General features: G+C 46.9%; 5 protein-coding genes across 15 annotated transcripts; 3 read left to right on the top strand and 2 right to left on the bottom strand.

Moving 5' to 3' along the window:
• The first annotated feature begins 11,741 nt into the window (after positions 1–11,741).
• On the top strand, positions 11,742–20,773 carry LOC146355964 (SCAN domain-containing protein 3-like). The gene is made up of 5 exons (XM_084829989.1): positions 11,742–12,443; positions 14,671–14,791; positions 17,110–17,192; positions 19,161–19,268; positions 20,213–20,773. The coding sequence occupies exons 1-4, from the start codon at positions 11,742–11,744 to the stop codon at positions 19,170–19,172; spliced, it is 918 nt and encodes a 305-aa protein (XP_084686115.1). The 3' UTR covers positions 19,173–19,268; positions 20,213–20,773.
• Positions 20,774–29,845: 9,072 nt separating this feature from the next.
• On the top strand, positions 29,846–38,843 carry LOC146355963 (uncharacterized). 2 transcript variants are annotated; one of them, XM_084830972.1, is made up of 4 exons: positions 29,846–29,921; positions 31,527–32,311; positions 33,121–33,247; positions 34,411–38,843. In XM_084830972.1, the coding sequence occupies exons 2-4, from the start codon at positions 31,568–31,570 to the stop codon at positions 34,992–34,994; spliced, it is 1,455 nt and encodes a 484-aa protein (XP_084687098.1). In that variant the 5' UTR covers positions 29,846–29,921; positions 31,527–31,567; the 3' UTR covers positions 34,995–38,843. The 2 variants fall into 2 exon arrangements, with proteins under 2 accessions (XP_084687098.1, XP_084687097.1); XM_084830971.1 differs by having other exon boundaries at positions 29,846–32,311.
• On the top strand, positions 29,846–59,736 carry LOC146355962 (uncharacterized). 2 transcript variants are annotated; one of them, XM_084830831.1, is made up of 8 exons: positions 29,846–29,921; positions 38,834–41,390; positions 46,116–47,006; positions 48,957–49,065; positions 50,758–50,834; positions 51,975–52,101; positions 54,283–54,363; positions 57,593–59,736. In XM_084830831.1, the coding sequence occupies exons 3-8, from the start codon at positions 46,311–46,313 to the stop codon at positions 58,444–58,446; spliced, it is 1,944 nt and encodes a 647-aa protein (XP_084686957.1). In that variant the 5' UTR covers positions 29,846–29,921; positions 38,834–41,390; positions 46,116–46,310; the 3' UTR covers positions 58,447–59,736. The 2 variants fall into 2 exon arrangements, with proteins under 2 accessions (XP_084686957.1, XP_084686958.1); XM_084830832.1 differs by lacking the exon at positions 38,834–41,390.
• Positions 59,737–61,927: 2,191 nt separating this feature from the next.
• LOC146355961 (uncharacterized) lies at positions 61,928–84,812 on the bottom strand. Of its 5 annotated transcripts, XM_084830886.1 has the most exons (7): positions 84,020–84,812; positions 76,162–77,178; positions 74,682–74,808; positions 72,883–73,017; positions 67,328–67,462; positions 65,382–66,064; positions 61,928–64,365 (listed from the first exon to the last, which is right to left on the bottom strand). In XM_084830886.1, exons 2-6 carry the CDS (start codon positions 76,891–76,893, stop codon positions 65,391–65,393), a joined length of 1,803 nt encoding a protein of 600 aa, XP_084687012.1. In that variant the 5' UTR covers positions 76,894–77,178; positions 84,020–84,812; the 3' UTR covers positions 61,928–64,365; positions 65,382–65,390. The 5 variants fall into 5 exon arrangements, with proteins under 5 accessions (XP_084687012.1, XP_084687011.1, XP_084687014.1 ...); XM_084830885.1 differs by having other exon boundaries at positions 61,928–66,064; XM_084830888.1 differs by lacking the exon at positions 65,382–66,064.
• A 1,218-nt stretch (positions 84,813–86,030) lies between these two features.
• Positions 86,031–121,120, bottom strand: LOC146355960 (uncharacterized). Of its 5 annotated transcripts, XM_084830646.1 has the most exons (12): positions 120,830–121,120; positions 120,458–120,514; positions 112,166–113,044; positions 109,134–109,227; positions 108,207–108,289; positions 107,521–107,608; positions 106,523–106,630; positions 102,765–103,436; positions 99,743–100,171; positions 97,934–98,392; positions 95,202–95,771; positions 86,031–93,462 (listed from the first exon to the last, which is right to left on the bottom strand). In XM_084830646.1, the coding sequence occupies exons 3-12, from the start codon at positions 112,862–112,864 to the stop codon at positions 92,702–92,704; spliced, it is 3,963 nt and encodes a 1,320-aa protein (XP_084686772.1). In that variant the 5' UTR covers positions 112,865–113,044; positions 120,458–120,514; positions 120,830–121,120; the 3' UTR covers positions 86,031–92,701. The 5 variants fall into 5 exon arrangements, with proteins under 5 accessions (XP_084686772.1, XP_084686771.1, XP_084686773.1 ...); XM_084830645.1 differs by having other exon boundaries at positions 118,695–121,120; XM_084830647.1 differs by lacking the exon at positions 120,458–120,514.
• Positions 121,121–133,904: the final 12,784 nt, after the last annotated feature.

The following is a 133,904-nucleotide window of genomic DNA, read 5'->3' as shown; positions in this document are numbered from 1 at the left end:
CCTACATTCCAGCAAGGGTCGCCGTGCCGGCTCCAGGTTTTGGAGGGTGCTTTAGAAAGAGGTCACCACACCTAAAAAAAAGGTATTGTAGAGCTGGAAAAAGTGCAGAAAAGGGAAACTGAAATGATAAAGGGGCTGGAGCATCTTCCCAATGAAAGAAGGTTACAACAACTGGAAATGTTTAGCTTGGAAAAAAGGAGGGTAAGGGGAGACATGATAGAGGTCTACAAAATGATGCATGGTGTAGAGACTGTGGATAGGGAGACATTTTTCTCCCTCTCTCAAAATACTAGAACCCAGTGGGGTCATCCTATGAAGCTGACTGGTGGGAGATTCAGGACAGATAAAAGGAAGGGCTTCTTCACACAGCGCATAGCTAAACTATGGAATTCACTACCACAGGATGTACTGATGGCCACCAATTTGGATAGCTCTAAAAGGGGGTTGGACAAATTCCTGGAGGAAAAGGCTAATTGATGGCTACTAGTCTTGATGGCTATGTGCTACCTCCAGTACCAGAGGCAGTGGGCCTATGTACACCAGTTGCTGGGGAACATGGGTGGGAGGGTGCTGTTGCACTCACACCCTGCTTGTGGGTTCCTGGTCAACAACTGGTTAGCCACTGTGTGAAAAGAATGCTGGACTAGATGGACCCTTGGTCTGATCCAGCATGGCTCTTATTATGTTCTTATGTTCTAAAGACACCCTCAATGGCCCTTCTTCCAAAGTCTACCAGTTTCTCAACGTCCAAGAGAGATATGGTATTCCAAACACCCAAAGAATCCCAAACAGGTTCACTTTACCCAAAATTCACTCCTGTACACATTGGTCTGGTCCGCACGTAACAACAGCCCAGGAGATAAACAACCCATGGGCTGTCAGGGACGAGGGGGAGAGAGCTTTTATTCAGCAATCCACAATCTGCTCTGTCATAGGTTGCTATGTATATGATCCAAACCCAGAAGGCTGGGTTGTTTAGGGGCTAAACAATCCAGCGGTTAACCCAACAACAAACCATGGGTTTAACCTGTGGGCTGTCGAGTCGTTTGAGCCAGGTCATTGGGTTGCTAAGTGCAAACACTGAGAGAGCTCCTGTTCCTTGAAGACTTGCATAAAAGGCAGCATTATGTTCTTAAAGAGTTTCACCTTGCAATGTTTTCCCCAACAACAATGCTATTGTGACCGAAGCCATATGGGACCCTTGTCTTCAGAGGCAGGATTAGGGTGGCCACTTACACATGGTCAAAAAAGAGGAAACACACACATGCACCCCCCCCAAAAGCATGCCGATTTACATAAAATTGGCATGTGCTAATGTAGGGGTGGGAAATCTCAGTCCTGTGGGCCAAATCCAGCCCTCCTGGGCTTCTAATTCGGCTTTCAGAGATCCTCAGATGGTTACGCCGTGTTCCCTGGCCTCTTCCCCTTTCCCACATCCACCAATCATTTTGTGGTTTCCTCACTTTTGTGCAGTTTTTTTTCTCATTCTAAAATGTTGAAATAGCTCTCCTAAGGCTTAGAGCATCTCTACACCAGCCTAAAATCCTGCATTGAAAAGGGGGCTTTCTGCTTTCATTTTAAATGCAGGATCATGATAGCCTCCCTTTACACGCGCTTCCTTCTCCCCTTCCCCGCTCCTTCTCCCCCTGATCTGAGTCTTCCATATGTTTTATTATACAGCCTCTAGATGGCGCAGTGGTCTAGCTCCTCTTATTGCGGCTTTTCCTTTTTCACGAGGGAACTCAAGCGCTGTATTTGATAGCTCATTATCTCCGATCTTTTAAAAAATGGAATAAAGGTCATTTAGTGGAGGAGATGCCCTGGAGGTTGATGACATCATCTAAATGACCCACAAACTTCCATGAGTAACCAATCTCCATAGCAGGATGAAAGTTCTGGGTGGAGAAGCCCTTAGTTACTGGCAGTAAAAGCTTTAAACTACAATAAGCTGGTATTTTTTTGTAATTTGGCCCCACCCCTTTTGCCTTCAGCCCCATCCACCACTGGAATGCAGCCCCTGAGAGCTTCTCTGCAATTGAATTTGGCCCTCAGGCTGAAAGAGGTTCTCCACCCCTGTGCTAATGGGTATGTATAGGTGCAAATTTAGAAATAATTACTATAATTTAATTACAAATGAAATGCACCTCACCATTGCTGGGAAGACTGTGACTAGTTGATTTCTGTGCCTGCTCAGTCTGCTGTTAAGGTGCTGTTGGTGGCCAACGTCAAGGCTCTCTCTTCATCTTTAAACCAGACTGGCACTGGACAGCCAGCCCTTCAAATAGAGGATACCTTCCAATAGAGGAATGTCCTTTGTAGGTCACATGGCCACTCTATGCCACTGGATACCAGGGGCTGGTGAACAACAGCAGGAGAGAGCTGTCAGTGCTGTCATCCCAAGACATTTAGCTGCCTGAAGTGGAGGCCAAATCATAGAATCATAGAATAGTAGGGTTGGAAGGGGCCTATAAGACTATCAAGTCCAACCCCCTGCTCAGTGCAGGAATCTAAGTCAAAGCATCCCAGACAGATGGCTGTCCAGCTTCATCTTGAATGCCTCCAGTGTGGGAGAGCCCACCACCTCCCTAGGTCATTGGTTCCATTGTCGTATTGCTCTAACAGTCAGGACGTTTTTCCTGATGTTCAGCTGGAATCTGGCTTCCTGTCACTTGAGCCCATTATTTTGTGTCCTGAACCCTGGGATGATCAAGAAGAGATCCTGGCCTTCCTTTCTGGGACAACCTTTCAAGTACTTGAAGAGCGCTATCATATCTCCCCTCAGACTTCTCAAGGCTAAATATGCCCAGTTCTTTCAATTTCTCCCCATGGGGCTTTGTTTCCAGTCCCCTGATTATCTTCGTTGCCCTCCTCTGAACCCTCTCCAGTTTGTCTGCATCCTTCTTAAAGTGTGGTGCCCAGAACTGGACACAGTACTCCAGATGAGGCCTAACCAGTGCTGAGTAGAGGGGAACTAGTACTTCACAGGATTTGGAAGCTATACTTCTATTAATGCAGCCCAAAATAGCATTTGCCTTTTTTGCAGCCACATCACATTGTTGCCTCATATTCAGCTTGTGATCTACAACAATTCCAAGATCCTTCTCGCTTGTAGTCTTGTTGAGCCAAGTATCACTCATCTTGCAACTGTGCATTTGGTTTCTTTGCCCTAGGTGCAGAACTTGGCATTTATCCCTATTAAATGTCATTCTGTTGCTTTCTGCCCAGTGCTCCAGCCTATCAAGAACACTTTGAATTCTGTTTCTGTCATCCAGGGTATTAGCTATCCCACCCAATTATGTGTCATCTGCAAATTTGATCAGCATTCCCTGCACCTCCTCCTCCAAGTCATTAATAAAAATGTTGAAGAGCACTGGGCCCAGGACTAAGCCCTGCAGTACCCCTCTCATTACGTCTCCCCAGTTTGAGAAGATCCCATTGATCAGCACTCTGAGTCTGATTCTGTAGCCAACTGTGGATCCACCGGATCGTTGTTTCATCTAGCCCACTTTGAGCTAGTTTGCTAATCAGGCTAACATGGGGCACTTTGTCGAAAGCTTTGCTGAAGTGGAGGTACTGTATATGATGACCACAGCATTCCCACAGTCCACAAGGGAGGTTACCTGATCAAAAAATGAGATCAGATTCATCTGGCAGGATTTGTTCTTGACAAATCTATGTTGGCTTCGAGTAATCACTGCCTTATTTTCAAGGTGCTTACTGATGGATTGCTTTATAATCTGCTCCAGAATTTTCCCAGGGATTGATGTCAGGCTGACTGGTCTGTAGTTCCCAGGTTCCTCCTTTTTGGCCTTTTTGAAGATAGGGACATTAGCCCTCCTCCAGTCTTCTGACACTTCATCCATCCTCCATGATTTCTCAAAGATAATAGACAGTGGTTCTGAGAGTTCTTCTGCCAGTTCCTTTATTGCTCTAGGGTGCAGTTCATCTGGCCCTGGAGATTTGAACTCATTCAGAGTAATCAGGTGTTCCTTGACCATATGCCTGTTGATCTCAAGCTGCAATCCTTCCCCTTCAGCCTGTACTTCGCCTTTGCCAGGAGCTCATTGGCCCTCTTTCAGGAGAAGACTGAGCCAAAGTAGGAATTGGGCACCTCTGCCTTTTCTTCATTATCTGTTATCATTTTGCCATCCTTATTTAATAGCTGAGCCACCATTTCTTTCCTCTGTCTTTTACTATGCACGTATCTGAAGAAAGCCTTTTCGTTGCTTTTTGCATCCCTCACTAACCTCAGTTCGTTCTCAACTTCAGCCTTCCTGACGCCATCCCTGCAATTCTGTGCTACCTGCCTGTACTCTTCCTTTGTTGCTTGGCCTTCCTTCCACTTCCTATATGTGTCCTTTTTTGTTTTCAAGTCATCTCTAAGCTTTTTGTGAAGCCACGTTGGCTTCTTCTGTTGTCTTCCACCTTTTCTTCTTGTTGGAATTGTTTGTAATTGTGCCTTTAGAATTTCCTTCCGGTATTAAGAGTTCAAGTTCGTTCTTCTTGTTTCCCATATGCTGGGCATTAGTATATAGACATTGAAGACCATGTGCTTTATAGTCTGGCTTTCTTCCTACATGTTTCTGAAGACTATTATTGGGTGCTATTAGAACTGTTTTCTCCGTTGTGGTGCGTGAGCCTTCGTCCATTGTTACCCCCAACTTTACGTCTCCCTCCCCCATAGGATTCAGTTTAAAGCCCTCCTGATGAAGTTCTTCATGCTGTGACACATTCTTCCCAGCCTTTGTGAGGTGCAACTCATCCCTTGCCAACAATCCATCTTCCAGGAAGTATAGCCCATGGTCTCAGAATCCAAATCTCTCACGCCGGCACCACCTTCTTAGCCAGTCACTTACCCGGAGTATTTTTCTTCGCCTTTCTATCCCTCTTCTAACTACTGGAAGGATGGATGAGAAAACTATCTGGGCCCCAAAGTTCTTGTGTTTCCTTCCCAAAGCTTCAAAGTCTGACGTGATTTCTTCGTAGCTCCACTTGGCAGTATCATTTGTTCCCACATGGATGAGAAGAAAGGGATACCTGTCAGTGGGCTTTATGAGTGTAATGGTGTTCCTGCTCCTGCTACAGCCAACATATAGAATCATACAAGTAATGATTTCGTAACATTACAATCAAACAAACATAACAAGTAGTCCAAGGAGTACAGGGAATTCATTAGTAATCACACATTTCATTAGTTCAATATTGTCCTTAGCCAGAGCCTGGGGTTTCTTCAAGGAAAGGATTCCATGGGTGGATGGAAGGTAACAGGTAGTGTCTGTTTTTTGGATATACAGGGCCAGCCCTACCATTAGGCAGATTGAGGTAGCCACCTCAGACAGCAGATACTGGGGTGCTGGGGGGGGTGGATGACCAGAGCCCCCCCAGCCAATCCATCTGAGCCCCATTCCACTCTGTGCTCCCTAAGCCCTCTATGTGGGGGGGGGGGGCATGAGGTGCCATCTTGTCCTTTGGTTTGGGCCACAAAATGTGGGCCAGCACTCACATTTGAAAATGACTTGCTCCCTGCACCATTCAGAGTGCAATCCCTGCCTTCATCTACTGCCCCTTTAGTCCCAGTATTGGGGAAAAGGCAGGATATAAATAATAATACTGCCTGCCCCCCCATCATGGTGCCACCTGCAGCAGGCTTCTTCATCCTGCTGCATAGCAGGGCTGGCTGGCCCTGACGCCGTTTGTGAGCTTCTTCTTACCACAGGCATCTTGTTTGGCCACTGTGGAAAACAGGACTCTTGGCTAGATGGGCTTTTCCTGCAGGATGGTGGGAGTTGTACTCCAACACATCTGAAGGGCACCAAGTTAAGGAAGGCTGAACTTGGGTGACCACATGTAAAGAACAGGACTCTTGCACCTTTCACAGTTGTGTAGAAGAGGAAAATTCAACAGGTGTCACCTGCATGAGAGACTACACCTGCTGAAATTCCCTCTTATAAAAGTATTAAATGTGCAGGAGCCCTATCCTCCTTTACATCTGCCCTCCTAGTTTTAATACTGTCCTCTGAAACTCACCACCTCAAATTACATTCGGAAGAAAAGATGGAACATCACATTTTTTAAAGAAGTGACATGCAGTCCCTGCCAACTTTCCCTTCTCCGCACAATGCTTCCAACTGCAGGAAGACTGCTTTCTTCTGCATCTGGCCACCCTGTTTTTGCAAATTAAAAAATAAAAATAAAAGAGAGGGATGTGTTACTCTCCCCCTTTCCAATGGAGCTAGTTAAGTAAAAATGGCACAAGGGGTTATGACAGACTAACAGAAAGTATAATTACCCAGTAGAAAGTATTCTAGCTGGTTGGTTTGGGCCTTCTCCCTCTGGGGTTGATAGATTTTGGGCCCTTGGCAACAAGCCTGCCCAGCAACCAACCATGTCCTTTGCTATGGAAGTACTTTCCCATCCTTGATGTATAGATGGGAGTTGGCTGTGGAGTTTATTCAGGAGTGTGGGCCTCGCACTCAGCCTATGCACAGAGGTACATTTTTCCTTCTATTATTTCTTCACATTTTGCATGGGCTGAGCCTGAGATCAAAAAAAGGCTGAGGTGAGAGCAGCCAAATCCAAGCCCCTGGCTCAGATTAAACCCGGCAAATCAAGGTGGGCTGACTTAAATCGAAGTGATTCAAATCATTTATTTAAATTACATCTCCTTATTTTGTGATGTATGTATTTTGTGAACAAATGGGCATACTATTTGGTTGGTGAAGCCATTAAAAATTATATTGTCTTGGGAAGAGGTCAGGTATGGTGGATGGGCGGGGAATCGTGGAATTAATGAATATCTGTTTGGCCTTCTCTGTATAGTTTGTGAGAACACTAGGCAAAATCATTGACTTGAACACTAGGGCTGAATTTCTTGTGATTAAAAATAAAAATAAATTTTAATTAAAATGAAATGTGATTAAAATAAAAATATGTCAGGAGTGAGGAACGTCTTTCATCCAGAGGGCTGGAGACAGTTTTGGAGAAGCTCTCAGGTGGGTGGGACCAAACAGGGAGTGGGACCAAAGGCAAATGGGTGGGGCCAAAAATACACAAAAAGAAGTTGGCTTAAAGCTTTACTGCCAGTAACTAAACCTTAGGAGAATGTTTCAACCTTCTAGAATGTGGGGAAAAACTGCACAGAAGCAAAAATTGGGAAACCACCAAACAATCCATGGGAAAGGGGTAAATTTCTTTACTCAAAGCATTTTTACCCTGCTTTTTCAGCTGTAAAAGGCTTTCAGAGTGACGTATAGAGATCAGAAATAAGACAGTCCCTGCCGCCTTCCAAGTGGAGGAAAAAGCAAACCCAGGCACCAATTCTTAGTTGCAAAGTCCACCAGGCAGTAATTCAACTGAGCACAATGGAAGGGCTGCCACTTCCTCTCCGTCTGGTGGCTTCAGTGATGACAGTTGGTAGCTGGAGGGCAGGAGGCGCGCAAGAGGAGATGTTTCTCATCTCCGGTAGAAACAGGGGGTTATGTTAAAGTTGTCATGAGAGCTTCGGCTATTGGGCGGTATAGAAATGAAATAATTATATTAATATCATATCATATCATATCATGGCTCTCCAGCATGACAGAGGGTGCTTGCCTGCTGATGCTTCTCCCTCTTGTTCAGTGAAAACGAACAACTAGACAGCATTTTCACATACAATAGAAGCCATCAGAAAAAGTGCAGCTCAGATAGAGAGAGAGAGAGAAAATAAATTGTATACGGACACTTTCATACATTCAAAACGACAAATGTGACAAAGAGGGATGGGCCACAAAGATGTATTTATTTACTTGAAGTATTTTTATCCATCTCCTTGGCCAAAAAGGGGCCCGGAGCATCTTACATATAATCAGTAAAACGAGATGGTCCCTGCCTTCAGGCTTACAATCTAAAAAAGACATGACCCACAAGGAAAAAGGAATAGGGAGGGAATGGGGGGGGGGATTAAGGGTGCAATCCTATGCAAGTTTAGACAGAAAAAAATCCTACAACTCCCAGCATGCCCCAGCCAGAATCTAGTCATATCCAAAAGGGTGATATACAGTATTCTAAAACGACAAGAGATATACAGAATCAGGCACAGCAAGAACAACATACATTTTCAGTAAAAGCCCAATGGAAAAGTCTTCACCATCCATTGGAAGGAGGGGAAAGAGATGGACGCACCACTCAGACGATGTAGTTCCAAAACGTAGAACGAGCCACCACAGAGAAGACCTGCTCCTGTGTGCCCACCAGCCTAACATCAGACCGTAGCGTGATGTGGAACATGGTCCTTTCCGAAGATCTCAGCTGGAGAGTCGTGACAGTTGGTCCCAGCCAGGCTGAAGGGGGGGATCCTGCTGGCTGGGGCATGCTGGGAGTTGTAGGCTTTTTTCCTGTCTAAACTTGCATAGGATTGCACTTTAAGTTTTTCAGCCGGGCTGATCAAATGACCCTGCTCTCCTTCTCTTCCTCCTCAGCTCAGCTTGCTGGAATGGCTGGTGATGGTGACAGTTGAGGGAGAAGGAGCCTTCATGGGGGTGGTCTTCAGCAGGGCTTCCCCCGCCTCATCTCCCCCTATGTAAAATAAACGTGTTTCCAAGAAGAGATTTTGCTTAACCCGTTCCCTTGCTCAATGTACATTGGTCACCAAAGGGAGAAGAGATGGCCAGCAGGATCCACTCCTTCAACCTGGCTGGGACCAACTGTCACAGCTCTCCAGCTGAGATCTTCAGAGAGGACCATGTTCCGCATCACACTACGGTCTGATGTTAGGCTGGTGGGCACGCAGGAGCAGGTCTTCTCTGTGGTGGCTCGTTCTACGTTTTGGAACTCCATTGTCTGAGTGGTACGTCCGTCTCTTTCCCCTCCTTCCAATGGATGGTGAAGACTTTTCCATTGGGCATTTACTGAAAATGTACGTTGTTCTTGCTGTGCCTGATTTTGTATATCTCTTGTTGTTTTAGAATACTGTATATCACCCTTTTGGATATGACTATTCTGAGCTGTATTTTATCATTTTAGCTTGAAATGTTTGGGTTGGATCCCGGATCTTCCTTCTTGAAGAGGAAAGGATCTGCTCATAAAGGTCCCTGAGCTTGATTTGTGGGGATCCCCTGCCCACACACACACACCACAGCTCACACATTTCAGCGGGATCTCCCGACTCTCTGTGCACCATTTTTGGGGAGCTGAAAAGCCTGCCCTGGGAAGTCTATCAGTGCAGTTGATCCAGCTTCAATCTGGATCTAACCCCATGGTATGTTAAACCTGTGAGCTGCTTTTTGGATTGGATTGGATTCTGATTATTTGTTTAATTTGGAAATTTTGTGTTTTAAACTCACAGATTGTATTGGAGTGGGGCACAAATCCTATGGGTTTTCGTGTGCAGCTGGTTGGCCACTGTGTGAACACAATACTGGCTTAGATGGACCCTTGGTCTGATCCAGCACGTCACTTCTTATGTTCTTAGCAGCCCACTCCACCAACCCAGGTGGGACCAACGGCCATTTGGGTTCATCCCCTCCCAGAATTCTTTCTCCATCAGCAGCCATTTTGCCTGGCTGCATCGGAGGGAGAGGTGAGACCGTGAGGACCCTCCATCAGCCCGGCAGGGGTGGGGGGAGGCAACTGCCATTTTGGTTCCTCCCCTCCCAGAAGAGCCTCCATGTGCTGTTATTCTATGCCTGGTCACTGTAATCATTATGTAACATTATATATGAAATAGTGCCTGGATTGCCCCCTTTCCCCTTCTGTAATGTCCTATTTGATTGTAGAATTGGAACCTACATAACAACAGCCCTGCTTATCTAGTGCAGCCTTCCCAAACTTCATAGAATCATAGAATAGTAGGGTTGGAAGGGGCCTATAAGACCATCGGGTCCAACTCCCTGCTCAGTGCAGGAATCCAAGTCAGAGCATCCCTGACAGGTGGCTGTCCAATGTCATCTTGAATGCCTCCAGTGTGGGAAAGTCCACCACCTCCCTAGGTCATTGGTTCCATTGTCGTATTGCTCAAAGTCAGGAAGCTTTCCCTAATGTTCAGCCGGAATCTGTCTTCCTCTAACTTGAGCCCATTACTCTGTGTCCTGCACTCTGGGATGACCAAGAAGAGATCCTGGCCTTCCTCTCTGGGGCAACTTTTCAAGTTCTTGAAGAGCGCTATCCTATCTCCCCTCAGTCTTCTGTGCTCAAGGCTAAACAGGCCCAGTTTTTTCAGTCTCTCCTCAAAGGGCTTTGTTTCCAGTACCCTGATCATCTTCGTTGCCCTCCTCCCAGCATGTCTCACCATTGGCCAGTGGTGGCTTCATTTTCAGTGAGGCTGTGAATCCATTCTGGGTTTCAGTCAGAACCAGCCAGAACTCTAAAGGAGCTATCCAAGGTGCTGAACCATATCCCCTTTAGAATTCTGGCTGGTTCTGACTGAAACGCAGAATGGATTCACAGTCCCACCGAAATCAGAGCCACTCTACTGGCATTGGCTATGCTGGCTGGGGCTGATGGGAGCTGAAGTGCAAAACACCTGGAAGGCACCAGGTTGGGGAAGGCTGATCTAATCCAATATCTTGTTTCCCTCAGTGGCAAACCACACGCCCCTGGGAAGGTCACAAGTAGGACAGAAGCGTCCACTCCCTCTCCTGCAGTTGCTCCACTGTGACTGGTATTCAGAGGCACATAGCCTGGTGGCCATGTGTCCTCTTTTACAGAGGACAGTACTCTATTTGAAGAATTGGCAGGGGACCGTTCTCTCTTTGAAGGCATCCTCTCTTTGAAAAGCTGTCCTGTTTGACTCAGGTTTAAAGATCATCAGCCCTAAGACCTTTTGCCCATCAACCGTTAGTGCCTGGACCGCAGCTGAACAAGCAGGTACCCAGGTCACCTGGTCACAGTCTTCTGCACTGTGGTGAGATGTACTGTTTTTCTATTTAAGTTATAATAATTATTTATGCATATATATATATATATATAGAGAGAGAGAGAGAGAGAGAGAGAGAGAGAAGTAGGTGTAAAACGGCACAACAGTGAAGCAATAAGGAGGCTCTGGGTCCACTATGAATCCAGTCAGCCCTAAGTGAAAATATATAAGAAAGATAGATAGACCAACAATGGAAAATCCAAAAAATATATTCAAAGCTAAAAGTTCTGGCTTCCGCCCTCATCAGTAGCTGTGATGCCAAATGGATACCTGGCGTGGCAGTTTGGAATGCCGGCAGATGAAAATTGATGAGGGCAGAAGCAGAAATGTTTAGCTCTACATATATTTTTAATTCTCTGTTGTTAGTCTATCTGTCTTTCCTACACACACACGCATGCATATGCAAATCTGTCTCCCTTTTTGTCCTATTTTTGGTAATGCATGTCCTCCTTTTTGGCAATTCATATATTGTCACCCTCATTGGATGAGAGGGAAATTGTATTTTATCAAAATACGTTCCCTAATTCTTTTGATAGAAATTTAAAAAATAGCTGGCTCTCACCCCCCTCTCCAAAGGATTTATTGTACAATTCTCAGATCTTCCCTTTATATCCTGTTTCCTGCAGAGAGTAGCCTTCCGGGCCACTCCCCCATCCAAGAATAACCCCACCCCCAAGTCATGTTCTTGAGGAAAGGCCTGTGAAGGCCTCTGGAACCTGCATAAAAATCTGATAGGATCAGCCTGTTCAACTGAAGCTACAAACCCAGGCCAAGAGAGGGTTCCCACTTACAGCAGCAGTATACCCAAGAGAGCTGAAAAAGGGTGGGGTGGGGGGGAACCTGAATGAAAATGGAGGTGCAACCTGAAGGCATGGAAGAAGTTCCACATGTCGCCCAGGTTATGTGCTTTGAAGAGTCTCCAAGATCGGCAACACCACAAAATGTTAATCAGCAACCGCGGGATTGGCCGCTGAAGCAATGGGTGGGCCAATGGGAGGAGTTCCTGAAGGCCTTCCCGTTCCCTCAGCTCATCCAGGAGAACCCGGAGGTGATAGAAGCCATGCCGTGGGAAGACCCCAGAGCGTTCCTGGCTTCTTTTGAGAGAGTCGCCGAAGCCTGCCATTGGTCAAGAGAAGAGTGGGCATCCCGGCTCATACCAGCCCTTCACGGAGAAGCAGAGAAAGCCTTTAGCAAGTTGGAAGCTGGAGACAGGGTGGACTATGGGAAGGTGAAGGCTGCCATTTTGCAAGGCGACGCTATCAAAACAGAGGTGCGGCGCCAGCGCTTCAGGCAGTTCCACTACCGGGAGATGGAAGACCCGCAAAGGGTATATGACCAACGCCAGGAACTTTGCCGTCAATGGCTCAAGCCAGAGAGACACACCAAGGAGCAGATCCTGGATATGGTGGTTCTAGAGCAGTTCCTGGCCATTCTGCCCCAGGAAATCCAGAACTGGATTGAGGAAGGTAGGCCAAAAGCCTGCATCCAGGCAGTGACCTTAGTGGAGGACTTCCTGAGCAACCATCAAGAGGCCAAGGCATGGACGTTGCAGGTGAGAGCTTAATAATTTAATATTTTATTCAGGGGTTCCCAACACGGTGCCCACAGTTACCATGGTGCCCGCAAGTGGGTCCCCAACATGGTGCCCATGGGCAACCTCCCCCAACATTTTTGGGGGCTTTCTTCCCCCATTTCTTAAATATATGTACATGGATTTGTATGAAATGCATACAGCCTTCTAGCAATTATACATGGGTTTGGACAAAAGTGGTCGAAATATCCAAATAAGTATCAATTTGAAGGTGGCATCTACATGCTACCCGTTCAAATATAGAAAGCATTGTAAGGTCCTCAATCAATTGCATTGGAAGAGGGGAGTGTTTATCCTTCCAATGTTGTAGTATCAGTCTTCTAGCTGTCAAATGCCCTATGAGGTGAGACTGAAAGAACTGCGCATGTTTAGCATTGAGAAGAAAAGACTGAGGGAAGATAGGATAGCGCTCTTCAAGTATTTGAAAGGTTGTCACAGAGAAGAGGGCCAGGATCTCTTCTCCATCATCCCAGAGTTCAGGACACGAAATAATGGGCTCAGGTTACAGGAAGCCAGATTCCGGCTGAACACCAGGAAAAACGTCCTGACTGTTAGAGCAATACGACAATGGAACCAATGACCTAGGGAGGTAGTGGGCTCTCCCACGCTGGAGGCATTCAAGATGAAGCTGGACAGCCAGGGATGCTTTGACTTGGATTTCTGCACTGAGCGGGGGGTTGGATTCGATGGTCTTGTAGGTCCCTTCCAACCCTGCTATTCTATGATTCTATGAAAATGGTGCAGAGAATCCATTTACGCTGACCATTTGTTAATTTCCATGAAGCAGGTGTAATTTAAAAGAGCGTGGCATGAATATTAAAGAATATTAAAGAATATTCCAGTACAAATTTTATCTGTGTAATAAGCTCCTCCCCAAAAGAAGCAAATACTGGATATTGCCAAAACATATGTTTTTTAAAAGTATTAGCTGTATCGCAGCACCAGCAATTAGCCAAGTTCGACAATCCCTTATTAAAGAGCCGTTGTGGTGTCCAACAGACACGAAACAAAGGTTTTTGCTGAATAAGATGCAGCCTAGGATCCATAGATGTGACAGGTAGATGCCAAAGTGGTGATCCACTGATTAGGCATTTTGTGGTGGTGCCCACAGCATGGTCTCAAATTCCCAAATGTGCTCATGGGTCCAAAAAGGTTGGAGGACACCTCTTTGTTTCCAAGTGATCACAAAAGAAGGCTACTTGGCTCTTGCCTTTCATTGCACCTTGATCTTCTGGTGTTCTAGTCTTGTTCCCCTCCCTGGGGCCTTTGAATGAGGGAGCAAGCACAGATTAGACCCTAACCAGAATGAATCAGAAGTAAGAGACCAACCGGATTAGGGCTTCATAAGTTGCATGAAGCTGGCTTCTACTGAGTCAGACCATTCTTCCACCAAAACCAATGTTCCACCTACTCTGATTGGCATTAGCTCCACAGTCTCAGGCAGGGCTCAGTTCCCATCATCTGCTGCCTGATCCTTTTCTTTTAACTGGAGATGTCAGGGACTGAATGAGGGATCGTCACCATTCAGAGCATTGGCCCAACTCTGAGCTATCGCTTTTGTTGTTCAGTCGTTAAGTCATGTCCGACTCTTCGTGACCCCATGGACCACAGCACGCCAGGCCTTCCTGTCCTCCGCTCTCTCCTGGAGTGTGCTCAAGTTCATATCCATTGCATCGGTGATGCTATCTAGCCATCTCATCAGTGCCAAATGACCATCTTCAGTTGCAGCACCAGCTTCAGGTTTTGAGGGTCTCTTGGGCAAGACATCCTGAATGGGCCCCCTCCCTCAGTAAGGCTACTTTCTTACCGCCCGTTGTCACCAGCTGCTATCGTTTCGCCTTCTCTTTCTCATCATTGCTACTGCTTGCTTGCTTGCTTGATAGGCGGAGAGCCAATGAGCAAGCAGGCCATGGCATCTGCTGCGCCTCCTTCTCGCCACCACTGTTGTCTGGGCCTGAGTGAGCAAGCGGGTTGCCATGGGGGGGGGGGAACAAACCCAGGGGCTTTTGCTAGTGGGCCCCTGCTGGGGTGTGCCCTCGGCAAGGGCCTGACCATGCCTACGCTTGATATCAGCCTCGTTCATTTACATCCATAAGGAGACAGAAGTTCAGAGATCAAAATGCCTCAATCCATACGGTTTATGCTCAGCCTAGTCCCCTCCTGGATTGGATCTTCATTGTTGTTTCAGGAGCCGTTGCAGGAGATGGTCCAGAGTTTCTTGGGAGCAGAGGAGGTTCTGCACCATTCTGCCCAGAGAGAGACCTTCAAGGAATCCACCCAGAAGGGTGTTGGTGGTATCACTTTACTGTGTAAAGATTCAGTGGCTTAATGTAGACCTGATGCCAAGGCATAGCTTGCAGTACCCCATAGCTGAGAACCCAAATCACGGCCAGAGCTTCTAGATGTACCAGCAGGCCATGGTTTGGAGTGACTTGTCTGGTTTATTTTCAGTCTGCTCAGTATTTCTATATCTATGGTGCCGTGGCCTCTGTGGGCAGAGCAACAGCTGTTAACTATGGTTTTGTCAATTCAAACAAACTCATAGAGCTAACTACTATTTGAAAGCTCTCTTCAAACTATGGTTTCTCATTCTGGTTTGCAGGCTGATCGCAAACCATGGGTTGCTAATTCGAGTGTCACACCAAACCATGATTAAGCATCCTTAAGCCATGCTTTGATTTGACATCTGAACAGAGCCAACGACATAATGGGCAGTATCCAATGTGACGCTAGCGCTAACATAAATTACATTGTACTAGCGTAAGAGATCTCTAGTGCAATGCTAGTAGTTTTAGCCGGCATGACCGGTTACCTCGGAAAACCCGTTGTGCCAGGTAACATTATTGCTGTTGCACTAGAGGTCTCTTACACTAGCACAACGTAACTTAAGTTAGCACTGGTTTTGGATTGGATACTGCCCACTGTGAGGATTTTGAACGGTGCTCTGTGGAAGGTTATTTCAGGTGTCAGGATGGAATTCAGGCGTGTTGGTTTCGTTTCGGATTCCGAGTCAGATCTGGAGGCAGAGCTAGAAGACAGAGAGCGGAGGAGGAAATTCCCATGACTCTCCAGGAGTCAGGGATGAATCTTCCTAGGAGCTTATCGAACAGGAGGCCTGGGGTCAGAGACCATCTTCCCCCTCCCCATTGGGAACTCGGCCATTGTCAGAGGGGGAGGGAGGACCAGAATTGACAGATCCCAGAGTCCACCGCAGAGTTAAGTGGGTGGAGTCCAAGGGGGGCGGGAGGTGGTCTGTCAGATTGGCTGCACCTCGGAAGTTGGGTCAAGAGGACCCTCCCTGAAGGTGGAGTCCAGTAAAAGTCTGTTCGACATAGCTGGAAACGGTCCATTTAGTTGATAGGCAACTGCCTTGCTTTGTTCAGCTCCTACAGACATTACAAGCGTGAAGAGGTGTTTTTGCTGAATAAAGACTTTGTGGGTTGCACAGCGAGTCTCTGTTGCCTCACTGTTCCGTGGGAGGGCTTGGGATCCTGACACCAGGAAGGAGACCAGCGGTTCTTCGATGGGAAGATGAGTAATGGTGGACAAGCTCTGGTGAAAAGCAGTCCACTGCCACCAATTGTTCCCCACAATGTATTTTTAATTTTTTTCATTTAAAATTATTTTTTAGGCCGCCTTTAAAGGTGGAACACTCTGAAGGTGGCGTGCAAGATTTAAAAAACCCAGTGCAAAACAGACACAAGAAAATTCAATAAATACATAGTCAATAAAAAACAGGAATTACCAATAAAACCAGCAGCCCTATGAGAAGCCACGGGACAGTGTTAGATGTCTTCCAGGCTGCATTGTCAGTTCACACAAGGGAACTGCAATGCTCAACAGGTCTGGTTAGTGGTCTTGCCCGTGAAGTGAGCGTGTGCCTGCCTGGAAAATGTCCCAGAATGCTCTGCAATTCACAGCGGTTCTGTTGGGGAAACGAGACAGCGTTGAAAGAGTTCCCTGGTGGTAGAAAGTTTAAAAACAAGTTGCTTATTGGATGCTCTTATTTCTCAGCAATATGGTGTAAGACAGCCTGCTCCAATCTGGGGCCTTCCAGATGTGTCTCACAACAACTTCCAACGTCCTCAGCCAGTTCTGCTGGCTGGGGGATGTTGGGAGTTGTAGTCTGACACATCTGGAGGACTCGAGGTTGAGGAAGGCTGGTGTAAGAAGTTGCTGTGTGGGAGGGGGGAAGCAGCTGGTTTGTAGCTCAGATGACTTGCCTTGCTTTCAAACCGGAATACTTTCTGTCATGGGCCATTGGATCAATCTGGACAGGAAGGAGTATAAAGTGCTTCCTGTTCCATCTGAGCCTTGCTCGAGCAACACAAGTCTTCCTGTGCTCTGGCATGTTCCTGTATCCTTGGTTATTTTTTGGTCCTGCCTCCTGATTTGCCCTTCAGTCTAATGTAAGACTGAAGGTTACCGTACAATTTTGTGTTTGGGGAACTGTGCGTGTGCGCGAACCTTTTAGCATTTGTAGGCTGTCATGATGATGTTTTTAGAAAGCCAGGACAGAAATAAATAAAGGATTGATTATTAATTATGGACCCCTTGATCGTATCTAAGAAGTAAGTAACGGTACGAATGTCGCTCTGAAAACATCTCCCCCTCCTGTCTTTCAAAGCCAGCAGAAGAACACCCTCAAGGTCCTCAGGGCCAAAGCATCGCACGGATGGATGGGAAATTGCTGAAGGCGTCTGGACTGAGGTAGGCTTGCTCATTAACTTCTTAATAGTTCTTAAAATATTGGGGATCCAAACTACACCCCCCGCCCCCCAGCTCTCCTCCAAGCAGTTTGACTCCCTGATATTTTAGCAGCCTTTCCCAACCTGGCGCCCTCCAGCTGCGTAGGACTACAAGCCCCATTTTCCCAAGCCACCCTGGCTATGGGCTGGGCTGGCTGGGGATGATGGGGTTTGTAGTCCAACACAACTGGAGGGGCACCAGGTTGCAGACAGCAGTTTTAAAGCTTGTTATGAACCTGTTAAGTTTATATAGTAAAATTAGTTGTTATTTGCAGTTGTGTGTTCCTTTGTATGCACTGTTGTTTACTGATAAACACGATCTATGTTTCAAGAATTGTTTGTTTTTTGTACGTGCAGTAGATTACTCAAGTTCCTTATAATTTTTGATGGATGTTTTAAGAGTGTTCCCTGATGAAGCACTATTGTCTGGCAATGCATTGGGATGAAAACACTTGAATTCTTAATCATTATTGTCAAGAGTACAATTAATGATCAACAGGAATACATTTGACTCCTGCACCTGTTGGATTTCTGTCTTTCCTCCCTCAAACGTACTGCCCTCTGTACCTAGGCTGCATAGCCTTGTACCTGATGAAGTGACATCTAGTCCACAAAAGCTTTTGTTAGCCACAAGGTTCTTTGTTGTTTTTATAGGCTTATCTGGGATTTGAACCCCAGCTCTCTTGGTATCCAAAGCAGAATCACACTGCTAGGCCAGCAAGCCTTTTACACTCACCACGTAAATCCGTATATGTGACTTAAAATCTATTTCTGGGCACCAGATGGTCAGCGATAGTCAGACCTCCCTTGGAGTGCTGTGTCCAGTTCTGGGTACCACACTTTAAAGGATGAGGGAGACAAATTGGACTGGGTTCAGAAGAGGGCAATCAAGACAGCCAGGAGCGTGGAAAACAGGTCCCATAAGAAAAGGTTGAAGGAACTGTATAGGCTTAGCCTGGAAAAGAGAAGACTGAGGGGGAACATGATAGCCCTCTTCAAAGAGTTCGAAGTCTTTGAAGAGGGCTGCCACACCAAAGAGGACAAAGGCTTTTCTACATGAGGCTTTTATCCCACACCTTTACTGAGGCTTCTGCTTCCGGATTCTTTACGGGATTAAGCTCAGCTCCTTTACACATGCTTTTTTCTGGGGGGTTTCTTTCTCTGCTTTTCTGTGTTTCATTATCCAACCACTAGATGGCACTGTGGTATAGCAGATTTGCGCAACTACATGGACCTTTATAATGCATTTTCTAAATAATAGCAGACTTTCCTCATTAGGAAAAAATGCCACCATAATGATTGCAAACAGTGAGTGAGCAATAAAAGCCTTGTGTAGAAAGGCTGTTGTTCTCTTCTGCCTCAGGGGCAAGGCTAGATCTAATGGGTTTAAGTTGCAGGAAGGATGATTTCAGTTGCATAGTAGGAGGAATGTCTTGATGGTAAGAGCTGTTGGATAGTAGTTCCATTTAGCAGGAGGGATGGTGCTTTCTCCCTCGCTAGACGTCTTCAGGCAGGTTGGACAACCATCTGTTGGGAATGTTCTAGCTCTAATTTTCCTCCACTGAGCAGTCGGTTAGACTAGATAGCCTGGGACCCCCCTGCCCTCTTCTCAGTGTCTCTATGATTCTGAGTAGGGGATGTTTTCCCTGTTTCAGGGGACCGAGGATTTGAAGGCTGGGACTGTATGTTTGGATGTTGCAGAAGAGTCTGTGCTAAATCACATTCGAAGTCCCATGTACTGGGAAGTAATGTAGGAGAATTATGGGACCATTGACTTTTCAGGTGAATATCTCAAGCATGCATGTCTAATTCTGCCCCCCCCCCCCCGAGATTAGTTTTATCTGGAAACTACATTTCTTCTTTGCCTTCTTCTGGTGTAACAAAAATGGCTCTTTTCACCCAATTCCTCCTTTCTCTCTCCAATTGAAAGGAGGACTTCTGATTCCCAAACCAGAGGCCTTCCCCAATCTGGAACAAGAGGAAATAGAATTCATCCGGGTCTCTGAGGATGGAGAGACATTCCCAGGTAGCCTGTCAGGTAAGGGTCTTTGCAGAAAGACTTCGTAATGAAGGGTTTTGGTGGTGATGGATACATGGGTGGCCCTGCCTTACAACAGATTAGGCTATTTTTCTGTTTAGCTCATGACTCCAGGGGCAGACAGAGAAAGAAAGAGAGATCCTCCTTGGAAATAATTTGTTGCGTGCTGTTTAGCAGTTGTCGGAAGGGCTAAAGCCAGCAGTGGGTGGGCCAGAGCCTTTCTGAAAACATCATCAGGGCAGTCTACAAATGTAAATCGAAAGGGCAGAGAGAGGGTGGCTTGCTTAGAATCATAGAGCCATAGAATCATAGAAGAGTAGGGGCCCATAAGACCATCGAGTCCAACCCCCTGCTCAATGCAGGAGTCCAAGTCAAAGCATCCCTGACAGGTGGCTGTCCAGCCTCATCTTGAATGCCTGCAGGGTGGGAGAGCCCACCACCTCCCTAGGTCTTTGGTGCCGTTCCACCTTAAAGCCACCTAGCAATTTCACGGCTGGTGTGAGATTGAACCGGAGACTTCCAAGTTGACACACTATACCAGACCACTTCTTGCATAGGAAGCTGCCTTACACAAGGACAGACAGTTTGTCTGTCTTGGCCAGTATTGTCTGCTCTGACTGGCAGCGGATCTCTGGGGTTTCAGGCAGGCAGAGGCTTTTCCCATTCCCTGTTATTCGAGATCCTTTATTAATTAGAGATGACGGGGACAGTGAACCAGGGAATTTTGCCATGTGTGTCCTTCCGACAATCTTGCTATGTAGAGTGGTCCCTGTTCTTCCCATTTTACAAATGAAGAACTGAGAGATAACAGTTTGCCCAGTGCCAAACTATGCATCCATGCCCAAGAGGTGCGATTTGAACTCGGGTCTCCCCACTCCAAAGCTCTGTTCTTTATCCACTGAAGAACTCTTTATCAATCATCCTGTGTTTTCTCATCTTCTCAGCAGGTAGCAGGACCCTGAATGGGAATCCAAATGAGCATATTCAGCAAGGAAGCCCCAAGCAAAGAGAACCGCTCAAAGTCCAATCAGGAGAATGCCAGGCCAATGTTTCTTTGAGGCCTGAGACTTCTGAAAATAGGACCAGATCAAGGTGGCAACGGAACCATCAAGGGAAGAAACCAGGGACAGACGAGGCCTTCAGAGAAGGAATTGCAGCTCCTCAACGAGAGAAAAAACACCAGTGCCCTGAATGTGGCCACCAAGCCTATTACTTCTCGGATCTTGCCAGGCACAGGCAAATTCACACGAGAGAAAAAAATCACCAGTGCTTTGAATGTGGGAAAAGCTTCTATGAGGCGTCTTCTCTTTATGGACACCTGAGAATCCACAGGCCCAAGACTGGTCCCAGAGGCAGGAAGAAGCCTGTTGCCGCTGCACCCCCCACTGAAGGTCAGAGGATGCTGGGAGGCTTCAAGCAGGGGCAGGCTTCAGGCTTGTGGGATCTGCACTGTTGGCTTTTTAGCAGTATATAAATGTGAATAATAAATAAATAGTAATGTATTCATTCGTTAGGTTACTAATTGATTTGATGACACGATACATTTCTAAAAATGGGAAAATTCTGCAGACGTTTCACAGACTCCACATCACTGGATCCATTCCCAGTGACTGGTACCAGTGAGTCGCCTACTGTGGATAACAGACAGGCTGTCTGTTAAGTGGAGGCAGAGGTGGGCAACTTGTGACCCTCCAGATGTTTTGGCCTATGACTCCCATGATCCCTCACCATTTGTTATGCTGGCTAGGGCTGATGTGAGTTGTTGGCCAAAACAACTGGAGTGGCCCACACCTGAGTTAAAGGCTAGATCCCTGTAACCATCCCTAGAATAGAGTCGCAGCCATGCTCCAACCAGCATGCAATCCTGACCTGGAAGCCATTACAGCAGGAGTGGGGAACACGTGGCCTGCTATTGTTTTGGACTCCAGTTCCCATCAGCCCCAGTCAACATGGCCAATGGTTGGGGGTGATGGGAGCTGGAGTGACACAACATTTGGAAGGCCTCAAATTCCCCACCCTGGTCTTAAAACTATTTATATAAACTTCTTTTTTTAAAAAAAAACTGCTGCCGTTCTCCGGCCTTGTAAATAAGCCCCCAAAATTTACTAGCCTGCACACATTTTTACTAGTCTGCTGTGGGTTGGCAGAGGAAGTACGGAAAGATGCATTTCTGTGCTGATCACATAGGAGGGAGCTTCCTTCCTCTAGCAGCCCACTCTGTTCCTGTGCTGGGCGTAAAGGAGAGATGGAGCACTCCATCAGGTCACTCGCTCTCCTACATGCAGTTCCTGGTCACCTATGGTGACCAGGCTCATGCTTAAATGTGGAAGGGCTGTAGCTCAGTGGTACAGCACCTGCTTTGCATGGAATAGGTCCCAAATTCAATCCCCAGCATCTCCAGGTAGGGCTAGGAAGGGATTATGCCTGAAACCCTGAAGAGCCGCTGCCAGTCAGTGTTGGCAATACTGGGCTAGATGGACCCATGGTCTGAGTCAGTGTAAGGCAGCTTCCTATGTTCCTATGTAAGGCTGTCCTACTCATTGGGTGCAGCTTTTTATCGATTTTAAAATGTATCAAACCAACTGATTACACATCATAGCCTGGTCCTGACTTACCTATATACCCATCTATCTGTCCCTGCAGGTAGTGCAGAGGTAAGTAAGTTCAGGGATGAGAATCTTCAGCAGGGGAGAAATGAGCCAGCGGAAGTATCTAGCAGAATACTAGCAGAAACATCCCGCAGTCAGGGGACTGCGCTTTGTGAGCTGGATTGGGAGTTTGAAGGGCAGCAGGGAGAGAAGACCCGAAACAAGCCCATCAAGCTTTCAGACAGTCACGCATCCACAAGGGAAACCACGACCCACACCTGCGTGAAAATGTTATTGTACTCTCAGTGTGGGAAAACAAGTCCCAGCAAATCAGGGCATGTTATTCGGGAGGCTCCTTATACAGGGAAGATATTCTTTCACTGACCTTGGTGTGGCAAAACCTTCTTGAACAAATCCAGCCTTGAAGATCATCAGAGCATCCATACCGGAGAAAAGTTTTACACGTGCCTAGCATCTGAGGATCCATACAGGGGAGAAACCATTCTCGTGCTCTGAGTGTGGGAAGAGCTTTCTCTGGAAAACTGGGTTGAGAGCACACCAGGAAACTCATCCCAGAAAGACACCACATGAATGCCCCACGCAGGAGAAGCTTCAGTGAGAGAGAGAGAGAGAGAGAGAGAGAGAGAGGCATTGATTAAATACCAGAGAATCCACACAGGATTGAGGCTGCCTGAACTCCTTCGAACCTCTAAAACAAATTGTGTGTTTTTTTTAATGACCCGATCAGACATTGGAGAATCCAGGCAATATCCAGAGTGTAGGTCAAAGCATCCATTGGAGACAGAGGTTGCATGACAACCAGAAACATTCACACAGGACTGAAATCATTTGAATGCCTTCTTGAGTGAAGAGAAAACTTTTATTGGGGAGTTGAAGGTGTTGCACTCCAGCTAATAGGGTCTTGATGGGTGAAGGAGAGTGATGGAGACGCCACTCCTTTCCCCAACCCCACTTCCCTAACATTTTCTCTCCCATCATCCTATATAGCTCCTTCCCCCGCCCTGTTGGTTCACTTTGCCCTGGTGTTGTTAGTCCTGCAGATGGGGCTTCCAAACCTGGCGCAGTGACACCATTGTCGGGATGCTCCACTGGCTGCAACAGCAACTGCAAGGATGGATGTGGGTGGAGTTTCCTAATCTCCCCACTATCCTGCCCATCTTTGGGGGTGGGGCTGTTGCCCTAGGCAGAGGGGGGGTGCATCTGTGGGTTGTATTCAGTGGCTTGAGCTCACGGAAGTTGGGGGCCCCAATTTTTGCAGATCTCTCCAACTTATGGCAGCTGTCCACATTGTATCTCTGTTCTGGAGGGTCCCCCAAACCTCAGGAGCAGCTTTTCAGGCAGGGCTGGGGGCATAAGTGGGTAGGAGGGAATCAACAAAAATTGGCTGTCCTGATTTTTAGAATTTCCTTCCACTAAGGCAAAGCCACCACCAGGTACAATACAACCCTGTATTTACATCGTAAGACGCGCTGGTCCCCTCCCAGTTTCCTTTCTCTCCAAATCGGTTCCTTGAATATGGTTTCTTAGGGCACAACCCTCTGCATGTTTAGACAGAAAATGTCCTACAACTCCCAGCATTCCCCAGCTGGGAATGCTGAGAGTTGTAGGATTTTTTTTTCTGTCTAAACTTGCATAGGATTGCACCCTTAGTAACCTAGGTGCAGGAATCCATAGCAAGAAAGTCAAGTTAATCATCAGAGAAAGAGAACGCTGCTTGTTCTGGTGTAAAATGTAGTTGAGTACACATCAGAGTACACTTTATAATTGAACTGGAAATTATATCTTGTAACACACCCTGGGAATCTTATGGGAGAGGCAGCTTAGCAGTAGGGAGGCCCTGTACTAAATGTGGGATGAGAAACCTGTTGCTTTCCAGATGTGTTTGGACTTTAACTCCCATCAGGCCCAGCCAGCATGGCCAGTAATCAGGGATGTTGATGGGAGATGTCCAACAATATCTGGAGGGCCAAATGTTAGGAGTTGCAGAGTTACGTTTTCTTTTAAAATGTATCAGTTAATTGAATTAGTTTTATCCATTAAAAATATCTTCTAAGTTTGAAAATCAGTGGCGTGACATCTTTTATTTGAATAACCATGCTTTGTTGTTGTTCAGTCATTCAGTCGTGTCCGACTCTTCGTGACCCCATGGACCATATCACGCCAGGCCTTCCTGTCCTGCGCTCTCTCCCGGAGCGTGCTCAAGTTCATATTCATTGCATTGGTGATGCTATCTAGCCATCTCATCCTCTGCCGTCCCCTTCTCCTTTTGCCTTCAGTCTTTCCCAGCATCAGGGTCTTTTCCAGAGAGTTTTCTCTTCGCATTAGGTGGCCAAAATATTTGAGCTTCAGCTTCAGTATCTGTCCTTCCAATGAGCACTCAGGGTTGCTTTCCTTTAGGATTGACTGATTTGACCTCCTTGCAGTCCAGGGGACTTGTAAGTGTCTTCTCCAGCACCACAGTTCGAAAGCATCAATTCTTCAGCGCTCAGCCTTCCTTATAGTCCAGCTCTCACAGCCATACATTACTACTGGGAAAACCATAGCTTTGATTAGACGGACCTTTGTCGGCAAGGTGATGTCTCTGCTTCTTACTATGCTGTCTAGGTTGGCCATAGCGTTCCTCCCAAGGAGCAAGCGTCTTTTAATTTCATGGCTACAGTCACCGTCTGCGGTGATCTTGGAGCCCAAGAAAGTAAAATCTGTCACTGCTTCCATTTCTTCCCCTTCTATATGCCAGGAAGTGATAGGGCCAGATGCCATGATCTTCGTTTTTTTAATGTTGAGTTTCAAACCAGCTTTTGCACTCTCCTCTTTCACCCTCAACAAGAGGCTCTTGAGATCCTCTTCACTTTCTGCCATTAGGGTGGTATCATCTGCATATCGGAGGTTGTTGATAATTCTCCCAGCAATCTTAATTCCGACCTGTGATTCATCCAACCTGGAGTTTCTCATGATGTATTCTGCATATAAGTTAAATAAGCAGGGTGACAATATGCAGCCTTGTCGTACTCCTTTCCCAATTTTGAACCACTCGGTTGTTCCATGTCTGGTTCTTACTGTTGCTTCTTGACCCTCGTACAGGTTTCTCAGGAGACAGGTAAGGTGGTCTGGTACTCCCATCACTTTAAGAATTTGCCACAGTTTGTTGTGATCCACACAATCAAAGGCTTTAGCGTAGTCAATGAAGCAGAAATAGACGTTTTTCTGGAATTCTCTTGCTTTCTCCATGATGCAGCGAATGTTGGCGATTTGATCTCTAGTTCCTCTGCCTCTTCGAAACCCAGCTTGTACTTCTGGTAGTTCTCGGTTCGCATACTGCTGAAGCCTAGCTTGTAGGATTTTGAGCATCACCTTGCTGGCATATGAAATGAGCGCAATTGTGCGGTAGTTTGAACACTCTTTGGCGTTGCCCTTCTTTGGAATTGGAATGTAAACTGACCTTTTCCAGTCTTGTGGCCATGGTTGAGTGTTCCAAATTTGTTGGCATATTGAATGCAGCACTTTAACAGCATCATCTTTTAGGATTTTAAATAGCTCAGCTGGAATACTGTCATCTCCGCTAGCTTTGTTGTTAGTAATGCTTCCTAAGGCCCACTTGACTTCACTCTCTAGGATGTTCGGCTCAAGTTCAGTGACCGCACTATCATGGCTATCAGGGACATTCAGATCTTTCCTGAATAGTTCTTCTGTGTATTCTTTCCACCTCTTCTTAATCTCATCTGCATCTGTTAGGTCCCTGCCTTCTTTGTCCTTTATCATGCCCGTCTTTGCACAAAACGTTCCCTTGAGATCTCCGATTTTCTTGAAGAGATCTCTAGTCTTTCCCATTCTGTTGTTTTCCTCGATTTCTTTGCATTGTTCATTTAAGAAGGCCTTCTTGTCTCTCCTTGCTATTCTCTGGAACTCTGCATTCAGTTGGATGTATCTTCCCCTTTCTCCCTTGCTTTTCACTTCCCTTCTTTCCTCAGCTGCTTGTAAAGCCTCATCAGACAGCCACTTTGCTTTCTTGCATTTCTTTTTCTTTGGGATGGATTTCGTTGCTGCCTCCTGAACAATGTTACGGACCTCCGTCCATAGTTCCTCAGGCACTCTGTCTATCAGGACTAATCCCTGAAATCTATTCCTCACCTCCACTGTGTATTCATAAGGGATATGATTTAGGTCATACCTGAATGGTTTAGTGGTTTTCCCTACATTCTTCAATTTAAGCCGGAATTTTGCAACAAGAAGCTCATGATCTGAGCCACAGTCAGCTCCAGGTCTTGTTTTTACTGACTGTATAGAGCTTCTCCATCTTTGGCTGCAAAGGACATAATCAATCTGATTTCGATATTGACCATCTGGTGATGTCCATGTGTAGAGTCACCTGTTGTGCTGTTGGAAAAGAGTGTTTGCTATGATCAGCATGTTCTCTTGGCAAAACTCTATTAGCTTTTGTCCTGCTTCATTTTGTACACCAAGGCCATGCCTGCCTGTTATCCCAGTGATTTCTTGACTTCCTACTTTAGCATTCCAATCCCCTATGATGAAGAGGACATCTTTTTTTGGTGTTAGTTCTAGAAGGTGTTGTAGGTCTTCATAGAACCGATCAACCTCAGCTTCTTCAGCACCAGTGGTTGGGGCATAGACTTGAATTACTGTGATGTTGAATGGTTTGCCTTGGATTCGTACTGAGATCATTCTATTGTTTTTGAGATTGTACCCCAGTACTGCTTTTCCCACCCTTTTATTGACTATGAGTGCTACTCCATTTCTTCTAAGGGATTCTTCCCACAGTAGTAGATATGATGGTCACCTGAATTAAATTCGCCCATGCCTGTCCATTTTAGTTCGCTGATTCCCAAGATGTCAATGTTCAATCTTGCCATCTCATGTTTGACCCCCTCCAGCTTACCTTGATTCATTGATCTTACATTCCAGGTTCCTAAACAATATTGTTCTTTACAGCATTGGATTTTCTTTTCACCGCCAGACACATCCACAGCTGAGTGTCCTTTCGGCTTTGGCCCAGCCGCTTCACTCTTTCTGGCGCTACTTGGAAATACCCTCTGCTCTTCCCCAGTAGTATATTGGACACCTTCCGACCTGAGGGGCTCATCTTCCGGCGACATCTCTTTTAGCCTTGTGATACGTTCCATGGGGTTTTCTTGGCAAGAATACTGGAGTGGGTTGCCATTTCCTTCTCCAGTGGACCACATTTTGTCAGAACTCTCCGCCATGACCTGTCCGTCTTGGGTGGCCCTACACGGCATAGCTTATGGCTTCACTGAGTTACACAAGCCCCTTCGCCACAACAAGGCAGTGATCCATGCTTAGGACTAGTGTATTAGTACATTTATTGAATGGAGTGGCACTCCATGCCAAGCATTACTTTAAGTGCTCTGGGTCCTAGTTATCTCACGGTGTTCCCCAAAATCCAAGATCAGCCAAGTTCTGACCTTTCAAGTTCTATAGAAGTTAGACCAGTTTCCACAAAGAATCAGGGCCTTTTCCGTTTTGGCCCCAGAACTCTGGGATACTCTCCAAGCAAGGTCAATATATCTCCCAGTATATAGCAGGGGTGGGCAACCTCTTTTGGTCCCGGGGCCAGATTGCCCCCTGGACTAAGCTGGCGGGCCAAATGACATCAAGGGGGTGGAGTCCCACCCTGAAGTCCCACCCCCTTCCATGGTGTCATCTTGCCTTGCCCCTTTGCATTGCTTGCCCTTCCATTGGCCTGCTCCTGTGCCATTAACAGCTGTCTGATGTACAGAAGACAGCAGCAGATGAAGCATGGTGTTACACATGAGCACATTCTAAGGTCTGCAGATCACACTGCTGTTAAAGGCATTGGAGGAGGGGTTGGTAAAAAAAAAAAAAAAATAGTTTTTGCCACAGTTCAGCAGGCAGTGGGAATGACCCCTACTAGAGGTCCATTACCCCGATCTAGTCCAACATATTCTTTCTTGCAACATTGGCCAGTAGGTGGCATATTGAAAGGAGGATAGGGCTTCTGCACCTTTAATAGTTGTGTAGAAGAGGGAATTTCAGCAGGTATAGCCCTCTTCTACACAAGTATTAAAGGTGCAGCAGTCCTGTCCTCTTTTGTACAGGGCCACCCAGATAGTACCAGGAAGCCTACATGCAAAGGGTGAAGAAGTCATCAACCCACCTCCTGCTGCATGTCCCTGACGGCATCTGGTATTTAGCGGTACATTGCCTTGGAAGATGGAGGTGTCATTTAGCTATTATGAGTTCAGAAAGTTCTGAGAAATGCTGACCTGCTAGAACAGGGCATTTGCTGATGGAAAACTACAGGAATAGATCACAGCCATGTGGTGTAGGTGCAGACACTAGGAGAAAAGTATATATGGTATAATGCAGTATGTCTGTCCCTAGACAGGCCAGAAAGTTTATTAGGGAGGAAAGAGGAACTGAGGGGTTAAAATGGTGCATCATGGAATGGAGGACTTCTGTTCTGTGTTCCAGCCAGCAATGCCCCTTTCAAGGATACACAGGTTTTCCAGTGCCCTTCCCAACAGACACAGCATTTTGTGGCCACTGATCATGCTCCGTCCTCATTGGGGTGGCTGGATGCCCCCTTAATTTTTCATCCTAAAAATATTGTTTTTCTGCAGTTACTTTGGGTTTCTCCAAGCAAGCTGACACTTCCCTCTTGTTTCTCAGTAGCCCTATTTTCACCAGATCCATTTTGCTATTAAAGGGAGTAATTGTCAACAAATTGAGAAAAAAAATAGTTTCAAAGCATCCATTTTTATACTCTGGCAAAGAACCAACACTTGCCATAGCAGTCTGAGAACCAGATTCTTTGTATATGACCTCATCTAGGATAGGTAAATCCACAGTCTCCTGGATCCAATCGTATACCCTTTTATCTGGATTGGGCCCCGTTTTATTTATTTATTCCTTTTTTTCTTTAAGATCTTTATAACCTTTGTTCCAACTGAAATAAAGTTCCCTAAACAGGGAACAATAATAGTTAGAAACAGCAATGTAAACAAACTTTATTTATTTATTTATTGCATTTATATCCTGCCTTTTTTCCTCTTGCAAGGAACCCAAGGCAGCTTACATTCTCCTCCTCCTCCTCTCCATTTTATCCTCACAACAACAACCCTGTGAGGTAGGCTGGCCTGAGAGTCTGTGACTGGGCCAAAGTCACCCAGTGAGCTTCCATGGCTGAGTGGGGACTAGAACCCGGATCTCCCAGCTCCTAGTCCAGCCCTCTAGCTACTACAACAAAACCATTAATGCGTCAATTTAAAAAACAACTACAAACGTAAAAGCTCAGAGGCGGGTTAAAAACAAACATCAGATAAACCAGAGATTAAGGTTGACCTTTTCTGCGCCTTTCCCGGGTCTACAATATCTTTTTTGAGTTGCAGTGCAGTCACCAGAACAGTATACAGTATCCCACTATTTCAAAAGCCCTATTTCCCCAACCTAGAGGTTTCTACCAATAAAGCATGAGCAAATTGCCTTTCTCATTCCTAGCCAGAGAATGGAGTCCCCGCTCCCTCCCTTAAGCGCTACGTGTAAAGCAACAAATAGATTTCTCTAACTTTACAGTGGTTCAAGGGTTAAACCCACAGAGGGTTGTTTCCTAGAGCGGAGGTGCAAGGAAGAAGCGTGGTGGGGCGGGGTGTAAAAAAGTGCCGACTCTTTTCCTGTTAGGGGAGGAGTTGGGGGGGGGGGGTTCCGCATTTCCCCAAAGGGAACGCAGTTACAGTGCTGGCCGTGCATTCACTTCCGGTAGCAAATTGAACGGATCTTCCAAAAATGCCATAGAAATACAAAAAGAGTTTGTTTTTTTAAAAGTCTCTAGAATATGGCAAGGTTTTCCCTATTGATCTGCCAAGGGGCAGAGTGCTACCACTCTCTGCGCCGACAGAAAATCCATAGCAGGTTTCCATTGAATACCAGCAGTTCGGGCTGTGTGTGGCTAGCCTTTTCTCTCTCTCTCTTTCTGAATTTGCTTGCACCAGAAACAGAGAAGGGAGAGGAAGAAGAAGGGAGCCTTCAGGGGAGGGCAGTGCGTGGAGAGGTGAGCTGCATGGAAGATGCTTTTTCAAGAGAATTGGGGGGGGGGAGAAGGCAGCAGTAGAGGCAGCAAATTACAGAGACCCCCCCACTGCCAGCCCCCCCCCTTTTGATCAAGGGTTCTGATCCTAGGAGAATCCCACCAACACAGTGTCTTGCACATCACTAAAAGGCTCTCCCCGCTCTTCTGCTCACAGGCATAATGCTGTTGTCGCTGCAGCTTCCTTCTACTAAGGCACAGGGTGTGGAACCTTAGGCCTGGGGGCCAAATCCGGCCTTCGGGAGTTCCTCGGGAGGCCACGCCCCTTTCCCTGGCCCCACCCCCTTTCCTCTCACCATCCGAACCTTTGGTGGTTTCCTGGCTTTTGTGCAAGTTTCCCCCCATTCTAAAAGGCTGAAATGCCTCTCCGAAAGCTCGGTTACTGGCAGGAGGAGCTTTAAGCAACAATATGCTGGTATTCTTGGTGTTTTGGCCACACCTCCTTTGCCTCTGGCCCTGCCCTACCCCCAGCTTCTCTCAAATTGAATTCGCCCCTTAGGCAGAAAGAGGTTCAACACCCCAATTTTAAGACGTGAAAGTCGTGCAAATGTGGAAAAATAAAAAGGGAGCGTGAACTGTGTCGATACAAAGGTATTCTGACAATATTGACTACAAATTACACTGGCTATAAGGCAGTCGAAGAAAGGACCTGAGAAGCCAATTCCTAAAGAGATTAAAAATTAATAATACTTTAAAAAAATTACATCAGAAGGAGGAAGCAAGCCAAAAAGGCAAGAGGACTGTTACGTAGGAAGGTGCTGAAAAACGGCAAGGGAAGATGTGACGTGCGGTTTATGGAATTCCCTTCCAGAAGATGTGGCAATGGCCACTAAGATGGCTTTAAAAAAGAATTAGACCTATTTGTCTATCAGCCATTAGCCACGATAGCTCAACAGGACATCCATTTTTAGTGCCTGCCTGCCTCAATGAATTGTTGTTCTGATCTATCAAGGCTAGTTCCTGTTCTTTTAATATGAATATTGTGTGTGTGTGTTGTGACTCATACATACCTACTAGAGGGTAAACATTTCATGATTCCAGAGCTTCATTGCCTACCAACGTGTTTCTGGGCATAATTCAAAGTTCTGGTTATGACCTATGAAGCCCTATATGGCTTAAGACCCGGCAACCTGAAAGACGGTCTTTTCCCACATGAGCCTGCCCAGGTTTTAAGAAGGAGGCCTTTGTCTGGATACCTTTAGAGGCACATTTGGTGGCGACATGAGAGAGGGCCTTTTCGCTGGCTGCTCCTAGGCTGTGGAACTCCCTGTCGAGGGAAGCCAGGTTGGCTTCCTCCCTGTTGACCTTTTACTGGCAGGCAAAGTTGTATTTATTCAGGCAGGCCTTAAAATATAAACTGGTCTGTTGCTGAAGGGGTTTTTAATTGGTTGGTGCTGTTTAGTTCTTTTTGTCATTGTGTTTTTAATGTATTTGTTTCTATGTTACCTTTTAGTTAAGGTTTTGTTTTTAATCTGGATTTTATTGTTGAGCACTGTTCTTGGGTGGAAAGGCAGGATAAAAATTAAATAAATAAATAACCTCTCATGTATTCCTGTCCCCCACCCCGAGACTTCCATACTGAGAGACAATTGCTGTGCAATCGGGTGACAATGAAAATGGAGGCGCAAGAGCCGCTAGGCCACAGCCAAGCAGAGGGACCACAGAGTGTCAGGAAAGACCCACATGTCCTCCAAGCTGGGAGTATCGGAGAAGTCCTTCAGAGAATACCAGGGGCACAGCTGGTTAAACAGGAACCATGTGAGGGCTTATTTCAGCACTGGGAAGCCCAATGGCAGGAGTTCCTGAAGACAGTGGAGTCCCCTCAGTTGCACTGGGGAATCCCACAGTTGCCAGGGGAGCCCAGGCCATGGGATGATACAAAAGCCTTCCTGGTCTCCTTTGAGCAAGTGGCTGAAGCTTGCCGGTGGCCCAGGGAAGAGTGGGTGACCCGACTTCTGCCAGCCCTTGGCGGTGAAGCTGAGCAGGCCTTCATTAGGCTGGATGCCAGAGACAGAGAGGATTATGGGAGGGTGAAGGCAGCCATCTTGCAAAGGGACGCCATGAGACGGGAGAACCAGCGTCAGCACTTCAGGCATTTCTGCTACCAGGAGACTGAGGGGCCAAGAGGGGCTTACAGCCAGCTCCGGGAACTTTGCCACGGGTGGCTGAAGGTCGAGAGAAACACCAAGGAGCAGATCCTGGAGCTGCTGATCCTGGAGCAGTTCCTGACTGTCCTCCCACCAGAGATCCAGAGCTGGGTGAGGGAACGGGGCCCAGAGACCTGTGCCCTGGCAGTGGCCCTGGCCGAGGATTTCTTGCAGATGCAACGAGAGGTCAACAGACAGGAACAGCAGGTGAGCAAGTTAAGGAGACATTTTTCTCCCTCTATCATAATCCTAGAACCCAAAGGGGTCGTCCCATGAAGCTGAGTGGTGGGAGATCCAGGACAGATAAAAATAAGGGCTTCTTCACACAGTGCAGAGTGAAACTATGGAATTCACTACCACAGGATGTAGCAACGGCCACCAATTTGGATGGCTTTAAAAGGGGGTTAGAGACAAATTCCTGAAGGAGAAGGCTATCAGTGACTACTAGTCCTGATGCCTCTGTGCCATCTCCAGTACCAGAAGCAGTGTGCCTATGTACACCAGTTGCTGGGGAACATGGGTGAGACGGTGCTGCTGCACTCATGTCCTGCTTGTGGGTTTTGCATTGGGGAAGTTGGTTGGCCACTGTGTGAACAGAATGCTGGACTAGATGGACCCTTGGTCTGGTCCAGCAGGGCTCTTCTTGTGTTCTTAAGTTTTATCCTGATCATTGTGAGAGGGCCAAGGTCAGCAGTGGGATGTAGAGTGAAAGGGAGCTGCAGCTATGTCTGTTGACTGCCTCTCCTAAATTGCAGTCTCTGTTGGCAAGGGCTAAGGTGGCCAGCCATGCCCCAGGGTGCAGGATTTGTCATTCATTTGTCCAGTCTTTTTTTTTTTTTTGGTAATTTTTTTTTTAAATGGGTAAAATGATCCCAGTTTTGTACAATTTCACCTGCACGCTGGATGTACAGAATTGTAAATCTTGCTCAGTAGTAAAGGCGTTGAATGCCCTCTGTACATTTTGTATGTCCAGCCGTGTCACTCTGCTCTACAAAAATTCCTCACTGCTTTTCCAGATGCTGACTCTCCTAGAGGAGGCAGCCACGAGTTCCTTGGAGCTGGACCAGGAATCATCTGGACCAGGAGACAGAGACCCACACCAGCAGGTCAAGCAGGAGGGCGACAGGGACAGCAAGTCGCTAGGTGAGGATTTCTGATGTCGAACTCTTGGCTGCTCTGGAGTTCAGGAGGAGGCATCAACCAGGGCTCCTTCTCTCCCCAAAGGGGGCTCTGGAAATGCTCTGGTCCAACCTTCCCCAAACTGGTGCCCTCCAGATGTCTTGGACTTCAACTCCCATCATTCCCTGGCTGGGGATCATGGGAGCTGCAGTTCAATGCATCTGGAAGGCACCAGGTTGGGGAAGGCTGCTCTAATGACATTACTGTGTATAGTGTTGGAAATAACTTTTTCATGGTCTTTTTGCAATGGAATGCTTCCCCCATGAGCTTGTTTGAAATGGAACTTGCCCCTTGTGCCAAAGAAGGTTCCCCATACTTGCATTATAGTGATGCCAACATTTAGGGTTAGTGAAGCCTAGCGATGGGGGAGAATTCCGTCACGGATCCCAATGAGGCCGGATTCCAAGAATCCGGCCCCATTGGGGCCCATGGCAGAACAGAACACTCACCTCCACCTCCCTGTGGAATCCGTCCAGGTCGGATCCGTCGCTGCCTCAATCCTGTGGAGCTGGCCACCTGCTCCACGTCCCTGGCGAATGTCGATACGGCCGGCAGCCATTGCCGTGTCGTGTCGCTGTAAGTCGGTCTCTGGACACAAATGGCGTAGTGGGCGCCATTTGCGGCCGTCAAGCTGGTAGATTAGCCTAAATGCAGCCATAAATGGCTGCATTTAGGCTAATCTACCAGCTTGATGGCTGCAAATGGCACCCACTACGCCATTTGCGGCCAGAGACTGACTTACAGCGATACGGCATGGCAGTGGCTGCCGGCCGTATCAACATTCGTCAGCGAAGCGGAGCTGGCGGCTGGCTCCGCAGGATCGAGGCAGAGCGGAGCCAGCCTGGACGGATTCCGGGGGGGAGGAACAGATCGCCTTCCCCCCTGCAGACACTATCACAGAACGGATGGTGAGTGATCCGCCCACCCCTAGTGAAGCCATAGATCCTTACGTGCCACTGCGCTGCTATATTAAACGGGTTTTCTCTCATGTTTGCTGACCCTGATTTCATGGGTTTTTTCTTCCATAGGGCCCCCCAATTCTTAAGGGTGCGGGAACTTCAGTCAAGTCAAGATCCCTTGACATAACAACATGATTTCTCTTTTTTTCTTGTGTTTCTTTCCCAAAGATTACATGGAGGTGAGTGAGTGTGATGAGGAGAACAGCAGTCAGCTTGAAAACTCTGAGCTAGCGGAGCTGGATGAGGCCTTCCAAAGGAGAGTGACAGAGAACGTGTCCCAGGACTGGGAAGTGGAGAAAATGTCTGAGGATCTGCATGGCTCAAAGAGACAGCAACGAAACCACCCAAGGAATCGACTGAGTCAGTGCATTCCTGGTGTGGCAAATAAGGCCCTCAGTGAAAGTCTAGTGTGGTACAAAGGAAAGGCGCATGTGATTCCTGAGGAAGGATTCAGGGAGGGCTTGGGCCTACCTAAACATAAAAGAGGCCATAGCCAGGAGACACCATTTCAGTGCCCCAAGTGTGGGAAAATCCTCAGTCGCAAGGACCACCTTATGAGGCACCTGCGTATCCACATAGCAGAAAAACCCCACAAATGCCCCTACTGCGGGAAAACATTCTTTGAGCGCTCGGACCTGATCAGGCATGAGAGAACCCACACAGGGGAGAGGCCGTATAAATGCTCTTTCTGTGAGAAAAGATTCAGTCACAAATGGCTCCTTATCAAACACGAACGGACCCACACGGGGTAGAGAACTCTACAAGTGTTTGGTGAAGGGCAGGGTGTGTGTGTGTGTGTGTGAAGAGAACAAGACCCAGCTAGTTTTGTCATAAAAGAAATATAGCTCAGAACAAAACCTGTGTAAACTTTTAGTGTGTAGGAGGGGGCTTCATGGGCAAGGCATTTCTTATTAACATCAGAGAATCTTATATGAAGATAAGCCACAGACTTGACAAATGGGTTCAGACATAAGGCTAAACTATGGTTTAGCGTTAAGTGCATGAACCTCCATTTACCTTCATGTACTCTCTGCTTCCCTCTCATCCTCCAGCATGGCTCCAAGGAAATGAGTGGAAGCTTTCACTTCTGTTTTCAACTAACTGTAGTTTGTTGTTCTGTCTGAACCCAGAACTGTGGTTAATCTTAACTATGGTTTAGGAAAACAAGTCAGGATAAAAAAACCATGGTTTGAAGTTGACTTGTCTCCCTAACCAGGGGTGGTCAACTTGTGGCTTTCCAGATGTTTTGGCCAACAACGCCCAGAATTCCTCACCATTGGCTAAGTCAGCTAGGGCTGATGCCACTTGTAGCCAAAACATCTGGAGGGCCACAAGTTGTCCACCCCTGCCCTAAGCCATAGTTAAGACTGACCACAGTTCGTCTGGGTTCAGATGTAACAACAAACTGCAATTGTTGAAAGCAAAAGCTTCCAATCTTCACCTGTGCTGGAGGAGGTGAAAGGTGGGGAGCTCACAAACCGGAAGCTCATTCGCACAACACTAAAAAACATATTTAAGCATCACGTCCAAATGGAATACATCTGTCTCTGAGGAAACCTTGCTTCCATAACTTCATGATACCGAAAAAGAGCCTCCATCTTCTACCTGAACATCCATGCTTGGCACGGGCCCAAGAGATTTTGCTGCCTGAGGTGAAGAAAAAGCCACCCCTCCCACTCCATGTATAAAAGCCGACTGGACTGATAGTTGATGCTTTCTTCCACCCTGGCAGTTGGGACAGTATCCTTCACTGTGCCTGAAGGCAGCAGGGGACAAAGCAGGCTGTGTGGTGCACAGCTCTTTCCTTCATGCCTTGCTGCCGCCTCCCACCATCAGCCGCCTGAAGTGACAGCCTCACTCTGCCTCGTGGTAAGGCTGGCCCTGCCCATTCAGCTCCTGAGCAGAAAAGAGGATGTAAGAAGCAAACGTGACCATGGGCACAGGCTTGGGAAGGGGAGAAATGGTCAGCTCTTCACGGGAGTTCAGCCTGGATCTCCAACTTAATGTTGTCATGATGTTCATGTGGAGGCGGAGCTGGCTCAAGCCATTTTGCTATCTGAAGTGAGGGACAAGATGGCGCCCCTCCAGAAGCCCACCTTGCTGTCTGTAGTGGGGGGCAAAATGCCCTTCCTCCTCTATTCCATGGACAAAAGCTGTTGAATCTGACTTCAATACTGGTAACAGGACGGTGCACCTGAGGGCTCCAGGCTTGCTCAGGGCAAGTTGCTGTGTGGCATACAGCTTAGTCTTCTAACACCTTGTTGCTGCTCTCTGCCTCCTCCTGCCCCGCATCTGCTGCCCGAGGTGGCCACCTCACTCTGCCCAATGGTTGGGCTGGCTCTGCTGGGGCTGGATGTGACCCCTTTTGCACTTACAATAGGTTGTGATCTGATGTTTTACATAAGGTTTGTTTTTGTAACCAAATTTTTTTAAAGCCATTTATTGAGGTGTGACCTTCCTTGGGCTTGCGCGTCTCTCAAACAAACTTGTGAGCGGAATTTAACCCTGACTTTGGGATCATATACGTTCCGGTATTTCCGATTGCTGTTGTTTTGCCCAGATGTAAAAACAATAATTGCCTTGCTCCTTACGCTGGGGGAATAATGTCGTCTCAGTTGGCTCTTTAGACTTCCATTTGCACACTTAATTTACTTGTGTGTTATCTGTTAAATTATATAGATCAGCCTGCCCCAACCTGGTGCCTCCAGATGTTTTGGACCTCAACTCCCAGCAGCCTCAGCCAACATGGCCAATTGTCAGGAATTCTGGTTACCCTATCTAAAAAGGGATACCCTAAAGGTGGAAGACATACAGAAAAGGGCAATTAAGGGTGCAATCCTATGCATGTTTAGACAGAGAAAAGTTCTACAATTCCGCATGCTGGGAATTGTAGAACTTTTCTCTGTCTAAACATGCATAGGACTGCAGCCTAAACTTATTAGGAAGTTGGAGCACCTTCCCTGTGAATAATGGTTAAAGCATTTGAACTGTCCTTCCTTTCTTTTCTTTTACAGCTAATTGGAAAAACAATAGAGATTTATAAAATTTGGAATGGTGAGGAGAAAGTGGATAGAATAGGGGTGGGAAAGCTATGTCCCCACTCAATGTTGTTGGACTTCAACTTCCATCAGCCACAGCCAGCATGGCAATGCTCAAGGATGATGGGAACTGTAGTCCAACAAAGAAGTTCCCCACCTCAGGGATAGAGAGTGATTTTCTCTTACACACAACACTGGACCTCAGTATTACCAGATGAAATGGACGGAATGTAAGATTCAGGACAAAGCAATGGAAGTCACTTCACACAGTTACCTTATGGCAGGGGTGCAGAATCCTGAGGGCTGAATTCCATTTTGGAGAAGTTGGGGGGGTGCATTCCAGTTATGGGCATGGCCAAAACCAAGAGGGGTGGAGCCAAAGGCAAAAGGGGCAGGGCTAAAAATGCCAGCATATTTTCGCTTCAAGCCTTTCCTGCCAGGAACTCAGCCTTAGGAGAAGCATTTCAACCTTTTAGAATGGGGGAGAAAACACACAAAAGCCAAGAAACTACTAAATGATTGGTGGTTGGGGGAAAGGAGGCGTGGCCACCTGGGGAATGCCGGATTGGGACCCCAGGAGGGCTGGGTTCTGCACCCCTGAATTATGTCATCTGTTTCCACAAGATTGGTGACACCCGCCAGCCAAGACTGCATTAACGGCGGATTCATGGAAGACAGATCTGTGTTAACAGCTACCAGCCATGATAGTCCATCTTCAGTGTCGGCACACCTCCAAATGCCAGTTGTAGGGGTAAGCTGTGGCCTTCACAGCCCCCTTGTGGGTGTGATCCAGCTGGCCACTACCAGAAACTGAATGCTGAATGAGATTAACCTTCCGTAAAATCCAGAAGTGGAGGCTGGTGGCTCTGATGCCAGTGGGGTGGTGAATCCGCTCCAGGTTTCAGTCAGACCTCTAATGGAGCTATCCAAAGTTCAGAGCATCTTGGTTAGCTCCTTTAGAGTTCTGATTGAAACCTGGAGCAGATCCACTTCACCACTGACATCGGAGCCTCCACTGAGATCCATTAGAGAAGTTCATAACGTTTGAAAAAACACACACACAGCCCTCTGAATGTAAGGAAAGGAGAAGAGTAAACAAAAACAAAGCAAAGTTTTGTTTCTCTTTTCAAACTGGGTTTCCTACAACTTTGTGAAGGTGGTACTTGGTGCTATGAACTATGGGCCTTTCTACACGAGGCTTTTATTGTGCACCCCTGATTACTTACTCAAGGTAGTTTGCAGGTCCTTTACAAAATGTCGTCCTCCAGGGCCTCTCCCATGCTTTGTGACCATTACTATGCGGTTTTGTTTTTTGATTGAGGAAAGTGCAGTATTTTCTGAATGGTGTTATATTTGTAGTGTGTAATTGTGCAATTCTGCTAGACCACACCACCATCTAGTGGTTGTGTAATGAAACATAGGCAGAGAAAGAAAAACCTTGGAAAAAAGCACATGTAAAGGAGCCGATATCAATCCCTCAAAGAATCCAGAAGCAGAAACCCAGGTTAGGTGTGGGGTAAATGCCCAATGTAGAAATGCCCTATGATTTCCAGGAAATCCAACAGATGTGACCAATATCTGTGCAAGGAGAAGAGGAGGGAAGCCTGTGAGCAAGGAAAAGTAAGTATGTGTGTGTGTAAGAGAGAGAAGATACAAAAGAGGACACAGTTTCTGCCCCTTTAATAGTTGTGAAAATCGTTGCATGACAAGCAACACCTGCTGAGATTTCCTCTTCCACCTATTAAAAGGCAAAGGTAGTCGCCATGATGGCCAAAAGAAAAATGATTCAAATCCATATTAATGTCATACTTTGCTTCAGCCAACTCACAAAATACTGCACAGGCTTTTGTTTTCTTCAGAACTCTTCATCAAGCAAGATGGCAAATAAAGCCAAAAAGGAAAGGAGGGGGGAGGCTGGGAAAGTGGCAGCTGTTCAAGCCAAGGAGTTGGCCTTCAGTTACAGGCTTAAGATGGAAAATGGGAGGGGGCTGCAGACATCTAAATGAGGCCCTACCAGGTCTTGAGATAGTTTCAGCTTACACCCGAGACCCTCCCAAAGGTTGCTCAGGGGAAACATGGGTAGCTCCCTCTTTTTTTTTTTAAGTAAGCAGCCAGATTTTATATTTGTGGAAATAGGGGATCTCTAACATTGTTTCTTCTTCCCTAAGCTTTTATCCTAAAGTTTTATTCAGGGTGTAGGATCCAACCCATTCCAGAGACCATTCCCACAGGCAATACTTTTTCTTTTTTTAACTTTTATGGATGATACCTCCAGCATCAGAGGCAGTGTGCCTATGTGCACCAGTTGCTGGGGAACATGGACGGGAGGGTGCTGTTGCACTCATGTCCTGCTTGTTGGGCTTCCTATGGGCACCTGATTGGCCCCTGTGTGAACAGGATGCTGGACTAGATGGACCCTTGGTCTGATCCAGCAGGGCTCTTACGTTCTTAATACACAACAAAATAATATATATGGGGTATATGTTACTTCTCACAGTTTTTCAGTTTAATTTCTGAAGAAGCACTATGAAACAGGATTATACTGGGATCCTGTAAAGATCAAGATCTATGTTAAATGAAGATTCACAGATCACTGTTCCATCAAGTTTGATGTTTATATCTTTGTACACCAGATCTGTATTTTTGTATCTTAATTTCTTTATTTATGGTTGATATGTATTTCAGTATTGTTTTTTTGTTTCTTTTGAGCATTCCCATAATGATAAACTCATGGTTCCTTGTGATTTAGATAATTTTCCACTTGTATGCTTTATCAGCATTGCTGTTTTTTGGTCTTACGTTCATAAGGCACCAGGTTGGGGAAAGCTGCTATAAAGCATCGCTGATATGTCTGAGTGGTTTTTACTGGGATCCCTACACATAACCATATGCGTATACGCATGTGCGTGCACATAGGAGAACCTTGGGTTTTTAGGGTGGCGATGGTAGGCCATCCTAAATTGGTTTCCCTTGCCTGCAAACCTGCTTCTGTAAATCTAAATCCCAGAGGGGTAGCCCTATTAGGCTACAATCCTATACATGTTTAGACAGAGAAAACTCCCAGCATTCCCCAGCCAGCATAGCTGGGAGTTGTAGGAGTTTTCTTTGCCTAAACTTGCATGGAATTGCAGCCTTAGGGTGCATGTTTAGACAGAAGAAAGCCCTACAACTCCCAGCATTCCCCAGCCAGCCATGCAGGGGTTGGGGAAGGCTGCCTTAAGGTGCAATCCTAGGCCCGTTTACGTAGAAAATTCCTACAACTCCCAGCATTCCCGACCAGCATGGCTAGCTGGGAAATGCTGGGAATCGTAGGGCTTTTGGGGGCCGGTGGCTCCGATTTTGGTGGGGCTCTGAATCCATTCTGAGTTTCAGTCAGAACCAGCCAGAACTCGAAAGGAAGTATTCAACGTGCTGAACCTTATCCCCAAGATAGCTCAGCACCTTGGATAGCTCCTTTTGAGTTCTGGCTGAAACCCAGAATGGCTGCAGAGCGCCACCAAAATCGGAGCCACCAGCCTCCACTGGCCTCAACACGGATAGGATTGAGCCCTTAAAGCCTTTTCATGCCGGCGGAAGCGTCTGTGGATCAGAGTCTCCTTCAGTTCGTACATCCCGAATAGGGTTGGTGTAAACACAGCCACATCGAGCCATCTCTCCTCCCGTGGCGATTTCTTCCTCGTTCAAACGAGGGCCGGAAATAGGAGGGCGTGTGTTACGCTCTCCCCCTTTCCCTGACTCTTTGGTCCTGCCCCCCCATCCATCCATCCATCCATCCATGCATCCTTCCTTCCTTAGATCCCCCTTTCTCAGGCCGATCCCACCGTAGGCACAACTCCTGGGAGGTCAGCCCCATTGAGTTCAGTGGGGCTTGTCCTCCCAGGGTGAGGCTGGCAGCCTCGTTCTTCTCTTGCTTGCCCTCTTGTGGGCGGTGGGGTGTCTGTGTGTGGATGCTGAAGGGGTTAAACGCGGATTCCTGGAGGAACTGGGAAATTTGAGACGGGGGGTGGAGCTGGAAGTGGTGTAATGTTCCCCCCGCGCCGCCGCCGCCGCCGCTCTTTCCTGCTTTGTAGGGAGGGGAAATGCCTGCTTTTGAATGGCTGCAAGAGAGAGGTGAGTTTAAAGGGGCAGATGTGGCTCCAGGAAAAGATGGGGCGAAGCAGCAAAGGAGGATGCTCCTGGCTGGGGGGTGAAAGGAAGGGGGGAGGTTGGAAAGCAGTGACATTGCCCGGGGAGGTGGCTAAGCAAGCCAGCCAGCCCCCCCCCCCCGCCGCCGCCCCCAAACCCTTGCACAGAACTTCATTTCTAGGTCAAGAGCATGCCAGGAGTCAAATCCGTCTCCTGTATCTTCTCATCTAGAGGCTGTTTCCCCTGATCCTTCATGTCTGGGCAGCCGTCTCTTGTGTTGGAGAGCAATACACCTGCTGAAAGTCATGTTCAGCCTAGCCTTACCTTATATGTGTCAAGATTATTAGTATTAATTATTATTAATTTAGCACCATTAGTATGCAGGGCAAGTTATGGAGTCACTGACGTAGGCAAAAATAGGTCCCTGCCTGTAAAGAGCTTACAATCTAATTAAGCCCCTAGCATAGAAAACAGGGAGCCCACCCACCACCCCCCCGGCCCCGCACAAATGAAAACCTTGAACTTCTTTGATTCTTCCATTCAAAGCCAAAGAAGATATCTGACAATGCAATCTTATACATGTCTACTCTGAAGTAAGCCCCACTGAGGACAATGGGACTTACTCCCAGGTAGCGGTGCATAGGATTACAGCTAGTTCTTCCCACCCCTGCCCCAGTTCAGTCTGTGCTGTTCAGAGAGGATCAGGAAGTTGGATCCTGAATTCACATTATGCTTGCCACTTTTCCAAATCCCCAACAGCTCCTGTGCTTTTATCAGCAGTCTCAGCATGCCTGTGAACACACACTTCACTGTGTGAGCCTGTTTCAGGCATAGAGATGTGTGATGGGGAAAGGTTCTCCAGTTTAATTGCTGTGTGTCAGTCTGTAGTTAAAAGCACTTAGGAGCAAAGGCAGTAAAACAAGAAAGAGACAATTAGAGTGCAAATGGTGGAAGATTCGGAACTAATACGATCGAACACAAGTAAGTATCCACTTGCGATCTTATTCTGTGGCGGTGATGGCGGCAAAGAAATCCTACTTCTCTGCCACCATTACATCTGCTCAGTGTTGTCCAGCAGAACACTTTCGTGTGGTTAAAGGCCTCTTGGGCATAGGCCTTATAACACAAGAACTTGAACCCTCAAAGGCCCGCTGTGAACAATTTGCCAGACACTTTGTAGATAAAATTGCTCGTATTCGTGCTGACTTGGATGCCGTTGCTTTGACAGAGTCTGATATGGACGGGGCTGGTGCACCATCTGGTCGTGTTATGGATACCTTTTAGCTTGTGCAACCTGAGGATGTGGACAAACTGCTTGGAGGACTGAGGCCTACTACTTCCCTTTAGATCCTTGCCCATCCTGGCTTGTGAAATCTGCCAGAGTTGGGCCAGATATCTGGACCTCTGAGGTGGTAAATGCCTCCTTGAGGGATGGCGAGGTCCCCACAGCTTTGAAAGCAGCTGTGGTGAGGCCCTTGCTGAAGAATCCGAATTTAGATTCTGTGGTTCCAGATAATTACCACCTTGTGTCAAATTTGCCATTCTTGGGCAAGGTGCTAGAGCATGTGGTGGCCTCAATCCCAAGCCGTTTTGGCTGAAACTGATTATTTAGGCCCATTCCAGTCAGGTTTCAGGCCTGGTTATGGGACAGAAACAGCCTTGGTCGCCCTGGTTGATGACTTATGCCAGGGAATGGATGGGGGGAGTTCAACCGTGTAGGTTCTTCTAGACCTCTCAGTGGCTTTCGATACCATCGATCATGGTAACCTTCTGGATCCTTTATCTGGATTGGGCTTGGGAGGCACAGTTTTAAAGTGGTTCCGGTCCTTTCTGGAGGAGCGGTCTCAGAAGGTAGTGCTGGGGGACTTCGGTTCCACCCCATGACTATTAGCCTGTGGGGTGCTGCAAGACTCTGTCTTGTCCCCCATGCTTTTTAACATCTACATGAAACTGCTGGGGGAAGTCATCAGGAGGTTTGGGCTGAAATGTCATCAGTATGCGGATGATACTCAGCAAAGCTCTCATTTCCATCTGCACATCCCAGGGAGGCTGGAACTCTTGAACCAGTGTCTGGAGACTGTTTTGGGATGGATGAGGGTGGACAAGCTGAAACTTAATCCAGACAAGACAGAGGTACTGTGGGTTGGGAAACCAACTACTTCGGATGGAGGTTTACAACTGGTCGTAGATGGGGTTGCACTCCCCCTGAAAGACCAAGTGCGCAGTCTGGGAGTCCTCCTGGACTCTGAGCTAATTGGGGAAGCCCAGGTGGCTGTTGTGTCCAGGAGCGCTTTTTACCCCCTTTTAAAGCCATCTAAATTGGCGGCTATCACTGCACCTTTTGGCAGTGAATGCCGTAGTTTGACTCTGCGCCGTGTGAAGAAGGCCTCCCTTTTATCTGCCCTGAATCTCCCACCAGTCAGCTTCATGGGGTGACCCCTTTGGGTTCTAGTATTTTGAGAGAGGGAGAAAATCTTCTCCCTACCCACATTCTCCACACCATGCATAATTTTGTAGACCCCTATCATGTCTCTCCTCCCCCTCCTGTTTCCGGCAACGTTTAGCCAGCTGCTTCCAGGAAGGCCTCAACCAGGGGCATCAATGTGATCCCTCTTCCTCACCCAGGGAGACGCTGCCTCCAAACACGGAGCTTCCAGGTAGCAGTTACGGTGAATAGCTGCGGATAAACCTGTCCCTCAGCCTCAGGCACGTGTCCAAACCTCGTGGTTTTTAACAATCTTTTCAGCTACTTGCCATTGCCATGTGCTGTGTGGTAGTAAATTCTATTATGCTTTATTAATTAATGTAATCTATTAAATGCCCCATAAAATAAGGCATTTAACAAAATAAGGCATTTTACAATTTAAGATGTAATAATAATAATAACAACAAATAAAACTGCAATAAAATCAACAATCTAAAACTAATAAATGTGCCAACACAGCATAAAATACAATACCAGGTATAGGTCAAACCACATTGCAGGGACTAAAATAATACAGTTAATTATGCGTTGCATGATACTTTTCTTTTTTCGGTGTATCCTGAGCCTGCCGTCAGTCAGCTTCTCTTTTGTTAGAGAGGGAGAAAAATGTCCCTCAGTACCAGTATACGATAATACCTATTCAGGTAGCACATTTCTATCCTGTCTGTCTTCCATCATGGAACTCACAGAGGTTCCCGCATCCAGGCACAGACCAGCCCCAGATCTGCTTGCCTTCAGCAAGGTGACTCCAGCATATGCCTTCAGACCATGCTATGACATAAGTGTTAGACACAGGGCCGGCCCTACCATTCAGCAGAGTAAGCCTGCCGCCTCAGGACTGAGGCAGCGGTGATGTCAGCAGCCCTCTTGCTATTCTCCCTGAGCCCCCTAAGCTAGTCTGCTGCCCTCAGGTATGGTGTCCTATTGGCAGTGTTGAAGTCAGATTTAACAGCCAATCCAGCTGGAAGTGGAATGGCCCAGGGAGGTGGAATCTTGTCCACCTCAGGCAGCAAAATATTTTGGGCCAGTCTTGTTTCCCACATGCTGGTGGGAAAGTTTCACATCTGACTTTTGCACAAACAACCACCGGGGTCGCAGTACAAATAGCACATGGGTTTGAACGTTCTTAGAAATGTAGACACATCTAGCTGAATTAGTACAGATTTTGAGGGGTCCTGGGAGGGACCGATAGTCTCTTTGGTTGCCCACCTTACAGGATCGTTGTAATTAGAGTGGGGGAGATCTTGGTTGAAATCCCCACACAACCATGAAGCCCAATGGGTGATCTTGGACCACTCTCTGACCTGGTTGACATGATCACCGCAGCCCACTGTGGCTTATTTAAGCCACAGTGGTTTGTGTCCCCTCAGCTAGTCTGCCCTGTTCCCCTAAGCTAGTCTGCTGCCCTCAGGTATGATGGAGGTATTCAAGCCTCACCCGACAGGGGTGGGTTGTGCAAGGATTAAACAGCCCTCATATAGCCCTAAAACAGGCTATGAATTACGCAAGGATTGTTTAACCCACATACAACCCACCCCCTCCGGGTTTGGTTGACATGACAGGCTGCGCTTGTGGCCCGAATATTTAAAATGGCTGCCCACCTGTGTCACAGTTCACCGTGGCTTTAATAAGCCACGGTGGGCTGTTCGATTGTGCAAACCAGCCCACTGTCACGCTGCCTAACCTGAGAGGGTTGTTTTGTAGTAAGGTGAGGAAGAGAATGATGTTGTTGTGTGACATTAACGTTGTTGCTTTTAATGCTGTTTTTCAGGCAAGGCCCCCCCAACCCAGTGTGTGTATATGTGTGTGTGTGTGTATATACATATATTAAAATATATATTAAAAATGACATGACAATAATACAAACTAAAGAAACAAAAGATGGTAACAATATTGACTATAAAAAATTGGGCATCCAGCAGAGATAACGAAAGTCAAGGAAAAGGAACAAAAAAGGAAAGAATAAATTATGTCTGTGTTGCTCTAAGTACCGAAGAATACCTATTGTCCTAAGAAGCAGCGGATAAGGATGGAATAAATAATATGTAAATTCTAAGATTAATTAATTAAAACATTCTTTAAAATGTCTGGATTTCAGGGCTCATCTACACCCTGCTGAGTAAAACAACTTGGCTTTATCCCCCACTAAACATTTTCTTCTCGACAATGATTGTACCTTTCTTTATGTTCTCTGGTGTTCTGTTCTGTCTTTCTCTTTCCTGCAGGGACCAATCCTGCTCACCTTTCAGGAATTCCACTGGGGGACACTCTTGGAGAAAGGCCAGGCAAAATGTTGTAGGGTCTGCCACTTGAACTGACTTGTTGGTAGCCACAGAGCAAAAAATACCCATCAAGGTTCAACGCAGGAGGGTCACCAAATCTCCCATTCTAAAGCAGAAAGCAGAGATCCAAAATTCAAAATGGAGGAGAGGTTAGAAGCCACAGGGAAAGTCCCACACGTCATTAAGGGGACGTGCTTGAAGGAACTGCCTAGGCGGGCAGCACCTCAAAACGGTAAACAGCAACCCAGTGCCAGTTTGCCACAGCAGTGGATGGCCCAATGTCAAGAGTTCTTGAAGGCATTGGATTGCCATTGGTCAGGATGGGGAAGCCCACCGCTGTCAAAACTTGAGCCTTGGGACGACACCAAGGCCTTTCTGGCATCTTTTGAGCAAGTGGCAGAAGCCTGCCAATGGCCTTTAGAAGAGTGGGTGGCCCGGCTCCTGCCAGCACTGAGTGGGGAAGCCAAGCAGGCCTTTAGCAGCTTAGAAGCTAGAGACAGGGAGGACTATGGGAAAGTGAAGGCCGCCATCTTTCAAGGAGAAGCCAGCCGCATGGAGACGCTGCGCCAGCACTTCAGGCAATTCCGCTACCAGGAGGTCGAGGACCCACGGAGGATTTATGGACAGCTCCGGGAGCTTTGCCACCAGTGGCTGAAGCCGGAGAGGCACACCAAGGAGCAGATCCTGGAGCTGCTGATCCTGGAGCAGTTCCTGGCCATCTTGCCCGAGGAAATCCAGAGTAGGATCAGGTTGTGGGACCCGGAGACCGGCACCCAAATGGTGGCAGACGAGTTTCTCATAAGTCCCCAGGAGGCCAAGACTTGGGAATGGCAGGTGAGATTTTAAGTATTTTGTCCCCAGGGATTACCTTCACCAGGGCAGGGGAGATGAGGCAGAGCACCTGACCCACAGCTGCCCAATATGAACTTCTACAAATACCTGCATCATTTAACCAAGAAGGCAAGAAACCGAGAGCTGTTTCCTGCCCCAACGAGTCTTCTGGGCCACTGTCCTTCTCCAGTGTCACTCAATGTATTTGGTTTGATCCATCTGCCCCCACCCAGAGGGAGCAATCCCATGGCCCCTTGAGAGCATCTGGGGGGCCATAGCCCTCCGACTTTGGACTCAGGAGTCCGAACTTCCCGCCCCCTCCTGCTCGCAGCCGACGTGGAGAGAACTGTGCCAGCTGCAGTTGGTCAGAAAAGCAACCTCAGAGAAGAGGAAAAGGGGGCGGTTCTGTGGGCAGGGAGGGGAGGGGACTGGGGGAGCGGGGATCCATGCTATCCCCAACCCTCCCCAGCCTCCTCCCTCCCCCTCTGCGGAGCGCTGTCTAGACAGGCAAAAACACCCATCTAGCAGATACGCAAAGCGGGAGAAGCACGGAGGCAAAGGCGGCCTCCGTGTTCCTCCCACTCTGCATAGGATGCCTATCAGCCTCTGAGTTTGGTGGCGGATGGGCATCCGGATGGGATTACAGAAGCTCAAGAGAGGGGAATGATAATTTGGCCCCAAACAGGCACTTCATTCCCCAGCTCCTAAACATTGTTAGGAGATCAGGAGTGCCCTGGGAGGTCTTGGGCGCCTCTCTTCTGCCTTCACAGGCACACAATTCCCCTCCCTCCCTCCCTCCCTCCCTCCCTCCCTTTTTTCGGAGCTCATCACAGAATTTTATTTCTGGAAGGACCTGTGGGGTTCATCCAGCGCAACCCCCTGCTCAAAGCAATAATCTTGCAACGACAGCAGTGATAGGCAACCCAGTGCCCTCCCAATGCTTTGGACTATGAATCCCATAATCCCTGACCATTGGCCAGGCTGTCTGGGGCTGATGGGAGTTGTAGTCCAAAACACCTGGAGGGGCACCAGGTGGCCTATCCCTGCATGACAGCATCCCTGATAGATAGCCATCCAGCCTTCTCATCGAGGAGATTTTCCCAAAGTTCATTCGTTCATTCACTCATTTATTGCCTTTCTATCCTGCCCAATAGCCGAAGCTCTCTGGGAGGCTTACAAAGATTAAAAACCTTAAAAATACATTGTACATAGTATAAAAACCATCTACATGCAAACATATGAACAAGCAGCACACACCCAGACACACATTTATCTAAACAATCAACAATAAGAAGAATCCAGGACCTGATAAAACCTCATCATATGCTGCCAAACGCCCGAGAGAAGAGGAAGGTCTTAACCTGGTGCGGAAAAAATAACAATGTTGGCACCATGCGGGCCTCGTTGGGGAGATAATTCCATAATTGAGGGGCCACCACTGAGAAGCCCTTTCCCTTGTTGCCATCTTCTGAGCCTTCCTTGGAGCAGGTACCTGGAGGAGGGCCTTAGTTGATGAACGTAGCCATGCCCAGGAGAGGCATGAATCTCCCTTCCTATAGCTTAAGCCCCTTAGATCTAATCCTCCCTTCTGGGACAGCAGTACACTGATGCTGTAAAGCAAGGGTGGGCAAGTGTGGGAGGTCATTTTTGGGGCCCCCCCGGATTCCCGCCCCGCAGCCGGCTGTACTCTGTGAGGTATTGGGCAGTCCACGGGCAGCACGGTTGTTTTTAATCCCCCAAAATCAGGGTTTCGGAGTGCTAAAAGGGTTAAATTTAGCACACACACCCCAACCAATTTCTGCTACCACCGAATTGAGGCCACACTGGGGGGGGCAGTGTGTGCCACATGCGTTTGGTGGTCCGTGTGTTGCCCACCCCAGCTCTAAAGCCCTGTGATGCTCCGTTTCTGTCTTCTGTCTCTCTTCTGAGTAGGATCTTCACTGCTCTTTTCAGGTGCCGTTGGAGGAAGCGTCCGTGAGTCCTTCAGAAGGAGAGGGGGCACTTCAGAGGGAAATCTATCCAGAAGCCAAGGAGAAAGCTGATGGGGATCTGTGTTTACTAGGTGAGGAGTCATTGGCCCAGCATGCTGGACTTCAGAAACTCCTCGGATTCCTTGGAAGCTTATCAGGGGGTTCTTAGTTAGAAGATCAGTAATGGCCAAAAAGCTTTCCCTATTCCTGCCAGTCTTCCCCTGCCATGCACAGCCAGTGGGGGTGATGGGGGTGGGGGTGCTCTGAACTCACATGAGGCAATGGTGAAGCCGAATAAGCTTGGCTGGCTTTCTGCATGGAGTGTGTGCTTCCCAGAATCCTCTGCAACTTTCTAATATTTTCTGGCAAAACCTGTTATGTAACCAACATCTGCTGCAGGCTGAGTTAGGAGCCCTGCCAGCAAGCTGTATAAAACCCATGTTAATAAAGCTGTTGATGTACCCACATCTGTTGTAGGCCTGGGTTAGGAGCCCTGCCAAAGAGCTGTATATAACCCATGTTAACGAACTTCATATGGTACCAACACCTGCTGTAGGCCTGAGTTAGCAGTCTTGTGAGAGAGGTGTCTATAACCCATTTTAATAAAACAAGTATGGTATAAGATTTAGGGGAACCTCCCTCATAGGCCACTGGCTGTTCTGATTTCTGCTTACCTTGCTTGCTTATTGAATTCAATAATGAGTGTTTGTGGGCAATACAAGCCAGTATGGTGTAGCAATTAAGTCAGTTGACCCACAGGAAAAATCAGTTGGAGGGTCACAGCCAATAGTGGGTGGAGCCAGAGGCAATAATGGGTGGAGTTTGCAGGATTTCTCTTTCTCCCTGTGCCACTCCATCCCTTTTCTACCTCTCGTGCACACAGCGGAACAGGAAGCGATTCCCAGAGGAGCAGTCTGGAGAGCAAGGTGACACTAGGGCTGCATGAAATTAGACCATGGACCAAATGGGTCACATGTTCCCCACTGAGGGGCAGCGGCTACAGAGTGGATGGGGAACCTCTCTCAGCCTGAGGGCCAAATTCCATTTTGAATTCTGTTACTGGTAGAATTCTGTTACATTTAGAATGGGAAAAACCCCATGGAAAAACAGGAAAAACAGCAAATGATCAGCGGTCCAGGGGGAAGGGTGTGGCCAGGGAAAGGGGGCATGGCCATCTGGGGAATCCCAGATGGATCAGATTGGGACCACAGGAGGCAGTGGAGGCTGGTGGCTCAATGTCAGTGGGGTGGTAAATCTGCTCCAGGTTTCAGTCGGAACTCTATAGGAGCTGGATAGCTCCTTTAGAGTTCTGACTGAAACCCGGAGCAGATTCACCACCCCACTGGCATCGAGCCACCAGCCTCACTGCCAGGGGGGCCAGATTTGGCCCATGGGACTAAGATTTCCCACACCTGGGCTAGAGTGTTGGGCTTGGACTGGGAAAGCCCAGGTTCAAATCCCAGTGACTTTGGGCCAGTCACTATCTCTCGGCCTAATCTACCTCACAGGGCTGTTTTGAAGACGAAAGGGAAGATGGGCCACATATGTCACCCTGAGCTCCTTGGGGGATGGTGAGGTGACGATAATATGATATGAGAGTGAATTAACTGTTTATTGCCCTCCTTCCCTGGTCCAGATGGTATTGAGAAGAGGATGATTTTGTAAGAAGAGACATTTTTGGATATCAAAGTGATATTTTGTGTTTATGGGACAGGGGATCAGTTTTGTGGATGAATATAGATCATTAATCCTTCTCCTGAAATCTCCTCCTCCCTCCTTCACAGCCAATAGAATAATGTCCCCAAGTCATCCCAGTTTGGTGCCTCCTCCTGAAGAAATGGCTGAAGCTGGGCTTACTGAGGTACGTAAGGTTCTGGTGGAGGCTGTTCAGTACAGTTATGATGCACAGCTCTGGAATCTGTTTAAAACACAGAACACTGGAGTGAAAGAGAGAGTTCCAAAGATTCAGGGAAACCACTGAAAAGGCCCTGTATCTAGTAACTGCCAGTCGGATGTATCTTGACCATGGGCCTGTGAGCAGGGCCTCAGAGGTCAGTCTTAAGATCCAGGCAGGCTTATATGGGTGCAGCTGGTCATTCAAATTACTTACTCCCAAACCATTTATCCCACCTTTCTGCCTCAAATAGAGGCACTCAAGGCTACTTTGAGATCATCAGCTCTATGTAATGTATCTGTGGAATAAAAAATTTCTCTATCAAGATTCAGTCAAAGAAGAGGAAAGAAGAGAGAGCAAGGGTAACACAGGGTGAAACCGTCACCAAAATTACATGACGGTTATTATCATTCCCTCCATTTCTGATGTCCAGAGGTGAGTGCCGATGCTTATGTAGTTAAAATGGCAACACCCGTACAAAAAAGTGGGGTATTAGCAGATTTAGGGAAATCCTGAGGTTTGCAGAAATACAAAAAAACCCACAAAACTTTGGAAAAGAAAACCTAAGGGGAGGAAACCCCCCAAACAGCCCAATAAAGACTGAGTATGCTCAGCCACAAAATTCTGACTGACTGTTGTGGGGAGAGGGAGTGGAACGGAGTGTCATGGAGGAGGGCTGGCTGACTCACTGGAACAGTGAACAGGAGCACTTCCACGCTACAACATTTTGTTGCATATCCCATTTGTTCAGCACAATAGGTAAACCTTAATTTTAATTTTCTTTATTTAGTACAGGGGTGGGGAACCTCTTTTAGTCTGAGGGCCAAATTCAGCTTTGGAGAAGCTCTCAGGGGCCACATTTCAGTGGTGGGCAGGGCTGCAGGCAAGAGGGCGAGGCCAAAGGGATGGAGCAAAAAATACCAGCATATTCTAGCTTAAAGGTGCAATCCTATGCATGTTTAGACAGGAAAAGGGGCTACAACACCCAGCATACCCCAGCCATTCAGCCCCTGGGCTTGAGGTTCCCAATCCATGATGTATTATATTTAAAACTGGGTCCAGATAACAAGATCTGTATGGGGGGGGGGGCGTGTTTTACTGTTTCAGGGGAATGTAAATTTGAACGACGTGACTGTATCTTTGGACAACGCCGAGTGGGCTGTGTTAAACCGCATGCAAGGAACTATGCATTGGGAAGTCATGCAGGAGAACTCCGAGGATATCAGCTCTTTGGGTAAGTATGTTATTTGAGCCTTTAGGAGTCGAGAGTCTATTCAGTAGGATAGTTGGTTTATTTGTGGAAAAATACATTTCACCTAGCACAGAGATTTTCCTCCTGGGTGAAACTGGCTTTCCTTCCAAGTAATACGCATGACAGGCAGCCGAAGAAGTTCATCGTGTTTGGTTGGAATCACTGTCAATATATTTCCTAAATACTGATGGAGCTTGAACGTGTTTATGGATGAGAGCCATCTCACATACAGGGAGCATGCCTTCTGACAATTAGTGGAAGTTTTTTTCTTCTTGTTGTCATTAAAGTTATTTCTAGGCTTGTCACCTGATTAAAATAATCTGAGGCAGGGATTTCATACCACCTTCCCTGGGGAAGTTGAATTCAACCCATTGAATTCAGTGGGATTTACTTTTGAGTAAATGTCTATAGGATTGCACAGTTAGTCAAGGAATCACAGGAGATTATTTGATTAATTAATTGATTATATTTGCATATAAGAGGAAGAATAGTTCTGGGGGAAAAATAAGAACATACTTTATCTTGAGATGATGCACACATGTGTGAAAGTAGAAGAGGTATTCCCCCTACTTTCACACCGAAGGAATGCCTCTTATTTAAGATGGCAATTATTTGAGATGATGCACACCTTTGTCAATGTAGAAGAAGTATTCCCCCTACTCTCACACAGAAGGAATGCCTCTTATTTAAGATGGCAGTTATTATTATTACTACAAATTAATTTAATTTAATGTATTTATTTATTATGGGCAGTATCCTACTGTGCCCAGGGGAAAGGTCAGCGGAGTTCCCAAAAGGGAGCTCTGCTGACCTGTCCCAATCTGGAAATAAGCATTTCTGCCGGTTCCCGGGTTCATTTTTGGAACTGCCAGTGCCCCATTGCATGAACAATCGCTCCTACTGGTGCGGGAGCACAGCAGGACAATAAGATGCTCCCCAAAATTGTTCATCCACCCAATAACAGAAGTTAGCTGAGCAGATCCTCCAAGGGCAGTTTTTAAAATCTGCTATCTAATCGATTAAGAGTGCAATCCTATGCGTGTTTAGACATTAAAAAGTCCTACAATTTCCAGCATGCCCCAGCCAGTCATGCTGGCTGGGGCATGCTGGGAGTTGTAGGATTTTTTTCTGTCTAAACACACATAGGATTGCACCTTAATTGACTGGACGTTGCAGCCCTAATTAAGAAAATGTATTCCCTACATTTTGGTTTTTTTTTAAAACACCTCTGGTGAGGTTTTACCATGTAGAATCACAGAATTCTAGAGTAGGATGGGACTAAACACGTCTAAACACGCCTACAAGTGCACCCTAAATAAACAAGTCTGTGCCATCTTCTGCCTTGGCAGCCCTTCGGATATGTTTAATGTGGCAACTCTACTTACATGCCTAGGATTGAGCTGTAAATATGTTTCAAGTCAATTGCTTGATCAGTTTATCCATTATTAGCTAGACAGTTCATCAAGAGAGAAAAAGAAATCAGCGACGCCTTAATCCTACATCCTAATAGTGATCTCAGTTCTCTGAACATGAATCCTTATGGAGCCAAAATGGCACCATCCATGTGTAAATACAAAAAACGTTCAGGAAAAAAAAAAACCTTTAAGCGGGAAACCCCAGTGAGGACTGAACATGCTCAGTGGGTGGGCATGGAATACTGGGTGACTGTTGCAGAGGGGGGAAAACTAAGAAAACCGGAGTCAGGGTCGGGAAAGAGGGAATGGAATGGAATATCTTTGAAGAGGGCATGGCTGGCTGGGTGAAACTCAGACCAGGGTCACTCTATACTGCAACATATTGTTGCAGAACCCACTTGTTAAAGTTCTGTTACCATTTCATCTTAAACCTCCCCCCTGCCAGCCTCAAATGTTGCCATTAATGCTGTTAACATTGTTGTTGGTTTCATTGTTGGCTTTTATTGTTTTCACTGTTTTTATTTTTTATCACTTTTAATATTTTAACTGCTTTAATGTATTTTATTGCTGTAAGCCAGCTTGGGAGGGCTTCTGCCTTAAAAGGTGGCCAAGAAATATATTAATTAATTAATTAATTAATTAATGTGGGGTTAGGTTGGAATCCATCAATATTCTTTGCCCCCAAAAGTTCCATCAGTGCCTCTTTCCTCCTGATTCCCTGTTTCTTTCTTTCTCTCCTACACTTAAGGAGGATTTGTGATTCCTAAACCTGAGGCTATATCCCAGATGGAGCAAGGAGAAATGGTTTTCATCCAGGATTCTGAGGATGGTAAAGCATTTCCAGGCAACATATCCAGTATGGGGGGCTTTCTGGGGTGGGGTGGGGGTTACAAAGGGGTGTACGCCAGGCCAGGGACCCATGCAAGCTGGCATACATGGCTCTCTCCCCCTCTCCCTCCTATCCCCACAACAACCCTGAGAGGTAGGCAGCATGCTGTCAGTGTGGAAAACCACCTGCCCCTTATTGCCCCTGTTTTCTCATGTGCCGCTGCCCTGGGTGCTGATTGGGAGGGAAAGGCTCACTGAGTTGGCCACACCCAGATGGGTGCTTCCTTCAGACCTGGTGAACTATGCAGCAGAAGGAGGGGTAGTGCAGACTGTACCATTTCTGACTGCTGATAGGGGAATACCATATTAGAATGGCCCTCTGTGTCAAACAGACAGCCTTCCTGCAGGAAGAAAACCTGAAAGAGAAGTTCCCTAGCCCACTATGCTGGTTTTCTAAGCTATTTTATTATTATTATTATTATTATTATTATTATTATTATTCCCAATCACTTTACTTTCAAGGAGCTCAAGGTGGCATACATACAAGGTTCTCTCCCCTTCCCTATCCTATCCTCACAAGAACCCTGTGAGGTAGGGCAGCTGAGGGATAATGATTGGTCAACGACATCTTCACAGCTTCATGGCTGAAGGGGTTTTGAACCTGAGTTTCCCTAGTCCTAGTCCGACACTCTAACTACTGTATCACACTATCTCTCTTTTTAACATAGGGGAGCATTTTTAAAAAATGGCATCCCCCTTTCCCCCCCACCCCCATCTGAAGTAGTGTAGTTCATTCTGCTGCATGCGTTAGGCCTCCTCCTACATGGGAGGCAGCTGAAGGGTCTGGCATGGCTGGGCCAAGACCAAATGGTGCCACCCAAATTCATTCAACTTTTGAATACCTCGTTCTTTAAAACTGGGTTTGTAGCCCATTTCATGACTTTGATGTATGATCTCCACACAAATCGTGTGGCCATAGGTGACAAATCCGCGTGCTAGGTCCTGTAAATCTCTATTTGTTCATGTCATTGCTTTTTACTTGGGGTTGAATCCAGGATCCGCCTTCCACAAGAGGAAGGGCTCTGGTGGCAGAAGATCCCTCCACCCAATTTTAAGGGATCCCCTCCTCCTCACACCACAACTCATCGCATTGAGCAGGGCCCTGCTGACTTTCTGTGTGACATTTTCAGGGCGCTGGAGGGGCTGCTGTGCGAACAGTGAGGGGAGGAAAACTCCATTTCTGCCAGCAGAGTTGATCCAGCTGAAATCTGGATCTGCCCCTATTTATTTATTTAAAATATTTATTGGCAGCCTTTCAGGGCAGGGGCCCTGCCAAGGCGGCATACAACAATAAAACACATAATTAAAACCATAATATTTGTTTCAACTTTGAGCGTTGAATAGACAGCCCATGAGAGGCATCCCCCAAGACTGCTGCCTGAGGCCGGGGTTGCCAGCCCTTAAAACCAGACCTGGGGGTCTAAGTCATTGGGCTGGTTCGCACAAGCAAAATAAGCCACCGTGGCTTACTTTAAATCTTGGCGCATGCGGGGCGTCATTTCCATCATCACCGCCCAGGCATGGCTTGTCGCGTTGTCGGAACTCAGGCAGCATGACTTGCTGGTGTGGGGAACGACCAATAACTAGGGATGTCAGAGAATTTCGCCATGAATCTCGGGGAGGCCGAATGCCAGCGCATTCGGCCCCCCAAAATTGTTGGCGAAACGGTCTCCCCCCCCCGCCCCCTCCCTGGGACGGGACTTACCTTGGGCGAATCCTCCTGGCAGCGGTGGCTCCAGCAGTGGTTCGGCGGCTGCGGCGGCCGGTCTTCCGACCGGCTGCCACCACCGCCATTTCCAGTAAAACAACAACAACAAAATTGTAAAGATGTACGTAGCCTATCACGGCTAGATTTTTAAAAAATACCGTGATAGGCTACGCAAATGTTTATGTAGCCTATCACGGCTGAGTAAAACAAAAAACAAAAAACCGCGCGTACGCAAATGGCGGCGCCCATGGGCGCCGCCATTTGCATTCCTTATTTTGGCATGTCTAGTCTACGTAAACATTTACGTAGACTATGGCGAAAATAAGGGGAACGCAAATAGCGTAGCGTCTGTGCTATTTGCGTTCCCCTTATTTTCGCCGTAGTCTACGTAAATGTTTACGTAGACTAGACGTGCCAAAATAAGGAATGCAAATGGCGGCGCCCACGGGCGCCGCCATTTGCGTACGTGCGTTTGTGTGGGTTTTTTTACTCAGCCGTGATAGACTACGTAAACATTTACGTAGCCTATCACGGCTGACTGCAGGGACACAAACGGCGGCGGCTATGGCCGCCGCCATTTGCAGCTCGGCCGGCCAGGATTCGGGGGTGGAGGGACAGAGCGCCTCCCCCCCCGGCCAGAATTTCGGGGGGAGGGACGAAGCGCCTCCCCCCCACCGCGAATCAAATTTCGTTACAGGTAAGTGACTTTCGTACATCCCTACCAATAACCCATGGGTTTTTTCCCTTCCAACAGCCCATGCCGCCTGGGTATGGACAACATGACAAGCTGCACATGTGCGGTGATTATGGAAATTGCGCCGTGCACGCACCAAGGCTTAAATAAGCCACGGTGGCTTAAAAAAGCCGTTGTGGCTCATTTTGATCATACAAACCACGTCAGTCCCTCTATGTCTGCTCAGGCTGTGCCATTGATTATATAGCCAAAACAACAACACGCGCGCGAACACACACACACACACACACACACACACACACAACATGGAGGCACCAGCAGGCTTGGGGGACCCCAGGTTTTTCAGAAGTACCAAAAAAAAAAAACCCTTTAGAGAAAAAAGAACCTAAAAGGAAGAAATCCCTCTCAAAGAGCCCAATGTGGCCTGAGCGTGCTCAGTAGCCACAGTCTACTGACTGTGGGGGTGAGAGGAAAGTAACAAGAGATGGGAGGGGGAATAGATTGGAGTATCACAGAGGCAGATGTGGGTGACTGACTGGAACAAAGAACAGGGCAGGACCGCTTTACACTGCAACATTTTGTTACAGATCCCGCTTGTCTAGTAGATGTCCAATTCATATAATTTCCCCCACCCCCTCTGGTGTCCCCCAGTGGTCAGGAGGGTTTGCTCTTCTCTTTCTCCTTTTTCCTCTGTCAGTCTGACACAGAGAATATATCTAGATTCTCTCTCTCTGTCTCTCTCTCCTCTCTCTCTCTCTCTGCCTGCAGGTGATGAGGAGCCCCTTAAAATCAAGAAGGAAGATTCTCAGCAAGGAAATCAAGAACCAGAGGAAATATACAGCATGTCACTGGAAATATCCCAAGGGAAGGCTTCTTTGGTGGCTGAGATTCATGAACAAAGATGCGAATCTGACAGGCAACAGGGGAAGAAGCCAATGGAGGGATGGAATGAATGCACGGAGATTGCAGAAAGCCACACGGCAATTAAAGACACTGCCAGGCACACACGGGTGAATAGGTTTTTGCACTCCAAGGGTGGGAAATGGTACCGATGCAAATCGGGACTGGTTGCAAATCAGCTTGTTCATTCTGGAGTGACCCCTTACGAATGCCTCGTGTGTGGGAAACGCTTCCAGAAAAAGAATTACCTTGCCAAACATCAGAGAATCCATGTGAGACCCAAAGTATATCAATGCTCTGAGTGCGGGGAGAGCTTCAACTGGAGAGAAGGCTTCATTAGACACAGAGGAACGCACACGGGAGAGAAACCGCATGAATGTTCTCAGTGCGGGAAATGCTTCAGCCAGAGGGAGAGCTTGATTAGGCACGAGAAAATCCACACGGGAAAGAAGCCGTACGAGTGCCCCGAGTGTGGAAAAAAATTCTGCCGGAGGGATTCGTTGGTGAGACATCAGAAGATCCATACGGGAGAGAAGCCTTACGAATGCCACGAGTGTGGAAAGAGCTTCAATCAAAAAGAGGTCCTGCTCAGACATCAGAGAATTCACACGGGAGAGAAGCCATACGAATGCCACGAGTGCGGGGAAAACTTCACCCAGCGAGCCATACTGAACAGACATGAGAAAATCCACATGGGGGGAAAGGCCTTATTAATATCGTGAGAGTTATTGCTGCACTCTCTCTTTCTAAAAGAGATGCTGCCCTTTGTGTATTGCAGCCTTCCCCAACCTAGGGCCCTCCAGAAGTTTTGGACTACAACTCCCATCAGCCCAGCCAGCATGGGCAATGGTCAGGAATTCTGGGAGTTGTCGTCCAGAACATCTGGAGGGCACCAGGTTGGGTAAGGCTGGTGTATTGTGTTTGAAATGGATACAACCCTTTTGTAAACCCAAACAATGGTCATGTTCTCAGCAACAATGTTCAGAGGCCGAGCTCAAGAGCTGATCCTAATTTTGCTTCCCAAATTTTATAGACTCTCAGAGAAGACACACTCAGTGGGACTCCCTTCCTGTAGAAAAGGTGGGTCATGTAAGCAGGGAATTCTCCATTTCCCCTTCCAGGGAGCGTCTGTAATTCCATGGCAAGGGGACACATGCTGTCTGTGAATAAGATCCCAGGTTCAATCCCTGCCATTAGGAGGTAGCAACTGGCTTTGTAGGTTCAAACAAAGTGAGAAATCGCAAAGGAGATGAGATGTGGGGCAGCATAGGGGGCAATAGCCCTACTTTGCAGGGCTATCCTGAGGAGTATCATTAGATCGCGTATTATTATTGGGGCTCCAGCAAATACCTGTACTCACCATCCACTGAAGCCAACACTGTCCAACTCCTGACTGCATACTTGTTGCCAGCTGGTAAGCATTTTTTATTCATAAAGTTTGCAATTCCACACTCAGCAATACTGCTAAAATCCCACCTACTCCCAACGGGGCTGAAGCAGCGATACGACATGCAAGATTTCACCTAGAAACATTTTTTAAGTTTGTTGTTCTGTTTCTTATATCTATTCCTTCTCATATTCTGTTTGATAATTGACTAATATTATTGTATGGGGGTGTGTGTGAGAGTGTGTGGGCCTGTGTTTTAATTCTTGTTTTTATTTTCACTTAAATTTTTAAATTGTGCTGGTTTTTACACTTTTTCTATGTGGCTTTGAGAAGTTTTGGAAAAGGAGAAAACACGCCTGCTAAGACTTTTATAAATAAACAAATAAACGTTCTTGACCTGACTAGCGCCCTTTGTAGGGTCAATAGGGCATCTTTGATTTTGCTAGCAATACTTCGCTATGAGATTCGGAAGACAATTTGACTTTGTCATTTGCAGAAATGTATATAAATTCAGTAACATATTAGAAGGTGGAGGGAGAACCATCTGGGCATGTTGAAGAACTTTTTGCCCCCAACCCAAAATGCAGTAAACCCCACAACAGGATCGAAACACAAGAATGGGCAAAACAAGCAAACGGTCGACATTTAAGAACAACTTGCAAATGACATTAACTTCTTCACCCCAGTAGTCAGAGAGCAGACTAATGCTGAGAAACTCAGATCATTGTGAAAGCACCTTACATTTTGGTTCACATGTGCTCTGCCCCTTTAATTTCTTTTTGCTTTGTGGCTCTCCGCTCAATGGCTCACAGTTAAACGTGCAAACAAACTCCACAGAATAGTGCTTTTGACATAATAGGAACTGTTTGTGGCATTCCATCTGTGGCTGTTGACACATGCACAAGCCATCACTTGAATCTGCAGTCATCAAGTGATGAAGAAGGATGTATGAACCACTTCCGATAGAAGAATAGACTTGGAGAGGGGTCAAGTAGGCCATCTAGTTAAAAAAAAACCTCACCCACGAGAAATGGAGAAGTAAGGTATCCCAGCCTTTGACTCAAGAGATCCAGCAAGGGTTTGCTCACCAACCATCTAAGTCATTGGTTCCATTATTTAATTCTTCTTACCTTCAAGACATTTCTCCTAATGTTCAAGCAAAAGCTCCCCTCCTGTAATTTAAGTTCCTTAGACTTAGTCCTGCCCCCCTGGGGCAGCAGAAAACAAATCTTTGCCCTCTTTGCTATCTCTGACAGTAGCACTTCAGGTCTTTGAAGAGGGCTGTCATGTCCCCATTCTGTCTTCTCTTCCCTAGGCTAAATATATCCTGTCCCCACAGGACTTGTTTTCCATACCACTGAGCACCTTAGTTGTCTTCCTATAACCCTTTCCAATTTGTTTACATCTAGCATTACGGTACTTCTCATGACTTGGAAACAATAATTCTACAGTTAGAGATCGGGTGGAGCAGTAGCACGTCCATAATTTTTAGCAAAAGTCATCTTTATTTAGTCAGTTCTGGAGTTACAGCCAACCTGAAGATGTGAAATTAATAAAATAAAAAAAATGTATGAACCCCTGCCTTAGAGGTGCCATTTAGGACCCCTGCTGCATTTCAGTTCATGATTGTTCCTTGAAAAACTGCCTCTTTTTGCACCTAGCAACAAACCATCAAGATGGCCAACACTACAAGAAAATGAAAACACAGTAATTGTAATAAGTGGGGATGAAAACACTGGCGGGCGGAACAATGCTATAAGATGTCCTCTCCCCAGATAATGCTGCTCTGATGCTGTTAAATGGGGCCGCAGTGATCGTGGGAGGGAGGAAATAGTGTATTCTATTTCCTCCCTCCCATGTGGGCTACCTAGCAACTAGGGCCAGCTAGCGCGTAATGTTTCTGTGGCTAGGGTGCAGGACTTTACCTCACCTAGGCCTCTGGGCGGTCTGTGGGCCTTGTCTTCCTTGTGAGTTGGAGAGTGATAAAGGTATGGGGGAGCACAAGGCAGGTTATGAGAAATGCCTTCTCTCCATCTATAGATGTCCAGCTGGCTGGGTTCTGTCATAAGCAACAGAACAGGCCTACGTTGTGGGTTGCTCTCTTCCTTTAGCCCTCTTCACACATTCTTTGGAACACATGAGGATTAAAACGGGACATGGCCGTGCCCCCTCATATGTGCCAACCTAGGGACTGGCCTCTGAAGGGCTGTCCCATCCAAACCCAGTTTAAAGACCTCATGGGGACTGTTATCCATCTACAGCACATGAACAGGCAGTCACACGTCACCTGGTCACTTCCATGGTATGATGAGATATACTATTTAAATTATAATTTTGCATCTATACATATAAATCAGCATATGCAGATTTTATGCAGATTAGCATCATATTTTTTGGGCAATTCACCCTATCCCCAACCCCCTCATATCCCCAGCCTTTCTGTGCTGAGTGGCAAGATCTGCAGAGGAGTTCTACAAGTGTTAACTTGAACAAGAATTGTTGACGGACTTATGATAAGCGCATGTGTCTGTTTTACATGTGTGTGTCTTGCAGGGGGGCAGGTTGGGTATGTATGTGTGTGTTTTCTCTGAGTATCACCAGTTTGCATTCTGTAAAACAGGTATTTTGTTGGGCTTCATGGGGGCAAATCTGTGATCTGGCACTTCTGCCTTGTACCCAGGTTCTTGTGCAACAGACTTGTCTTTTAGCCTCACCAGTTTGCCTTCTGTGAAATGGAAATTATATGGTTGACCGCAGCCACCATGGCAGCCATTTTGTGAATGGGCATGCCCCATCCCCCATGGCAGACACTTGGTGACATTGTCCATACTTCAAAATTCCAAATGTGCCCACTGTCCCAAAGGGTTCAACCACCCTACTTCTAAATAATAGCCAGAAACATTCTTCCAGTGCAATTCTGTGCATGTTTACTTAGAGGTAAGGTCCACTGAGTTCAACGGGGCATACTTCCAGGTAAGTAGGTTTAGGCTTGCAGCCTTTATGTATGAATGCCATGGAAGGCTTAGAGGACACACCAGTCAGGAAAGTAGCCAAGAACTTTATTGCCTTTCTCCAGCAAGAATAACGACAAGACACTCCTGACTCCATCTGGATGCAAATGTACAAAGCAACAGTATTTCGTAAACTGTAAAGCAGAAGTCATCAGTAGTCAGTGATTCTACATAAACAAGGTTGTTCAAGAATATAAGAAGTGAGTCACTAGAGCAGTGCAAGCTCCACCTATGGAATGAATTCACATGTAATGCCAAGCAAGTTAAGCAACCCAGGAATTGGCGAGGCTGCACAGGAGCAAGTAACAGCACTGCCCCCCCCCCCACTTGCCTCTTCCGCTTTGAATCAGCTTTCCAAACCAACCCAGGAATCCTGGGTTGTTGTCATGACATGCAAACCCAGCTCTCTGGGTTTAAACCTAAACAACCCAAAGTTTTAACCCAACAACAAACCATGATTTGGGGTTGCTTTGGAAAGTGGAAGCAGGTGAGTGGGTGGAAGCCAGCATGCTTTCTTGTTTGCACTCACAAACAACCCATAGTTTGTTAACTGTGGGGTGTTCAATTGTGCAAACTGGGTCATTCTTTTCCACAGTGTTCTCCAGAATACCAGGAATAATGAGGCAGTAAGTCATCTACCAGAAATTGGCCAGTTCACTGGTGGACTGCAGTCCAATTGCTCCCTAGCACTGCTGTCATATTTCTAATGGTTGGATTTGCTGTTTCCCTATTGATAGGGGAAGGGACAACCATCTATGCTACAAACTTAAACTGTAGCAACATTTGGAGCAGTCTAAAGAGCAAAGCAAGCTTTATTAACTGTTGCCACAGATCCTTTCATGATCACCCCACCTAAACAAATAAACAACACATACAAGAAAAAAAATAGTGGGAATTGTAGTTTTGGGAAAGGGAGACTTGCATATCGAGGAACTGCAAACAAATCTGCAAAAATCATCTGGTGAAGGTTTTACAGGATTTGAAGATAAACAAATTGAAGCTGCAAATAAAGGCATCCCAGTAAATGTTATTAAACCCCCTTTCCGAATCATTGTGTAGCGCTTGTGACACCAATCACAAGAGACTGGAGCAGGTTGAAAATGTTATGCATCTGATTTGCAGGTGGAGCAAGTAGGCTACATCTGTTATTATCTTATTTCTTTATGTGTTATCTGCTACACACATGGATTCCTTCTGTGTACTGGATTGGGGAGGCTGTAGGTGGAGGCAAAGAGAGAGTAACTTACAGGAAAGAATCAGCAAAAGCACCACTTGGGATGGACAGTTCTAGTTGCCCTGTTGCAGAAAGGATGTCATGGAGCTGGAATAGTGTAGAGAAAGTGGATAGATGCAGAAATGTAATTCTTATACACACTCCAATTGACTGAAGACAAAGCACGTATTTCCTTTCCTATGTCAGGTGCCTGCAGTAGTATCTGCTGATATTCTTGTACTGCAACAATGACATGTTCATGGTCCTGATCAGATTTTTCTGCCTTTGGATTCTCAGATCTGTAATAAGCCATTGAAGCCTTTTTTCTGTAGAACACTGAAGACTCACAATACAAACTTGGTTAATGAGCGTAATGAATTCTTTGGTGGCTAAACAAAGTGACTTTGCACCTAAAGCCTGCTCCACACTCAGGGCATCCATAAGGTTTCTCCCCTGTATGAAGTCTCTGATGCTGCCTCAAATATTTGCTCCGAGTGAAGAATTTTCCACAATAGGAACACATATGGATTCCCTCTAGCATGATTTATCTGAGGTTCACTTTGTTTATCTCTCCGATAAAAGGCTTTCCCACACTCAGGACATTCATAAGGACTCTCTCCTGTATGAAGTCTCTGATGCCACCACAAATGCATCTTCTGAATGAATAATTTCCCATAGTGGAAATATTCATATGGCCTCTCTCCAGTGTGAATTCTCTGGTGAATTTTTTAAGTTTTTGTAGTAGTTAGGTTTTTCCCACACTCAGGACACTCATACCTCCTTCCATATTGAGAGGCCATGGGTGTTTTTGCATGAACAGGAGTTTCACTCTTGGCAGCTATGCGAATGGATTCATTCTCTCCCTCCACTGGTTTTCTCCCCTGATGCCTTTTGGACTTGCAAACTTCCTCTTGAATCTCAGCTGTCACTGACGTGTTCTTTAGTGTTATATCTGGACCTGTCCTCTGTGTTTCCTTTGTCTGACTTCTTCCACACTGAGAATCCTCCACTCTAGTTCCATTCCTCTCACCTGCAGAAAGAGAGAGGACTTTTGTTCATGCTCTAGTGACCTCTTTTCAAGACCAATGCAACTTCCTTCAGGCTGGCTTTCTGTCCTGCCCTCGTAGCACGACACCCCTCCCTTTAGATCCTGAACTGTGCATGTATTCTGTGCTGGGGGATTTTAAAATCAGATTCTGTACCAAGAAATGCTAAATTTAACAGCAATCAGATACACAAAAATAATCAGGTTGTGTTTTCAGGACTTAGAAATAAGCATCATCACCTGCTAATGTCTGCAAATAGAAGTTACAATTAAAGGCACAGGGGCAGGGACCAGTAAACATGATTAATCCCCCCTTTCTGAATCAGAGTGTGGAACTTGTGACCCCAATCCAAGAAAATGTGGAGTAGGTTGAAAACGTTGCGCATCTGATCTGCAGGTGGAGAAAGTCGTCTACACTTGTTTCCATCTCATCTGTCTAAGTGTTATCTGCTATACATGTGGACCCCCTTCTGTGTGCTCTTGACTGGAGAGTCTGTAGGCGGATGCGGTATAGGCAAAGAGAGAGTGAATGGTTGCAAAGAATCAGCATATACACCACTTGGGATGGGACAGTTTTAGTTGACCCGATGCAGAAAGGATGTCATGGAGTTGGAAAAGGTGTAGCAAAGGACAACTACAACAATCAAGGAACAATCAAGGAATTGGTTCTCCCTCCTTAGACGGAAAAGCTAAAGTGTTTTGAGCTATTTGGTTTACAAAACAACTGCTAAGAGATTATCAAGTTCTATACAATTAGGAATAGTGTGGAGAACATGGATAGATCCAGAAATGCAATTCTTATGCTCACTCTCTTGACTGAAGACAAAGCGCGTATTCCTTTTCCAATGTCAGATGCTCTGCCTTCAACAGTATCTGCTTACAGTGAAATACGACATGTTCATGACCCTGATAATATTTTTCTGCCTTTGGATTCTCTGTTCTGTAACAAGCCATTGAAGCCTTTTTCTGGAGAACATTGACATCTCACAACATGAACTTACTTAATGTGCTCAGTGAATTCTTTTGTGACTAACCAATGTGGCTTTGGGACTACAGCCTTCCCCACTATCAGAATATCCATACGGTTTCTCTCCTGTATGAAGATGCTGATGCCGCTTCAGATTTATGCTCTGAGTGAAGAATTTTCCACAGTGGGAACACTTATATGGCCTCTCTCCAGTATGAATTCTCTGATGTTCAATCAGTCTATCACTCCGATAAAAGGATTTTCCACACACAGGGCATTCGTAAGGGCTCTCTCCTGTATGAAGTCTCTGATGTCTGTTCAGGTGCATTTTCTGAGTGAAGAATTTCCCACAATAGGAACACTCATATGGCTTCTTACCGGTGTGAATTCTCTGGTGGACTTTTAAGTTATTTCTAGTAGTTAAGTTTTTTCCACATACCGGACACTCATAGCTTCTCCCATATGTAGAGCCCATGGGTGTTTTTGGCCTTATATGCACAGGAGTTTCACACTTGGCAGCTATGAGAAAGGATCCATTCTCTCTCCCCACTGATTTTGTCCCCTGCTGCCTTTTGGACTTGCAAATTTTCTCTTGAATTTCAGCTGTCACTGACATATTCCTCTGGGTTTTATCTGGATGTGTCCTGGATGTTTCCTGTGTCTGGCTTCCTGCACACTGAGAACTCCCAATCTTGAGCTTAATTTCCTTGCCGTCACCTGCAGAAAGAGAAAGGATTTTTGTTCATGTTCCAATGACCTCTTTTCAGTATCACTGCAACCTCCTTTTTGCTGGCTTTCTCTCCTGCCCTGGTAGTCACAGCAACCTGTATAACAATGCAAATGTGCATATCTATATCTATATCTATTGCTTACTTGCTTTTTGTGTGTGTGTGGCTATTCTGCTACTCATGTGGAGGGGCACAAGTGGTCCAAGGCATTGAAGATCACACCTGCACCCTTTTGTCTTACTTGTCACACTACATATCACAATTTCCCCGTTGGAAGGAAAAGGAAACTCTTGCCAGAAGGCAGGAGGAGCCCTACCAGGGTCATTCTAGTTCACTATCCTGTTTCCAACAGAGGGCAGCGAGATGCTTGCAGGATGAAGGCCATGGAGGCAACAGCACTCCCCCACTGTTTGTCCCCCAACAACTCAGGGTTAAATATAACTGAAACTTCTCCCACACTTGGGCCTTTCATGAGATCTTTGTCCTCTGTCAGTTCTCTGTTGTCTGAACAACATATCTCTCCAAGAGAAATTTGTATTTTTTGATGACATATCAAACAATCACTGTGTCTGAAGCATCTCCCACACTCAGGGCCTTCATGTTTTTTCTCCAGCATGAATTCTCTGATGTCTCATCAGGTTTCCTCTCAGACTAAAGCTTTTCCCACACTGAGAACATTTGTATGGTTTCTCTCCAGTATGAATTTTGTCATGCTCCTTCAAGTGTGCTCGTTGTCTGAAACATGTCCCACAGTGAGAACATTTGTACGGTTTCAGTCCAGTATGGATTCTCTCATGCTCCTTCAAATGTACTCTTTGTCTGAAGCATTTCCCACACTGAGAGCATTTGTATGGCTTCTCTCCAGTATGAATTTTCTGATGTCTTGTTAAAGTTTCACTTTTAGAGAAGCTTTTTCCACAGGAAGAACACTGATATGGTCTCCCTTCAGAATGGATTCCTTGATTTTTCTTTAATATTGATCTATTACTAAAGCTTTTCTCACATTCAGGATAATCATATGGTTTCTTTCCTGTATGGTTACTCGGATGTCCAGTCAAATTATCTCTTCCCTTGTACTCTGAGATTTCATTTTCTTTCTCTCCCATTTCAAGTCTCTGATGTTTATCAAGATATGATTTTTGTTGGAAATCTGTGGAGGTTTGGCTAACTGTACCTGTAAGACCTTCTGCAAACTCACTGCATTCATTCTGTCTCTGCACTGGCTTCTTCCCTTCTTGCCATTTGAACTCACATCTCTGTCCATGAATTTCGGCTGCCACAGGAATGTTCCTTTCAGACATTTCTGCAAATGCACTGTGGATTTCCTCCGTCTCTGTCTCTCCCAGCTGAGAGTTCTCCATCTTGATCAGACTTCTCTTCCCATCACCTGGAGAGACAGAGAGAGGAGTTTGCAAATGCTTGTGTCACCAAGGGTTCTGCCACCTTCTGCTGCTGGCATCCAGATGACAATATGCAGCCAAGGTGCATATTTCCCCCCCACCAGTCTGCCTAGTTTATTCTACTGCTACCAGACCATGAGGCAGGTAAGGGGCTCTGTAAGACAATGAAGAATGGACCTAAGGTGTTGGATACTTTGGATCACGCACAAGATTGTTACATTCCCTGTTGAAGGGAACAGGACCACTCAGACCCAAAGTCTAGGGACTGCAGCGATACCAAAAAAGATGTTTCCACAGACCTATCGTCTCCAGAGTAGGATGCTGACTGGCTGCCCAGCTGCCAAAGAAGAATGGGAAACATGGGCATCCATGGCAAGAGAGAAAGGAGGGGCACCATCAAAAGCCGAAGGAAGGCAGGCAGGCAGGCAGGCCTCAGACTGGCATTCAGAAATAACAATGTAATCTGACACGACATGCCTGCCACATTCTAAAAATAATGTGTACTCCTTTGGGAGTACTGTAAATAAATGTCATAAAATTGCCATAGTGATATAACAGGCCCACCTGGAGGCAACTTTTTTTGCTATCTGCTGGGTTTTTACTTGTGATAGTTAGGTAATTATATTCACAGAGATTTTTATACCTCTGCTATGGCACGTTTGTCTATTATTTATTAAAACGTATTTTTTTAGGCCGCCCTTCATCTTTGCGGATACCAGAGAACAGCATGATAAAAACTGGCTGTACAAAATAAAGTACAATAAAACGATAAAGCACTTATTTATTATGTGTACAGCTCTATATGTAGTGCTCTTCACCACTGCCTTGTGGATATGCTTTTAATTTTTGTAAGAGCTGTTTTGTGTTACGTGTGTCCTGAGGTATGAGTAATGGGTGCCTTGTGACCAGTACTCTAGCAGAATGCAGCTAAAGATCTTCTTTACAGAGTGAGGTTTTTTTCTAAGCTTTTTTAAAAAAAATAAGGACTGCTGCTTAACATATGTAGGTTGCTCACTTTTGCCTTGGCCCACTAACAGCACAATCCCACTGTGTTCAGTGAGGTTTACTCCTCGGTAAGTGTGTAAAGGATTGCCACCTTAATCATTGTGCCCTTCAGTGTCCCTGTATCTGCTTCCCATGTTGTGTTACGCTCCTTTGAGTGTTTATTTCAGTCAATATCTCATTATTCCTAACAAGGAGGGGGTGGGGTTTACTGCTATGATTAAGACAGGATATGTTCACTTGGAATTGTTTTTATTATTGCTTCCCATTAGAGCCTCGGAAAGTCAGATACTAAAAAATGGACTTGCTCATGCAACAACACTAAGTTATGCATATTCTTTATTCTTTATCTTAGATCACAATAAATGTTCATTTCTGAGCAGCAGACTGAGGCTTGTCTTCTCCTTTCAGTTTTTCAGTGGCAACCGAACATGCTGCTCCTGTTAGGTCACTTTAGGAGATGGGGGTTTAGTTCCTTGACTCGCTTTTAAAATGTCCCTTCAGGCAAAAATGTTCCAGATCACGAAGAGTAAAAATGCTCAGTTCCTTTCGGTGATCTAGACTCTTCACATCCTCAGAATATATCGAACTTAGGAATGTCCTAAGAGTCCTCTCATGTCCAAGCAAAGAAAGTCTGTGAGAGAGGTTTCTCTCACATTCAGTGCACTGGAACAGTTTGCCGTATGGATTCTCTGATGACTAATCACACATACTTTTGGTTTGAACCTTTTCCCACACTGAGAGCATTTGCATGGTTTCTCCCATGTGGGAATTCTCTTATGTCATGTTAAATCAGCTATACCAGTGAAGTTTTTTCCTCATGCAGTTCCTTTCCAGTATGTATTCTTTGATGCCTTATGGATTATTTTCTACCACTGAAGTATTTCCCCTACATGTAGAACTTTCATGCCATTGCCTTCCTGAATGAATGCTCTGATGTTTCTTTAAAATCTGTCTGCCTCTGAAGTTTTCCCCATCCTTGGGACTTTAGAAAGTTTCTCTTCTGGGTGGCTAGTCTGATGTCCACTCAGATCATCTTTCTGATGCAAACTTTCCCCACATCCCTCGAGAGAACATGTTGCTTCTCTCTCATAAGGATTTTCTTAGGCTTATCAAGACAACATTTTGTCTAGATACCTTCCCCCTGTGTGGGACAGACAAAGGGATTCTGTGAATGACAAGCAAAGCCTGCTCAGGGTTTTATTCCCCCCTCCCCTTTCCCAACTGAGAAAAGCAAGTGGGGAGCAAAGCCAGCTCCCAACCGAGCCAATGACTCAAGTGGTGCTCCTCAAACCGGCAGCTCAGTCAGAAGCTGGATTCGGCCCTCTCTGCTCCTCACCATGTGTGGCGTCTCTACCATACACATTTTTGGTAGTTCATCAAATGTCCTCTGATGCCCACTCAGGTCATTTGTAAAGTTCCTCTTCTGGGATTCTCATACGTTTATCACGGTCTAATTTTTCACTGGACAGTTCCCCACTACAACCAACATATGGGACATTCATCCATATCGGCTCTCTCCAATAGGTTTCATAAGAAATCCTGATCTGTAGAACCTTCTATCATACTTAGAGAACAAGGGCATTTCCCCCCTTATATAGATTGTGGAGGCTTCACTAATTACGATTGCAAGACCTCCTGTGAGTTCACTACATTTATTCCGCCCATTCATCACCCTGTTCCCCTGTTGCCCTTTGGCCTTCCATCTCTGCCCTTGAATTTCAGCGGTCATAGCAAGGTTTCACTGGAGGATTTCTGCCAATGTCCTACTTTCTCTAGGCCAGGGGTGGGCCCCCAACATCCCTACCCAGGGTCAATTTTCTAGGCCAATTCTCTAGTCATCTAAGCTGCTCTCCCGGCTGAGCATTCTCCAGCTTGATTTCACTTCTGTTCTCACCATCTGAAGAGACAACAAGGGGAATTTTGTCTACCTTTTAGATTCCTGCACACTCCTGTTGCTCTCATTCATGTTGTCTCCCCACAAATTTTATCCATCATGCAAATCAGGCAAAACTTTATAGCTTCTTTTCATAACTTATTCTATTTCTGCTCATCATAGCAAGGAGTTATGCATGGCACTGAAGATATCATCTCTCCCATTCCATTCCACTGGTCACCACCAGCATCGTGATATGCTGAGGAGGATACGGGTGTAGAAGACAACTCAAGGCATTTATACTTAAAGGCTGGGAATCAGACTTTACAAGGAGCCATGGACCACTAGTTTAGCAAAAGGTGTACCAACACCATCACAAAACACCCATTCATATAACTTGCTTCTTGTACAGATTTTTTATGTTTATGGTTGACGACAGAGCCTGATTGGGTGCCCATGGGCGCCATCCTGAATATTCAACCCCCTACCATGGGTTGTCAGGTCATGTGAACCCAGCTGGGGGTTATGTGAGGGTTAAACAACCCTAGAACAGGTCAAGGGTTGTTTAACCCCTGCTGACCGGGTCTGCACAACTTGATGCCTGCGGGTGCCATGGCTTGTTGTGGCTTGAATAAGGAGTGAAGAGGGAAGACGCACCGTGGACTAACATTAAAGAAGGGGGAGGCAGGCTTCGGTGCTTGAAGAAGGAAAATGTATTGTGCTCTATGCGTTTCGGAGATGTCTCCTACTTCAGTCTCTTAACTCTGAAATAAACAATGATTCCTTTCTCTGAAATGCTTGCACACGCTATTCCTAAAGCATATCGCTCTCACCATATCACCAGAGCGATATGCTGTAGGAATAACCTGAGCAAGCATTTCAGAGAAAGGAATCATTGTTCATTTCATAGTTAAGAGACTGAACGGCTTCCAACAGCTCCTGCAAAAGGAGACATCTCTGGAACACGCAGAGCGTTTCCTTTTCCTTTTTTCAACGCTGGAGCCTGCCTCCCCTTTCTTTGTTGTGGCTTAAATAAGCCACGATGAGCTGCAGCATGGTGTGCTAACCCAGTCTTGGTTTGCATGTCAAAAGTCTCAGACTGAATCCACCGCATCTCATAGAATCATAGAATAATAGGGCTGGAAGGGGTCTAGAAGACCATCAAGTCCAACCCCCTGCTCACTGCTGGAATCCAAGTCAAAGCATCCCTGATTGATGGCTGTCCAGCTTCACTTTGAATGCCTCCAGTGTGGAAGAGCCCACCATCTCCCCAGGCAATTGGTTCCATTGTCGTATTGCTCTGACAGTTACAGTTTTTCCTGTAACTAGAGCCCATTATTCTGTGTCCTGCACTCTGGGATGACTGAGAAGAGATCCTGGCCTTATTAAAACAAGAATCTCAGCTAGAAAGGACTGGGACCTATATAGACAATACCAATGATTTGACTCTGTACAAGGCAAACTCATATGTTAGGTGTTCTTGGTAACAGCAATGAAAGCCACAAGAAGAACATTAATCCAAAACATTTTACTGCCCCTTCTATACATTTTTACTCAGAAAGACATGCCTGTGTGTTAATGACAACGCTCATGATCGCACCTTAAGCAGCCTACTTGTTCCTTACAAGGTGAAATCTGAAACTGAAGATTTTATAGTCAGAGATGACACTGGACCCTCAGATTACTGACTCTGTTAAAATCCTACGTTGATCCTCACCCCTAATCAGTGAGCCTTGGTGGCCAAAGTTTCTCCCACACCCAAGGTATTTACAAGATTTCTGTCCCCTCTGTGAGTTGTCTGAACAATTAACCCTTCAGAGAGAAGTTTCTTGTAGCATGGGTTCTCTCCAGTATGAATTCTCAGATGTTTCATCAAATGTGATCTCCTCCTGAAGCTTTTCTCACACTCATGACACTCATATGGTTTCTCTCCAGTGTGAATCCTCTGATGCCTCAACAAATCAGACCTCTGGGAGAAGCTTGTCCCACACTCACGACATGCATAAGGTTTCTCTCCAGTGTGAATCCTCTGATGTCTCAACAAATTTGATTTCTGAGAGAAGTTCCTCCCACACTCAAGACACAGATGAAGTTTCTGTCCAGTATGAAGCCTCTGATGTTTAATCAACTGTGTTCTCCATATGAAGCTTTGCCCACATTTAGGGCAATCGTAAAGTTTCTCTCCTGTATGGCTGGTTTGGTGTCTAAGCAGGTTAACTCTCCGATGGAAGCCTTCTCCACTCTCTGAGTATCTGTATGATTTCTTTCTTGTATGTCTTAGTTGATGTGGATCAAGCATGGATTTCTGCTGGAAGTTCTCCAACAATATGGGACATTCATACTGGTTCTCGCCAATGTGTTTCAGAACAAGTCCTGATTTGTGGCAGTACCTTCTACCATACTTGGAGAACAAGGACATTCCCTCCCTTCTCTGCACTATGTTGGTTTCACTACAGGCAGCTCCAGAACCTCCTGCAAGCTCACTAGAGTCATTTAGAGGCTCTTTCCCCTGCTCCCTGTTGGACTCACATCTTTCCTCGTGCATCTCAGCTGTCACCACCACATCCCCATGGTTTATCTGAGGGACTATTCTCGATATTTCCTCTGGCTCATATCCGCCATACTGAGAATTCTCCGTGTTCAGCTGGCCTCCCTTCCCATCACCTGCAGAGACAGAGAGAGGAATTTTGTCCATGCTCTGATGACTCCATTCTAGACTCCTGCAACTTTCTTCCTGTTGGCTTTCTCTTCTGCTATATCTCTCTTTCCAACTGAATTAGGATGTCACTGCTACACTCACCTTTTTCTCCTGTCTCATTATTATCTCTCCCATCTGTTTCTGTCTAGGGTTGTATGTACTCTGTGCTGAAAAACAATCAAAATTCTGTGCCAAGTTAAGAAAGATTCTGCTCTTGGGCACAGTGGGGTGGATCTGTAGCTCAGTGATAGAGGGGCTCTGGTGGTCATGGCTCAGTGGTAGAACCCCTGCTTTGCATGCAGGGTCCCAGGTTCAATCCCCAGTATCTCCAGTTATGGCTAGGAAAGAATCCTGCCAGTCAGAATTGAGAATACTGGGCTAGATGGACCCATGGTCTGACTCATGATAAGGCAGCTTCCTATGATCCTACTGTTCAGATTTAGTCACACTTACAATAGACCTATTAAAATCAATGGGACTGAAGTTAGTCATGACTGAACTCCCGCTGATTTCAGTGGGTCTGCTCTTAAGTATGACTAAATCTGGATCCAATCCAGTGAATGTTACCATTTCCACAAACCAAGGATTTCTGCTGGAAGTTCTCCCCCAATACGGTACATTCACACCGGTTCTCCCCAGTATGTTTCAGAACAAGTCCTGATATGTGGCAGTACCTTCTACCATTCTTGGAGAACTTGGCTGTTTTATATAACTGATTCTACTTCTGGTAGTTGCAGGGGTGGGCAGAGGGGAAATGATGAAGACTATCCCCAGACAAAACAAATTTTTATACAGCCTCCCCTCGCCCTGCCCCAATGTCCTAAACCGAGACTTTCACCGACATCCAGCTTTAGCTCTATCTCCCATATTTTTAATGCCACAGTTGACACCATTTTTGAATGTGAGTAATTCCTTCCCCCTCCTATTTCCTTCTGTGGCTTGTTTGTTCAGTTATTGACAGGGACCTGCTTTTCCTTTATCTATACTGCACCACCTAGCACAATGTAAGGCACTTTATCAGCCGCATTCAAAACCCACTTAATTTTGTATCATACACATATTTAAAGCAGGGGTGGGGAACCCTTTTCACCCAAGAGGCGGCTTGCAACCTGGGAAACCTCTCCGGGACCACATGACAGGAGGGGGCCAGGCCCAAAGTTGGTGGGGCCACCCTACCCTCTCATACATCCGCCCCATTCATACACACACTTCTCACCACCCCCTTCAGCTGATCCATACAAATCATCTGAGAAGGGAGGGCATTTCTACCCCCATCACACCACAGTGGGGAAGAAAACCAGGCCCCGATCATCTGAGGAGCAGAGAGGGCCCGGTTTTAATCTTCATCGCAGTGCGCTGGGCAGAGAGGTTTGAACCCCTCTCTCCAGCACACACTGATGGGGATTAAAATCGTGCCCTGGGAGGAGGCATGGCCTAGGCAAGGGCCAGGAGCCAGCTTGGGGAGCCTCGCTGGGAAGATTAGGGCCGCAGGCAGGAGATTCTCAGTCCCTGATTTAGAGTTCAAAAGAGGATCACTTTTTCTGTCCATCTTTCGATCACTCTTCCGAATTCAAATAATGGCTGCTAGATCTGCTGATGCTTACTGGACCTCAGTGGAAGAGACACTTACCCAAAGGCTGCACACTCCCACCATCGTCCTGCAGGACTTGCCAGAACATGGTCTGTTGGCCTGGCTGGGTCGGGGCCTGCTCAACCATGTGCAAAGATGCACCTGTCTCCTTGGGGTTCACCAGCCCCTGGAAAGAGGAAAAAACATTTCCCCAACTTTTCCATGAGTTCCTGTTGCACAACACAACACACACGACTCAAAATCACATCCTTTTCTTCAAAAAACCCCAGACCATTAAATACATTTGCAACCTTCAATTTACTCATAAAAATACAATGAAACACCAGAGTAAACCCACTCTTCTGGCATATTTTAATCACCCTGATTTACAGCCCACAAAAGGATGGTTAATGTAGACTGAGCACAGGCTTCTAAATGGTCATTTGCCTGGTCACCTATGGCAAGGAAATAACAACTTCAGGTAATGAGGCAGGAAAGTTTTCATAACAGGAGATTTTCTTCTTAAAGGATATCAGTATACCACAAACTATTAATAATACTATGTGCGGATAGGCAAACTCTCATATTATTCTACCGGCTAGTACCTTGCTTCGTACTCACCCTACAGCCTCTTCTGCACATTGTGGGTTTTAGGGTGGAAGACATGCCAACCCGCGCTGCATCGCAGGGGATTATGCAAATGGCAGTTACGTGCACAGCACACACAGGGGTGGGTGGAGAAGCCACAATGGCTTCTTTCCCCATCACGATCATCCGAACCCAGTCATAGTCTTGACGTGTGACTGACAGTGCAATCCTAGGGATGTCTGCTCAGAATTAAGTCCAAACTTTAATGGGACTTACTCCCAGGAAAATGCGTATAGGACTGTAGCCTGAGACTCTAGGTTTATTGTTTAACTTTGAAAGCAAGTCTCCAAGATAGGCTCTGAGAACCAAAATGAGCCAGGGGAGGGGGGTGGAATGCCCCAGGACAAAACAGGGATGCAGCACACATTTCAGCATATTCACACACCCATCCACTGCCCTGCTGCTTACCGCTTGTTGAAAATGACCCATGTTTGAAAACACAGTAACTCCGGCGTTCTTTTGCCTGAGACTGATTTTGGATAGGGAAGGAACCATTGTTACCACATGTCTGGTACCATCTCTTTTTTGCCATAAAATTGCAATAAAATGTTTACACACACACACACACACACACACACACACACAGAGAGAGAGAGAGAGTTTAAAACAAACATTTAATATTGGACTAAGGTGGTCCTATAGTTTTGGAACTAAATAGGCCCACCTCAAAATAAAGTAGTCATTTCTGCATATTCGGGAGACGCTCCATATATTAGCTTATAACATTTTTAAAAGGTCTAGCAAGGAACTGTGCTCAGTCAGTTCTAGGACCTACAGAACATTGAGGGCAAGTGAAACTATTTTTAATCAAAGAAGCACAGAAAGTCCCAACAAGTCAATCCACATTCTTTGTCTTCTTAAAGACTTCGGGAATTAAACATTAAAACCTCACCTGCCACTGTCCTGTCTCAGCCTCTTGCTGGCTCATCAGGAAGTCCTCCGCCAGGGCCACAGCCTGGGAACAGGTGTCCGGCCCTCCGGCTCGGATCCAGCTCTGGAGCTCTGGCGGCAGGCTGGCCAGGAACTGCTCCAGGATCAATAGCTCCAAGATCTGCTCCTTGCTGTGTCTCTCCGGCTTCAGCCACTGGCGGCAAAGCTCCTGGAGCTGGCTGTGAAGCCTTCGGGGGTCTTCCACCTCCTGGCAGCAGAACTGCCTGAAGTGCTGGCGCTGCAGCTCCATTCTCAGGGCTTCCGCTCGCAAGATGGCGGCCTTCACTTTCCCATAGTCTTCCTGATCCCTGGCTTCCAGGCTCCGAAAGACCCGTTCAGCTTCCCCGCTCAGTGCTGGCCGGAGCCGGGCTGCCCACTCTCCTCTAGGCCACCGGCAGGCTTTGGCCACTTGCTCGAAGGAGGCCAGAAAGGCCTTGGCATCTTCCCATGGGGCTGTTTCTGATATCACTGGGTGTCCCCCTCCTGTGTGAATGGGTTGCGGTGCCTTCAGGAACTCCTGCCATTGGGCTTCCCAGTGCTGTGGCATCCCCTTACATGGTTCCCAATTACCCTCTTGCAGTACTCCCCATCTTGGTCGCTCTGTCATATGCTCAACCTGAAATATAGTGGTGGTTTTTCCTCCCCCACCTTGTCTCTCTTCTAGTTCTGGGCCTGCAGACTTTTCTTCCTTCATGGCCTTTTCTTCTGACCCTTCCCCTCAATTCTAGAAGCAGAGAGCCAGAAATGACCCTCCTGGAAGGATGATTTTAGGAAAAATCGTTTGCTCACCAGTCAATCCCCTGAAATCTTGCTAGGAAGACAGGGAAGGAAATGACTGAACGGCTTTCTTGGTTGATCTTCCAGCACTCCAAGAGGATGACTCAAGCTAAAGAGATTTACTTGGCAACAAAAGAGCTGCAATTGTCAGGGGGCCCAGATGAGTCCATTCCCTGGGGGTAGTCTGGGGTTTCTTCCTGAGCTATGGAGACACACACACAATGGAAGGTGAAAACAACAGGACAAAAAGAAACAGGAACAGATGGGCATGCAATTCAGACAGAGCAACCCCAAATATATTATCTTCCCTTCCCAAAGGTAACGGAGAGGTGATATAAACCACCATATGAATATAGAATTCAAATACATCATGGTGCAGCCAGCTTTACAGCTAGTATGACTTGAACTCTGAACCAGAAAGTCCCTCCCTCAAGTCTCACCTCAGGAAGCTCTAGTTAGACCATTTCCAGAGGGGGAGCCGTGTTAGTCTAGTGCACCCAAAACAACAAAGAGTCTTGTGGCACCTTAAGGACTAACAGATTTATTCTGGCATAAGCTTTCGTGGGTTGAGAAGGGTTGAGGAAAGACTCACTAGCATATTCACATTTATATCACTGCACCTCCAATTCTAGCCGCAGGCCAAGCTATGCAAACCGTGTGTTCGGGCCCCTGCTCTTAGCAACAGCTTATTATTTTCATTTTACTTATGTATTTACTGGATTTAGATCCCACCTTATTGTAGAAGCCACAAGGTGGCTAACAATCAGAAATCTGTTCAAAACCCCAAAACAATCTTCTAAAACACATACACACCAGATAAAACAAAAAGATCAAAGCAGACAAGAAAACTGATTACAGGCTGGGAGGGGGCCAAAGCTATCAAAGGAATTTAGGGCGCAATCCTATGAAGATAGTCACCAGCCTCCGAACTTGGAGGCTGGCAACTATCCTATGCGAGGCAGCTGAAGCACAGAGGGGATCCTCTCCTCTGTACTTCAACCACCCTGCATTTTCAACTAGACACGCAATTTCATGCATGTAGCTGGGGACTTCTGAGCGGGAGGAGAGGAGGCTGCGGGGTGCATAAGAAGCCCCATTAAGCGGCTTCTGCAGTCTCCGCCCAGGACCACCCCCCTTCTCCCGTCTCCACGCTCCATTTCCAAGCGCAGAGAAGTAGCCGGCGCAGAAAGAACCACGCCAGCTACGAGCAGGCAGGGGAGGGGAGTGCAGTGCAGCTTCTGGGAACTTCATTTGGAGCTGTGGCTCCGACCTAGGTTCCCAGAAACTGAAAAAGCTTACAGCCCTCTAGACAGTGTCTAGTGGCCATAGGATTGCTCCCTAAATGCCATTTGCCAAGGCCTGGGACTCTCGGGAAACAGCCTGAGGAGAACTTTGCTCTCTTTTGCCTCTGGCAATTTATACACAGTGGGACTGATCTGTGGCAGTGGAGATAGGGAAGAATTATTGCATTTAAATGGTCATGCTATGGCATAGGAAGTGAGATGGAAGGCCTGTGAAGATAAGATTTTAGGACACATATTTAAGATTTTAGGACACTTATTTAAGCGTGGGAACATACCAATGGGGAAACTTCACCTGTAAAATTTCTGCCTGGCTTGTACCCTTTAAAGCGGTGGTCTCCAAACTTCTTTGATCACATCCCCGTAACCGTAAAAAAAATTGAGCATGGACCCCCAATATATGTATATTTATTTATTTATAAATTATATACATGCACAACTGTACTAATATATTAAGTACATTATAAAACATACACAAAACAGAAATTAATAGAAATTTTAAAAGTATGAGATAAAGATTAAAAAAAACATTTAAAAAAATTAATGGTACAAACCCCCTTTTTACTCTCACTAAAAATGTTTTTAGTGAGAGCAATGTGATTGAATATACTTCATTATTTTTGAAAATCTTGGTTTAACACTTTGTGATACAGCAGTTCAAAGGTCTGGTTCTAAATTTAGTTTATTTCAATACTTGGTTTTAATGGCTGACACAGCTGTCATAAAGGTAAGGGGAGACACGATTTTGTTGTTCAGTCGTTCAGTCGTGTCCGACTCTTCGTGACCCCATGGACCATAGCACGCCAGGCCTTCCTGTCCTGCGCTCTCTCCCGGAGTATGCTCAAGTTCATATTCATTGCATCCGTGATGCTATCTAGCCATCTCATCCTCTGCCGTCCCCTTCTCCTTTTGCCTTCAGTCTTTCCCAGCATCAGGGTCTTTTCCAGAGAGTTTTCTCTTCGCATTAGGTGGCCAAAATATTTGAGCTTCAGCTTCAGTATCTGTCTTTCCAATGAGCACTCAGGGTTGATTTCCTTTAGTATGGACTGATTTGACCTCCTTGCAGTCCAGGGGACTCGTAAGAGTCTTCTCCAGCACCACAGTTCGAAAGCATCAATTCTTCGGCGCTCAGCCTTCCTTATAGTCCAGCTCTCACAGCCATACATTACTACTGGGAAAACCATAGCTTTGATTAGACGGACCTTTGTCGGCAAGGTGATGTCTCTGCTTCTTACTATGCTGTCTAGGTTGGCCATAGCTTTCCTCCCAAGGAGCAAGCGTCTTTTAATTTCATGGCTACAGTCACCATCTGCGGTGATCTTGGAGCCCAAGAAAGTAAAATCTGTCACTGCTTCCATTTCTTCCCCTTCTATATGCCAGAAAGTAATGGGGCCAGATGCCATGATCTTAGTTTTTTTAATGTTGAGTTTCAAACCAGCTTTTGCACTCTCCACTTTCACCCTCAACAAGAGGCTCTTGAGATCCTCTTCACTTTCTGCCATTAGGGTGGTATTGTCTGCATATTGGAGGTTGTTGATAATTCTCCCAGCAATCTTAATTCCGACCTGTGATTCATCCAACCCGGCATTTCTCATGATGTACTCTGCATATAAGTTAAATAAGCAGGGTGACAATATGCAGCCTTGTCGTACTCCTTTCCCAATTTTGAACCACTCGGTTGTTCCATGTCTGGTTCTTACTGTTGCTTCTTGACCCTTGTACAGGTTTCTCAGGAGACAGGTAAGGTGGTCTGGTACTCCCATCTCTTTAAGAATTTGCCAGAGTTTGTTGTGATCCACACAATCAAAGGCTTTAGCGTAGTCAATGAAGCAGAAATAGACGTTTTTCTGGAATTCTCTTGCTTTCTCCATGATCCAGCGAATGTTGGCGATTTGATCTCTAGTTCCTCTGCCTCTTCGGAACCCAGCTTGTACTTCCGGGAGTTCTCGGTTCGCATACTGCTGAAGCCTAGCTTGTAGGATTTTGAGCATCACCTTGCTGGCATGTGAAATGAGCGCAATTGTGCGGTAGTTTGAACACTCTTTGGCGTTGCCCTTCTTTGGAATTGGAATGTAAACTGACCTTTTCCAGTCTTGCGGCCATTGTTGAGTGTTCCAAATTTGTTGGCATATTGAATGCAGCACTTTAACAGCATCATCTTTTAGGATTTTAAATAGCTCAGCTGGAATACTGTCATCTCCACTAGCTTTGTTGTTAGTAATGCTTCCTAAGGCCCACTTGACTTCACTTTCTAGGATGTCCGGCTCAAGTTCAGTGACCGCACTATCATGGCTATCAGGGACATTCAGATCTTTCCTGTATAGTTCTTCTGTGTATTCTTGCCACCTCTTCTTAATCTCATCTGCTTCTGTTAGGTCCCTGCCTTCTTTGTCCTTTATCATGCCAGTCTTTGCACAAAACGTTCCCTTGAGATCTCCGATTTTCTTGAAGAGATCTCTAGTCTTTCCCATTCTGTTGTTTTCCTCGATTTCTTTGCATTGTTCATTTAAGAAGGCCTTCTTGTCTCTCCTTGCTATTCTCTGGAACTCTGCATTCAGTTGGATATACCTTCCCCTTTCTCCCTTGCTTTTCGCTTCCCTTCTTTCCTCAGCTACTTGTAAGCCTCATCAGACAGCCACTTGGCTTTCTTGCATTTCTTTTTCTTTGGGATGGATTTCGTTGCTGCCTCCTGAACAATGTTACGGACCTCCGTCCATAGTTCCTCAGGCACTCTGTCTATCAGGACTAATCCCTGAAATCTATTCCTCACCTCCACTGTGTATTCATAAGGGATATGATTTAGGTCATACCTGTATGGTTTAGTGGTTTTCCCTACGTTCTTCAATTTAAGCCGAAATTTTGCAACAAGAAGCTCATGATCTGAGCTACAGTCAGCTCCAGGTCTTGTTTTTACTGACTGTATAGAGCTTCTCCATCTTTGGCTGCAAAGGACATAATCAATCTGATTTCGTGGAGACACGATAGAGGTCTACAAAATTATGCATGGTATGGAGAATGTGGATAGGGAGACGTTTTTCTCCCTTTCTCAAAATACTAGAACCCAAGGGGGTCATCCCATGAAGCGGATTGGCGGGAGATTCAAGACAAATAAAAGGAAGGACTTCTTCACACAGCACAGAGTTAAACTATGGAACTCACTACCACAGGGAGTACTGATGGCCACCAGTTTGGGTGGCTTTAAAAGGGGGTTAGACAAATTCCCGGAGGAAAAGGCTATCAATGGCTACTAGTCTTGATGTCTATGTGCTACCTCCTGTACCAGAGGCAGTGAGCCCCTGTACACCAGTTGCTGGGGAACATGGGCAGGAGGGTGCTGTTGTGCTCATGCCCTGCTTGTGGGTCCCTGGTCTACAGCTGGTTGGCCATTGTGTGAACAGAATGCTGGATTAGATGGACCCTTGGTCTGATCCAGCATGGCTCTTATGTTCTTAACCTGGTGCCCTCCAATGTTGAACTACACTTCCCAGCATTCCTGGCCATTGGTCATGCCAGCTGGGGCAGATGGGAGCTGAAGTCCAAAACATCTGGCAAGCACCACATTGGGGAAGTCTGCCGTTGGTCTTGCTATGAATTCTTGTGACTGCTAGCAGCGTACAGGGCCATCATTGCACATTACATAGGAACAGAAGCAAAAGACAGGCCCCTGCCCAGAGGAGCTTACCTTCTAAATTTCTATCAGGGGAGGGGGGGAGACAAGGGTAACAACAATGAATGGATGCAAGAAAATGGATTTACACCTATTTGGGCTTCTGTTCAGGGATGGGGACTGAGGCTTGATAGGACAGACAAGGCTTTGAATTAAAGCAACTCTCTTGCCCTTCTCAGGAATAAGGAATCCTTTGGCATTGCACAGATATTCCCCGGTTCCCTTTATTTGAGGACTAGAATTTGCACCCCTTTCTTCCATCCTTCTTCCTTGTGCATATATTCCATTTCCTAGATTCCCCTCTTTCTTTCCAGGGAAAGGGCCCCTTAACCTCTCCTGCAGCAATTCAAAAGCAAAATTCCCTCCCTATTGACATCTTCACCCCCTTCTCCAAAGTACTAGAAACCAGAGATTAACCCTTTCAGGCAATCAGAACAGCAACAAAAGCGCTCAGAAACTATGGTTACCATGTTATATGCCACTAGTATAAATGGCATTTCACAGAGTACAAGAGGACAGCTCCGTGCCCCCTCAAAATGGGGGCGGGGGGAAGAGAGAAAGAGAATAGGAGATGGAGGCTTACAGCACCCCTGAAATGTAGTCCAGCAATATCATCTCCATGAGGCTAAGAATGACCAAGAGTGACTTTTGGCAACAATATAATGTAATCTAACTGTTATCCTCACACTGAAGCCTCACTGACGAGGAACTGTGGCTTAGAACATCCCTGTAACGTAGCTGAGGGATGTTACCTACATATTACGGCTAGGAAGGGCCTGAGCTGAGGAATAGCAGCTTAGGATCACCCTCTACGTAGTCTCGTATGAGGAATAGCAGCTTAGGATCACCCTCTATGTAGTCTAGTATGAGCCCCATTTTGCAGGGTTGATGGTGATGCTTATGACAACCCTAGAATATATTCCAGCAATATCATCTCCCAAACAGGGGAGGAACAGCTGAGGCTTAGTCCTTTACAACAACCCTGCAATGCAGTCTGACCAAATTATCACACATTTCGGATTCATCAGGAAGAGCTGAAAGCTGAGGAGGGTTGGCAACAATCTTGTAATGTAGTCTGGTGTTTTTATCCCCCCGCCCGGGGGGGGGGGGGCCTGACCTGAGTGACTGTGGTTTACAATGAGCCTGCAATGCAGTCTACCGCAATCTGTGTGGTGGCCAGATGCAAAAAAGGACCGGGCTTCTGCACTGTTAACAGTTGCATGGAAGAAGCAATTTCAGCAGGTGTGGCTTGTAGGGTCTCCATGTGTCCTCTTTTACAGAGAGCAGCCATCTGTTTGAAGGGCTGCCCGAGGACTGCCCTCTATTTTGAAGGCACGCTGTGTCTGATGGGCTGCTTGGCCCAGGTCTGGTTTAAAGATAAAGAACCACCGGAGAGAAGAGCTGGGCCTTGAAGGTGCCCATACACAGCAGGCCCAGCAAGCCACACAGCTCCCCTGGTCACAGCCTTCCACACCGTGGGGAGATTGCTTGCATTTCTATGTATATGATAACAATCGTTGTAACTTTGCGTCTATAGCTATTCACTGGCACATGCAAATTCACACGCTCTTTTGTCTTCTTTTTGGGGCGATTCATACGCGGCCACCCTCGTGGCTTGTCATCCTGAAGCTCTTAAAGGTGCCATCCTCACCTCGTCCTCTTTTAAGAAGGCAAGAGCCGTGCTGGCTCAGACCAGCCTGTTCACACAGCGGCCAATCGAACGCCCACGGGAAACCCACAAGCAGGACAGGAGCGCAAGAGCGCCCTCAAACCCATGTTCCCCAGCAACTGGTGCGCATCGGCACAGTGCCTCTGATCCTGCATGTAGCAGATAACCATGGCGACGCGCAGTAGCCATTGATTTCGCATCCGGCCATCCTGACGGCAAGCCCAGGCGAGTTGCTGGGGGCAAATCCTCCCACCTCGTCCTCCCACCTCTGGCAGGTGCAAATTCTAGGAATTGGGATAGCCCTGCTGCCGCCAGCGCCGAGCTCTACGGAGCGTCCCGGCGGTACCGGCAAGGGCGAGAGGGCGCGCGCGCGCGCGACGCTGAGACTTTCCTCGCCGCAACTCACTTCTCCGGGCGGATCGGCGGCGCGGGGCTCAGGCCGGTCGAGCGGGAGCGCCGGGGCGCCTTCCTGGCTGGAGGGCGGAAAGCGGGACGCGGCTGCACCTCCCAGGACTGGCGGCGGCGGCTGCCAGGCTTCCTCCTCTTCCTGTGATTTCATGGCGAGCTGCAGAGGCCGGCGAGGCTGCACACGACCGGCCCCTCCTGGACGACGCGATCGCTGCAGCTCCTCCACGCCTCCCCCGCCGCAGAGACGCAGAAGCATCCCATGCACACAGGCGCGGGAAGGGGACCCCAAAAGGCGAACGCATCTATTCGAACATGAGCGCTCACGGACTTCAGCCCACTTCATCAGATGCGTGGAGTATTATGAGGAGTTTCTGGTTTATATAGAGTACGTGGGCGGGGGCGGGCAGGAAGACCAGTGAGGTCAGAAGGAATTTAAATGCAGAAAATACCGAGAGTGACAATCGGTGGCCATTCAAAGCGCACTTGCCGGTAACACAGACTTGTTGGCAACACAAAGAAATCTGATCTGGAGGAAGGTGCGTGACTAGTGTTGGATGGTGTTGCATTGCCCCGAAGGACCAGGTGTGTGACTTGGAGGTTCACCTGGATCCAATGCGATCTAGGAAGATGCAGGCGGCACCTGTGGCCAGGCCTTTGTCAGTTACACACCGCCTATCTGGAGAAACCAGACTTTGCCACAGTCATTTGTATCCTTATTACATTCAGACTAGACTGCTGCCTTGTGATACGTTGTGATATGTTGTGATACAACAAATCTGGAACACTCAACAGTGGCCACAAGACTGGAAAAGGTCAGTTTACATTCCAATTCCAAAGAAGGGCAACACCAAAGAGTGTTCAAACTACCGCACAATTGCGCTCATTTCACATGCCAGCAAGGTGATGCTCAAAATCCTACAAGCTAGGCTTCAGCAGTATGCGAACCGAGAACTACCAGAAGTACAAGCTGGGTTTCGAAGAGGCAGAGGAACTAGAGATCAAATCGCCAACATTCGCTGCATCATGGAGAAAGCAAGAGAATTCCAGAAAAACGTCTATTTCTGCTTCATTGACTACGCTAAAGCCTTTGATTGTGTGGATCACAACAAACTGTGGCAAATTCTTAAAGTGATGGGAGTACCAGACCACCTTACCTGTCTCCTGAGAAACCTGTACGAGGGTCAAGAAGCAACAGTAAGAACCAGACATGGAACAACCGAGTGGTTCAAAATTGGGAAAGGAGTACGACAAGGCTGCATATTGTCACCCTGCTTATTTAACTTATATGCAGAGTACATCATGAGAAATGCCGGGTTGGATGAATCAGAGGTCGGAATTAAGATTGCCGGGAGAATTATCAACAACCTCCGATATGCAGACGATACCACCCTAATGGCAGAAAGCGAAGAGGATCTCAAGAGCCTCTTGTTGAGGGTGAAAGAGGAGAGTGCAAAAGCTGGTTTGAAACTCAACATTAAAAAAACTAAGATCATGTCATCTGGCCCTATCACTTCCTGGCATATAGAAGGGGAAGAAATGGAAGCAGTGACAGATTTTACTTTCTTGGGCTCCAAGATCACCGCAGACGGTGACTGTAGCCATGAAATTAAAAGACGCTTGCTCCTTGGGAGGAAAGCTATGGCCAACCTAGACAGCATAGTAAGAAGCAGAGACATCACCTTGCCGACAAAGGTCCGTCTAATCAAAGCTATGGTTTTCCCAGTAGTAATGTATGGCTGTGAGAGCTGGACTATAAGGAAGGCTGAGCGCCGAAGAATTGATGCTTTCGAACTGTGGTGCTGGAGAAGACTCTTACGAGTCCCCTGGACTGCAAGGAGGTCAAATCAGTCCATCCTAAAGGAAATCAACCCTGACTGCTCATTGGAAGGACAGATAATGAAGCTGAAGCTCCAATATTTTGGCCACCTAATGCGAAGAGAAAACTCCCTGGAAAAGACCCTGATGCTGGGAAAGACTGAAGGCAAAAGGAGAAGGGGACGGCAGAGGATGAGATGGCTAGATAGCATCACGGATGCAATGAATATGAACTTGAGCATGCTCCGGGAGAGAGCGCAGGACAGGAAGGCCTGGCGTGCTATGGTCCATGGGGTCACGAAGAGTCGGACACGACTGAACGACTGAACAACAACAACAGACTGCTGCAATGAACTCTACTTTGGGGCTTTGCGTGGAAGCTTCTGATGGTGCAAAATGCAGCCACCCAGAGCTTGTGGGGGGTGGGGGGAGTGATTTGAGCAAATAACATTGATTATGCACCAGCTGCACTGCTTGACCGTGCTTCCAGGCCCAATACAAAATGCTGGTTGTTACCTTGTCAAGACCCTAAATGGCTTGGGAACAGGCTCTTTGAAGATCCATAATACAGGGTAGGAGCAAAGCCCCCTATCGTCTGAAAGGGGCTAAAGAGATACCAGTTATTGGCACTTTTTTTTTTTTTTACCCCATTAAGGCCGAGTGAAGTCCATCTCCTTATTCTCCCCCACTGCCCCCCCCCATGTACAGTTATTATGTAGACAAGAGTCAACAATCAAATGTACCCAGAAAAATAAACATCCTGAAGAATAGCCTGGCTTATTAACTTAGCATTTGTTTATGAAAGGAGGCATATTTTGCCAAGAACTATTGTCTGTTTCTGGCCTTCACATTCAAGCCTGTGCTCTATGTCACCATTCCATAGAAAAAGAAATTGCCTTGGATCCTAAGAGGTTGAGGACACAATCCTATACATGTTTACACAGAAAAAAGTCCTAGAATTCCCAGCATTCCTCAGCCAGCATAGGGAATGCTGGGAGTTTTAGGGCTTTTTTCTGTCTGAACATGCATAAGATTGCACTCTGACTTAAGTCGAAGGAGGAAAGGGCCCAGTCCCCCTTTCCCCCTCAAAATCCCTCTCTGGAGGCTGAGGGGCCCTCCGGAACAATATGGGATGGGGGCTGCTCAGGAAATTGCTCAAGATCAGGCAAGGTGTCAAGTAAACTTTATTTTTTGTATTGTTTGGTTTTATTTTTTACTGTTGTGATCTATATTGAGCTAAAAAGGTAAAGGTGAAGGTGTCCCCAACCAGTCGTGTCTGACTCTAGGGTGTGGTGCTCATCTCCATTTCTAAGCCGAAGAGCCAGTGCTGTCCAAAGACGCTTCCATTGTAATGTGGCCGGCGTGACTAAACACCGAGGTGCACGGAACGCTGTTACCTTTCCCGCCGAAGCGGTACCTATTTATCTACTTGCAATTTCTTGCTTTCGAACTGCTAGGTTGGCAGAAGCTGGGACTGAAGACGGGAGCTTACTCCATCACGCGGCACTCGGGTCTCAAACTGCTGTCCTGCCGACCTTCCAGTCTGCAGTTCAGCCTCTTAACCACTAAGCCACCGCGGCCCCAATATATTGAGCTAGCACCAAGGAAAAAGGATATAAAATGTATTTTCAATTCAAACAAATTTCAAAAGACAAACAGCTATTATCTGAATGGGCAGGCAAATTGGGCAGCCCTGTTGACATTTACTGTTAGGTAGCCTGGTCTTTTCTCTCAGAAACAATTCCGAGTCCAAAGAGACCAGCTCTCAAGATCCTCACTGACCTCCTGTTTTGTTTCCAGACTCAATTCAAAGGGCGGACCTATAAAGCCCTAAATGGCCTTGAATGGGGGAGCTACTTCAGTGGTAGGACTGTACAAGGTCCCAGGTTCAACCCCCTTAGAATCTCCACTTAAGAAGGATCAGGTCACAAGTGATGAGGAAAGATTTACTGGCAGTCAGAGAACAGAATAGTGCAGGGGCAATGAACCTCTTTCAGCGCAAGGGCCAAATTCAATTTCAGAGAAGCTCTCAGGCGCCAAAAATACAAAAGAAATTCCAGCACAACTTAAAAGCTCTTAATGCCAGCAACTCAGCCTTAGGAGACATATTTTAGTCTTTTAGAATAGGGACGGAATTGGGACACCTGGGAAGCCAACTAACAATAGATGGTTGGGAAAAGGGGTATGGCCAGGACAATGGGGTTTGGGGGAACCCTGGAGGGGAAGACTGGGCCTGCAGGAAGGCAGGATTTGGCCTCCAGGCCTGAGGTTCCCCACCCCTGCAAAAGTGGGCTGGTTGGACCTAGGGATGTACGGACTAAGTATTTATGGAAATATTTACATAATTTACTCTAGTATGTAACATTTAGCGTATTGACCCCCATTCCATTCAATATTTCCTCAGCAGAAACTTACGTATTTTCCTACTAATTTATGTGTAAATCTCAGGAAAGTAAAAAAAACCAAACACACACCTGAATGTTCATGGACTCCACGCAGCCTTAGGGGGTTGCTCTGCAGCGATCGGAGCTCATTTTAGTCTCATCTCAAATTTCTCCAGCATCCCTAGTTGGACCTGCTATACTCTGACCTCCCATAAAGGCTGCTTCCTGAGTTCATAGCTGAGGCACCATCTTCTTTATTCATCTGTCTATAGCAGGATGGGTAACCTGTGGCCCTCCAGATGCTGTCAAGGCTACAACTCCTATCATCCAGAGCCAGTGTGGTGTAGTGGCTAGAGTGTTGGACTGGGAGCCGGGAGATCCGGGTTCTAGTCCCCACTCAGCCATGGAAGCTCACTGGGTGACTTTGGGCCAGTCACAGACTCTCAGCCCAACCTAACTCACAGGGTTGTTGTGAGGATAAAATGGAGAGGAAGGAGGATAATGTAAGCCGCCTTGGGTTCCTTGCAAGAGGAAAAAAGGCGGGATATAAATGCAATAAATAATAATAATAATAATCCCTGACCACTGACCATGCTGGCTAGGGCTGAAGAAAATTGGAGCCCAACACCACCTGGAAAGCTAAAGGTTACCCCACTTTATTCTAAGATTAGGTGGGCAAAGAACAGCGACAGGGACTTTTCAGTTGTGGTACTTCAATTAGATGCCCCCCACCCCTCATGTTCACTTGGTGTATACTTTTGATTCCTTTTTAGATGCAGATGAATAAACTGTTATTTTCTAAGGCCTTGCCAGGTTTTAACTATGGATAGGCACTAGTAGTTTAATAATCCACTTTGCAGTACTAGTTTGAAATCTTATTCATGGTGTATTTTAACTCGCTGTTAGTTAACTTGGGGCACAATCCTATGCATGTTTAGACAGAAAAAAGACCTACAACTCCCAGTGTTCCCCGGCCAACCATGCTGGCTGGAGAATGCTAGATGTAGGACTTTTTCTGTCTAAACATGCATAGCATTGCGCCCTAAGTTAACTATTTTAACTTATTCTCGTCTGTTGGTTTTTTCAGCTTTGCAAGCCATCTTGAACTTCAGTTTAATGAGGGGGGGAAATCTTAATGCATTCGCAGCTGCACAATCTACACATATCTCCTCAGAAGTAAATCCCACTGAGTTCAATGGGACTTACTCTCAAGGAAGTGTTTACAATAAGCCAAGTTTCCAAAATGTTCCAAGAACATGATCCTAGTAGTAGTTTGTTGTTGTTTTTAACTGATGCTTTAGTTTTCAAAGTTGTAAAAATCTTTATTGACGAGAATCATGTCAACAAGTTTCTCCAAACCTGTCACAATTTATACAAGCAACATGACTCTGCGGCTCAACTAAATTAAATTTTGCTTTTCATTCTAGCATAGACAATCCCGCCCCCGCCCCCCCTTTAGGAATATATAACTAAGTCTGCAATTGTATACCCTCTTACCTGGGAGTAAGTCCCTCTGAACTTGCCTCTGAATAAATGTGTATAGGACTGCAGAACAAGACTGCTACCTTATCTGTCCCTGCACTCGTGTCCTCAACAGCACGACACAGAAAAATTACACAAAGCTTTTCCAACCACTTATCTCCCTGAATGTTTGTAAGAAATTGGCTGTCAAGGGCTATTAGCCAGGGGTGAAACAAAACCTCCATGTTCATAAAACAACCTCTATGCCTATCTTGCTTGCAAGCTTCCTGGAAACATCTAGTTGACGAGTTGTCGGCTTATGAAAAATAGGATGCTGAACTATATGGGCCTTTGGTCCAACCCACCAGAGTTCTTTTTATGTTCTTGTGTCCAAAAACCTACTAAAATACAGTATTTAAAACCACCAGGGCCCTTGCCTAGAGGATTAGAGAGAAAAAGACATGAGACAAAAGCAGAAGAGGGTGGGAACAGATTCAAGAAAGCTGAATCAGGAGCAACAGAAAAAGGGGTGGGAAGAGAGGGAGGTGTACTGTGTAATATTGCAAATGCAGAAGTCTGAATTAGAATCACAGCATCAGAGAGATCCTGCTCAAAGCTGTAGGCCAGTTTGTACATCATGAGGGTAGTCAACAAGCCATGGTGGCTTGTTCACCACCCTGCATGTGCTGGCCCAATTTACATAATTACCACCACCAGGCACAGCTTGTTCTGACATCCAAACTGGTCATTGTGGTGGATCAACCACCCTCATGCCACATGAATCAGGTCATCATCATCTTGCAACTTGAGCATCCCGGATAGATGGCTATCTCAGCTCTGCTTAACTTCTCCCAGCAAAGGACAGCCCACCACCTCGCAGCAATCTGTTCTACTAATGAACACCACTCCTCATTAGGCCATTTCTCTTGATGTTTAGCCTAAATTTGCTTCCCTGCCATTTCCACCCACTGGTTCTAGCTCTGCTTTCTGGAGCAAGAGAGGACATGTTGCAGGATAGATGTTCAGATATTTGAAGATTTGCTCTCAAGCCTCCTATTAATTTTCTTGTCTCACCTTTCTGGTTGTCCTTCTCTGGGTGCCAAAGGATGAGAACATACCACACCTGGCTTGCCCTTGGGCCCTTCACCCATCTTGAGGCACACAAATCAGCATGAGGAACTTTTCATGCCATGGGATGTGCATTACTCCCTCACCTTCTAAAATCTGCTGAAACTGAAGGCAGAGGTGCAGGGTCTAGTAAAGAACAACAACTTGGCAACCCTAATTTGAATGCTTAATCACCACCCCTAAGAAGGCTGGGAGGTTATTATAGAAAAGTTTAACGGCTTAATTTACTACCCCACTCCCGTTTGGAGACTGAAATGGTTATAGTTATGCAGTCCAGTCCTAGCCGTGTTTACTCAAGTCCCACTGAGTTCTGTACTATGTGAAGTGTGCATGGAATCATAGAATCACAGAATAGTAGGGCTGGAAGGTGCCTACAGGACCACTGAATCCAGCCCCCTGCTCAATGCAGGAATCCAAGTCAGAGCATCCCTGACAGATGGCTGTCCAGCCTCATCTTGAATGCCTCCAGTGTGGGAGAGCCCATATGATGGCACCTTAAATATATTTACCAAGAGGCAAGCTCAAGTGAATTTGGGACTTGCTTCTGAGTAAGCTTCCTTAGGACTGGGCAAGTGGGACAAAGCGGGGCAAGTCTAGTTAGCCTTAACTAGATTTGAGATTATGTATCAACACAAACCTAAAGAGGACAAATACAGCTTTTGAGACTTCTGCTCAATAGTCATCATTTTAATGTACTGTTTCTTTTATAATTTCATGGGCTTCAAACACCACAGCCCACCCACCTTACCCTTTTTAAAATTTTCATTTTATTTGTATAGGGTTCCCCCTTTTCTGTGATTGGCTTAAAACTGGAATTAAAAGAGCTTTAAAAAAACCCTAGATTTGAGATGGCTTCCCCACCCACCCTGACATAGAATGTAATGGCATCACACGTGTTCATGGCATTAAGTCATCAGGGAATCTACACGGGGTCAGAACGCTCATTATGATTCATAAGTTCCCTCTGCCACGTGGATTCCCTGATGTGCAGTGAGATGTAATGGGCTACTCAAACACAGGTTCTCTGAACTGGAATTGCCTTCTTTTTACGTCAGATTGACTACCCCAGTTCCTGCTGCCCATTAATAGGGCTTGTTCCCTCCATATGAATTCCCTGATGTCTAGTACGTCTTCTTCCTAACAGAAGATCACCCCACCTTCAAGGACCCTCTAAATCTGCGTATGAAGTCAGAGCCAGCTTTGGGTTATATTTTAAAGCACTTACTGTGGCAGTAGAAAATCAGGTGTGATACCAAGCTAAAGCAACTCCTCCCAAAATTGGGTACAAGACAAAAGGGGTGAGGAGGAAAAAAAATGAGGAGAAACATATGAGACAGCCTCTGAAACCTCCGTAACTACCAACTGTTAAGAGCTGTGGCTTCAGGTGGTTGAACTGAAGGGATCGCTTCCTAGGCATGAGTGCAATGCTGAGGAATTATAGAATGTTTGTGAACATTCCAACTGCTCAAAAGCCTGTCAGCACACAAGACCTAAGGGCAAACGGGGTCATGGGGGGCAGGTAGGGTCGCCCACGGTAGAGCCAACTGGCCAGAAAAAAGTGTGTCTTGATCCTGCACCTTTAACAGAGGTTTGATCTGCAGAAGCAAGCAGCTGACATTTCTCATGAGGTGGAAGTAGATGTCATCAGGTTCTCACTGCTGCAAATCAAACTGCTGTCAGAGAGAGACAGTTACAGTGGCTGGTTCAGAAGTCGGAAGGAAGGCTTTCAGAAAAGAGCAAGCAGCACTCCTAAAGTGCTGGTTAACTCTTAAAACACAATTGTGAATGATATAAGAGAAGAGTGAGAGCTCATGTGTGAGTGGGTACAGCGGTGGGTGGGTGAGAGAGAGAGAGAAGGAGAGAAAGGCATAAAAACAAGGGATCTGCAAAATTCATGTGGGCCTCTGCTCCCTCATATTCTCTCTTTCCTGTGTGGGTGTGCCGATCTCTTCAGCCACCGCTCCCTCTTCTAAGGGACTTCTTCCTGAATGATTTCTCTGATGCCTCACCAGCTGATCCCTCTGGCCAAAGCTTTGACCACGCTCAGAACATGCATATGCAGGCTGGAAGCCATGTGTTTTCAGATGGGTCATCAGGGAATCTTTCCGATAAAAATCTTTCCCACACTCGGAGCAATGAAATGGCTTCACTCCTGTATGGATTATCCGATGCCTCATCAGCTTATTCTTCCAAGAAAAGGATTTCCCACATTCGTAGCATTTGTATGGTTTTTCCCCAGTGTGGGTATTCCGATGGTCAGCCAGTTGGTGTTTGAACCTGAAGCATTTCCCACACACGGAACATTCGTAAGACGGCTTCTTTCTGGCCTGGGCCATCTGATCGGTCCTGAGCTCTGACTGGCAGTCATCCACCTCCCCGCTTTTGGAATATGCAAACTTTTCCAGCCTTGCCCGTACTGCTGCTTCCTTTCCTCCTAGGTTATCCTTTGCTTCTGCAGCAGAAACATTGTGGCCTTCAGCAGACCTGTTGGGCTCTTCCGCTGCTTTCTTCCTTTGCTGCTGTTTGTTATAGCACCAGCGCTCACGCATCACAGCCAGTGCGGAAGCATCCCCCTGGAGTGCTGCCAGTGATGCACTGCCCATTCTCTTCAGCCAAGGATTCCCCTCTGTTGTCTTACTTGACTTCTTATTGCCTACAGGGACACAGAGAGAGAGAGAGAAAAAAAAGAGAGAAGGAAACTGAGACATGAGATCACCCCATGTCAAGGAACGAAGGAAGAAACTGATCCACCAAACATTAAGACTTTCCCATGAACCTCTTGCTCTGGGTACAATCAATTGTGGAATATAAGCTGCCTTTGACAAGGAGCGGGGCCTTTTTCCTGGTGGCCCCTACTCTTTGAAACTCCCTTGTCTTGGGAGGTTCAGCAAGCAGTCTCTCCTGCTTTTGGAGAGGAGTAAAAACTGAACTTTTTCACTGTGCCTTTAGTGATTACATTAAAACAACATGGTGTATTTTAAATATTTAGTAACTGCCTTAAAAAATGTTTTGCAAACACTGTTTTGCTTATTTTGATGCTCTGGGTTTTCTCGTTTTGTTTTTACTGGCCTGTTGCTGCTGGGTTGGGCTTTTTGGCTACTGCTTTTTAGATTTAATTTTTAGAGTTGAATTGTTTTGTGAATTTATGAAAATTTGGTTTTGATTATATAAGCTGTTGTGAGAGCAACAGTGGCTGAAAGATGGTCTATAAATACAGAAACGAAGGCAGCTAGACCACTCATCTTTGGACGTCTTACTCGACCTGGTTTGATATCTTGGCCTGCTAAACTATGGCTTGAACAAAATTCAAGTCTAAAACACCTGGAGAGCACCTGCTTGGGCAAGGCTGCTTTAAATCTCCTCTTGCCTGCAAGGTGAAGGGTGTGGGAGAGTGTGAAGTGTTTCCAGGTGTGTCTGTTATGGCCATAAGGACTATGAACTTGCTTTAAAAAAAAAAAAAAGCACCTTAATATCCCAAGATACAGAATCCTGTCTGCACATAGCTTTACCCCTTCAAGGGAAATGAACAAGGAGCCGGTGTTCAAGTTCCACACAGTCACAGGAGTACACAGGAAATCAGACAATGACGCTGGAGGCTGACAGTAGATTTGGGTTTACTTAGGTTGTTTTGAAAGTTGAAAGCAGCCTGAGAAAGCCATCATTGCTTGTGTATGCACCGATCTCCCCACTATTGTCTCTGCCAGCAACATGCTGCACAGGGTTTCTAAGATCCTTCAAAAGCAGTGCTACTTACTACCAAGGAAAGGACTTGCTTCCAAGAAAAGATGTGTAGGCTTTTGGTATAAAAAGTCTTGACTAACTGACAGCTCTTGCAATGAGACAAAGCGTGAAGCCAAATACTAATGAAGTACGGACAAGAGAATATGATCATATAAACTATCTCCAGAATATTTATAATGCTACTTCCTATGAGACCACTTATAGCTGACTTCCTTAGAAAAGTATTTGTTTTGTGATTTTTAAAAAAAGAAGTTATGGACTCAGGTATCCATGTTATTATCAAATAATATTCCAACCACCTATCAATTTTATTAGCAACCACAATGACCCCGTGTGGTGAAAAATGCACATATTTGGTTATATTAAAGGGAGGCCAAGAACAAGCAAATAGAATAAAAAAATATTTGCTCTAAATTGGGCTTTGTTACACTTTGGAATGCTCACTTTAAGCAAAACATAGCCACGTATATAGTAATGCGAAGTATAATAATATAACTCTGGTTCTGCATTTTCAAATCTGGAAGTAAAAACGGTGTTTGTTTTCCCAGAGGGAAAGTGGGTGGGGGAGATCACTATTTTTGGAATTCCCCTTGGAGGTAGTAATGGGTTATATTTAAATTAATTATAATTTAATTCAAATACTATGCCCACCTCTCTTTTCCTGATGTTTGGATACTTTTCTGGTATTGGAGCCACTGCTGGACTGATGAATTCTCTTGTGTCTAGAAAGATTCGAACTCCATCTGAACGTTTGCCCACATTCAAGGCATTTAAAAGGTCTTTCTCCCACGTGGACTTTCATATGTATAAGGAGGGTTGATAATTTATAGGTCTTATGTCCACATTTGGAACACGTGTGCTTCCTCTCTCCTTGACGGTTTCTTTTTCTTTCCACAGGCTTTTTCCGGCTTCTGAGACCACCGTTGGGCATATGGGTTTTCAGGTGAGAGTTGAGGGAGGATTTCAGAGCGAAGGTTTTCCCGCAGTCATGGCAGTTGTAGGGCCTCTCGCCCGTGTGGATTCTCTGGTGCCTCACCAGATCGGACAGGTAGTAGGCTCTGTGCCCGCAGTCGGGACACTCGTGTTTTCTCTCTCGCTGAGCATATCTGCTTCTCTTCACCACCACTGCATTTCTCTGAAGCTGAGCCAATCTTCCCTTCCTTTCCCCTTCCCTTGGATGTGGCTTGGATGTGGCCCTGATCTCAGAAGTCTCCTCATCGTCTGTGAGGGATACAGAGATCATTGAGATATAAGACAGCTGCCCAGGAGAAAAAGGAAAAAGGGTAAACTGCCTGCCTCCCAAACCCTGCTCAGACCCACTTTTGACGTTTCACTAAGCAGCATCCATATATTTTCAAGCTTATCTGTGAAGTTGTAAGACAGGGGACTCCAACCCTTTTGGGCCCGTGGGCACATTAGGCCAGGGGTCCCCAACATGGCACCGGCAGGCACCTCCAACGGTGCCCACAAACAGATCCCCATCATGGTGTTTTAATTTTTTTAATTTAAGTTTTTTTAAAAATATATGTACATGGATTTGTATGAAATGCATACAACTTTCTAGCAATTATATGTAGGCTTCAACTAAAGTAGCCCAAATATCCAAATAAGTATTCATTTGAAGGTGGAATCTATACACCACTCGTTCTTTTTCTCTCCGGTCCCTCTTTCTCTCCCACCCTTCTTCCTCTGGCTAAAAACTAATGGTAGGTTAACTGTGGGTTACTTAACTTACAATTAGCTCATAGTTTGCATGTCAAGAAAAAACATCCAGTTGGGCCAGTTGGAGGGTGCACATCCAAAATGGCGGCAGCATGCAACCCCAGCAAATCATGAGTTAATTAACTCACAGTTTGCTGCCATTATGTGCAAACCAGATCACTGCTTCCCTTTCGAAGGTGCTGAACTGTGTACAAGACAGAGCGTGCGCTATTTTCCGCTCCAGGCAAGTAAACAGGTAAACGTACTCAAGCGTTAAATGCGGCACACACAGAACCAGACCATTGATCACCTAAACGTTCTTAACGTAACAGCACTTCCAAAGGCTTTAAAACTGTAAGTCGCTTTAGGAGATCCCTTTGTAAAGAGAGGCATAAATAAAATGTACGAAGTCCGTTGCATACATTACCTTGCTACAATGCTCACAACCACCCTGAAAAGTAGGTCATCATTATCCCCACCGTGCAGCCCGCTAGCAGGACTGAGGCTAGTAGCAGCTTGCCTAAGGTTACCAACCCAATGGTGTTCCTGAATACACCGCTTTATACTTTCTCCTCATTTCAGACTGCAGGCTCCTTGGAGCAGAGAGCTGCCGCCTTAGAAACCAATATGCATCCTGATGGCTGTTCGCTTATTGCTGTGGGGGAAAAGCAGAATCACCAAGCTGGAATGGACCTTAAAGGTCATCAAGTCCAACCCTTTGGCAATGCAGAACACCCAGTACCACCACAACCCCAACAGGCAGCCATCCAGTCTCTGCGTAATAACTTCTAACAAAAGGGGGCCCAGGGGAAAGCTCTCCTATCACCCTTGCAGCTTGGCAGCCCAGGTTCCATCCACACAAATCTCATTACTGTGAAGACACCTTATAGCAAGGATGGGCAACAGGTAGCCCTCACATGCCCCAACAATATTTTTCTCGAGCCCCCCTGCCCATGAATTTGCCACGCAGCAAAAAAGCAGCAATTTGGCTTGAAAACCTGGCGGGGAGGGGGGTCTGCTTTGTTTTCAAGCAAAAGCCTCCTGGGAGTGCACTTCTGACAAGAAACCTCCTGGGAGCACCATTCTGCCCACCTGCCTGACTGGAGACAAAATGACAAAGACTGTATCTGTTTTGGAACTCATGCCAAATAAGACTTGGACAGAGCAATCCTATGGCCCATAGATATTGTCTGAGGGGCTGCAGGATACTGGGGATTTTCCCCTCCGAGGCCTAGACAGACCTATGACCTTGAAGGTGAAAATCCCCATTCAGATCTTCAGCCCCGCCCCCTCCCAGTGGCCATGGAACGCTCCATGGCGGCTGCTTTTCCGAGGTCGGTGTGACGACCTCAGAAGATGATGCGAGAGGAAAAATGGGGCCAGCTGGTAAGGAAGGAGGGAGGATGAGAGGCCAGGATCCAAAGGACCCTAAAGTCTCTCATGTCCTGCTCTGCCACTGCCAGTGTGACTCCACTAGGCAGACGCAAAGGCCCACCTAGTGAAAATTGCTGAAAAGGAGGAGCAAGAGGCAAAAATCACCACTGTTGTTCCATAGGATTCTTGGAAGCCTCCAGGTTTGGAAACTTCCATTTAATGCATAGCAATTCAGTCGGACTGCAGCCAAAGGAAGAGAGGAAGAGTAGCGATCAGGCATCAATTGGATTACCACAAAATGTACCCACCACTAAGTGTGACATCACATTCTGCAACAGAGGTATTGGGAACAACAGAAGTCTCGGGAACAGGAGCCTGTTGGTGGGATGTGTGGGTTTGCTGGTGTTTGTTAACGTTTGACAACCACCTGAAGGTTTTCCCACAGACAGGGCATTCAAAAGGCTTTTCTCCTGTGTGGATTCGTCCATGGTTAATAACATCCGATAACCTTTCGGCTCTGTATCCACATTGCGAGCAGGCATGTTTTTTCTTTTTCTGAAACTTTGTGGATCTCTTTGCAGCAGCTCTCCCATGAGGATGGGAGCCTCCCAGTCCTTCTCCCTGATGCCCCCTTGAATCGGGCCAATTCTCACAACTCTCACGGCTCAATGAGACAGCCTGTAGGGATGCTTCTGGTGATGTCCCACACATGTCTTCCAATTTGATTTTTTCCTGCAGAGAACTCATTGTTCGTGGTTCTTCCTCACCTGCAGGGACAGGAAACCATTAAGATATATGGTATCTTCTCAAGCCTATGAGAAACAGAAGGGCACCCAAAGGGCAAACCACTGGATATCCTGCTCAGATCTCCTCCAATCCACAGCTTCACTAGGCAATATTTACATATTCTCAAGTTATCTTCAAGCCCATAAGGACTAGTAACTTGGTGTTTTTAAAAGGCAATTTATTCCCTCTAACTCAGGGGCGGGCAAATCTGCAGCCCTAGGCCTAATTTAATTCAGCCCTCAGGCTAATTTCAAGAGCCCTTTGATCAGTTCAGACTTCTGACCACTGATCTATCCCTTCCCTGGTAGCATGCTGGGAAGAGTGGAAGAGGGAAAAGAAACAGCTGTGGCAGGAAGTGAGATGGTGTGGCAGGAAGTGAGATGGGGTGACCCCACCTCCTTCCAGCTCAGGCCCCACCCACTGCTAGCATGCAGCCCCTGACATTACCCCCAAGAGAATGCAGTCCTTGACAGAAAAGAGGTTCCCTGCCCTAGACACTGAATTCTGCACAAGGCCAAGTGTGCACTGTGTTCCCCTCCACAGAAGTGAATGGGGAATCCTGCTCATGCACAGAGTTCTACATGCATACAAGAGCGCATAGAAAGCTAGGCAATAAAAACACCTAGAAAGTGTTTTGTTGGTTGATAGCCCCAAATGTCAAACATGTATGTGAAAGCCAGTTCCCAATGTTCTATCACACCCCAGAGCCAAACGAAGAAATGGAACCAAAGATAGGGACATGCAAATGAAGAGGGCGGGGCTATGCATATCAGCTCCTCCAATTCAAATGTTCTGGGATAAAGCAACAAGGGCTACAAGATGGAAGTGAAGAGACCACAAAAACCCAAACAAGTCACTCCAGTCATGAGTGCACATTTAGCCACCTCCCCATTCATGTCCACAAGTGCACCCTATAAATGAGTAGCTGCTACATAGGGGGTGGGGAGGGAAAACAGGCTCACCACCCATAACAGAGACTACCTGGGGTCAGAATGCGCCTCTGTATAAGGCCTCCAGTAATATATAGATTAGTTGTGCCTTCTCCCCACCCAATGACCATCTTGCTAGCAAGTGTATAATAACAGTAATGGTAATAAGAGGAACCCGTAACCAGAATAGTAATAATATATGAGCAAGAGAAAAAGAGCACAAACAATACTGCTTCTAAGAATACTTATGGTTCTACCTAAGTTGTGCTGAAATTACAACACAGAACTGACCTCACCTTTCTTTCTCTCTCTTTTGGCGCGTCATCCATTCCAGATAAGGCACAGGGGGTGGGGGCAGAGGGGGGAAGAGTTATTAGGTATCAACCAGATTATCATGCCTACCTCCATGCGTCATCTGAGGCTCGACAAGAGAGGCATCAGGAACAGACCGCTTACGAGAGCATGCATTACTTTTCCGGTGTTGATAAAGATTTGAGGACCACCTGTAGGTCTTCCCACATTCAGGGCATTTGTAGGGTCTTTCTCCTGTATGGATCCTCATGTGTCTAACCAAATCTGAGAGCCATTCAGATGTGAATCCGCATTCAGGGCATTTGTGGTGACTCCCATTCCGAGAGCTTGCAAGTTTCGTCAGCACCACCCTGAGGGATTTTATCCCGGGCACCCCCAGTCTTTGAGCTTTCCTTGGACGCAGCCTTGAAACAGGAGTAGACTCGGAGTTCTCAGGGCTCAGTGAAACAACATCTGGGGACTCCCCTTGCAGCTGTGAAGAATTATTATCGGTCTTACTTGGCCCATCAGGACCACCTGCTAGGATAGAGACAAAATACAGAGATGTGAATTCTCCTCCAATGGAAGTGAAAAAAGAGGCATCACACAGTGAATAGTTAAAACTATGGAATTTGCTACCACAAGCTGTAGTGATGGCCACCAACTTGGATGGCTTTAAAAGAGGGCAAGACAAATTCATGGAGGAGAAGGTTATCAATGGCTACTAGTCCTGATGGCTATATACTACCTCCAGTATCAGGGGCAGTATGCCTCTGTATACTGTTTGCTGGGGAACATTAATGGGAGGGTGCTGTTGAATTCCTGTCTTACTTGTGGGTTTCCCCAGAGGCAACTGGTTGCCCACTGGGTAAACAAAATGTTGGGCTAAATAGGCCTTTGCTCTACCCAGCATGGCTATTCTTACGTTCAAAGGAATGGCAGGGAAGGCAAACTGTATGACAACTGGAAGCCTTAGGCTCATTCATGTGTGAACCAGGCGTACATCTATGCTCAATGACTGCCAAGTGAGTGTCACTGAAGGGCACATCAGAACATCAACAGTCCTGTTAGATTATGCATGGTGTGGAGAATCTGGATAGGGAGACATTTTTCTTCCTCTCTCGTAATACTAGGATCCAAAGGGGTCATCCCATGAAACTGATTGGTGGGAGATTCAGGACAGATAAAAGGAAGGGCTTCTTCACATAGCACAGACTTAAACTATGGAATTCGCTACCACAAGATGTAGTGATGGCCACCAATTTGGATGGTTTTAAAAGGGGGTTGGACAAATTCCTGGAGGAAAAGGCTATCAATGGCTACTAGTCTTGACGGCTATGTGCTACCTCCAGGATCAGAAGCAGTGAGCCTATATACACCAGTTGCTGGGGAACATGGGCAGGAGGGTGCTATTGTACTCAAGTCCCGCTTGCGGGTTCCCTATGGGCAGCTGGTTGGCCACTGTGTGAACAGAATGCTGGACTAGACAGACCCCTGGTCTGATCCAGCATGGTTCTACTTGCGTTCATAGATATAACTGAAGGTCCATCTAGTTCATCATCCTGTTTCCTACTCTGGCCAGCCAGCAACTGTTCCAGAAAACCCACTAGCAGGGCTTGAAGGCAACAGCCTCCCATCACCCTACTATGTTTGTCCCCCAGCAAGTCGTATTCAAGAGGTGTACTGCCTCTGAGCTGGAGGCTCTTCTTAGCCACCATGGCTACTATTAGCCATTGCTAGGCTTCTCCTCTCCTCCATGAATTTTTCGAACGCCCTTGGAAAGCCATCTACATCAGTAACCATCTTCACGTCCTGAGGTAATGAATTCTGTTATCTATTGGGTGACAATAGCTACTTCCCTTCGTCTGTCCTGAATCTACTGCTCATCTGTTTCAACGCATGACCCCAAATTCTAGTACCATGAGAGAGGAAGGAAGTCCATTTTATCCCCCTTTTTCTAACACACTTCATTTTATAAATCTCTTATCATGTTTCCCCTGCAATCCTCCAAAACAAGGCTGGGGAACGTGTGGCCCTCCTGATGTTCTGTGACTATGACTCCCACAGTAACTGACCATCCTAGCTGGGGCTAATGGGAGCTGGAGTCCAAAATACCTGGAGGGCCACAGGTTCTCCACCCTTACTCCAAAATAAAGTTTGGAGGACTGTCAGAACATATCTGATGCTGCTCCATCTATAGAATTAATATGCACATATTACAGGGCACACAGAAACAATTAATTGACCAAAAACCTGGCGCCCTCCAGAAATGTTGGACTACAACTCCCACCACCCCAGACCACCACCCTTGTGGAGGGCACCATGTTAGGGAAGGCTGGGCTAGAAAGATCTTTGGTTGACTGGCACCCCCAGAACTCCAGAGGACTAGAAAGCCATTTAATACAAAGCAAGGAACAAAATGGATCAATGGTTGTGGTCTGTACTGACATTATTTATTAGTAAATTTTATTATTACATTTTTATCCCGCCTTTTTTCCTTCTTGGAAGGAGCACCAGGCAGCTTACATGGCCCTCCTCCTCTCCATCTTACCCTCACAACAATCCTGTGAGGTAGGTTAGGCTGAAAGTCAGTGACTGGCTTTCCAAAGTCACCCAGTGAATTTCATGGCCAAGTGGGGACTAAAACCCAGGTCTCCAGAGTCCCAATCCAACACTCTAACCACTATACCACACTGGCTCTTAGTTGTTTTATTATGCTTGTATGTTTTGGTATTTTTAATGGATACTGTTTGTAGCTATTTCATATTTTGTATATTTTAATAATTTTGCTGTAAGTTGCCTTGAGTCTTTTTCAAAGGAAAGGTGAGTAAGAAATCCCAGTCATCATCATCACATGCCTTCTAAGCTGTTAACCATTTCCTTCTGCCTCTGCCAGAAGGAAAGTTTTATGCTGCATTTTCATTGCTTTCTGTTGTTTCTAATTCCTGTATATTGTATTTAATATAGTGTTGGTTTTGCTTTTTTGCTCTGCAAGCTGCCCAGGGAATATCTGTTGATGGATAACCATATAAATGTAATAAGTAAATACATTCTGGGATTTAGCTACATTGGGATATGCACAGCCTCTTACAAGATATTTAGCCTCTTATAAAACAACAACACCCAGGTCTACCTCCGTGCTTTGTCTGACGTTCTGGAACGATTCTTTTGTATGTGTGGAGTCCCCGGTGCCTAGAAAGATTAGACCTCCACTTGAAGGTTTTGCCACATTCAGGGCATTCGTATGGTCTCTCCACCATGTGCTCTTTCATATGATCAGCGAGGCTGAGTTGTGTCGCTTTGCGCAGCCCACATTCAGGGCAACTGAATTCTGCCTTTGTTTGGTTGCTGGAGCTTCTCGTCTCCAGCCTTGTCCTGCTGCTGCTGGGATTGCCTGGGGGCAAGTGGGTTTTCTGGTGAGTCTCAAAAGTTGATTTATCTTTGTAAGTTTTCCCACATACCAGGCACTGGTACAGCTCTTTTTTCGAGTGGGTTTTCATGTGTCTTAGTAGATCTGATAAGTAATAGGCTTTATGCCCACATTCGGAACAAACGTGTTTCTTCTCTAGCGGATAATATTTGCCTTTCCTTTTCACAGTTCTTCTCCGACGCCGAGTGGATTTCCCCAGCCGCTCCCCTTGCTGTTTCCCCAGACGCAAATTTCTTCCATCACTGTGCTCGCCAGTCTCAAAATCCAAGGAGGTAGAATCTAGGGATTCTGCTGGTAACGCCTCAACTGTGTCTTCTGCCTCTGAATCTGCTTGCTGAGAGGTCTCGGTTTTGATTTCACTCAGAATTCTACTGCCTGATGAAAGGGTGAAAACATACAGAAGGAAGCACTGCTGTATGAGCAGCTGGGTATACAACTTTGGCTCAGTGAACAGGGAGCTGGAATGAAATCTGGGAAGCTTCTGCAATGGACTCACTGGGTCAGTTCACATGATTACCATGGGTTAAACAAATCACTGTGGCTTGTTTAATCCTTGGCATGTCCTGGGCGCAATTTGCCTAATTACCTGCCTGCGCACGGCTTGTCGTGTTGTCTGAACCCAGCTGCATTGTTTGTTGGAAGGGGGGAAACAAATCTCAGATAACTCATGCTATTTGTTGTGGAGTTATTTGAGGGTTGTTTTTCCCCTTCCAACAAGCCATGCCACCCAAGTTCAGACGACACAACAAGCCATGCCCAGGCAGGTAATTAAGCAAATCACGGCCCGCAAGTGCCAAGGATTAAACAAGCCACAGTGGTTTGTTTAACCTTCTGTGTTCACGCGAACCAGGTCACTAAGCTGTTCTCACTCTGCGTCAGTATCTCAACGGCCAGGTTCGCAATTAACACTAACCCATGATATGGGTTTGTTGAATTCTGGGTTGTCGCGATGTGTAAACACGATTGTGCTACCAACCCATGATTTATTAGCTAGAACAACCAAGAAAGAGAACATGCGGTTTGTTGTTGGGCTGTGAACTCTGAGTTGTTTAAACCATGGCTTGCTGTTACGTGTGAATCCAGAACCAGGGGTTGTTTTGCCAAGCTGCAGAGGTGGCAGGCAAGAGCAGTCAAAACCCCGAGCTGCTCTACATGTCAGTACTACAGCACTGCAAAGGCATTTGAGATACAAGGAGGGAGCGGGCGAAAAACAAGGGAAACAAACACCCCAGGGATTGAGATATCAAACCATGGTTTGTTCGATCATCTGCAACCTGGTTCACATGTAACAACAGTCTGTGGTTTGTTTAGGGGCTATACAACCCAGTAGTTAACCCATAGTTTGTTGTTGGTTTAACCAATGGATTGTTTAGCCTCTAAACAACCCATCAGTCTGGGTTTGCACAGGAAGTGGCTGGGACACTGTAGGCAGTGTGCCTGCTCTCTCCCACTTATCTCCAACAGCCCATGGGTTGTTTAACCCATGCACTGTCAGTACATGCAAGCTGGCCCTGCCAGACAAACACTGGGTAGGGCAACATGGATTAAATAAACCATGGGTTAGCATTACATGTGAACCAGGTCAATACGTACAACAGCAAAACAGGGGACCCACCTTAAACATACGAAGGTGCCAGTATACATCTCAGTATCTTCTATGGAAAAAAAATCCCACTTTTGGAAATGTATTAGTTTATAAATTAAGTAAGTATAGTCATGAACACAATACAAATCAAATTGGGTAACCAGAATCAATTCAATATAAAACAAATATAAATGGTAATAATTAGCTTTCCCCCCCAGGCAACTGTCCCCAGGAAGCGCATATATTCATGTGCAGTGCAACAGGGATGAGCCCAGTTCTTGTTCCACACGTAGGGCAGGCTGGAGCATCCCTTCAGCTGCACTGCACCGTCAAGGTGCCTCAGAAGCACAGCATGATACCCACAGACCCCAGGCCTCCTCCTGAGTTTGGGGCAGGGGACTGACCCCACAGCTGCACTGTGTTTCTGCTGTGCTGCAAGGTATCACAACTGCAGGGACAAGCCCCATGCCCAGCTCCATGCTCGGGGGAGGGAAGGATGCTCTCACCATGGTGGTCAGGTTTCGTGGACTGCTGGGTGCAGGGGATTTTGCCCACCACCAACTGCACAACACTCTAGCATCTCCCAGGCACACATACAACTGCATTTTAAGGTGTCTGGGAGGGTGCTGCAAGAGGCACTGTGTTCCTGACTGGGACAGAGACCTATTTAATAGGGATTTTACACACACACACACACACACACACACACACACACACCCATACCCATCCTATGACTGAAGGACTGTGCTTTTCAGGCTAATGGTGGTGGCAGCGTTTATGGAAATTCATATGGGACTATCCTGTCCCCAATGTTGTCTAACATCTATATGAAGCCACTGGGAGTGACACACAGCCCTATCTCCCTGTGACATCAGAAGCAGGTGAGGCTGTACAAGTCCTGGATCAGTGCCTAGACACAGGCCTGGGCTGGATGAGGACCAATAAACTGAAGTTGAATCCTGGCAAGATGGAAGCCTGTGGATGAGTGGTTCCTGGGTCCGGGAGACAGGCTGACTGCCTGTTCTGGACGGGGCTGTGCTCCCTCTGAAAGATCAGCTCCTTAGTCTGGGGTTTCTCCTAGATCCACCACTGTGGCTGGAGGCCCAAGTGGCCACGGTGGCTCAGAGTGCCTTTTACCAGCTTTGGCTGGTTCATCACCTACACCGCTCCTGGACAGGGATCGCTTGGCCACAGTGGTACAGGCACTAATAACCTCAAGACTGGATTACTGCAATGCACTCTATGTGGGGCCGCCCTTGAGGCTGCTCTGGAAGCTGGAGCTAGTACAGAACGTAGCAAGTCGGCTGTTATTGGGAGCTGCCCCTTTTCAGCATGCAATGCATTTGCTCAGGGAACTGCACTGGCTGCCTATTTGCGACTGGGCCAGGTGTAAGGTTTTGGTACTAGAGTACAAAGCCTTAAAGAACTTGGGACCAGTACACCTGAGAGAGCCCCTTCTCCTTTACCAATCTGCCTGGCCACTGAGGTCATCAGAGGGTATGGTCCTGGTGGTTCCACATGGACCTTTGGCCCGACTGGAATCCACCCAGAGAAGAGCCTTCAGTGTGGTGGCTCCTTTCCTATGGGTTGTTTTTGGCGCCTCCCGAAAACAGCTGTTTTCCAGGAAGACTTCCTTGGTTAACCAGACTTGGTTTTACTGGCATTAAAAAAAAAATAGGAGTTTCTAATATGGTTCATTCTTCTTATGTTTTGTTCATTTTATGTCTTGTTGCTCACCACTCCAGAATCTGTTTAGATGTGGAGCAGAATATAAATGTTGTAATTAAAGAAATGATACAGGAACTCAGTGGCAGGACGGTTAGCAAATCTGGGGGCTCTCACAATCAGTATGGCCATCACATATACAAACACTTACCTAAGAAGTTGTCAGGTATTGTCTCCCCGTGCTCAGGTCTCTGGGCAAAGATGGCTTCCTGTTGAACAGGCTGGGAGATGGTCTCAGGTGTGGCAATCAGAAGCCCATCTTCAATATCCCGGGAGAGAGAGAGAGGAAAAAGGGAATCAGGAGAACTGGGACTTTCCCGGCCTACCTGGATGTAATGCATATTCAAGGCTCCCAGCCTATTTATGGTGCTTGGGAAAACAAAAGGCAGATGAGAGGACTGAACCCCTATGAGACATGACAGGTGTAGGTTTGTGGTTACTCCATGCCAAGGGAAGGTACTGAGCGTATGCTCAAATAGCTGAACGGAGCCTTCCCATCCAGAGGGAGTGCACCTCAGAATACTGGACACCAGGGAAAGACAGCAGGGACAGGCCCTCTCTTTCATCCAGTTTGTACACTTCTGGAGGCATCTGGTTGATCACTGTTGCAAACAAAACGCTGGACAAAACAGACCCTGGGTGTAATTCAGGGTGCAGAACCTCAGGCCCAGGATCCAAATTCAGCCTTCCGAGGGTCCCCAGAAGTCCCCCACCCGTATTTTGGTGGTTTCCTGGATTTTGTGCAGTTTTTTCCCACATCCTAAAAGGCTGAAATGCCCCCCCCCCCCCCCCGAGGCTTCGTTACTGGCAGTAAGAGCTTGAGGCTAAAACAGGCCGGTATTCTGGCCTTACCCCTCTTAGCCTTTGGCCCCACCCACCCCTGGAATGCGGCCCATGAGAGCTCCTCCGAAATGGAATTCAGCCCTCAGACCGAAAGAGGTTCTGCACCCCCGGTCTAACAAAGCAAGGCAACTCTTCTATCCTTTGTCTGTACGGGCAGCCTGGAAGCCAGCCCTGGAATCCTGCCTTACTGTCAGAGTCCTTGATCTCCTGGGGAGCAAATTTCTAATCTGAGACTGCCAGATGCCCTATGAACAAGAACACCCTTTCTGCTTTGCTGGCCCTTTCCCAAGGGTCAGAAAGGCTTACCCAGAGCACTGCTGCCGCCACCGTTCTCCCGCACAACTTCCCAGTGCTTCTGATTGTGGTTCAGCACATCCTTCACATCCACGGGCTCCTGAAACAGGGAAACATGCCACGCTCACGTCTCCTGGAGGCCCCAGAACTGGTCTTTAGTCATGTATGAGCTGGTAAAGCAGGTCTTCAAATTAGCAGGTTGGACCCCCCAGCAGAGCACAGCTTGTCCCAAAGTACATGGGGAGACCATAGCTCAGTGCGCAGAGCACCTGCTTGGCATGCAGAAGGCCCCAGGGTCAATCCCCAGCATTTCCAGGTAGGGCTAGGAAAGAATCCCCCCAGAAACTCTGGAGAGCCATTGCTGCCTGTCAGTGTCGACAATATTGGGCTAGATGGACCCAGGGTCTGACTCAGTATGAGGCAGCTTCCTATGTTCCTAGACTGTCCACTCCTGCACTAGTGACTAGTGCAACTTGTGGCCCTCCAGATGTCCTGACCTACAACTCCCATCAACCCTAGCCAGCATGGCCACTGGTGAGGTGTCATGGGAATTGTAGGCCAAAACATCTGGAGGGCCACAAGTTGCCCATCCCTGCACAAGCAGCATCACATTTGCTTTTTTTAAATGCCAGCCCTGCCTGAGATTAGACTCTAGCTTCGCCTTTAGCCAGCAAAAGCATCATCAGAGCTCCACATACCTCAGTTAGCCCAGCCCCAGCCACTTCCTGTCCCTCGGGAGGAAGCACCAAAGCAGAGTTCCTTGTGGGCGCCATTTCGTTGGCTGTGAAACACAGGAACAGGGAGGGAAGATTTCACAAAGGAGGATCAGTGGTTTTTCCAGCATTCACTGCCCCCCCCACACACACACAATCCCAAAACATGAACATCTCTAGATCAACCAGTATTGCCCTCTTGCCATTAGGTTGGCATGTTCTGCTCTGGACTTTCCAGAGGCTTCTGGTTGGCCATGATAAGAACAAAATGCTGGACTAAATAAGCCTTTGATCTGATCCAGCAGAGCTTTTCTTATATTTGTATCGAGAAGTTTCAAACAAAAGCCCTTTGTTTTATTTAAGGCATTTTTACCTTGCTCTTTAGCTGAAAAGGCTAAATCAATGCATTCATTCATTCAGTCTTTAAGGGCGCAATCCTATGCATGTTTAGACAGAAAAAAGTCCTACAACTCCCAGCATTCTCCAGCCAGGGGAATGCTGTGAGTTGTAGGCCTGCATGGGGAACGCTGGGAGTTGTAGGATTTTTTTCTGTCTAAACATGCATAGGATTGCACCCTCAATCAGCCTGCCCCAACCTGGTGCCCTCCAGATGCGTTGGACTGCAACTCCCATAATTTCCAGCCAGAGTGGCCATTGGCCATTATGGGAGTTGCGATCCAACACATCTGGAGGCACCAGGTTGGGGCAGCCTGCTCTACACAAATCCATTTGCACAGACCTCCACTGTGAAGATAAAAAGACAAGGAAAACAGATCCGAGAACAACCCGCACATGTGGAGATTTTCCCAGTCCAGAAACCCCTGATGCCTCTGACAGCATGCTATTTTGAATATCCATTGAAGTGCCCGATACTATACCGCCAGAAAATAAGAGCAGCTCATAACTCCTTACCCATCACACTCATTTCCCTATCGCCATTCCGATTCACTCCGGTGTAGTGCTGCTGCTGAGACCCCTCTGCCTCCAGGGAACTATCCGTCGGCACCTGAAAAGAGCAACAAAGGCCCCCGATTGGAAGGGTCAGGTCTATGGACGATGGCTCCATTGTCTTCCCTTCACTTCCTGGTTTCTTTCTGGTCACAACTCCTGAGCAGTTGCCTCATTTATTCCGAGGCAGACACAAGGTCAGTTAACCAGGGCTGCAAATTTTAAATCAGCAAATTAATCCACCAAAAGCTTAGAGGAATCAGCAATGGCCACCGGTAATCTTTGGGGCTGGTTTTTCTCAATCCTATTTGGGGTCTGATGTGTTACTGTTACAGGAATTGAAAAGTTTTCAATACAGTCTCATTCCAATGAATACTAGCTTCTGCTTAATACATGGTAACGCACCTCTCACACTTCCTGAAATGTTTGCAAAAAGACACACATATTGAAGTATTCTACGCATTATCTTTTTGGCTTTAGACTAAAATTCTCTTGTTCGCTCAAGCCTTAACATAAGAACACAAGAAGAGCCATGCTGGCTCAGACCAAGTGTCCATCAAGTCCAGCATTCTTTAATGGCAAATTATGCAAACCTGTATTACAGTTCTAACTGGTGTTTACCACTACTGCTCTGAGTATATGGGATTTTAGGCTGCAGTGATTTAAGCTGGCTTGAATGTGCATTTCTGTACGGTTTTTGTAAGCTGCCTTGAAGACCACTCTTGATGAAAAGGGCAGGCCATATAAAAATAAATGCAGCCTTGTATTTAACAACTCGCCTGTTAGCCATAGGCCCTGGGTTCAAAAGCTCAGACTTGGGAGCCAAATCCAGCTCAGCTGGGTTCACAGTGTGGGTCTCCAGGGCTCCTCAGATGGCCCCACCCCCTTTCCCCCGACCACCAATCATTTAGTGGTGTCCGGCTTTTCCTTTTATGCAGTTTTCCTCCTATTCTAAAAGGCTGAAATGCCTCTCCTAAGGCTTAGTTACTGGCAGTAAGACATTTCAGCTACAATACATCAATTTTTTTTTATTTTGACCTTGCCCCTTTTGCTTTTGATCTCACCCACCACTGGAATGTGGGCCCCCAAGAGCTTCTATGAAATGGAAATCGACCCTTGGGCTGAAAGAGGCTCTGCACCCCTGCCACTGGGAAGCAGGAATTCCATACTGGTTGGTGAGCAGGCTGGTGCAAGAGTGAGGGATCACACCATCCCTCCTCCAATACCCTGCTTTGTTTCTGTGCTAGATGAAGAGGAAGGATAATCTGTTCCTTCACCAGCAGCATAGAAACACCAAAGAAAGAGGGAACATGGAAAAGCAGCCTACTAGCCTCTTAGCAGACTAGTAAAATAATTTGCAGGCTAGTAACTTCAGTGGGCTTATTTACAAGGCTGAAATAATTCATTCAAATATAATTGACCAATTGGCCAAGCCCCATGACAAACAGGTTCTTTACCATGTTATCAACCTTGCAATTAATGCAGATTAAGTTACTGTTCAATATGTAGTTTTAACAACCCTTCTGCACTCAACAGACAAAAGGGTCAACAAGAAGAAAAGGGGAGGGTTTGTCATTCAGTGACTCTTCCTCTAAGTAACGGGTAACTGTTTAGGGCCAAGCTACCCAGGGTGGCAGCAGATCCGCGTCTTTTGCACACAACTGGGTCACCCCATTCAGGTGTAACGCGGAAGAGTATGATTTAACGGGCATAAGGAGTGGTAGGTATTCTGGCTCAATCAATTCAGAGGGCAAACAAGCAGAAATTAAAATGGTGGCTGCCTAGTACTGGGCATAAAGAAAAGTATTTTAAAGGGGATCCCTGGGCAGGTATTGGTGGCCACTCGGAGGGATTTCCGTGTGTGTGTGAGAGAGAGAGAGAGAGAGACAGACAGACAGAGAGAGGCAGACAGAGACACACAGACAGATAGATAGACAGACAAAGAGAAGGAAGAGTGTGTCCTTCAAGAGGACACCTGTCCTCTGTAGGTTGCACCAGAATTTATATTAAGGATTCAATTTCTTTTTTTAAAAAGATTGCTGTCCCATCTCAAATGGCAGTACTTTCTTCAGCAGATATAGGAGCTGTCCCTTTACTGCAAGGGTGAGCTACTTGTGGCCCTCCAAAAGTTTTGGCCTACCATTCCCATCAGCCCTAGCCAACATAGCCAATGGTGGGGCCTGATTGGAGTTGTAAGCCAAAACAGCTGGAGGGCCACCAGTTGCCCACCCCTGCTTTACTGGCAGTGGCACCATCTGGGGCTTTGGGGCAGATGTCCAGGGCCCCACTCAACAGAATGAATGCAGGAGGGCCCCAAAACACAGCATGGCTGGCATAACGCGATCACTGAGGTCATCAGAGGGCATGCTCCTGGTAGTTCCACATGGACCTGTGGCCCGACTGAGTCCACCCGGAGAAGAACCTCCAGTGTGGTGGCTCCCATCCTATGGAACTCCCTGCCTCTGGACGCCAGGCACGTGCCAACACTGGGTTGTTTCTGGCACCTCCTCAAAACTGTTCTTTTCCAGGAAGCCTTCCTTAGTTAACCAGCTTCCGTTTTATTGGCACCCAGTTTTTAAAAGAATAAACTTAATTATCATGTTTCTTCTTTTTATCTTTTGTTCATTTTATCTCTTGCTGTTCACCACTCCAGAATCTGTTCAGATCTGGAGTGGTATACAAATGTTGTAAATAAATAAATAATAAAAAAACCTTTTGAAATAAATGAAGTAATACACATTACCATCTAAACAAGGAGTGGGTCCCTGTAAGACCATGAAGTCTGTACTCTAAAATTCCCTAACAACTGATTTTGCAACAATCACCCAGAGCTAATGATTAGCACTCATGAAAAGTTTCACCAGCCAATTTCTGCATATCAGACTTCTGTTAAAGGCTCAGGAGGAGATCGGGCTGTTTTCTTCTGGACAAGTTACCAACACTCATCCCGACAGAGACACAGGGAGACTATTCAGAATGAAATACCAATATCTCACCTGCCTCTCCCATGTCTTGGCCGCATGACGACGACGACCCCCCCCCATCAGGAAATCCTCCGCCAATGCCACCATCTCAATGCAGTCCTCCGGCCAGCATTCCTGTACCCAGCTTTGGACCTCTGGCGGCAGCATAGCCAGAAGCTGCTCTTGGATGATAAGCTCCAAAATCTGCTCCTTGGTGTGCTTGTCTGGTTTCAGCCACTGGCGACAGAGTTCCTGGAGTGTGCTGTAAATCCTTCGCGGCCCTTCGAGCTCCTGGTAACAGCACTGCCGGAAGTGCTGCCGCTTCGACTCCGCTCGGATGGCGTCTGCTTGCAAGATGGCAGCCTTCACCTTCAAGTAGTCTCCCCTCTCCCTGGCATCCAGCCTGCAAAAATACTGTTCCACTCCTCCTCTGAGCGCAGGCAGGAGGCGTCCCACCCACTCTTCTCTTGGCCACCGACAGGCTTCGGCGACCTGCTCAAAGGCAGCCAGGAAACCCCTCGCATCGTCCCATGGCACTGGATCCGCCAGCTGTGGGTTCCCCCATCCCATGTGAGCGGGCTGCAGCATCTTCAGAAATTCTTGCCACTGGGCTTCCCATTGCTGGGGCAACCCCATATCTGGCTGTTGGTTGACCTGCCTTGGCGGCCCTTTGAAGTACATCACCTGGACGATGCGGGGAACTTTCCCCGAGCCCTCTAAAGCCTTCTCCATGTCAGAATTGGGAAATTCCCCTATGCAGGCAACTTAGTTTTGTCCAGGCCTTGGCCCAGAGGGCAAGTTATATTAATAATAGGTTGCCTCTACAGAATTTTGAACACTACTTTCAGAAGCTTCAGTAGGTCCTTTTTTCAAAAGGAAGGCAGTGTGCAGGGGTGGGGTACACAGAGATTTCTGAAACATAAGCGGGAAAGAGAAGGGCACGTTAAAGTGGAAATGGACATGGAGACCAGACAGATGTAAAAAAAATGCTTAGAAAAGTAAACCTGATTCCCTCCTCAGTGTACAGTCAGGGCCAGAAATAATGGAGCAAGGATAACTGTTTTGGCAGTTGGCCTCTGTACACCACCACATTGAAGTTGAAAGGAAGCACACCCAGATGGGAGCGAAGTCAGGAGTTTCAGCTGTAATTCAAGGGGTTTGACAAAAGTGGGGCACTACCCATTCAGGAAGGACAGCCAGTGGCATGCACACACCCCCATGGTTGGTGGCGCATAAGTAATGAAACAAATGGCTGACAAGCAGCTGCATGGCCAGGGGTGGCCTGTTTCCTGGGTGCCCCATGACCAATCAAGCGGATAAAAGGCCTGGAGGTGGTTCTGAGTGTTACATTTGCATTTGGTAGCTGTTCACTGGAACCCCCAACATGAGGTCCAAAGACGTGTCCATGCAAGTGAAGGAGGCCATTGTTAGGCCAAGGAAACAAACCCATCAGAGAGAGCAAAAACATTGGGAGTGGCCAGCACAACAGTTTGGAACATCCTGAAAAAGAAGGAATTAACTAGCAAGCTCAGCAACAGCAAAAGGCCTGGAAGACCATGGGAGACAACTAAAGTGGATGACCGCAGAATTCTGCTCATGGTGAAGAGGAACCCTTTCACAATATCTAGCCAGGTCAAGAATGCTCTTGAGGAGGTAGGCATGTCATTGTCAACATCTACAGTCAAGAGATGGCTTTATGAATGTAAATACAGAGGCTTCACAACATGCAAACCACTGGTAACGCTCAAGAACAGACAGGCCAGATTAGCCTTTGCCAGCAAACACCTAAAAACGCCTGCCCAGTTCTGGAAGAAGATTCTTTGGACTGATGAAGCCAAGATTAACTTGTACCAGAATGATGGGAAGAGAAAAGTATGGAGAAGGAAAGGAACAGCTCATGATCCAAAGCATACCACATCATCTGTCCAACATGGTGGAAGCAGTGTTATGGCGTGGGCATGTATGGCTGCCAATGGAACCGGGTCTCTGGTATTTATTGATGACCTGACTGCTGATAAAAGCAGCAGGATAAATTCTGAAGTGTATAAGCTACACTTTCTGCTCAGATTCAGCCGAATGCTGCCAAACTGATAGGACGCTGCTTCATATTGCAGATGGAGAATGACTCAAAACACACCGCAAAAGCTACCCAAGAGTTTCTCAAGGCAAAGAAGTGGGATGTTCTTCAATGGCTAAGTCAGTCACCTGATCTCAACCCAACAGAGCAAGCTTTTCACTTACTGAAGACAAGACTGAAGGCAGAAAGACCCACAAACAAGCAGCAGCTGAAGGCAGCTGCAGTAAAGGCCTGGCAAAGCATCTCGAGGGAGGAAACTCAGCATTTGGTCATGTCCATGGGTTCCAGGCTTCAGGCAGTCATTGACTGCAAAGGATTTTCATCCAGGTATTAAAGATCCTTAAAGTTGAAATTATGCGGGTTTGTTCCATTACTTATGCGCCACCAACGATTGGGGGGGGTATGCCACTGGCTGTCCTTCCTGAATGGGTAGTGCCCCACTTTTGTCAAACCCCTTGAATTACAGCTGAAAGTCCTGACTTTGCTCCCATCTGGGTGTGTTTCCTTTCACCTTCAATGTGGTGGTGTAAAGAGGCCAACTGCCAAAACAGTTATCCTTGCTCCAATATTTCTGGCCCTGACTGTAGATATAGCCCAAACAGCACCCTTGCCCCTGTGCCTTAAAAGCACTGACCTGGTTCGCACGTAATGACAACCCAGAGTACAGGCTGAATAATGAGTTGTCATTGAATCATGGGTTGTCATTACATGCGAACCCCCACACTATGGTTTAATTATGGGTTGTTAAGCGCAAACAACCCAGAGTTCACCACCCAACAACGAACCATGGGTTCTATTCTTGGGTTGTTCATGGTTAATAACCCATGGTTAAACCACATGCAGGGTCTGCATGTAACAACAACCCACAATTCAACAACAACCCATACTCTGGGTTGTTGTTATGTGCAAACCAAGCCAGTCTAAGGCAAAGAAACTTTGGCACAGTAGTGGGGCGCCTTCTTCCCCTCTCACAAGCCATTGAGCCATAGTGGGGGGAAACAACTGGGGGAGACACGCAGGTAAAAAGAGGGATGCCTTTGAAAGTGCTGTCAGCTGGCCCACTCCATACGTTCCAAGCTCTCCTCAGGCAGAAAGCAGCTGGGAAGCCTCCTGCCTAAGGGACACCTTTGAAAGCAACGGATCAGGTCAGGTGTTAGCCGGCCCAATATGCACTGGGCGCACCCTGCCCCCAGGAGCTTTGAAGGGGCAGATGAAATTAAGCAAGGGGCTGGACAAGCTGTAGGTGCCCCACTTCTGGCTGGGTTCCCTCACACAATTTATCGTTATACCAGGAAAAGCATCCCTTGCTAAATTCCTCCATGTTTGGTTCTCCACTATAATTGGCTCTCCCTGGTACCTGAATGAGAGGATAAAAGTTGCCATACCTTTTTTCCTCTGTTTTAGTGGGCCTACTCTTGTGTAGGCCCATGATTTCTCTCAATGCCAAGAAAACCTTAACCTGCTCATTTTTGCATGTTTGGCTGCTTTTAAAAGACATAGCCATGGGGTCAGGAAGAGTCGGACAGGACTGAACAACAACAACAACAAAAGACATAGCAGCAGGGCTGTTTTTTTAAAAAAAAGGTGGCAAATTTCATTCCCTCACACAAGCACCTCTAAAGCAAGCCTCCATGCTCTGAGGAGATGCTTTAAGGGGAGAACCTGAGTAAAGCTAGTCCGTGCCACTTCAGGATCTCAACTTTACTTCCCAGATTCAAACCCCCATTTAGCCATGAAGCAGCCTAACCTACCTCGCAGGGCTGTTGTGATAAAAAGGGGGAGGGGACTATGGTGCCATGAACTCTTGGGAGGAAAGGAGAGATATAAATGTGATGAATAAATACATTTAGCCTTGGGCTCCTGTTATTTAAAAAACATTTCTGCCCCTCCTCACTGTAACCCAACACTATTTATTTCCATGCCAAGAACATATTAATGTGCTACATTTTTACATGGTCAGCTGCTGTTAAGGGGCAGCAGGAAAGAAAAGATGGCAATTGTCATCCTCTCAGAAAGGCACCAGAGACAGCCAATGAGAAGCTGAGCTAAGAGAAGCAACCCAATCAGGCAGCAGGCTCCACCTCAATACACTGAGGAGACATTTTGAAGGGAGATTGGGCCACTTCAGTTCCCCACTGTCATATTACTTGCATTTTAGCCTCCCCCATGCCTGTTATTTAAATATACTGAAGGCCAGCCTTCCCCAGCCTGGTGCACTCCAGATGGTTTGGACTTCAAATCCCATCAGCCCTAGCCAGCATAGCCAATGATCAGAAAGTCCAAAGCATCTGGAAAACACCAGGCTGGGGAAGGCTGCTGTAGCCTGAAATTTTATTTATCCTTGTTTCCATTGCCCTGCTGAAAGTTTGTTAAAACATAACTAGAAAAGGCTTTGCTATGGGAAAAAAGTTTCTTGTTTCCTTTCTTAACATAAAGCTGCAACAACTTATCTGGCAAGAGGCCTTTATGCATTCTGTGGCAATATCTATTTCATTTTTCACTGCCAAATCTGAGAAAGTGAGGAACATTTCCCATAAGACACACCCCTCTTGCCTTAAAGTTCCTGCATGATGGGAAAGTCGAACCCTGAACAACTTCAGGAGATGCTGTGCCAGCACCTAGAGTTCAGCTACAAGAACTTTGAAAGACTAGACAGCAGATGCTTGCTCTATGTAACCAAATAGTATAAAACTTAATTTAGAATTAGAGAGACATGGGTTGTCTGCCTTTCTAGACCTGTATGGACTTCCCAGGCCCCAGGACATCTGAATAAAGGACAGGTCGCCTGTAAGAACTATAGTTTCAGACCCAAGGTTGTCCCAAAGACGCGCAGGGAGGTGGAATCTTGATGCACTTAAGTTTGCTTTGTAAGAGGACAGAAATAAATTAACAAGCTTTGGCTAATTCTTAGATAAAACACCCACAACTTTAGAGTAACATTATTTCCCACCCCCAGTTTCCTTCTTCCCCGTAGCCCATCAGTTGGAGCCAGTCACAAAATGGCAGCCAAGCAGTGTGGCCCCCAGTCAACTGCTTGCCAAATGGCAGCCCACAGAGCCAGTCATGATTATTTTTTATTACAACTCGTATACCAACTTAGTACCATAAAATATAAAAGTGGTATTAAAATATTTCAAATATATTATTCTTTCTACTCCATTGAGGCTGCCTGCCTATAGACTAAGTCAGAGGTGGACAACTGTTTTTTTCTGTCAAAGGCCACAGTTCCTCATGGGTAATCTGTGGGAGACCACATGTCAATGGTGGGGGCAGCCAAAGCCAAAAGTGGGCAGTCACCCCTTTTATCTTTCTGCCACCCCCTTTTATCTCTCTCCTTTCCTGAGCAGCCAGCTGCCAGGGAAAGAGCAGATAACTCTTCCTAGAGGTTTCCGTGGATTTCGCATGCAGGACTTCTGAAATTTGCCAATTCTCTGCATATTTCCTCGGAAACAATTTGAGCCCCATTCATTTCAATGGGTCTACTTTAAGTAGAACTAAGTGACTACAACCCAGTAAATATAGTCCAAACTTGACAAGTCAGTATTTCATATATATTAATTCCCCTCCCCAAAACTCTCTATTCCACCCCATAGGAAAACCAGGTTCTTCCCTTTTCCCGCATTTTATATGGCTTCAAAATGCCCGGGAATGTTTCCTGTTGTTAGCCTAGGAACTAAAGTTTCCATTTAAGAAATAAATCAGTAACTGCGCTCATTTCGATTTAACCTTCCTTCCCCGCCCAAGTTTCCATATTTTTTTCCAAAAGGAGAGGGGAAAAGGGGGAGAACAAAGGTTATCAGACACAAAATTAAGCCCCCTTTAAGGCTTTATTTCAAAGGGAGCGATTTAAGCATATCCTTAACGACTTCTTCATTGAAACCTATGGGTTTTAAATATCACATCTTGGTTGGATCGCGCCCATTCTCTCCCTCCTTCGCTTCAAAATGGCTGGAGATTCTTACATGGGGGATGAATATGCAATTAAAGGGAGGGAAGGATGTATGAAATCAGGTTTTGCGCAACCCCCGCCGTTAATCACAGCCCGCCTAAAACAATCCCGAGAAAACCTTACAGTTGCTCCCAGGTTAGCAAACTTCAGCGTACAGCAGCAGCTTGCAAAACACGTCCCCAGGAAAACCGGCTTTGTATCTAGCCGCGAAGCATTAAAAACACGACCTCTGCTTTTTGCAATTTAAAATTTCCTTTAAAAATGCTTTCTTGCGGCGACGTCCGTAGGCACGCCGGCCTTTCTCTTTCGCCTCTCCCTTCCTTCGCCCCGAGCATGCTGGGAATTGCAGTTCATCAGAGGCAAGCTACGGAAAGTCTGGAAGGGCAAACTCCCCCAAAATAAGAGCAATGCGAATGGTGTGAGGGTTTTTTTTAAATTGTGACGTTACTGCTGCTGAACGGCTGTCAGCAAACTAGAAGGGAGACTAGTATTTTATTGAAGCAGAAATACATATATTGCAATACAATATACAATACATATTTTGTTGTTGTTGTTGTTGTTCAGTCGTTCAGTCGTGTCCGACTCTTCGTGACCCCATGGACCACAGCTTGCCAGGCCTTCCTGTCCTGCGCTCTCTCCCGGAGCGTGCTCAGGTTCATATTCATTGCATCGGTGATGCTATCTAGCCATCTCATCCTCTGCCGTCCCCTTCTCCTTTTGCCTTCAGTCTTTCCCAGCATCAGGGTCTTTTCCAGGGAGTTTTCTCTTCGCATTAGGTGGCCAAAATACAATACATATATTGCAATACAAACAAAACAGAAACAAAAAGCGAACGTGGATAAAACAGCATATAACTAATATGAATTAAGATTTATAAAGCAGATTACCACACGATTGCTATCATAACAGTGGGAGGCAGCCGGGGAAAGTCAGTGCCGAGAAGTAGTTAGACTGGGAGACCCAGGTTCAAATCCCCCCTCAGTTATGATGAAGCTCTCAGGGTGATGACAAGCCAGTCAATCTCTCTCAGCCTATCTTACCTTGCAGGGTTGTTGCGAGAATAAAATGTGGGGAAATCCTTGAGCTTCTTGGAGAAAGTGTGCGATATAAATGCAACAAAATATCAGGGGAAACGTCACGTAAAAGCAGGATTCAAATATTTGAAGAGAAGCAAAATGGTGGGAGATTCAGGACAGATAAAAGGACTTCATACAGCGAATAGTGAACCTATGGAATTTGCTACCACAAGATGTGGTGGTGGCCTTGAACTTGGATGGCTTTAAAAGGGGATTAGACAGATTCATGGAGGATACGGCTATCAATGGCTAGTAATCCTGATGGCTATGGCTATATATTATTCATTTTTATTTATTTCAGATAATTTTCGTGCCACTTTTCATTTTTTTAAATCCCAAAGCACTTTGCAAGATAAAATCATGATAAAATACAATAAAACCAATAATTTAAACAATACAATCTCATTAAGATAACCAGGGGTAGCTGACAATGCTCCCTCCAGTACTGGAGGCAGTAGGCCTCTCTATGCCAGTTGACAGGGAACACGAGCCGGAGGGTGCTATTTATTATTTATTTATTACATTTCTATACCACCCAATAGGTGACGCTCTCTGGGCAGTTCACAACAATTAAAACTATAAAATCCAGCACTATTAAACAGAATATAAACATTTAAAAACACAATATCAAACCAAAATAACAATAATAACCAAAATAAAAACCAGCAGCAGTGCAAAGATTTAAAATACAGGGTGGAAGCAATCCTTTGGCCTCTAGACAGCGGCTGGACAGCCATAGGATATCTGGTTTTACGGGAACTGACCTCGGAGCCTGCACTCCAAGGTTGGTTCCCAGAGAACTGACCTCCCCCTACTTCCACGCTGCCTCCAAGGCAGCACAGAACAGCCCCGTGGTCCGCGCTCGCAAGAGGAGCGCAGAGCAGCCAAAAAGGGGCGTTCCTGGAGGGCGTTCCAGGGCAGGGAGGGCAGAAATCCCTGGACGACACATCCAATGTGTCGTACAGCAGCCTGCTCCCCTGCTCTGCCCTCCCGCGGCTAGACAGCTGCAATTGGCTGTCTGGCGGAAAATGCAGGGCAGGAGAAGTGTGGCGGGAACAATCTCCTCTGTGCTTCTCCTGTCCTGCTCTTCTCCTGCCCTGCATTGGATAGGCAGTTGCCTCTGAGTTCAAAGGCGGCCGCTGTCTGAATAGGATTGTGCCGTAACGGATTTAAAAACAAAAGAAACTGAGATACTAAAATGCCTGGGAAAATAAGGGCTTCACCTGGTGCTGTTTCACTCATGTCCTATTGAGGGTTTCCCACAGGCAGCTGGTTGACCACTGTGTGAACAGAATGCTGAATTAGTTGGTCTGTCAGGATTCCCCTTATGACCTGGACCCCCTGAGCATCTCCGTAAGGATCTCTTGCCTCCTTAAGAGTTCCACCTTCCTTCTTTTAAACTTCCCCTTCCCAATAAGGTGGAGTTTAGGCTGTAGATGTCAGGTTAGCACTTCAGGCACGTGAATTTTAACCACAGCAGTTTACTGGTAAATTAAAGCAAGCAAATTACAACTAAAGGTATTTATAGAACAGAGCTGAGAGATAGAAAAGGCACTAAGAGAAAATAAAAGCTGCAAAAATGCAAGGTCCTTTACCCTATCTGCGCTTAGACTTCTCCAGGCTGCTACTTCCTGCTCTGTCTTCCTGCTCTGCTCTGCTCTCCTCTTCCTCTGTCTCTCTAAGAACATAAGAAGAGCCATGCTGGATCAGACCAAGGGTCCATCTAGTCCAGCATTCTGTTCACACAGGTATTAGACAAAAGTTCTTGCTTCTGGTTGAAAGAAAGGATGCCAGGCAGGCAGCAGTGGATCCAACACTATTTTATTAGTCGTTTTGCAAAACAGGTGCAGAGCAGTCTGGACCCCGAGATAAGCGTGCGCAAGTCTTTTATACCCTTCCCCCCCACAATCTTTCCGTTAGCCACAGGACATGTCAACTGACTGAGCCGTTAGCTGACTCATTAGTCATGAGTGTGTCAATGTGCTTTTTGCTGATTATGCCTATATGCTTTTTGCTGATTATGCTTACGTGACTGACACGCCAGCCACTTATGGCGTCTCTTTTTCTAACAATTCCCTCCTTTAAGTCTTTACTCATGTCTTAAAGCGGAGTTTCTTTGTCTGCGCAGTAAAGCAAGAGCATTTGCTTTGTCAGGGCAGTCTCAATTAACCGCTGGGATAGGCCTCTGGCGCAGGGGATGATGCAACAACCAAATAGTACCAGAGCTCCCACCACCACTACAAGCGAAATAAGGATTGAGGCCGCTAAATGTTTCCATCTTCCAAACCATTTCTCCAGTCAATCGGTCAGGGGGTTGTTAACCCCTGAGTTTTCGTCTAGTTCCTCAGATAGGGTGGTGAGACCTTGCAATGCTCTTGTTACTGTGCCATCTGGGGCAGTGTTATTAGGGATGAAGGTACAACACCGTCTGCCTAACATAACACATGCCCCTCCTTTTTCTGCTAACATCATATCAAGAACACGCCGATTTTCCCAGGCCATTTGGCTAGTAGCATCTAGCTGCTCAGCCAATCCTTTTACAGCGTCTCGGGTATAGTTTATAAACCTTTGTTGATTATAATAAATGTAATTGATCCAATCTACATTTTTGTTAATGGTCGCCCACCAAAACAGAGTGGATTCAAATCCTGCAGCTATTTGATTTCTTCCCTTGAATTCATCTGGGACCCCTCTCGGGACTCCTATCGAATCTATATATATTTGGTTATCAAAAGGGGTCGCCTCACGCCTCTGCCGTCGATGAGTGGGCAGTTGAGACGGATGAAAGGCTATGGAGAAAGGAACCGCTAGCTGTACTATCCCACAGAGCCCAGACCAATTGGACGGGAGGGTCTCAAAAAGTTCTAAACCCCCACAATACCACCAGAGGTCAGTACGGGGGACTGATAGGGAATCATTATGAAATTTTGACATGTTAACACAATTTATACCACTTGTCATGTTTCCCAGTTGGGACCTGTCCTGACGGGGGAGTCGGAAAATACAACCTGTGTGGTTCCAGCCTATCGTAAGGGACATCGGGGGTATTAACCGATCCTTAGCCCTCAAAGGAGGATACAATTTATTAAGATCTTGGCAATGTGTATCCCCCCAAGCGTTGGGATGTTGAAATAGACGCAATGTACAATTAAGGCGCTCAGGGCTGTCCCATCCCAATGGGAAGGGCAACACCTTAGCTATGGAACGGCCAGCTGCGCACAGAAAACAATCGGATTTATTTAAGGATTTTGCGGTATACTTGACCCATTCTAGCCACACATTATCTACTTCGGTGCTTACTTTATGCCCATATCAAGGTCTTTGGGGATGCTTTTCTACCTTGGGAATCTCTACTAGAGGGGGTGTACGGGGTGTGGCATTTTGGGGTTTTATTTTAAAGCTGTCAAGCCTCAACCCTTGTGGTATCACCATCCATGTTAATATTTCTTTGACTAGCATTATCAACACCACCCACAACACCTGCTTTATATTACAAGTTTTTCTTTGGTCTCTGTTTTTTTTTTTTTTTAGACTGTAACAATTCGAACCTAAGCTTTTCCCAGATGTTGAGACTTGTATATTACAGGCGATTGTGGCTCCTGGATGGTTTCTTCGCCTGTGTCCCTGGCAGCTTCCAGGGGGGTGCCAGGGAGCAGAGGGCTGTTGTCCGTGTCCTCCTGTTCTCTCCAGGTGACAGGAGGAGGCAGGGGCCGTCTAAATGGCTTCAACCGGCTGCAATGTGTCCATTTGCTAGAACCTACAAGTTTCACACATGAATGGCTGGTTGGTCCCACCAGGTAGGGCCCTTCCCACCCTTCTTTTAGAGCTTCTTTATTCCACTTTTTCAACAACACTTCGTCTCCCAGCTGGAAGAGATGGATGGGTGCATCTAGCGGCAACCTCTGGAATGGGACGGAAGAAGCTCGTAGCTGTGAAAGAACGGATCTGTGTTCTTGCGCCATCTGCAACTCGGAAGGGGAGTATGTGGGAGGCTCTTCTCTTCTGGGTAAGACGAGAAATGTCCCTTGGATTCCTTCCTTGGCTGCCCTTTTTGCGGCCTCATCTGCCCTTTGGTTTCCCCACCTCCACTTTTCTTCTTTCTCCTTTCCATGGGCTCGGACGTGGACAACAACTACTTGCAAGGGTAGTTGGAGAGCATCTAGAAGATCCACTATTAGGCCTCTATTGGCCACCGGAGATCCATTTGCTGTGAGAAATCCCCTCTCTTTCCATAGTTGCCCGTGAGCATACACAACGGCGAAGGCGTTTCTGCTATCGGTGTAAATATTTACTCACTTTCCTTTGCCTGCCTGCAGGGCTCTTGTTAAGGCCACCAACTCAGCGGATTGGGCGGAGAAATGAGGAGGCAGTCGTTCTTCGTGCACACTCTCGTCTTGGGTAATGACGGCCGATCCTGTGTAACGCTTTCCATTTAACATGTAACTAGACCCGTCTACAAACAGATCTTCGGCTCCCTCTATTGGTTCATCTTCGAGATCTGGTCGGCCTTTGGTATCTAGGTCTAGCACTTCGAGGCAATCATGATCCGGGAGCCCTGGTCCGCTTGTGCCCTGTAGTGTCGGCAACAGTGTGGCGATATTAAAGCTAGAGCAGGCCTTAAAAGTGAGATTCTCATTTGTCAGCAGGCCTATCTCATACCGGGAATGCCGGGCTGGGTTGAGAAATTTGCTTCCTCCTCCTGACCCTAGAATCTGTGGCACCCCATGCAGTACCCAGACTTCGGTGGGTCCTCCCATTGTCATCTTTTCAGCCTCAGTGCAGATCAGAGCTGTTGCCGCCACTGCCCTTAAGCAACTCGGCCATCCTCGTGCCACGACATCAAGGACCTTGGAATAATATCCCACCGGTCTCCAGGAGGGGCCCTTTTGCTGGCAAAGTACTCCAGAGGCTACGCCTTTATTCTCATGCACATAGAGTCTAAATGGTCGACTGGGATTTGGTATGGCTAGGGCAGGTGGCGACACAAGGGCAGCTTTGAGACTGAGGAAAGACTTATTCATCTCCTTAGTCCATTTCCATTTATCCAATTTATCTTTTTGCAGCACCTCATCTAGCGGCCGCGCCGTTTCCCCATAGTTTGCAATCCATAGCTTGCAGAATCCAGTCAACCCCAGATAGGCCCTTAATTCACGGGGGGACGCAGGGACAGGGGTGTCACGGATGACTTCGACTCTTTCCTGCCCCAGGCTCCGGGTCCCCTTAGTTAGGTGATAGCCCAGGAATTTTACAGTCGGTCGGGCCAGCTGCACCTTTTCCCTCAACACTTTATAACCCACCCACCCCGCACTCTCCTCTCTCTCTTTCTGCTTCAAGGCTTTACAGTCATGCTTCCAGTGCCCAATTTTCTTACAGAAGGCACACTGGTCTCTTCCCAGGGAGGACCCCTTCCCCCCTCCTTTTCCTCCCTTCTTAGCTCCTCCTTTGTCGGGTCTGAGAACCGCAGCGAGGAGCTTTGCTTGCCTTTTGTCTTTCTCTTTTCCCTCTTCTTCTGCTCGTCTTTCATAAACTTTCTGAGCTATCTCAACTAAAACACCTAGGTCAGCCGCCAATCCTCCCTCAACCTTTTGCAACTTCTTTCTGATGTCTTGGCAACTATTTCCCATGAACTGAGTCATGAGAATCCTTAAATTATTTGGGTCATTCAAGTCAATGTCAGTATACTTGGCGAAGGCTTCCCTTAACCTTTGGAGGAACACGGCAGGAGGTTCGTTTTTGTCTTGTTTTAAAGTCAAGACTTTTTGAAAATTGGGGGCCCTCCGTGCGGCTTGCTTCATGCCCGCTAAAACGAGCCGAAAATACTCAGCATGTAGCTGTCTCTGTGCCGCTGTGGCCACCCCCCAATCGGGCCGTCCCGTGGGCAGAGCCGCTGCCGTCTCATCCTCAGTTGCCTGGGGGTGCTCTTCTCTAAACCTGGCCCGTGCCCCCGCAAGGATGGTTGGTTTTTGACTAAGGAAACAGGTGTTTAGCAGCATTTGTGTATCATCCCATGTGGGGTTGTGTGTGAGCCTCACATTCTCCATCAGGGATAGGAGTGGGCCGGGATCCTCCTCAAAAGGAGGGTTAAATTGTTTCCAATTGTACAAGTCAGACACCATGAATGGGACATAGACAAACATTGTCCCTTGAGGATGTTGGGTGGTAGGGTCGGGGACTTCTCTGATGGGGAAGGTTAATTTCACCGGTGGCTGGGGATCTTTTCGCAAATTATAGTTAGGCCCCCCTTTTGTCTCCCCGCCCTTTTCGGGGGCCCTTTCCTGTGACGAGGGTCCCCATGTGTCCTCTAGTATTTCCAACTTTTTCTCAAGGGAATCCAGACAGTCTTGCAAAGTGTCCTGGAACTCAACTAGAGGGATGGGGTCCCCTGGCACCACTTCGCAAGAGGTGTCCTCCTCAGGGGTATTTGGCCGCCGGGTGGGCTCCTCAGGAGATGGTGGTGCATGCAATGGGCGCAGTCGTCTGGCGACGGCCGTCCCATAGGGTGGAGGAAGCAGTGGGTCCTCCGGTGCCGTGGCCACGACCCTAGGTGGCCCTTTCCTTGTTGGTTTCTTATTGACCACCATGAAAGGGCCAGAGACATGCATTTGACAACCCACGGAGCAGGCTTGCCGCCAAGGGGTACGCAGGTCGCCCATGAATCAATATAAGGGAACTGGTCCCAACTGCCCCTCTGTGTTATTATTATACACACAGCAGATACCAGGGTTGGGTCAAAAGACCCCTCGGGTGGCCATTTGGGTTCTAATACCGGCCATTCCCGGGCACAAAGAAGGACAAGTCGATCCTTCATCATCTTAGTTCCATAATCTTGCTTAAAACGTGACCAATTGCGCAAACAACATCCTAAGAGCGTAGGGGACTCTTCTTCAGGCCTGGATTGGGACCCGCCCATGACGGTGGCAATTTCAATCAACAAGTCTCATGCTTTGCCCTCCTCTGACCCAGCCCATCACCGGGGTAGGGAAATGCAGATCGGGGCTCCTCACTCGCTTCGCCCGGAGGCGTCTCACACAATCACAAACACACCACCATCCCGCGTTTATCCCCTAATGTAAGCTGTTTCACTTACCCCAAAGGCCTCTTCTGTCCCGCCCGCAGCTGCGTCCAGCTGCTTATTGATCCACTGCCGGTGCCTAAAAGGAGTGATCATGTATCCCTTTCCCTCTGGCATTGGTCCCCAAGCGCCTTCGCCGCCGCAGACGAGAGGAGAAGGCAGTCTAAAACAACCGCCTGTGGCCACTCCTCCTCCGCGGCCCCTTGGCTCAGCACAAAGGGGATGCGCCCCGAAGCAGGATCCGAGTCACGGCACCAAATTGTTAGACAAAAGTTCTTGCTTCTGGTTGAAAGAAAGGATGCCAGGCAGGCAGCAGTGGATCCAACACTATTTTATTAGTCATTTTGCAAAACGGGTGCAGAGCAGACTGGACCCCGAGATAAGCGTGCACAAGTCTTTTATACCCTTCCCCCGCACAATCTTTCCGTTAGCCACAGGACATGTCAACTGACTGAGCCGTTAGCTGACTCATTAATCATGAGTGTGTCAATGCGCTTTTTGCTGATTATGCCTATATGCTTTTTGCTGATTATGCTTACGTGACTGACACGCCAGCCACTTATGGCGTCTCTTTTTCTAACACAGGGGCCAACCAGCTGTCGACCAGGAACCCACAAGCAGGGCAATGAGTGCAACAGTACCCTCCCACCCATGTTCCCCAGCAACTGGTGTACATAGGCTCACTGCCTCTGGTACTGGAGGTAGCACATAGCCATCAAGACTAGTAGCCATTGATAGCCTTTTCCTCTGGGAATTTGTCTAACCCCCTTTTAAAGCCACCCAAACTGGTGACCGTCACCAGATTCTCTCTCTCTCTCTCTCTCTGGCTCTCTCTCTCTTTTTATCCCCTCCTTTCCCTCAAACTGAAAATACCGTTTCAGACCTAGAGAACTTAACTGGGGAAATGAAACTACTCTTCTCGAGGTTACCCTCTCCCAACGCCCCCCCCCCGGCGACCCTCTAGGCCTGACTTTTTTTTTTTCCTTTCTTTGTAGGCCTTAAACCTTCACATTGTCTGATTGAACAGGCCTCATTTATGTTCTGCATGAGACAAAATCCTCACTTACCTAGTGGGCATTCTTGTCATTCATTTTAGTACACCCCTTTCAAAGGCTTGATAAACCTCCCGCTCTATTGCCACCTGCGTGGGAGAGCAAAATCAAAGGTGCACTTTGCCTTCCAGTGTTAAGGCACCATGGATTTGCTGACCAGAGTGCGCTCATAACCCCATAATTCAGGTACAGGAAACTTGGTGCCTTCCAGTTGTTGTTGAATTCCAACTCCCATTGATAGAACCAAAGAGGCACCATCCGTACCAAAAACATCTAGGGTGTGGTTCTCCTTTGTGATGTTAGCCGCGAGAATCCACCTGAACAGCGCTGTTTGTCTCCTGCCAAATAAAACTGCGTTGGACTGAATCTCAGAGTTCTGTGTGTCTCTAAGGGGATATTGGCATACCCCTCCTAGAGGGAACGAACTTAAGCATAATTTGTGCAACAAATGGCGACTCCGCCAGGACTTTTCCTCTAGTCGACCCCCGTGGCCAAACGACCTCCGACGGCAAGGACTGAAGTGCGCACCGGAAGCTTGAATTAGGATCCGCCATTCCCCTGCTTCTCGGAAGTGTGTCGAGTGGCGCCGGAGACCCTACAGGGGAAGTCCCTTTCTGGACACAGAACAAACAGTCCTCTGCTCAGAGGTGACAGGTTGAAGCAGCCGGACGTGGCCACCTCAGACGAGGTAAGAGTGTGTTTCTCTTTTGGAATTAACATTGGAACAGAGGCCAGGAGAGCCATGGGTTCTGCCTCTAGTAAATGTTCTGAGAGCACACCTCTGGGGTGTATGCTTCAACACTGGAAACAGTTTAAGGGTGATTATGGTGTCAAATTGTCTAGAGAAACTTTGAAGAAATTTTGTAACCGCGAGTGGCCAACGTTTGGCGTTGGATGGCCCGAGGGAGGCTCTTATGACCCTTCGCAGGTCTCTTCTGTTTACCAAGTAGTCACCAGAGATGGCAATTTAGACCAACTTCCATATATTGATTCCTGGGAATCCGTGATTACAAGGAAACCTTCGCCATCATGGTTATTGAAATGTAAAATGTCTCAGTGTAAAATAATAATTGTCCACAGAGGACCCCCGAAGGCTGCAGCTTCGGATGGCCCCTGCCCCCCATCAGTCCCTGTTATTCCCCAGGCGCCCAAGGACCTTTTAAGGCCCCCCCTTTATAGCCCAGTCTCCCACAACCTGTGTCCCAGAAAACTCCAGCCGAAATTGAGGCCGGGAAAACATTTGGGAGGATTTTTAGAAAAAGAAACATAAAGAGAGGGAGGCGGCCGCCACCAAGTCTCGGTTAGAGTCTCTCCGGAGCCACAAATCAGACCCCCCCCCCCCAAACGACCCTGAGGCGGCACCAGAAACATCTCTCCAAGCTCCCTTAAGGGAAGTCCTTGACTCAGAGGAACACACGGCCTATGTGTATGTTCCCTTTACTACTAGCGACCTCTATAATTGGAAACATCAAAACCCTACCTTCTCTGAAGATCCAGACCAAATGGCTGGGGGCTTCGAGACTATCATTGACATTCACAAGCCCACTTGGCAAGACATGCAGATTGTCATGCGCACCCTACTGACAGCTGAGGAGCGTAGACTAGTAAAAACAAACGCAAGGGAATGTGTTTTTGAGACGGCTCAAGCACAGGGCGAGGACAAAGATAAGATTAGCGGAGCCAAGGCCATCCCTGAAACCAACCCCGGGTGGTCACATGGGACTGATGCGGAGCGCAAGCAGCACGCCAGCTATGCTAATCAGCTTGTAAAGGGAATGAGGAAGTATATTAGAAAGACAGTCAACTTATCCAAACTGTATGAAATAAAGCAGACAAAAGAAGAATCCCCAGCGGGATTCTATGAAAGGTTGTGTGAGGTGTGTCGGAAGTATACTGATCTGGATCCTGAGAACCCCGACAATTGACGGGTTCTGGTGTCCCTATTTGTGGGCCAGTCATATGATGACATTAGAAGAAAATTGCAAAAGGTAGAAGAAAATTGCAAAAGGTAGAAGTAATGGGAAAGGGCATTGAAGAGCTATTGAGATTGCTCTGAAAGTCTATGACAGGCGGGAAGAAAAAGAGAAAGTCGAGGGGGCCTTGCAATGGCCATCTGGGGTATAGATCCCGGGTGCCGAGAAAGGGGCCATGGGGGATGGAGGGGTCCTCGCGCAGTGGACCAGGGCGCGGCGAGAGAAATAGAAACACAGGCCACCGTTTAGACAGGAACCAGTGCACCCGCTGCAAATAGCACGGCCACTGGAAGAACGAAGGTCCCCAGAACCAGGCCAGTGGTGCGCCAACTGGTCTGGTGCAGACACCAGCCCCCCCCAGCTCCACCTCCATGAAATGGCCCAGCCCCTGTTTGTCTTTAAATGGGAAGACCCTGACACCCACCACAAGACCCAGCTAATGTGGACAGTAGTGCCTCAGGGGCTCACATGCACTCCTGAGATTTTTGGGTCCCAACTGCAAAGAGACCTGGCCGCCTGGAAGGGGGGCCTCGAAAAAGGCCAGGTCTTACAGTATTGTGACGACCTGTTGATTGCTGCCGAGACCCCGCAAGAGGGTGAACGATATACTCGTGAATTGCTCAATTTGCTGGCCACCTGCGGGTACAAAGTCTCTGGCAAAAAGGCGCAACTTGTAAAAGCTGAAGTCACCTTTTTAGGCTATAAAATCTCAAAAGGCCAGCACTGCCTTGATCATAGCCAAATACAGGCCATTCAAGACTACCCCTCCCCGAGCTGCCCGCGTGAACTTCGGGCGTTCTTGGGCCTCACCAGATTCTGTCACTTATGGATTGCAGACTACGGTGGCAAGGCTAAGCCACTCTATGAATCCTTGACAAAAGAAGGGGCGCTCAATTGGGCTTGGACCAGGGATATGGAAAAAGCCTTTCAAGAGCTTAAACGGTCCCTAATGTCTCCCCCGGCCTTGATGATCCCAAATCCTGCCAAGGCCTTCCGCCTGTTTGTGCATGAGCGAAGGGGGGGGGTGGCGGGTGTGCTTTGCCAGGAGTATGGGCCCTCCCCCTCGCCCTAACTAAAATCCGGAAAACAACCCGCAAAGGGATTAAGTTGTCCCCTTTCGAGCTCATGTTTGGGCGGCCACCCCGAGTTCTGCCCCCGGGACAATGTGAGGGAGCCACTTGGGAAGTGGGAAAGCAAATGTTGCGGGACCATGTTACTGGTTTGCAGTCTGTTTCAGTTACACCGCCACGCCGCGGAGTTCCAGTCTTTGCCGCTTGACCAGACCTTCCACCCTTTCTGCTCCAGAGACCCAGTATTGGTCAAAAAGTAAAAAAAGGAGCCCCTGACTGCCAGGTGGGACGGACCCTATACTGTGGCCCTGACTAGCCACACAGCAGTAAAACTTTTGGGGTGGTATAGGTGCACTCATCATACTAGGATAAAAAAGTATCCCGACCAGACCTCTGCATCCTGTCCCCAAGGAGACCCGGGATCCACAAGCAACAACCCTCTGCCCTCCCTGACCCCGGACGCTCAGGGAGGCACAGGGCAAGATTTAGAGACGGTGTGGGACTATCAGGATTTTGAGGGGCTGAAGGGACTTTTTCGCCAAAAATGAAGTGGCTGTTGGCTGTGGGTCCTAACACTACTTTCCAATGGAGTGGTGGGAGCGGGGCAATCTTGTTGTCAAGAAAGTGGCCAAACAGTTTTCAGAACCTCTTTAGGGACAGAATATTATAAATCCATTAAGTCCATCACCTGCCTAGGAAAAAAAGGGTTTTTACGGTACAGCTGACTAACGTGTTTAATGCTCGATGAAAGGTTTTTAAGGGGGGATTGATAGAACCAAAGAGGCACCATCTTAAAGTATTGGCAGCCATCTGAGGCAGCCTCCTACAGTGGAAAGTCCCAGAGGAAGATAGTCTTATCAACTGCCTTGTTGACACCAACAGTAATGGTCTGTTTCATATCAGGTACAGCCAGAGGACCCCCCCCTCGAGTAGCCGCCACTCCTGCAGCTGGTGAGAACCAGTTCCAGCTAGATCGCTTCCTGCCCAGCTTGCAAGGACAGGTCAGCCGTAGAGACATGTCAGCTACGCATGCTTAATGAAGTTCATGAATATTATGTGGCCCACCCCGCATAGCTAATGAGGTCATTATACTGAATGTATATAAGCTGTACCAAAAACATCTAGGGTGTGGTTCTCCTTTGTGGCGTTAGCCGCAAGAATCCACCCGAACAGCACTGTTTGACTCCTGCCAAATAAAACTGCGTTGGACTGAATCTCAGAGTTCTGTGTGTCTCTAAGGGGATATTGGCATACCCCTCCTAGACGGAATGAACTTAAGCATAATTTGTGCAACACCATCAGCAGCCCCAGCACAAGCAGTCTCACTGCTTGAGACAGGAGAGAACACAGGCTGCCACTGCCACATTGCACACTTCCCACCACCATATCATGCTCCCCTTCCTCATCGCACCCCCCTTCCCCTTGCCTCATTGTGCATGTACTGCACACGCTCCGCAGCCCTTCTTCTTGCCTCTGCCATTGCCACGTTGACCCTGTGGAGAATTGTGCAGCCAGAAGAAGCGGCTGCTTACAAGAACCTGCCCAGCCCTCAGGGCAAAACAGAGGGTGGGCAGCTGCTCCAGAGAGCCCCACTAGCTGCCATCTCACTGTGGCAAAGGCCACAATGGGAGACTGGTTAGCGGGGCTCTCTAGAGCACCCACTGGAGGCAGCGGCAGCAGGTCCTCCTGGCAGGGGCAGGGATGGTGGGGGGTGTAAATTTGATCCCACTTAACCTCAGAACCTGCATCAAATGGTTCCGAAGCACCCCGGTGGGTAACCAAGCTAATCCCAAAAGACAAACATCACTACAGACAAAAGTGTAGATTGAAATCTATTCAAGGCTTTATTTTAGGGAAAATACAAAATAAAGAAAGTGGCATGGTGGTTATATGAGCATTAGAAACTTCTCTACAATTACAGGGAAAGAGAATGCAACAAAAATAGAAGATAAAGCAAAAGAATTGCAATTGCCAAAGCTGGTACTATGAACTTGGCCAATAAGATAACGGCTTGAGCTTCTGACATTGTTATGATTCCTCTTTCCCACTTACTCCTGTTTACTACTTGCGGTTCAAAGCTAAACCAAAACAACCTGAACGAAGTCTTCACCCTCCCGTTCCCTCCTCCTGCTTCTTACTTGAATACAACAGCTATGCTAAAGCATTACTAAGTTCCTCTAGGCATATGAAGAATAGAGATAGGAGTTAGAGTGAACGGAAAACCCAAGACCGGGAAATAATTCCATTTGCCACCTCTGAAGATGGGATTCCAAATCCCCTCCTCGGAAATAACCTCCAAGTCTCACACTCAGAAAGCACTCTAAGTCCTAAACTCAGAAATAATTCTAAGTTCTACTTCCAGAAAACTCTCCTAACTTCCAAAGTCTAAGAGTCTAAAGAGGTCCATAGTGAGCCAAATCCTTGGGTCTGGAGGCACGACAGAAGGAGGGAAGTGGAGTAGCAGCAGGAACCAGAGCAACAGGAACACAAGCACCACCCCGGAGCTCCCATTCCCTGGGCTTTTATGCCCCTGCTCTGGTCAAAGGTGGGGCCCATGAACAATGAGACAATCAGCTTCCAATCAAAATGGGGTGCACGTGGTTAGAGCATTTGCTCACCAATCAGAAGCAAGGTGTCTCATCTATCTCCCACAATTTAATGTGTCTGGGGAACGTGTCTGGCACCATTACAAACAGGTTACTTTGAAATGTCCCAAGATATGACCCAAAGTCTGCCATCTGGGCACGTTATCTTGATTGACGCATTTCTCTTTGGTATATCTTCTTTGAACTCCCGGTCATCTCTGGCCATTTTTGGTCATATCCGCCCAGACACCTCCTCCTAGTTGTCGCTGGTGCTCAGGGCTACGCTTCCCCGCCCAACTAGCATCGAGTGAAGACATTCTCTTATCAGCAGGTGTACACCACGAGATGTCAGAACAGTACTTTTCCTTCTCTCATTAGGCATCTGAGCATGCTCAGTTCTGCTGTTCATCTCACTTAGACACTCTGCCAGCATGTTGTGGCCTTGAGCAAGCTGTGAAGCCGCTTGTAAAGACAGCTGCATTTTTTCCCCTTCTTCAAAGACAGTCGTGCAAAATCTTAAAGTCTCAGTTAGTGAAATAACATCATTTAGCATAGAATCAGACTTCACGGTCTTCTCACCCAGGGGTCAAGGGTCTGGAATATAAACTGGTTACAAATCTGGGGTCTTCATGGGGCTTTTCTTGTAGGCCTCTCCCAGATCAAATCAGCCCTCTTTACTCTTTGTTAACCCTTTTTAGTACCAGATTAACAGGGGGAGCAGCACAATTCACTGCTCCTCCTGCCTCACACTGGTCACACGAGCTTCACCCTGCTGTATGGGAGTGCCAGCCCTGCGCATCAGCCCCAGCTAGCATGGCCGGTGGTCAGGGATGATGGAACTGGAGTCCAACAACATCCATAGGGCCGCAGGTTCCCCACACCTGATGTAATCCATAGCTGGCTCCCCACCATTCCTGA

The sequence above is a fragment of the Heloderma suspectum genome, chromosome 2 (genome assembly GCF_057233095.1).
Source record: "Heloderma suspectum isolate Gila_16-S chromosome 2, 16-S_ref, whole genome shotgun sequence".
Taxonomy (NCBI): Eukaryota; Metazoa; Chordata; class Lepidosauria; order Squamata; family Helodermatidae; genus Heloderma; species Heloderma suspectum.
This window is presented reverse-complemented; position numbering and strand designations above follow the sequence as displayed.

What these genes read in the sequence shown, in the direction of transcription:
- LOC146355963 (XM_084830971.1), top strand. Translation starts at nt 31,502, where the DNA reads ATGTATTCCTGTCCCCCACCCCGAGACTTCCATACTGAGAGACAATTG. An exon ending in TCAACAGACAGGAACAGCAG is followed by an intron (nt 32,312 to 33,120) that starts GTGAGCAAGTTA and finishes CTGCTTTTCCAG; the next exon opens with ATGCTGACTCTCCTAGAGGA. An exon ending in CAGGGACAGCAAGTCGCTAG is followed by an intron (nt 33,248 to 34,410) that starts GTGAGGATTTCT and finishes TCTTTCCCAAAG; the next exon opens with ATTACATGGAGGTGAGTGAG.
- LOC146355964 (XM_084829989.1), top strand. Translation starts at nt 11,742, where the DNA reads ATGGAGGTGCAACCTGAAGGCATGGAAGAAGTTCCACATGTCGCCCAG. An exon ending in CCAAGGCATGGACGTTGCAG is followed by an intron (nt 12,444 to 14,670) that starts GTGAGAGCTTAA and finishes TTGTTGTTTCAG; the next exon opens with GAGCCGTTGCAGGAGATGGT. An exon ending in TGGTGGTATCACTTTACTGT is followed by an intron (nt 14,792 to 17,109) that starts GTAAAGATTCAG and finishes TGTCTTTCAAAG; the next exon opens with CCAGCAGAAGAACACCCTCA.
- LOC146355961 (XM_084830885.1), bottom strand. Translation starts at nt 76,893, where the DNA reads ATGAAGGAAGAAAAGTCTGCAGGCCCAGAACTAGAAGAGAGACAAGGT. An exon ending in CTGAGACAGGACAGTGGCAG is followed by an intron (nt 74,809 to 76,161) that starts GTGAGGTTTTAA and finishes TCCTCTTTCCAG; the next exon opens with GGGCTGGTGAACCCCAAGGA. An exon ending in TGAGATGCACGAGGAAAGAT is followed by an intron (nt 67,463 to 72,882) that starts GTGAGTCCAACA and finishes CTGTCTCTCCAG; the next exon opens with GTGATGGGAAGAGAAGTCTG.
- LOC146355962 (XM_084830832.1), top strand. Translation starts at nt 46,311, where the DNA reads ATGGAGGAGAGGTTAGAAGCCACAGGGAAAGTCCCACACGTCATTAAG. An exon ending in TGGGGATCTGTGTTTACTAG is followed by an intron (nt 49,066 to 50,757) that starts GTGAGGAGTCAT and finishes CCTCCTTCACAG; the next exon opens with CCAATAGAATAATGTCCCCA. An exon ending in CTGAAGCTGGGCTTACTGAG is followed by an intron (nt 50,835 to 51,974) that starts GTACGTAAGGTT and finishes TTACTGTTTCAG; the next exon opens with GGGAATGTAAATTTGAACGA.
- LOC146355960 (XM_084830645.1), bottom strand. Translation starts at nt 112,864, where the DNA reads ATGGAGAAGGCTTTAGAGGGCTCGGGGAAAGTTCCCCGCATCGTCCAG. An exon ending in CCAAGACATGGGAGAGGCAG is followed by an intron (nt 109,228 to 112,165) that starts GTGAGATATTGG and finishes TGCTCTTTTCAG; the next exon opens with GTGCCGACGGATAGTTCCCT. An exon ending in AATACCTGACAACTTCTTAG is followed by an intron (nt 103,437 to 106,522) that starts GTAAGTGTTTGT and finishes CCCTTTCATCAG; the next exon opens with GCAGTAGAATTCTGAGTGAA.